Source organism: Podarcis melisellensis, assembly GCF_964234715.1.
Source record: "Podarcis melisellensis genome assembly, chromosome: 6".
In the NCBI taxonomy this organism is placed as follows: Eukaryota; Metazoa; Chordata; class Lepidosauria; order Squamata; family Lacertidae; genus Podarcis; species Podarcis melisellensis.
In genome coordinates this window covers 87069936-87214114 of record NC_138538.1, presented here as the reverse complement: position 1 = coordinate 87214114, position 144179 = coordinate 87069936, and the positions used below count along the sequence as shown (strand labels likewise).

General features: G+C 43.8%; 2 protein-coding genes and 1 long non-coding RNA gene across 4 annotated transcripts; 1 reads left to right on the top strand and 2 right to left on the bottom strand.

The window, feature by feature from the left end:
• Positions 1-5194: 5194 nt before the first annotated feature.
• EDEM3 (ER degradation enhancing alpha-mannosidase like protein 3) lies at positions 5195-42996 on the bottom strand. 2 transcript variants are annotated; one of them, XM_081914826.1, is made up of 21 exons: positions 42682-42996; positions 38302-38347; positions 34128-34228; positions 32614-32653; positions 31646-31758; positions 30066-30219; positions 28260-28394; positions 26750-26855; positions 25741-25838; positions 24220-24345; positions 22371-22454; positions 20719-20802; positions 19648-19772; positions 18186-18351; positions 17642-17796; positions 16690-16843; positions 14391-14585; positions 12583-12748; positions 10704-10889; positions 9585-9632; positions 5195-8815 (listed from the first exon to the last, which is right to left on the bottom strand). In XM_081914826.1, the coding sequence occupies exons 1-21, from the start codon at positions 42867-42869 to the stop codon at positions 8424-8426; spliced, it is 2862 nt and encodes a 953-aa protein (XP_081770952.1). In that variant the 5' UTR covers positions 42870-42996; the 3' UTR covers positions 5195-8423. The 2 variants fall into 2 exon arrangements, with proteins under 2 accessions (XP_081770952.1, XP_081770953.1); XM_081914827.1 differs by lacking the exon at positions 9585-9632 and having other exon boundaries at positions 42682-42994.
• A 7056-nt stretch (positions 42997-50052) lies between these two features.
• On the bottom strand, positions 50053-143957 carry NIBAN1 (niban apoptosis regulator 1). Its single transcript, XM_081914815.1, has 14 exons — positions 143896-143957; positions 100181-100311; positions 98272-98403; positions 94434-94548; positions 93304-93471; positions 76895-77010; positions 70463-70567; positions 69561-69723; positions 64803-64990; positions 62462-62623; positions 61342-61452; positions 57299-57406; positions 53521-53632; positions 50053-52734 (listed from the first exon to the last, which is right to left on the bottom strand). The coding sequence occupies exons 1-14, from the start codon at positions 143948-143950 to the stop codon at positions 51209-51211; spliced, it is 3192 nt and encodes a 1063-aa protein (XP_081770941.1). The 5' UTR covers positions 143951-143957; the 3' UTR covers positions 50053-51208.
• On the top strand, positions 134581-136028 carry LOC309371914. Its single transcript, XR_014169346.1, has 3 exons — positions 134581-134804; positions 134982-135060; positions 135915-136028. It is a non-coding gene; the product is annotated as an uncharacterized lncRNA (long non-coding RNA).
• Positions 143958-144179: the final 222 nt, after the last annotated feature.

Sequence of the window (144179 nt, the reverse complement as noted above, 5' to 3'; positions counted from 1 at the left end):
GCTTCTGAGATTCAGAATATTTTTTTCCTTGTTTTCCTCCTCCAAAAACTAGGTGCGTCTTATGGCCTGGTGCGTCTTATAGAGCGAAAAATACGGTATTTCAGGATTGAAGCCCAAATGCTGTTGTTTGTTTGAAGGAGCAAAAGTGATTTCTTGATCCTAGCTCCTTTTAATCCACATCTTGAGTATTTAAAAAGCACTTAAACTGTTGGATAAAAGCTTGAAATTGGGGCTACAGTAGGCTTCTGTTGTAGGTTTAAGGTAAAAATGCATTGCACCCTTTCCCCACCACAGTCTGCTCAAAACTTTTAAAGGCCAGGAGATTTAAAAGAGAGAACATATTGCTGAGAGAAACCAGATATTCAGGTACTTGATAAGGCATACCTTCCCCAAAACATCATGCTACCCCATCTATTAATAGCATCTTTGAACCAAGTCACAGGGAGATGCAGCTATTCAGTGTGTCATGGAGAGCTGCTGCCTAAAATAGCTCAGTAATCTTTTATGGTTCTCTAATAGGAAGGTACATCACACACATGCTTATGTCCAGGTAGCTCTGTCCAACAAAGCAAGACCAATGCCGAAATTAAATCAGGGGGGAAATAGAATTATCTGTGCTGAGCCCATCCTCACTTCGCTTCTAATGGTTCCTTTTCTGATTATATTTCCACTTAACCATGTAACCATGTATAGACAGCGGCTTCACGCTTTTACTGTAGCAGCTACCTACATAACCAGAAAAGCCATGAGAGAAATGATCCGTTTCCTTTCAAAGCAATTTAAACATTTCTGAACCCAGCCTTGGATGTGTCATTTGAATGGGAACAAGAATTTGCATCTGAGTCTTTAATTTCCAACACATTTGCAAGAGAGTTGATTTCATCCCAGTGTTGGTGCTAATCAGATACTTAAGAGACTACCTTATTATATCTCTTTTCTATATCTTTGGTGATCACTCATAGCCGAGAAATAATAATAATAATAATAATAATAATAATAATAATAATAATAATAATAATAATAATTTGTTGTTTAGTCTATATATATATAATATATTAAATATAATATATATATATAATTATTAGAAGATTATATAGAAGATCAAACATATCCATTCTTATGGAAATCAGCCCTGAGTGCTCATTGGAAGGACAGATCCTGAAGCTGAGGCTCCAATACTTTGGCCACATCATGAGAAGAGAAGACTCCCTAGAAAAGTCCCTGATGTTGGGAAAGATGGAGGGCACAAGGAGAAGGGGACGACAGAGGACGAGATGGTTGGACAGTGTTCTCGAAGCTACCAGCATGAGTCTGACCAAACTGCGGGAGGCAGTGGAAGACAGAAGTGCCTGGCGTGCCCTGGTCCATGGGGTCACGAAGAGTCGGACACGACTAAACGACTGAACAACAAAGTCTTTTTTAAATTCTCTATTGTCTTTGTCTCTTAAGTTTCCCAGTTAGCTTCGCCATTTCCACATAGTCCATCAGTTTTTTCTTGCCGTTCTTCTTTAGTTGGTATGTTGTCTTTCCATTTTGGGGCTAGTAATATCATAGTTTCTTCTGTTCCTTTGGCAAGTCTTGACCTATAATACCTAGCAAAAAAGCTTCTGGTCTTTTAACAAAGGTTATCTTAAACATTCATGTCATTCGACGAAGTTGATGTTGAAGAATCATTGCTTCGACACTGGGGATCTTTGCTTCTTCCAGGACACTGGCACCAGAGCCAGGCTTTTAGTGTGGCTGCCCATTCTGCGCAATAGCATTTCTGTTGAGACACAACAAGTTCCTACTAATATGCACTCTCTGGAAACAACGGAAGAGATTTTTGTTCTGATAACCTTCCCCAGCTGGACTAACAGGTTTCTGACTCCTTGGCATTGTTTCTGAATTCATTTGTTGCTTTTGCGTTCTTCATTTCAGCTGCTTTTGTGCTTTGAGCGTTGCCTTGAAAGATGGTTGGAAGGTGATTTTTTTAAAAAAATAACGAAATTAAATAATAATTATAATAAATTTTAATTATATCCCGCCCTCCCCAGCCGAAGCCGGGCTCAGGGCGGCTAACAACAATCAAATAATCCAACATTCTAAAAACATTTCATTATGAAAATTAATTAAAATCAAATTGATGGCAACCGTTAAGCAAAATTCTGTGCAGATTGCCAGAGGAGGGAGTTAGGCTGCGCCCTGACCAAAGGCCTGGTGGAACAGCTCCGTCTTGCAGGCCCTGCGGAAAGATGTCAGTTCCTGCAGGGCCCTAGTCTCTTGCGACAGAGCGTTCCACCAGATTGGAGCCGCAGCCGAGAAAGCCCTGGCTCTGGTTGAGGCCAACCTAACCTCTCTGTGGCCTGGGACCTTCAGGATGTTTTTATTTGCAGACCATAGGTTCCTCTGTGGGACATACCAGGAGAGGCGGTCCTGTAGGTACAAGGGTCCTAGGCCGTATAGGGCTTTAAAGGTTAAAACCAGCACCTTAAACCTGATCCTGTACCCCACCGGGAGTCAGTGCAGCTGGTATTGTACCGGATGAATTTGATCTCGCAGCGAAGACCCCGTAAGGAGCCTCGCCGCGGCATTCTGCATCCACTGGAGTTTCAGGGTCAGTCTCAAGGGCAGCCCCACGTAGAGCGAGTTACAATAATCCAGTCTGGATGTGACCGTCACGTGGATCACAGTGGCTAGGTCAGGGCAAGAGAGATAAGGAGCCAACTGCTTAGCTTGACGGAAATGAAAAAATGCCGCCTTTGTTATAGCTGTAATCTGCGCTTCCATAGAGAGGGAGGTATCGAAGATTACACCCAAACTCTTAACGGACGGTGCTGGCACTAATTGCACCCCAGCAAGAGATGAAATTATGAACTTTGGTAGATACTTCCAGGGCAGTTCACATACAGTGGTACCTCTGGTTGCGAACGGGATCCGTTCTGGAGCCCCGTTCGCAACCTGAGCGGAATGCAACCTGCATCTGCACGTGCGCAGGTCGCGATTCGCCGCTCCTGCGCATGACATCATTTTGAGCGCATGCGCGAGCGGCGAAACCCAGAAATAACCCGTTCCGTTACTTCTGGGTCGCCACGGGACGCAACCTGAAAAGATTTAACCAGAAGCGACTTTAACCCGAGGTATGACTGTACAAAAAAAAGAGGGCATCAAACATCTCAATGCAAATGGACTGCAAAAAGCACTTTACCGTACTTTTCTATCTATAACACGCAGCTTTTTTCTCCTAAAAAGTAAGGGGAAATGTCTGTGCGTGTTATTGAGCGAATGTGTGGTCCCTGGAGCCAACTCGCCCGAGTGCTGGGGCAAAAATCATTTCGCTCGTCAGGGAGGAGGGACGCCTGAAGAGAGGAAGCTGTTGCTTTCCTGCATTCTGCCTCAGCGTCTTACTGCCCACCCTCTTGTGTTTCGGTTGCTGTTTGCTCAAACGGAACAAAGAGCAGGGAAATCCCCTCCCCTCCAGGCAAGCACAGGGGAAAGAAAAGGATCGCGCCCTTCCTTCTAATTCCTCTCCGTGCTCCGGTGCTGCTGCATCCAGGGAAGTATTTTAGGGACTCGCAGGCAGCCGGAAAACATGCAGGTGGGAGAGGGGGAGGGCTGGCTTGGGTGGGGGAAAACTTTTGCCTTCCTTTCCTCCCTCCCTTTAAACCCCTCTCCTGCATTCGTAGCCAGCTGCTTCTCTGCACACCCCTCTCACGCTCCTTGTCCCTTCTGTGTTTTTCCTTCCCTCCCCACTTAAAACGTGGTTACAAAGCACGGATCCACATGGATCCTCAGGATCTTTGCATTGGGTCACCCCAAATTCACCATCAGATCACATTACATGTCCATGGCTACAGCCTGCACCAAAAAAATCACGCACCCACTGTTGCCTGGGGCTGCAATGGTGCAAAAACGTGGTTACAAAGCATGGATCCACATGGATCCTCAGGATCTTTGCATTGGGTCACCCCAAATTCACCATCAGATCACATGTCTGTGGCCACAGCATGAGGCACAAAAATGATACATCCACTGTTTCATTCAGAATTTCCCCCCCCTTGTTTTCCTCCTCTAAAAACGATGTGTGTGTTATGGTCAGGTGCGTGTTATAGAGCGAAAAATACGGTAACTGGTACCAAAAAAAGACAGAGACCCTACCAAGAAAACCAAGCCACTCCATCCTCTGTGTAACCGTGCATCTTTTGTTATCCTCCTCTGGACATGCCCCAGAATTGTCCTTAAATAAATGTGGGGCCCAGACCTGACTTTTATGCTTGTTTTGCTGTTCCGGCACATTTGCTGTAGACTGAAACCCATATTATATTCTTATATTAAACAATGCATACCAGTAAGGTCTTGGCAGCTTACGGAGCTTTGAGAGGTCTTTTAGGGTCTGTTTTTATTTTCTGGGAGGGGGGAGCTGTAAAATACAACAACCCTCTATATTTCTTCCGTATCTTTCAAATAATATCACGTATGACCCCAAAAGGGCACCAATTCCTTCCTCATGCCTGAGATTACACTTATGCTAAATTTTGAAGGGAGCATCTGTTAGATTTAGCATTGGTGTTTATATTTGAAGATAGGGAACATTTGTGCAACTGGGAGAAACTTGTTTGCTTGTCACCCGCTTCAATATACAAAGCAAAGTAATAATAAAAGCCCTAGCATCCTGGTTGGAAATCCAAGAAGACATCTCTATCTGCATGGACAGAGCATTCCAAATTAGGTCAAGAACTGCCGGACCCAATAGGTGGCCTGGAGATTGCCTAGTCTTTCTTAACTCACAAATTTTAAAAGATAAAATAATGCAAGCTAATAAGAAGAAAAAACTCAGAATTGAAGAACAAGAAATTATAATCATGCGTGAAATACCAGCTAGGTTGAGGAAGAAAAAAGGAAAATATAAACGCTTAACAGATGCACTCAAAAAGAATAGCATCCCCTTCCGCTGGGAATTCCCGGAAGGAATTTCATTCACTTATAAACAGAGCAGGAAGAGGCTGAACTCAGAGGAAGAAGCAAAAATATTTCATATATCATAAAGCATTAGGAGGGGAATATCATAAAGCATTAGGAGTGGGAAATGGATGGGACAGGAGAGATACGAGAGAGGAACAAGAGAATGACAAGGGGGAAACAGAGGATGGTAGAAGATGTTAATGACAGAGCAGAAATAAGGAGGAACTTTTAGACGATATACGAAGCAAAACACTTTGACCAGAATATTTACATATTTTATTAAATCTTTACAATCAGCAATAATAATTAGGTACACAATTGTATATACAAGGATTATATATACACTTTGAGCTCAGACTTCTACATCACAGTACACAGTTGCCCTTAGGAGTATTGTACACACTTAAAATTACCAGACAGTAAACCCTAACAACGGTCGTGTTGCAGCACCCCTTATTACACTTTTCATAAATTACATCATAAGAAAATATATGGCTGTAAATTGGGCTGGTAAAAAGTCTTACAAAATCTGGATGTACGGTTATGCATTCATAGAATGTTTCCTCTGGTTGTCCTAACTATAGGGTTTTTCTGGGATCTCTATGAACCTGCTATAAATAACTACGGCGAAAGATGCACAAGACAGCAGGTTTAGGAAAATCCTGATTAGAAAGTAACCCTGTTATTGTGCCAGCTCATTTGATACCCTCTCCTCAAGGAACGCCCCAACCACATACAGGAATGCTTGTCCAAAAAATGGGCTTCTGTTGTGATATGAAGATATTAACTCATAATTGGTAAGCTCTCTGCAAAAGACAAGTCTCCAAATTTAGCTACTAACATGTAAACCTTTTTTTGCTATTGTCCAACAGGCTTATGGCTATGATGAAGAACAAAAAATATATAAAAGGGCAACCTATATCTGAGGTAGACTCTACCACCGTTCAGATGCTCCTTTCTAATGGCAAGGGAATCTTTCAATAATCCCTGAATCAATGAGGAAAACTCAAAAGGTGTGCAGATATTTCGATGTCAATACATCAACTTAAAAATCCACATTATGGACTATGTACAAATAAGTAGCAGGTAGCTCACACTCTTAATAAATTATCGGTAGGAAGAAATGGAATTTAGCAGCTGCTGTTTCGTCTAAAACACTTGGTGAAGATACAATGACTAAAGATTCAGTTCACCAGAAACACCAAATGAGCCGTTACTATTGAAGGCCTAATAAAAATAGCAGTTTGATGGGGTAAGTTATAGCCTAGGACAGAGTTAATATTGAGAAGTTTTTTACGAGTGGCACTATTACTCAGACATGCAGAACATCCCACTTGCTTTTTACAGTTCTAACTTAAAATTAAGTGCATTTGGCCTGAAACGCACACATTCTCCTCTAAGCTCTAGGCCTAAGTTACTAAAGGACACTTTAGAGAAGCCTCTATTCAAATTCCCTGAAGGAACAGTCCACGTACAAAAAAATAATAATAATCATAACAAAATTAAAGCCTCCGGTCTAAACATAATTCATCTCTGGGAACTCCACAAAAAAAATGCTGAAGGCCCCACATCTAACACTCACATGTGCAAATGGGAAAAAAGAATTGAAAAAAGTTAAAGGACACTTTTATTCATTTGTCCACTAAGATTTCGCACCACTCTTTCATCCATAAGAATAAGGTCTTTCCACCTGGCTGATATGTTTTTTAGAAAGATGCCTTTGCACCTTTTTGTGCTAGGATCAATCCTCGGGTTCGGACTGGAAATGAACCTAACTGTTATATAGCCAGTTTCTAAGGATTTGTGTTGCACGCGACATTGACGCAATCTGGGACTGGACGGATAAAGGTATACTTGCCCTTTGAACTGCTCAGTTCACTGGGGTACAAAAACAGAGGGCAGGTTTAGTTCACATACCAGTAGAATCCCAACAGATACAGCTTTACTTTCTCCCTATATGGATGTCTAAGTCAACGGTTGATAATTCACTTCTATGGGGAATGTAAAGTGCTGTCTTAAGAAAAAGTTCGTGCGCTCCAAAAACACCCATCACCGAATGAATTTCGGTGAGAGCACTGGGGTACAAGCCCTCCTCTCCCCACATACATCCCAGCACCCTAACAGGGATTCTGCTAGTTCTCAATTAAAACAAAAACACATTTATACATAAAGTGGCAGAACAGGGCACAGCACATACTGTGCCGTGTCAAATCAGTTTCCGACAGCCAAAAAACCTGAGAACAATAAAGACAAACGTCATCAAGACTGGATATAAATAAGCAACGTCTGGCAGTCTTGCGTAGATGCAACTGTATTGTTTTTCTTTGTCTTTTAGCTACACGTGGGTTTGTAAAAAAAAAAAAAGCTCACTTTAAGACATTTGTGAAACATGATTGCTGTCAAACACACTAGGATTTCTACAACTTAAAAAAAAAAATCTACACATGATACCAGTCTTTCACTGACTTCATACTTTCCTATGGACATACTGGCCTTTTTTGTGCACAGAAATTTAAGCTGTATACAGGAATAGAGAGATGTTACTGATGTAAGGCTGATTTAAAGTTGCAAAAAAATAAAATGAAATAAATTCTATCCCAGCGCTATCTGATTTGGTACCTTTCCCAGGAAATCGGCAAGGAAGCAAGTTTGGCTTATTTTAGCTCACGATTCACTGTGCAAGGTTCAAAATCAAAGTAATGGGAGTGTAGAGAAGAGGCTATGCCCCATTACTCAGATTCAAGTTTCAGAATTAACTGCGGTTTTATTTTTTATTTTTTGCTAATCGAGCACATAGTCTGTAAATCAAAGGCAATCTTGACTTGAACTAGGAACTTAAAAAAAAATAAATCCAAGTTATCTTGGTCGCTCTTCAAAATAATAAATGGAAGATGTGATAAAGGAGGTACAGCACACTCGCTATATTAAGTGGCACAGGACACGTCAGAGCTGCCTGCTATTCTGCCCTCACTATAAAGGCCACCACCGCCTGAAGTACCTTCTGCCATGTCTCCATAAAAAGGCTTCTGAGATACGGTATAGACCCTTGAAAAAGCATCATCGCCAACAGCCAGCCTGTAGCCATCATGTGCCGTGCCCCAACTAGCCATCCAGACTCGGTGGTGCATTGAAATCCCCGTTTCATTCATTCTCTGCTTCCTAAGGCTTAGACAAAGCTCACTTACAGCAACGTGGAACGCAGGAGGGATCCAAATCATTCCCTGAATGAACCTCCTGTGCTACAGCACCATGCAAAGGAACCCTGCAAACGGGTCAATTGCACATTCCCATTTTCCATAAAACAGGGGGAAGAAAAACAATAGAAATTTTAACACATGCTGGAATTTGCCAAAGGAACCTGGCTGCTCCTCACAATACTGAACAATTCTCTCTTCTTTTTTTTTTAATTTTCAGATGCTAGGGTCTTTACTATCCTCCATAAAGTTCACCACTTTGTAGTCCCACAAGCACTTTATTAGAAGTTATAGTTCATCCTTTTCCATCATTTCAAAAGCTTCTATGTCTTCATTCCAATCAGCTAATATTGATTCCATAGACTGTCCTTTATTATTATCCCAGCTATCAGTGGGATTGGAGTCAGTTTCAATCTTTGATTGTTCCTCGGGGTGATTTTCCAAGTCTGATGCTTGACTACTGGTTTCCTGGAGTTTATTAGTTTCCTGGAGTTTAGGGATACAGGATTCCTGGTCCATAAGGGAAACACTATCGCTGCCCAACTCTGCAGGTGACTCCAACCCACCTTCTCCTTCTGGGTCTTGATTGACCAAGTTCAAATCTGCAGAAATCTCTTCTGACCTCTGGTTATGAGAATCATTATCAGATGACTTCTGATCCATGCTTTCCATTTCCAAATCTTAAGAGGGGAAAGAAACACAATGATTTTTTTAAAACAACTGTAGTTTATGGCTCTTGAGTACAGTCGTACCTTGGAAGCCAAGTGGAATCCGTTCCAGAAGTCCATTCGACTTCCAAAACGTTCAAAAACCAAAGCACGGCTTCTGATTGGCTGCAGGAAGCTCCTGCAGCCAATCGGAAGCCATGGAAGCCCCGTCAGACGTTTGGCTTCCAAAAATAGTTCACAAACCGGAACAGTCACTTCCAGGTTTGCGACGTTCAGGAGCCAAAATGTTTGGGGAACTAAGCTGTTCCAATTCCAAGGTACGGCTGTATCTATTTTCAAGCTTTTATCAAATAAACACAGCTATTAATAATGTCATAATTAACCCTCTTATTACACATGTTTGAGAGTGTGAGGCTGATAGTTATTTTTGAAACAATTCCGAAGAAATTTTCTCCAAAGAAAATATATGCATGGTTTCCAAGGTCTCTAAAAATCAATTACTATAATCTGCCTAAAGGACCTTTTCGGTCTGAACTAACCAATGGCTGATCTTTCAAGCGGTTTATCTGCCCCAAAGTTCCTAGAGATTATTAGTGTCCATATGTCACCTATGAGACCAACATGAGAACAGCACCTCAATGACTTGAAACATACATTACTCATGAATCAAGGATTAGGCTGGTTCGTTTTGCATCACAATTCAGCATTGTCAAAGCGAACATCCCAAAGGAGAAATGCTTTCAGAATTTTGGGCAAAAACATACAGATGTTTGATACTTACTGCTATCAATAATGTAGTTTGGAATCATTTTATCTTTAAATATAGTTGCTGACAATCCAAGGGTAGCACAGGAAGAAGGGAAAAAGCACATATGCATTTTAAATTCAGAAATTTCCTAACTTACAATGGCAATTCATTCATTAACATAGCTGCTGCTTTAAAAAATGGTTTGAGGGGACCGCACAGCAACACAAGAATATTGTTGACATGCCCTCCCTGCGTACAAAGGCATCATCGCTTTTGACTTTCAGACATCTTTGAAAGATTATTTTTATGCTATGGGGTCTATGACATCCTTTAAAATGTCCCTTGAGCAGCCAATCATTTTAATTATTGCTTTGTATTGCTTTTAAATGTCTTTATGTTGTTGTACACCGACCCACTGTTTTGTGAGAGGGCAGTTTCCAAATGCTTTTATAAATAAAATGTGATACAGCAGTCAGAAAGTTGCCACCTGAAGAGAAATATTCTAGGAACATAAAAGGCGGGAGAAATCCAGGGAGCTTTAAGGAGAACGCTAAGTTGGCCCTAATCGAGAAGAACCTACTTGCATCTTGAAATAGATATGACAGGCCTGCAAGCCATCTTAAGTCAGCCTTTTAAATTACGTTCCTGCTAAAACACCCCAATGGGAATCAACAGGACTTCAAGGTGGGATAGTGCTCAAACATGCCCAAGGCAAATCCACTGATTTATATGTTTAACTACTGTAGCCTTAAAACGTTCTACCAATTACCTGAAAACCTGGAAAATTAGGCTGACAAGTGTATAATTTCTTGGATTTTTACCTAAGTTGGTGTTCTATTGGCTACCTCCTCAGTCCTTTGGGAAGACTGACCTTAGTGCTGTTATGCCAGGCATAGGCAAACTTGGCCCTCCAGATGTTTGGGGACTACAACTCCCATCATCCCTAACAGGACCAGTGGTCAGGGATGATGGGAACTGTAGTCCCAAAATATCTGGAGGGCCGAGTTTGCCTATGCCTGTGTTATGCGTTTGCTGATCTTCCTGATTCATCCTGTTATTTTGGACTCTCTCCTCTTTCTATATTTTGAAATTTGGACTGAATTAACTGAGCCGGGGCCACCTTTCATACGCTAACATGGTTTTCACTCTTACCTCGGTCTTTTGCTTTGTCAGAAAGCAGCACTTCTACAGCTTCATATTCCTGGATGGCATCAAGGATAATACTGCCTTCCTTGTTGAACAGAAACAGCATTGGCACAGTGATGTCGTCTGTATTCTTGCCATCGCCTGCCATCTGGAAGAGAGGGGCTGTGTCGCTGCTGCTTCCTTCATTGTCATCTAGGTGGAACGAGCAGGGTTTCCATTAATATTAACTTTCACCCACTGAATTCTCAGTGCAACTTGAAAGTTACTTGGACCTTCAATCAGTATAAAACCTGGTTAGCAGAATTCGGACCAATACAACCAGATTCACTTATACAGTGGTACCTCGGGTTACGTACGCTTCAGGTTACAGAATCCGCTAACCCGAAAATATTACCTCAGGTTAAGAACTTTGCTTCAGGATGAGAACAGAAATCGTGCTCTGGGGCCGCGACAGCAACAGGAGGCCCCATTAGCTAAAGTGGTGCTTAAGGTTAAGAACAGTTTCAGGTTAAGAACGAACCTTCAGAACTAATTAAGTAAGTAACCAAAGGTACCACTGTAAAGGAAAAGGTACCCCTGACCATTAGGTCCAGTCGTGGACGACTCTGGGGTTGCAGCTTTCATCTCGCTCTATAGGCTGAGGGAGCCAGCGTTTGTCCGCAGACAGCTTCTGGGTCATGTGGCCAGCATGACTAAGCCGCTTCTGGTGAACCAGAGCAGCGAACGGAAACACTGTTTACCTTCCCGCTGGAGCGGTACCTATTTATCTACTTGCACTTTGACATGCTTTAGAACTGCTAGGTTGGCAGGAGCAGGGACCGAGCAATGGGAGCTCACCCCGTCACGGGGATTTGAACCGCCGACCTTCTGATCGGCAAGCCCTAGGCTCAGTGGTTTAGACCACAGTGCCACCCGCGTCACTTATAATACATACCAATTTTAAACAAACTTCTAGCTGCCTCTTTGCCTACAGGTGCTGGTACTTATCTTTAAAAATCCTAAATGGCTTAGAACCTGAATACCTGAAGGCATGCCTTTTCTCATACAACCCACTGTGAGATCCTCAGGAAAGGTGGGATATGAATGTAATACAGGCAACCAGACCATCTTGAGGTCTTCGACAGTCCTTAACCAACCACCTACTCTATCAGAAATTCATTATTCAACCAAAAGGGCATTTTCACCCATGAGGCATCCTGGTTTTTGGAATAAACACAGTATGCGGCACCCACACTGTGATCTTTTAAATGCCAAGGTATTTTTATTTATTTATTTAATGAGAGAGTTTGCATTGGCCAAGCCTTAACCTGGGTAATAGTTTGAATTACTTCATGCCGTACACTGAATTAGAAGGAGGGTCGTATACAGTGGTACCTCAGGTTAAGAACTTAATTCGTTCTAGAGGTCCGTTCATAACCTGGAACTTTTCTTAAATCTGAGGTACCACTTAAGCTAATGGGGCCTCCCACTGCCACCGCTGCGCGATTTCTGTTCTCATCCTGAAGCAAAGTTCTTAACCCGAGGTAATATTTCTGGATTAGAGGAGTCTGTAACCTTAGGCGTCTGTAACCTGAGGTACTACTGTATAAAGGTTTAAAAGGTTTTAAATACAGTAGACATCTGCGCCCGTGCGGGTTGCAATTCGGCGCTTCTGCGCATGCGCGACTGCCAAAACCCAGAAATAACCCATTCTGGTACTTCCGGGTTTCAGCGGTCCGTAACCTGAAAAAACGCAACCTGAAGCAGCTGTAACCCGAGATATGACTGTACAATCAAAACTGTTCACATTAAAATTATTAAAGTGCATGAGTCACACCTGCCTTAACATTTCAAGTGTGTCACTGTTAACTAAAAAACCTTTATATACGTTTTCTGTTTCACTTACCAATAACAATGCCACCTATAGCCCCAGCTTTTTGGATGTTCCGTGCCTTTTCAGCAAACATGCACTGCCCTCTTTGCATCAAAGCAATTTTATCCTTCAGCGCTTCAGGGTTGGTGATCTCAGAGCATCCATTATATGGTTTACTGACTGCAACAAATCCTCTTGCCTGTTGAAGAGATGAGAGGCTTTAGTAGTCGGTATTCAAGCATGTAAACATTTGCATTTTTCGCACTAAAATATATGAAGAGCATAATAGGAAATACAACCCTCATCATCAGGGCCAGATTTAGGTTTGATGAGGCCCTAAGCAGTAGGTAATGGGGCCCGTTATATGCCCAGCTATCCTTTGTCAACAACAAATTGTCACTGTTTTTTTTCTGTTGAATATATGCTATATGGTAATTTATGGACCTAATAGGCATCTAAAGCCATTTGCACATGCAGAATGTAGGCACCCTATATATAGAAATAAGCAAACCAGTGATATTTTAGGGAGCAGGCTAGCAGGCGGGGCCCATTACTTACATCACAGGAGCCTACACAACACAAAACACTGTTGCTGTACGTAGGTTTTGTTTTAGTTGTTTTTTATGTTATATTTTGGAATTGTACATCCAGGGGTTTTTTCTTTAAATTTTTTCGGGGCACCCAAGAGAGTGGGGCCCTAAGGTATAGCTTGTTTAGCTTATATGTAAATCCAGCACTGATCATCCTCCAACCCAGGGTTGGTGCTCTTAAACCCAGTGAAATCTAACAGCTTCGCCACACTGCACTGGATTGTGCCCAATAACTGCAGTGAAGGCAGTTATTGCAGAATTCATTCATAGAATCATAAAGTTGGAAGGGACCCCAAGGGTCATTTAGTCCAACCCTCTACGATGCAGGACTCTATTGCCCAACGTGGGGTTCAAACCCACAACCCTGAGATTAAGAGCCTCATGCTCTACCAACTGAGCTATCCCAATAGGATGATTCATTGCATGCTAAATCAGAATAGTGGCATTTGAAGCTACTGCACTTTATAAAAATGTGTTGCCTGCAACAAATCATGTGTCAGCTGATGCTCAGGACGTTCAATCACGCTTTCCAGCCAGATCCAGACGCATTTCTATCTGCCCCACACCTGATATCACATAAGCTGTCAGGTATGGGATGGGTGGGCGTGGTTTGGGGCAAATGGCCTGGTGGGCAAAATGGGGAGCCTCAATTGGCTTCATACATAAAACAGTCTTGCCCAGCGCCTATTCAGACTGTTCCCCTCCACTCCACTCTCATTCGAGTTAGCCATCTGCTTTTGGCCTTAGTTATTCAGAGTTGCTTTGTTTTCTTGACTTAGGGGGATTCTAGAACAACTCCTCTTCTTGTTATTTTTTAGACTTAACACATAGAATAAGAGAACAGGGAGAACATACGTTTAAAGAGATTGGAAAACATTCATGGAATATACAGGAAATAATTGTGTACAGCTGAAAACGCTGGCAGCATTAAGATAAATTCAACAAGTTTTGATGGATGCAATAATGGAATACTGAATGGTATGTTTTTTTGTAAAATATGCGGGGAAAGTAAACCATGGAAAGAGAAGAAGGGGAGTCATTGATATCTTAAGGATGTATAAATGAGTATTTTAAATTGTAAAACAGAAAACTTAATGAAATTATATATAGTACTATAGTATTATATAGTACTATAGTACTCTTGTTTTAGATAAATTAAAGTTCTGTATGTTAACAATTTCCCATAACTTCCGTCTAAACTATACAAGTGGTTGCTGTTTTGAATCACAAGGCTGTAAAGACAGAACGCACCCCTGATTTGTGTTTGGAGAGATCCATTCCAAACTGCGCAGGCCCAGCTGTCAAAACCACTCTGCCAAAGAACGGGTGGGAAACAATTTGAACGGCACGAGGAGGTAGCTGCTGCTCTTTTTGTTGCTGACTGGACAGCTCAATCATTTCTTGCATGAACCGTAGACCATCCTCTGCATCGAGTGAGCTTGCTGCCTAATGAAAAAGTAAGCAATATCTAGCATTTTTTCATTCTAACCCTGCAGACAAAACATGCAACAGCATTTCCTGAGGAAACTCGCTCATTAGTTTGTTCTGAACTTCTAGACATCCAGCGTTAGCCAAAATATTTCAGAATTAGTTTTTGTTTTTATAAAAAATAAAATAAACAGTTATTTGTATCTGACAACACTTCCAAGGGTATTTTCAGTATAAAATTTCACGTGCATGCTAAAAATATAAAAACACAGGCAAAAGAACTATTACAATGCCAGCAGCAAGACACAATACTACTCAGTAAAAAAAAAAACAGTTCAGAGAACTCAAGATGCCGTCTAGAATAAAGCAGCCCTACTCAGTGCCAGAAAGTCCTCAGCACAGGTGAGGAGAAAGGCTAACCTGGAAAGTTCTAGAGCCTCGGTGTCACCACTGAAAAGGCCCTGTCATGGTAATGACCTCAAAATTTGAAACACATTCAATTCAACTTCGCAGCTTACCACTAACAAATATTTCGAAAAACTTGTCTCCCACTAAACATTCAGACATGATTGAATGGACTACTAGACAGTATAACTGTGTTACTTAGTTTGTGTAACATCAGGAAAAGGGACTTGTCATCTAATCTTCCTTGCTGTATTATATTATATTGTTTTAATTAGTGTTTTTATAGTTGTTCTGATTTTGAGTGGAGTGCCCTATCTGGGTGGATGGAGCAGCCAAGTAATTTCGTTGTCCCTGAGAGGGGGCAATGACAATAAAGGTATTTTTATTATTATTGTTGTTGTTGTTGTTGTTGTTGTTGTTGTTGTTGTTCAACAGCTTCACAGAACATAGGGCACATATTTCAAGAATACTTTCTTGTGTGCCTAAATTTAAGAGTGTCAAATATCTCTAGTATTTGTAGAATTTGTACTGTTAAAACGGAAAGAGGGTCAAACCATCATAAAAGTTGTTGAAATTTTGGGAGGTTGGATAGTTACAGAGGTCTTGGGGGGTGGAGTGCACATTTTTATTTATTTATTATTATTACTTTGTCAAAACACAAAATAAAAATAAATAAAAATAAATGATGTGAGTGTACAGTATAAGGATTAGTAAACAAACTCAATGACTTATGGGCAATACCCTTATAGGCCAGTCCGATTGAAATACAGTGGACCATCCGGATACGAATTAAATTTGTTTTGGGGGTCTGTCCGCAACCCAAAAAGTCTGTAGGCAGAGGCGCCGCTTCTGAACACGCACATGGTGTGATTGCTTCTGCGCATCCGGCGAAACCGAAAGTAGACACTTCTGGGTTTGCCGCATTCGTAACCTGAAAGTTACGTATCCAGAGCAGTACGTAACTAGAGGGTCCGCTGTATAACCTTATTAAGTTTTTTTTCCTGCCATTAGTTCAGATGCGCTATTGGTATCCAAACCGGCAGGGTCTGAAGCAAAATGAATTGATTATAAATTTAAAATGATTATAATTAAAATTGTAATTCTAAATAAATCATTATTTTATATGCAGGTAGTTTGTTCACGGGACGCGGGTGGCGCTGTGGGTTAAGCCACAGAGCCTAGGACTTGCCGATCAGAAGGTCAGCGGTTCGAATCCCCATGACGGGGTGAGCTCCCGTTGCTTGGTCCCGGCTCCTGCCAACCTAGCAGTTCGAAAGCACGTCAAAGTGCAAGTAGATAAATAGGTACTGCTCCAGCGGGAAGGTAAACAACGTTTCCGTGCGCTGCTCTGGTACACCAGAAGCGGCTTAGTCATGCTGGCCACATGACCCGGAAAAACTCTCTGCGGACAAATGCCGACTCCCTCGGCCAATAAAGCGAGATGAGCGCCGCAACCCCAGAGTCGGTCACGACTGGACCTAATGGTCAGGGATCCCTTTACCTTTACCTAGTTTGTTCATAATGGAAAGTCTTAATTTATTCCAATGTATTATATCCATATTTATACCTCTCCAACCTGTACTATAATTAAACTGAAACAACTTGTTTCAAATAAAATAAAATAAAATAAAAATTAAGAGTGCCTGGATGTCAACTTCCTACTACTGCATAAATGAAGACAAGTACACTGAAGGGCTATGACAGGGCAAGATCTTACTTGAATAGCATGTTGCACCAGTTGGACTCTTCCATCTTTGAGGTGAATCAAGCTGACTCCCATCTTCTTTAGGATCTCTAAATGCTCAGGATTGCTGGCCATGAAATCCCTGGCTCTCAGGGGGGGCTTTGGTCCGGTGCCCAAACTCTCTTCCCTGCAAGAGAAAGCATGCCGCCTACATTTTAAGAACTGAGTTGATGGTGCTTGAATAATATACATGAGGTGCATAAGACTAAAACATGCTATGCGTAGCCGTCAGAGGCCACTGAACGGATAATAAAATGCATGAAAGGGCTTCTGGAAGCTTGCAGGCTGAAACACAAGCCTTGCTTTCTCTTATTGCACACAAATGTTTTTGACTACAACTCCCATCATCCATTACAAATAGACAAGCTGCAATCAGGCTGGGAAATTCTGATACAAGAACCTCAGGCATATTCCATTGCATGGAGTCATCCAAACCAAACTGTATTGAATGATTTCATCGTTATGTGTTAGTCAATGCATAAAAGTATATCAGCTCCATATAAGCAGCTGTATCACCTAGTTAGGGACGTGGGTGGCGCTGTGGTCTAAACCACAGAGCCTAGGGCTTGCCGATCAGAAGGTCGGCGGTTCGAATCCCCGCGACTAGGTGAGCTCCCGTTGCTCGGTCCCAGCTCCTGCCCACCTAGCAGTTCGAAAGCACGTCAAAGTGCAAGTAGATAAATAGGTACCGCTCCAGCGGGAAGGTAAATGGCATTTCCATGCGCTGCTCTGGTTTCGCCAGAAGCGGCTTTGTCATGCTGGCCACACTACCCAGAAGCTGTCTGTGGACAAACGCCGGCTCCCTCGGCCTATAGAGTGAGATGTGCACACAACCCCAGGGTCGTCCGCAACTGGACCTAATGGTCAGGGGTGCCTTTACCTTTACCTATCACATAGTTATGAAAGGTATAAACAATGCTCTTACGCTCTGGAAACACCCCTAGGACAACTCTTGTCCACCACATTTTTCAGAGGTTCCCTGATGCTCTGAGCATACATTGGGTCATTTGGAAAGAGGATCTGAGTGTTGGGGCATGTCCAGTCAAAGTTGCTATCATCCAATTCTGTGTATTCTGTAGTCTGCAAAGGGGAAAAGAGGGAGAATTTAAGCATTGTTTTCTCTTTCTTTCTTTAACCATGTGCAGTCACAATATCCAAATGTGTTTGCAACGAAAGTACAATTACAAACCTTCCAACCACAAAAAGGAATAGGCAGAGTTAAAATGTCAATCAATATATTGTTACAACTGTACAATTCTATGATTCTATGTAAGGAATCAAGTTACAAAAGACCAAATTTTCATTTAGAAATTCGTTACCTAATTTACGTTTGCATAAACAGCAAAGAATGGCACAGTTTGTGCACCAACGGAAGAATAATCTAAAAATATTCTAAGAGTTACTTTTACTGAGGAAGATAAAAGCTAGTCTGCAATTAAATCAATTCAAAAATATGAAGCAACACTCACAATGTTTTTCCTAGGGGCCGTTTGGTTTGCAGTAGATAGCCAGAGAGGTAGCAAATGAGCTTCTGTGGTAAAGATATAGTCTTCTATATCGAAAGTCAGGTCTTCCTTATCAGCAAAGAGCAGGTATAAATATTTAAACATTTCAGCCAGGAAGAAAGAATCCATCCTAGAAAGAGGAAATAAATAAACTAAGTATCATTTTTCCTTCTTGATACACAGTCGTACCTTGGAAGTCAAACAGAATCCGTTCTGGAAGTCCGTTCAACTTCCAAAGCGTTTGGAAACCAAAGCGTGGCTTCTGATTGGCTGCAGGAAGCTCCTGCAGCCAATCGGAAGCCCCATCGGACGTTCGGCTTCCAAAAACAATTCGCAAACCGGAACACTCACTTCCGGGTTTGCGGCATTCGGGAGGCAAAACGTTCCAGAACTATGCTGTTCGAAAACCAAGGTACGACTGTATCACTAACAACAAAATGAAAAGCAAGATATTTTTGAGTAAAGTCAAAATGACAACTAATGGGAAGAACTTCGCTAAGTTTTTCCAAAGAATGCATACATGGCTAAAGACTAAATAGCAAGAATTTCACGTAAAGGATCTCTTAGTCTCGCATGATCCTGCCCACCCACTTGGGTCACTGATAGAAATCCTGCTCTGCGCCAGCATCTTAAGGGCCTTCTCAGATGCTGCACCTAGAGGCAGAACTTCTTCCCCCAAGGGCCTAATCTGACCGCCTCCTTATTGACATTTCACAGCAACTCAGTCCAAACAGTCCAGTTTGGATGTGCCTTCAATTATTTGTATGCTGTTTTGATGTTGTCACCTTATTTTCTGCTTCTGATGAGGGCTTGGACCCCAAAAAAGTGCCTTTTCACTAGCAGACTGCTATTTCTGTTCATAGAAGGGCTGTTTCTGCTGTGAGAAAAGTGACCCCAACTTCTTCTGCTTGTACCAGCTTGAAGACCTTTCAATATTGCCCAATTATGCCACAACAGGAGTGGGAAACCTTTTCTGGCTAGTGGCTCAGATCCTAACTTCCTAGACAGCAATTCTGTCAGGTGGGTGGGATCACCTGACATTATTCTGAGGCAGGAAGTTCCCCATGCCTGCAATTCGTCTTCCGTTAGGGTTGCACAAGTTTACAGAATGGCACTATTCTCCCACCTGTGGTTGTGTGGATCTAAGCCCTTGTTTTCATGCTATTTAAATGTCTATTGTTAAATACATTAACAAGTTAAATACTTAAGTTAGGTGCCTTGAGGAGGAATATATATATATATATATATATATATATATATATATATATATATATATCTTAATAAAATAAAAATCATGAAACACTTGTTAACATTTACTAAAGTATTAAACCAGTGAAGATTTAATGTACAAAGAAATCCTACCAGCATGAACGCACGGTTGCAAGATTAAATTAGCAAAACCTAGCAACGCTTTTCAGCTAATTACCTGTCTTCATGGCTTCCAGTACGAACATCCTTCATAGCAGCAAATCCACAAGGTACACGAGCATATTTATTTAAGTTTTCAATTAGTGTTTTTCCTACTTCTAGGTAGTAAGGATCTCCAGTAGCCTGTTTTTAAAGGAAAATTTGTTGCACTTACTCCTAGAGATACGCTATACACACAATACATTCTTATCTGTTATTATACTTTGATATTTGACTTCTGCACACATTTTAAAGCCTTGGATTTAAAGTCAAACTGCACTGCTAAATACATCCTAGCCTGGACGGAAGAATATTCACAGAGGGAGAAGAGAGCTGAGAAACTGTTTGCAGTCAGCAATTCAAGGGGCTTACCAGCCTCAATAGAAAGCTTCTTTATCTTGCGCCACAAGTTAGAAAGTCTCAGGCTCATCGTATTGTTAAAAATACTTGCTCTGCGTAAGTATTGTTCTTGAGCATGCATAAGAAGGTGTCAACCCTCTGAGACCGGAAGTACAGCCAACCCACACCACAAACAGGGAAAAATCAGAAGCCCAGGGAGTAAGTATAGATGGAAATTACCATTCTCTGCTGCTTGCCCTAAGCATCTGGTAACAATCCTACTTATATTACCTTTCAGTTTGGAAGCTGGACTTAGCTATCCCAGTTCATAATCAATAGGCCTCCTTTTTCAAAGCCATCTAAGGTTAGAGGCTGTGTGACGTAGTACCTGCTGGCATAATTTCAGAGCAAGTGAAAGAGAACAATCTCTTCCCACTATTCACGATTTCGAAATACTTTCATATCCTGCCCCCAAGCCCCAATTCATTCATTCATTCTAAGCGAACAAACCTAATTCTCTTTAGTCTTTCTTTATGGGGAAGTCGCTGCATATTCTTAACCATTATAGATTCCTCTTTTTGTAGCTTATCTGTGCCTGTAATATTCTTCTTGAGATAAAGCAGCCACTTCAGTACAAAGTATTTTAGTGCAACTGCATCACAGTGTCATAAAAAGGTGCTAACGTTTTCAATTCCTTTCCTAAGATTATCAAGGATTTAAGACACCTTGAATTTGAAGAACGAAATCTTACTTTATACAAGAAATAGGTACTCTCTGCAAATTCTGGCCTTAAAGGATGTTGAGCCCAATGAACCCGGAAGTCTGTTGTGAAAGCCTGAAGGAGAAAAGAAGACATAGGGAAATACTAAACTGTACAGTACTTTGGTCACAGGTGCTATTATTATTATTATTATTATTATTATTATTATTATTATTATTATTATTATTATACCACACTTCATCCGAAGATTGCAGGGCAGTTCACAACATAAAAATACAAAATGAGAACATAAAATACATAATAAAAACAAGAACAGAACAAAAGCAATAACCTCACCCCTACCCACAAACACATTGAAAAGGACAGAGAATGTTAATCAGCCAAAGACCTGGTAAAAAAGAAACATTTTGCCTGCTGCCTAAAAACTTATCGAACAGTCCCTGTTAGCCAGACAGGCAGGCATTTTCCTTTGCGGTCGTCCTCACCTGTAAAATGAGGAGTAATCATCTACAGCACAAGGGTTTTGTGTGGATGAAAATAGCATTCCCAATATGTTAGGTGCTATTTTATTATTCCCCTGTTACAGATTAGCTATCAAGAGAAGTTTGCAAAGTTCACTCAAACATGACAACTCTATGCTAGGCCAAGGTCTCCCAGGCTCTCGTCTGACATTATCCACTGGGTCACAATCTCAGATACAGGGGAAGGAAAAAGACCAAGATATAGGATAGCATCCAGTTAGTCCTATTCTGAGTAGATTGATGGACTTTAAATATGTCCAATGATTTCAAAGGAAATACTCAATATGACTTAGTTGGATACCACTCATAAAACTAGATTTGAAAGTACAGTGGTGCCCCGCAAGACGAATGCCTCGCAAGACGGAAAACCCGCTAGACGAAAGGGTTTTCCGTTTTGGAGGTGCTTCGCAAAACGAATTTCCTATGGGCTTGCTTCGCAAGACGAAAATGTCTTGCGAGTTCCTGTGGGGTTTTTTTTTTCCTCCCCCCCCTTTTTCCCAAGCCGCTAAGCCGCTTAACAGCTGATTGGCTAAGCCACTTAACAGCTGATCTGCTAAGCCGCTAAATCGCTTATCAGCTGATCCGCTAAGCCGCTTATCAGCTGATCCGCTAAGCCCGCTAAGCCGCTAAGCCGCTAATGGGCTTGCTTCGCAAGACGAAAAAACCGCAAGACGAAGAGACTCGCGGAACGGATTCTTTTCGTCTTGCGAGGCACCACTGTAAATGAGTTGTGAACATATGGCAAAGCTTTTCACTGTATGAGTGTGATGTAGTGGATAAAATGGTTAAGAGTTGAATATCTGGGTTTGAATCACTGTCACACTGACACATTAGCCAAACCCAGGAGCACTGGTTCGGATGAGACACTAAACCAGTCTCTCCCCATTCATGTGCAACCACTGTGTGAACAAATGAGCACAAATATGAAAAAGGGAATTGCAGGCAGATGTAGCGATGCATGGAAAGATCTTGGTCAACCATATGAGCAAGAAATGCACTAGCCTCCAGTTCCTACAGGAGGAACAGAAAGTTAAAAAAAGATCAAAATATGCAAAGGGATGCTGATTAGTGCATGAATGACTAATCAGTAATTAGAAATCAACATCTCCCCTTTCCCAGTATTATTATTATCCCCACAATGATACAAGCCAACCGCCTTACCTCTGGAAGAAAGTTATGCTTTTTTATCACCTGATACAGCATCTCGTGAGTTTCTATAGCTGGCCTGATATCACCTTTCAAGACCTATAATCCAAACAGATAGTACCAATGTAAGGCCATTTAGATATGCCCCTTTCCTGTCAGATAATGACCAATTCCATATCTCCCACCACCTGCCCCCAGCCCATGGTTATTTCTTTTTCTTACACAGGCCACGGCGTAAGACAAGGAAACATGAGAGAGCAGAATGGCACTTGGTTAATTAAGCAAAAGACAGAATAATCATATGTACACATGTGCTGAAACCAGTGATTAACATATATTTGGTTTGGTCTGCCAGGTTGGCCATATGTTTACATTCTTAGCGTTAAAAATTATTAGCTCAAATTTAAGTACTGCTTTAATAAAGTTGCTTTCTGGAAATCTTAGATGCCAAACCAGATATTTCCAAGAGTACTCATGTGGTATAGAGGAACTTGTGAATTAAACAATGCTTATGTAATGATATTCCTAATGCATTCCCAGCCACAGAAATTTCTACTCCAAAATGATGGGGGTGGGGACAGAAAAATTCTCTGAAACCTTGCAAAAGGCAAATAAGGAAGGAAAATGTGCTCTCTTATTTGTGCAATCTCTCCTTCCTCTTCCCCCTCCCACCATGGTTTTTGGCAAAATGGCTGCTGCAGACTAGCAAAACACAAAAAAGTAAAGCTTGTTTACGGCTGTTTATTTGTCTGCAGTACCATAAGCCGGACCAAATTTAGAAGCTACCGTTTATAGAGGAAGGAAAGGAAGATTTACCAATAAAGATCGAAATACTGAGAGAATATTCTAGTCAAGAAAAAAAATAATTTTGGAACACTGTGTATAAGAGGCAAGAGAAGGAAGTAGCAGCTAATAACATAAAAGAAAGAATTTAAGGATGTATAACAAAATATCAACAAAACTCCTTAAAAATGTGAGAGTAGGGCATTTGGTGGGCTATTAGTAAGTAAGCTTTATTGTACCAAAGGCCATGACAAAACCATTAGAGCTGTTGCTCTAACGATACTATGAGCCTATTTTAGATGTTTGATATGCTTTATATAATATAGAAATGAGAAAGATGTGCTCCAGGTTAGTGGGATACAAAAGAAATTAAATTTCACAAAAATCTGATTTTATTTGCAGAACACAGCCACCAAGTGTTGATTGCACAATGCTAACACGGCTAGAGACAGCAATTGTAAAAGATTATTCTTTTTTTAAAAAAATAATTTTTATTCATTTTTCAAACACATAATAAAAAACAAACAAAACACAGAACAAAAACATACAAAACATTTAAACATATATAATTTCATAATCTTATTTTCGTACACCTTCTTTCCTCCGACTTCCCCATACCTCCCTTTCGCTGCATCCTTATTTTGCAATTCTTTAGCAACCCTTTAGTCAATTTGTCTATTAGTTCCCTTTCATTAAATTTCCTTAAACTTATTAGTTACAGCTTACAATCATAACACTCCTCAATTTTACAACAATTTTTAAGATATATTTTAAATTTCTTCCAGTCCTCTTCCACTGTCTCTTTCCCCTGGTCGCGGATTCTGCCGGTCATCTCTGCCAATCCCATGAAGTCTGTCATGTAAAAGATTATTCTTCCCCACCGGATGACTACTTTCCCATGACATCATATTTCAAGTTCAAAAGCTTACACCAACCATTCTTTGCTATTTTTTTTTCCAATTACAGCGTCCTGAACATTTATAGAGCTTTGAAAACAAATACTTCTCACACTCAACCCCACAACTAAATAGTCATCACTGGACTGAAAAGTTAAATGCTACTGCACCTCTGATAAACCTACCTGCAAACCAGGGAAAAAGGCTAGTAGGGAGTCCATCCAGGTGCGAGCATTAAGCATTGGTTTGTGTATGTGCACATCAAGCAGGAGAGGTGGTTGGCTAATGTATCTCATTATGGCATCATAATGCTGCAAAACATCAGACCCTGGTGAGCCCACATTCATTTTTCATACCAAATTCATTTGCAAAGTTAAGATCTAAACACACTAAATTGTATGTTGCACTTGCCTCTCCTTAACGTCATGCAAAACAGCTGAGAGGACACCGAACCACACAAGTTAATAAAGGTAAAGGGACCCCTGACCATTAGGTCCAGTCATGACCGACTCTGGGGTTGCGGCGCTCATCTCGCTTTATTGGCCGAGGGAGCCGGCTTACAGCTTTCGGAGTCATGTGGCCAGCATGACTAAACTGCTTCTGGCAAACCAGAGCAGCGCATGGAAACACCCTTTACCTTCCCACCAGAGCGGTACCTATTTATCTACTTGCACTTTGAGGTGCTTTCAAACTGCTAGGCTGGCAGGAGCAGGGACCGAGCAATGGGAGCTCACCCCGTTGCAGGGATTCAAGCCGCCGACCTGCTGATCGGCAAGCCCTAGGCTCTGTGGTTTAAGCCACAGCGCTACCCACGTCCCTGAGTAAGTCATACAGGCTTCCTAATCAAGAAGAGTCCAGCTGAGAAAGGATGGTAGGAAAGACTCATGCAACTGGCCACAACAGCAAGGGGTGCAATTTCTGCCACGCTTGGCTTAACGTTGGATAATTTTTGTGAAGTGCATTTGTTAAATGAAATTAAACAGGCAGGAAGGACGGAGGGGTGTCATTCCAGGAATTTCTTGTTCCTCTTTGAATGATTTAAAGCTTGAGCTCCCACAGCCTTGCCATATAACAAAATTGCTAAATATCACACAGATTAATTGTTTTACCCTCCCTTCATGTTTGAGCCGGATTGTGACACATAAGCTGCTCTGCCTTTAGCACATCGCTGCTCAGTAAATTCCCTCAATCTTTTAGTCAGGGTGACATCTGGAATTTGTTTAAGTATTTTAAAGTTGATGCATCAAGAGTTCATGTAAGGAGGCTAGCAGCCTTTCACCTGAAAAGGGTTTTACTCAGAGAGATGAGCTTTAATAAAAAGCAACACAGTCCAGTCTTCATCTTTCGCAAATATATCGCATGGTGTTTGTTCATAAAATTTACATTTCCAACTCACAAATGTAGCCAATATTTCACTACTAAGCCACTTTGAATAGGGATACTCAATTAAATTCAAAGGGAATCCTTTTACAAGCCCTTCCTGTAGATTTATTCATGTCTGGAGCCAGATGGACTTTTATGGCAAGCAGATACAATGGCCAGTGGTCGCTTCTTAGGACATGCTATGGTACCATGGCAAAAAATATTTTCTGGTTCTGAAATAATACATTACTGAGGGAAGAAGTGCAACCGATGCTGCAAGGAGCCATACAACTCATTATACCTCATGAAATGCACAACCCCTGAGTCTCATGCAAGAGACTTACCGTGTTAAATCTTTCCAGAAAACTGTCATCTCCAAGCAAGACGTAAGCCTTTAATAAATATTCGTAATATGAATCTATACCTGCTCCAACACCACTATCTAGGAAAAAGATGAAAAACCTGTTATATATCTAAGATTGACCTTACAACTAGTTTTCATTCCTGCGAAAGAAGAGCCTGTTAAAGAGTTTGGGCAGGAGTACAGCCAATAAACAAAGAAACTGTGAGAAGTTGCACTCAGCCCAATACAATACTTTCTGTTTTATTTCTTAAAATCCACATGGATCAGGGGGTGGGTAGTCTTTGCCACCCTGATGGGCACCTGCCAGCTTGCCAGCTCTTCAAGGGCTATGTACCAGCAAATACACACAGGTAGGTGCCGCTAAAAAGGTTCTGCCCTGGTTCTACCACACATGCACAACACATTCATTCATTCAGTCAGTCAGTCATTCATTTGTTCCTTCATTCACACCCCACATTCATTCCCATCCCTGTGCTGGACCAAGAGCAAAGGTTTAGCCCTCTCCATGGCTGCAGTGGGACTATTTCCCTACCATTGCCGGGTGTGGAGAAGGCGGCCAGAACTCCGACAGGGAAGAAGATGGGGACTGGCAGTCCACTTCACATAGCTACGCGGGCCAGATCCAGGCCACAGTGTAGTTTAAGGAAATACTTTTCTAGCATTCTGTTCATCTGCATAAAACACTTCTATCAATTCCTTTTATTTGCTCTTCTACTTGCAGGAATGTTTGCCCTTCTTTAGGTAAAGATGGTTGAACCAAATAAGACTAAGGGGAGCAGCCACAAGCAGCTCATCTTATTTATAGCCCATACATTTAAAAGGTTAACCACTCATTCATTAGGTTGCAGCCTGACAAATCCTAGGTCTCGCATGTCAGGGTCAAGAATACAGGCCTCCCCAGCATGAAAGAGGCCCAAGACTGCATATGTGCTTTACAAATTCCCATTTCTGCATGAGCCACAAGGGCACACAGTTGCAAAGTGCCATACCTTTGCGGACCCAATCACCCGTATGAATATTAATTGTGACTCCCACCAAGTTGCTGCTGCGTTGCCTTTTCTCCCAAAGAAAATCAAGTGCCTTCCGTGCATATTCCTGCAGCAAACAAAGTCAACATTTCCAGTTAAATGCTGTTTAATTACAATGGTGAAAATGGGGAAAAAAATCTGATGCAAACAACTGGTGTATCCATTCATTCCACATTTATAATTAGAGAGCTCTGAAGTATTTTGCATAGCTAAATTAAGGTACAAAGGAGTAAGCCAGACCCACTGATATCATGGAATTAGGTAACTTACCAATTGATTTCAATGAGTCTATGGAGAGCATAGATCATGGGTAGGCAAACTAAGGCCCAGGGGCCGGATCCAGCCCAATCGCCTTCTAAATCCGGCCCGCAGACCATCTGGGAATCAGCGTGTTTTTACATGAGTAGAATGTGTCCTTTTACTTAAATTGCATCTCTGGGTTATTTGTGGGGCATAGGAATTTGTTCATTATTATTTTTTTCAAAATAAAGTCCGGCCCCCCACAAGGTCTGAGGGACAGTAGACCGGCCCCCTGCTGAAAAAGTTTGCCAACTTGGCATAGATTAACATAATCAATGTTAATCACCCAAAAGCAATTTTCTGCTTTCACAATTATTCCACTCCTTGCTGCCAATAATGGCTATTCATTCCTGATTCCACATATGTCAATGGAGATTCTATCCATCAGCTGGAACGGCAGCCCTTCCAGTTTAAGAACCAGTCATTCTTTAAGACTGGAAGGAAATTACCAAATGCACAGCCTTTAGATGCTACCCTATGTAAATTGCTACTGTCACAAGCAACTAGAAAATTGCCAAATTACAAGGCCGCCCTAAGACTCACATAATACCCAGATAGCAATAGATAGCAAACAATTCCACAAGCAATGTTATTAACAATGTAAGGGGGAGGGGGAAGAGAGAGACTGAATAGCTTAAGGCAATTTGGGTATTATTTAGGAGAAATCTGAACTGGGGATTTTTGGTCCAGCGTTCAGTCTATTTTGCTACAGTAGAGCAAAGCTACAAGAATATTGGTTGCTACTGTTGGGAATCAATATCAACATAATCAGGACACCATAAAAGAAAAAAAACATTGGTTTCTTCCTTGATGCAAGTGCAATGCCCACCATAAATGCCAATAAATAGCAGCTTACGGTAAACAAAGGTTTAACAATAAACTGCTGCTTATACCATCGAGTTTATGCCAAGATGTTTACAATACTGATTAGAGTGCAACAAACAAGACACTGATAAGAAAATATACCTTACAGAGCAATCCAAGTACAGAATTTCTGGAATATTTATCGCAAAGCCTCCAAATAGAGAAACCATTTACTAAACTCCTATTATGACAGATTTAGTTCCCAATTCAGCAATAGATATAGTGACACTGAGATGCTATAAAACACCACACTAACAGAAGTTATAAATTAAAAAAAGGAATGAAGAATTATAACCCGTATTCAAACCTCAAATATTGATGCTCCTGTGAAGCGGCTCAGAGCAGCAAACTCCAAGATCAAGGTACCTGCACAAGCTGTACAAGTGTCAGTTTCTGTTCCTGTTCGAGCTTCTGGACTCCTTACACCAAATTTTAAGTTAACCTAGAAGAAAAGGCACCCAAACCGTTTACTGTTACAGTAGTAAATTAAGCAATCAAATTAAGCAGATAAAACGCAACTTATGAAAACTGCAAGAAAAACACGGTCCTTGAGTTCTGGATAGAGTTTAAAAGCAAAGTACCCGATGCACCAACAAAGTTCAGTATAGTTAAAGCTATGGTTTTCCCAGTAGTGATGTATGGAAGTGAGAGCTGGACCATCAAGAAGGCTGATCGCCGGAGAATTGATGCTTTTGAATTGTGGTGCTGGAGGAGACTCTTGGGAGTCCCATGGACTGCAAGAAGATCAAATCTCTCCATTCTTAAGGAAATCAGCCCTGAGTGCTCACTGGAAGGACAGATCCTGAAGCTGAGGCTCCAATACTTTGGCCACCTCATGAGAAGAGAAGACTCCCTGAAAAAGACCCTGATGTTGGGAAAGATGGAGGGCACAAGGAGAAGGGGACGACAGAGGGTGAGATGGTTGGATAGTGTTCTCGAAGCTACCAGCATGAGTTTGACCAAACTGCGGGAGGCAGTGGAAGACAGGAGTGCCTGACATGCTCTGGTCCAGGGGGTCACGAAGAGTCAGACACGACTAAACAACAACAACCCGACTCACCATGAACAGTTGGTAAGCTGGCTTTCAGACAAATGTCAGAATTTGGTGCCATACATACACAAACAAACTTTATACAAACTACCGAAGTTAACATTAATCCTTACGGTTTCCATTACCAGACAATATGGACCAAGACATCTTGACAAACACAAAAGTGCAACGTTCAAAACATTTATATTTCTTGGCATCGTGTAAAGTGCGCTAGGCTTTAGACACGAGAATGCTTGCACATATTTTATGTCATCTAGACTAAAATAGGAATGCTAACAGCACACTTCCAGATGACTATTTTAAAGCAACTTTCATGGCTAAACATGTAGCTCACCACCTATAGACTATGGCCATAACTTAGGGTTGCCATATTTCAAACAGTGAAAATTTGGACAAGACAGTTGTTCAGCTTGTTTGCGGGGGGCAAAGTTGTTGACCTTTTTTGAGCTATTTTTATGGAAAATCAGCAAAAACGACACTGACAACATGGGCTGCCATAGATCCGCATTTTCCCAGACATTTTGCTGCTGCCACCTGCATGTAGCTATAATCGTTTCTGAAGTTTGCGGCAGCAGTTCCCAACACTGAAATCTCTGGTGCTTTGAGTTCAAGAACAGCTTGCCGTTTAGAATGGAGAGAACAGCGAGTTCACAGTAAACTCTGGCAGTATTCCTGACTTTCAAGCATACAGCGTGCTTGGAACAGAGAACTTGAAAATTAAAGGGCACAGGATAGACATGGCGGCAATTGCTTTAAATACGAAATAAGCTACAAACAGGATTAACTGGTATCGTACGCTTCTTAACAGATTTACATCTTGCAATCAAGAGATATGAAAATATACCATGGGATAGTTCAGTCAGTAGAGCGTGAGACTCTTACTCTTAGGGTTGTGGGTTCAAACCCCACATTGGGCAAAAGATTCCTGCATTGCAGAGGATTGGACTAAATGACCCTTGTGGTCCCTCCCAACACTACAGTTCTAGGATTCTATGAGAATTTATATCTAAATCAACCAGAAACAAAATTATCAACTGCCCTCACAATACATTATATACTTACTCGTGGATATGGAAGACCGCTGGTGGTGTTAAAAGCTGGCAAAAGCTTGTAGCCCAACTGTTTTGCCATATGCAGAAGTTCTCCGTTGTACCATTGCATGTCTTCACCCTTCTCTTTCAGCATGATTGCTACTGAGTGCCCACCTAAAAGACCTCTAAAAACACAGAAAGGACAACAATGAAATTCAGCACATAAAAATACCAAGCTCAAACATGGTATTGCTTAAGGACTGGTGCCAAACGTTCAAGCATTAGCACTTTCTCAACTGGGGCTGGCACTGACCCCAGACATCAGTGAAGCAGAGCAGAACAGCAGGGTGGGGAGAATGGATTACATCTCCCTGCAAACCGCTTCCTTAAACTGCGGTTAGTACATTTATTTCACATATTTATTACATTTCCCATTCCCTTCCAGGAGCTCAAGGTGGTGTACACGGTTGCCCACCCCCGTTTTATCTTCATAACAACCCTGTGAGGTAGATTAGGCTGAGAGAGAGTGATTGACCCAAGATCAACCAGTGAACTTTGTGGCTGAGTGGGGATTCGAACCCCAGTCTCCTAGCTCATAAACCAACACCCTAACCATTACAAAACACGATCTGTATCAGTTCCAAATGTAAGTCGAGTAGCAGAGAATAAAGTCAACAGAGCTAAATGCTCTTCACTTTTGGAGAAGACGTTTAAAATGGGGCTATCTATATACAATCGTACCTCTGCTTATGTATCCCTCCGGTTACGTAAACTTCAGGATACGTAAGCGGCAAACCTGGAAGTATATTTCTGGATTCTTGCCGCACACGCATGCACAGAAGGGCTCTACTGCCGCACATGCGAGAGCAGAAGTGGTCTCTCCAGTTGCGAAAACTTCAGGATCCGGCCAGACCTCTGGAACGGATCCCGTCTGCAACCAGAGGTACCACTGAACTGTCATTCCACTGGAATGTAGAAATCCTGCAAAATATGCAGTACATAATATAGCATCCTGATAACTTAAGAAGAGCTCTGCAAGGTTAGAGTAAAAGCCTAGATTAGTCCAGGATCCGGTTTCCTACAGTAACCAACAAGGTGTCTGTAAGAAAGCAGGACAGAAGGGCAGACGGTGTCTCTCGCTGTTGTGCTTGAGCAACTTGCATTCAGAGGGCTGTTGCCTCTGGGCATAGAGGCAACATTTATCCATTGCTAGTTGTATCTTACATGAGTCTGTCTAATCCCCCTTTAAAGCTATCCAAATCTTAGGCCATCTCAGCTTTTAGGTCTTTAACTTATCTAATCCTCATGCAAACATTTCCCACAAGTATGGGGAAATGCCCACGGTATATATTATTTCAGCTATCAAACTTTCACCAAAGGACACTTCTAAGGATTTGAGCATGCAAGGTTGCAGCTAAGTGGAGATGAATGCAGGAAAAGCTAGAACTAAAACTTTTGCTGCCTGTTTCTTAAGGTAACAGACGCACAATTTCTATTATTCTTAAACACTTATGGAACAGGCATATTCACCTCCGACTAAAAAGCAGCACAGAAAGTACCAGAACTCGACAAACTGAAATGTGGTTTGTTTTCCTCTGGCATCAAACTTACCCAAGGACTCTTATGTTAGTTTCAAACACTGATACTACAATGTCGTTGTCTAAATTAACATCTCTGATCACTTTTTTGACAGCCTCTTCAAACTCTTTGGTTTTATTTAACACCTGCAAAACAAAAATTAGCTGTAAACAATTTGATCCTCCCTGCTGTGAAACTTATTAATGAGGAGGTAATTACAGATATCCTCCCAAACCGGACAACTGACTTTCGGGCAGGTTTCAAACTTCCAGTATATTACACAAGACCTGTAAGATCGCTTGGATCTGGGTAAACAATACTCGTGGGAAATTGAACCTTACCTCCAGAGGTCAACTTATGTGGCTAAATAAACATATCAGGAATGTGGATGTTAGGCACATGATCAATTCATCATCTGATACATTCAACATACTGAGCTGGCAGCTCCACTCATATTTACCATGCCACTCACTGCTAAACCCTCTTTCAGAAGTTTTGTAATGTCACAATTAAGTGTGGGCTGAATTGTAAGGTGGGTGTAGGGAGAAGGGAAATTAACCACACTTATTTCAAAAGCACCCACAGTTCCTCCTGAGTCATCCAAGTCTGTGAGGGCAAAAAGAAATAGAATGTGCAAAAGAAGCAAGGAGGTGATGCAAGCAGGAAAAGATCAAGTACAAGTTGACAGGAGAGGGATAAGTTCAAAAGAGTTCCTGGTATGGAAGAGGAGAATGCGATACAGAGCAAGAAGGCTGGTGGGGTCTCACAGTATTTAGAAATACTCTTGTATTCTCCAAGGCTGGTCCTAAGTCTGAGACTATCAGGGAACCACTTTTTATTTGCAATACAATGCGGAAACCGTTTTTCTTCATAATAATAAAGGTCTCTAAAGCCATCTGATTAAAGTAGACTTAAACCATAAGTTACACACACACACGTCAAAGAATTTACTTCTAAAAAATGGAAGTGCAAGTATAACATTCAGAAGTGACCCAACTTACCACAAGAGTGTCCAAAGTATCAATCAGTGTCAGTGAAAACCTGAGTGGGGGAGAAGCAAGCAGAAGACCACATTAGAACCCAGTACACTTTATCTGTAGCGACAGCAAAACATCCAAAAAACAGTATGACACGTTATTACTAACAAAGAAGACATCAGTTTGAATGGAGAAGTTCCGGTGCAAAGGAGCCAGAACTTTATTGTGCATGTTTTGAGTGCGAAGGAGGAACAAAACTAGCGCTCTCTTCATAGTCCTCACACCTAGTGAAACAAGATGCTGTCTGCAATTCTTGTATTTTTTGCGTAGCTTCAAGGCATTGGTACCTGCCTCTCCCAGACAAATGCTGCCACCGATGTCAGAACTCCACTATTTTCAGTATCCACTTTTTAGGCCAAATGTGCAAAAGTTTACCACATATTTGGTGTATGGAATTTTATCCAAATAAGTACAATGGTACCTCTGGATAAGAATGGGATCCATTCCAGAGCCCTGTTCGCATCCAGAAGCGAACGCAACCTGCATGTGCGGGTTACGATTCGCCACTTCTGTGCATGTGCGTGACATCATTTTGACCATCTGCGCATGCATGAGCGACAAAACCCAGAAGTAATGCACTCCGTTACTTCTGGGTCGCTGCAGCACGCAACCTGAAAATACTTACCCTGACGCTACTTCAACACGAGGTATGACTGTACTACAAAGGAAGTAAGGTAAAAAGGTAAAGGACCCCTAAATGGTTAAGTCCAGACAAAGGCGACTATGGGGTTGCAGCACTCAACTTGCTTTCATGCCGAGGGAGCTGGCGTTTGTCCGCAGACAGCTTTCCGGGTCATGTGGCCAGCAGGACTAAACCGCTTCTGGCACAACGGAACACTGTGACGGAAACCAGAGCACACGGAAACACCGTTTACCTTCTTGCCACAGCGGCACCTATTTATCTGCTTGCACTGGTGTGCTTTTGAACTGCTAGGTTGGCAGGAGCTGGGAGAGAGCGACGAGAGCTCACTCCGTCGTGGGGATTCGAACCACCGACCTTCTGATTGGCAAGCCCAAGAGGCTCAGTGGTTTAGACCATAAAGGAAGTAACCAACTGCAACTTATTCCAGCCATGAAGCAATATAGCTAGATGGAAGGAGGGAGTGGCATTGACTTATGGCTCCACAATACAAACTTCGCAAGCTGTGTGGCATGGGAGTAGAGCTTTGCTCTACTTTCCATAAAACCTTTAGTGTAAGCTAGTGCTTGTATGAACAAAAGCCTTCGCAAATAGATTCTGCTTATGTATTTTTTTGTGGCAAAAAAGGAGTGCATGGGCAGGGCCCACTTCCCAATGAAGATTCCATAAAGTGCCTGGGTCCAGGGGTTATTTCCACATTATTATATCCAAAGACTGTGGAAATGAATGCATTTGCCTGTGTTTTGCTTTATAAGGCACGTGGGGCTGTGTTTCAGCACCGGACCTGAAACAATATTTTTGCTGTTTCACCGAACTAAAATTATTTTGAAGTACTAACTTTCCCAAGGCATCATCCACATCTCCACGACTTGGTTCTTGACCACGAACTCTTCCACGGCAAGTTAAAGGCATGAGCTCGTCGGCTGGGTAGGCATGTTCCTGTTTAATGCAAAAAAGTGCAAAGAGTATGCTGAAATTTGGGGTACGTTGGTGGTTAGGGAACAACAAAATGGACGTGATTACTGAAACATACACATATAAACGTATGCAAGTATATGTGTATTGAATACAAAATATAAGTTACCCAAGCTATGGCCACTGTATTAACAATGAAGTTCTCCAAATAATCCAGATACTGACAGATGAGATCTCTCATTTCATATTTCTTTGGAAGCAAATAGGAGCATTTGCACCTCCTCAGCATCACCCCATAGAAGTGTGGAAAATTCAACATTGGTGCAAGGTTACAAGCCCTGTGCAATTCTTTATTAAACCCCCAATGGAAAACAACTATTTTTAAGCTGCAATCCTAACACCATAGAACTCAGTGAAACATATATTCAACTAGACACGTATGGAATTGCACTGATAACTACAGGCAGAAAGCTTCCTGTTATATACTGTGTTTAATAATGGGAACATTGGTTATATTTTGTTATGTAGCAGATTTACCTTCAAAACAAAACAAAATTAAAGCAGCAGTAAAAATCAGCACTTTATGGCAGCCTGCAGAACATGTCACTATCATACCATCTGATAAAGTACAAAACCATAATCTTGTTTGCCAGGTTCGCAAACACAAGAAATACAATTCGTTTATTTAATACCCTAGTATACGTGGCAAATACATATCCTTTTGCCTTGAAAGCTTCCAGGATATGCCAAGTCATGCTTTCACATAACCCAAACATTTCATGCTACAAATGTAGAACAGAAAGCCACTGTTTCCCTGCAAAAGGTACAATCCAAGCTCACTATGGTGTTTCCCTTGCACAAGAGAGGTTCAGTTTTAAAGTCTACTGAAGGACATTTCCTAACACCTTATGCACAATGGACTTTGTTTGTTTGTTGTGTTTCTACACTACCCCCTTCACTGGAGGATCACAAAGCAGTTTACAATATAAAAAAATAACATAGTTACAAACAAAAACAACAACCTTCCAACACACAGTTTAAAAGGCCATAGAATTGTTTAATAATTAGGGTTCAAATCCGCACCATTGTCTCAAAGACTGCATTTTATTCCTAAACACGTAACAACAGAGCATCATTTATGTAAACTGTACATGAGTAAAACGCACTGTCTGTGTCTGTGTCAAGACAGCATAAAGCCAATACACAACAACCACAATTAATAAGTTGCTATATGCACTTGTATTTCACACCAAGCAGTGTAAATTTGAATTCCATTGCTCCTTCTTAACAATAATCCCACACTCTAACTCAGATTCAGTACTTTGACCACTGTTGCTTATTGCCAAACTGGAGTGAACTATGTACAAGGAGATGGTATCAGCATTTAGGGAAACTCTGAGGTTTGCAAAAATATTTAGTAAAAAACATGGTTAGTAAAACCAGTGCCCACATAAAATTGACTGTTGAGAGCATAAACTGGACAACCAGAGGGTTGTTTGTTTGTTTTTTGGAGGGGGTAGTGGAATGGAAGGACTGGAAAATGAAGCTTAAACACCATCTAAATGTCTAGAGAGGCGACTTTCTGGTTTATACAGAGGAATTATTTTTATGTGTCCCCAAGAACAGAAACGAAAATTATCCACATAAATATTTTTTTTAATATATGATATTTATTAAATTTTCCATTATAAACATACAAATACAAAACAAAACAAAAATGAACAAACCAAAAAACAAGTATAATTTCCATTCTTATTTTCTCAACCTATTTTTCCCAACTTCCTCATACCTCCCCGTTCTGTTTTCTAATTTAATTATCCTGCCAGCAAATCCATTCCCATATTTCTGAAAATTTTTCAATAAATCCATTCCTTTCCTTAATCAAGGTCTCTGAAAAAGCCACAATATTTTTAAGACCCCTGTCTATCTAACATTCATCAATCTTATAATATTTATTGAGATAGATTTTGAATTTCTTCCAATCTTCTTCCACTGTCTCCTTCTCCTGGTCGCGGATTCTGCCCGTCATCTCCGCCAGTCCCATATAGTCTGTCATTTTCATCTGCCATTCTTCCAAGGTAGGTAGATCTGGTGTCTTCCAATACTTTGCAATAAGAATCCTTGCTGCTGTTGTAGCATACAGAAACAAAATTCTATCCTTCTTTAACACCACATGGCTAACCATACCCAGGAGAAAGGCCTCTGGTTTCTGCCACTCACATAAATAAAAGGACAGAGCCATGATTTTAAAGTAGCTGGGACGGGACACCAGTGTGTGCATTCTATGCTCAACAGACATGGTATGGCTGGAAACCTGAATGGTAGAAATTATCACTGCAACATTTTGTTGTTGAAGAGGCCCACTTGAACTAACTACATGCTCCAAGTGCTTTTCATACACGGGGTCAATAATGTTTACCATACCCCTGTAAGAAGATTACTATTGCCCTCACTGAACAGAGGCATAATAAACAGAATAGTGGCTTGTTCTAGCATGTGGAGAATTTGTGGGAGGAGTGAATTTCACCAGGAACTTGCTGGATCACATACTTGCAGTCCCAGGTACCTGTGCCATGCTATTTGTTATCAGAACATAAGGTAAAAATGTTATCAGAACATAAGGATACTTTATCAGAACATAACTTATCAAACTGCCCTTGTTAGCTAAGCAGGCAGGTGTTTTCCCTTTGCCATAGTTCTCACCTGTAAAATGAGGATCATCTACATCACAAGGATCTTGAGGGGATAAAAATAGCATTCCTAATATGTTAAATACTCTGCTGGGTTTTAAAAAACTACTATTGGCATTATTTATAAGTTTTATGTAGATTAGTCAATTCTCACATCTATTAACTGTAGAACAATTAATAGATGTGAGACTTAGGTGTGTACAAGTAACTCTCAAGAGACAGCTATTTAAGCAGGTGCAAGTTGCCCTGAGGGATAGCTCAGCTGGTAGAGCAAGACTCTTAATCTCAGGGCTGTGGGTTCAAGCCCACATTGGGCAAAGGATTCCTGCACTGCAGGACTAGATGATCCTCATGGTCACTTCCAACAAGATGATTCTACGATCTATTATCTAAGTGGCGTCAAAAAGCAAATACAAAAACCCTGCAGTAATCACACTATGACAAATACACAGATTTGTTGTACACTATGGCTGAATTTTGATAGCACACTAAATCATGGTTAATGCAAACCACAGTCCATCACTTGAGCTTCCTAATATTTACAAACTAAGGTTTAACGCAGTTTCTCTGCGTTCATTTTCCTTCCAGCTGTGGAGCAACAGTCACAACTGCAATTTAATTCAGATATCATGCCAAACTGTAAGGACATGCTGATCCATCTCAAACCATGTTTCCAATTTTAGTCTGCTAGCTAGTCTGTGAATACAGACATTACATCAAACCACAACTATCCTCTCTCGACCATGGTTTAGTGTAACAACTAAATCAGGTGCTTAAGTACTTATAGTTACAACATTACAGACAAAACTCAGAAGTAAATCCTATTAAGACTATGCAGGACCACAACCATAGCCTCGTTGCGGTCTAGGAGTGTCACTTAACAGCAACTGAACTTGCTTCCATATAGGATTAGAACACAAGATTATAATCCTAAAAAATAAAATAATGAAATTCATCACCTATTGACCATATGTTTATACCTTATGTATCTCTCTCAGAGTGGCCTGGTTCATACGTCACATTAAACCATAGTGCAAAACAGACTATGATTCAATATGAACAAACAATATGTGGCTGCAAGATGCTGGCTGCAAGTCTGACTTGTTGTGTCATCCGAACCTAGGCTTGTACTTTATTTCCCCAGAACAAACCACAACCAGTGAGTGAAGAGCAAATTGTGGTTCTCTTCAAAGATGCCACAAGGATGTGTTTTGACTCTGGATTATTTGTCGGTGTCACGATGGCAGTAGGAGCACAGCGGGAACTTTGGAGCACCATGGACCACAACACTGCTCAACCACAGATATCATAGTTTGTTTTAAGCTATGGCTTAACATGATATGTGATACACTGAGTCAAGGTAGAAGGAAGCAGTTATTTAAAAGTACATATAGTCATTTTACTCACCATGTAATTACTATAGGCATGATCAAACATTTCCACTACTTGATTCCTGCAGAAGAGACAAAAGCGAAAATGATTTAGCTGGTGAAGTAAAACCTTCTCTGACCATGAGGTTTAAACAGAAACAATTCATCACATTTAGGTCAAGCAGAGCACTGCTGCACCAACCTCAGTCCACCCTCATCTGCCTGCCTTTCTTACTTTCAACCATACAAGGTTTGTGGCACTGCCTGTCGCTTTCTGCCTCCTGAACTGTTGCTCCTATAGACCTCAGTAGGGAGGATGAGGGAGGCAAACCTGGAATCCATTTGCTCTGCGTGCCATTGGCTCTGCCTCCATGTACTGATCGGCCTCCCTGCCTTCCACCCTACCAGTCTCAGTGGGCCTCAGCGACCACTGCACCAAGAGATTTTAAAAGACTATCAACATGTAGTAAACAAGATACTTAGGCTCTTATCAGTCATAATTTGTCAGTTCGGGGTATAAAGGAAAACAATACTACCTAAAGCTGCAATGTATTGTAAAAGACAAAGTATATTCAGTTAAAACCCAGCAAAGCAAATGATAGGGATGATATAGCAGTTGTGGTTCAGAATATCTAAACTTCTAAAGGGAACCAGGTTGGGGAAGGTTGGCAGAACTGAAAATATGGCTTGCAAAATGTAGGGAAAGATCCTTATTTCCTCTAATTACTAAAGAAGGCATAAGTGAAATGGTAAGTCTGAAAATGGGAGGGTGCAGCCCCACTTGGACTGATTAGCACAGCTTCTTGGGCCCTCCAGGGACTCAGCTAGATTGGTAAAGAAAAAGTATTTTATATGTGTTGTATATGTGATATACACTGTGACACCAGATGGCGCTGTGGAGTCCTGTCTTTCCCTACCAGATTTCCCTGTATGGGCTTGCAAGGCATTTAACTGACTCACTTCTTTGACGTATCTAGATCCAGGCCAGCTTATTCACATGGCTTTTATTTCCCAGTGATGCCCATCACAAGAATTTCAATGCATGCCTATAATCTATAGGCGTGCCATTTTAATCCATTTCATCTTCCTATGCCCTGTATCTAAGAAGAAGTACCGGTACTAGAAGCTCACCCATTTTGCCCTAGCTATTTTTCAGAAAGGCACATGTTGGGAAAGTCTGTTGTGAACAGTAGCCACAAATAATGAACCAACACTGAATATTTGCTTAACTTGTCCAAGGTAGGAAGTGTGATGGACGGCATATTTCACACTGACAGTCTCAGAAAAATCCCACAGGTTATTGTCAGTGCTTCCACTTCACCTCCTTTGCTTTCACAACAGGTTTTAAAGAAAATGCATGAAACAGAAAACATTCGTAGCTCTGCTCTTTGTCTCCCTTCGCAATCCTGACATGATCACGTGTAGCATCACATGCCCTTTCTTTAAGTATCTGTCTTGCCCCCTTCCTCACCTTGAACAATAAATTAAAATATATAAACACCAAATAAAATATAAAAACAATTTGGAGCAAAAAAATTCATATATGAGCTTTTATTCCTTTAATAATTCACCTTGTCAGCAATTATTGTTCAATTTATGGACAATTCATTACTTCAATAGGGCACCGCTACTGTGTATTTCTCCAAGCATCATTTTAACCAATTCTATACCCTGATCAAGGGACGCGGGTGGCGCTGTGGGTTAAACCTCAGTGCCTAGGGCTTGCCGATCGCATGGTCGGCGGTTCGAATCCCCGCGGTGGGGTGAGCTCCCGTCTTTCGGTCCCAGCTCCTGCCCACCTAGCAGTTTGAAAGCATACTAAGTGCAAGTAGATAAATAGGGACCGCTTTATAGCAGGAAGGTAAACGCCGTTTCCGTGTGCTGCTCTGGTGCCGGTTCGCCAGAGCAGCTTCGTCACGCTGGCCACATGACACGGAAGTGTCTCCGGACAGCGCTGCTCCCGGCCTCTAGAGTGAGATGAGCGCACAACCCTAGAGTCTGTCAAGACTGGCCCATAAGGGCAGGGGTACCTTTACTTTTATACCCTGATCATATGCATGTTTACTCAGAAGGAAGTCCCATGAAATCAATGAGATGCACTCCCAAATTGGTGTAAGATTTAAGCTGCTATCTTATGTACTTAGTTCACTGAAGCATGAGGTTTACTTCCAAGTAAACATACACAGAATTGCATTTTAAAGGAGCAAGAAATGTTTTTTATCTGTATCAGCTGGATGATACTTTTCATACCAGCTGCCAACTTGGCTGCTTAGCCAACTGTACTGCTCTAGCAGACCAGGCTACGAAACAGGAAAACCCCAGTTCATGGGGTTCATGATTTGCTAAATCAGACCAAAGGTCCATATACTCCTATTTCCCACAGTAACCCACCAGGATGAGCCTCAAATAGCTAACAACAGATACTTCACTCAAGATTAGACCTTCACTCCCCTTGGAAATGCTAACTTACTTTTCACGAACTTTCAGCTCAAGCATGTGTAGCTGTCTACTGTAAGCTAAGCCTCAACTCTTGTACAGTATATGCCTATGGAGATATATAGACAAATGAGCAAGTGCTCACTCCTCCAAAAAAACCAAGCAAAACCAAGTAGCAGGAGAGTCACAAAGTACTTATAGTCTGAGTAGACTGTTCACCTCTGGAAAATTTTGCATAATGAAATAGAAAAGTCGTAAGAGGAAAGCTTACTTGCACCACCACCCAACTCTGAGTTGTACCTGGAGAATAACCTTTATTTATAAAATGGGTGGTTTTGGTGGAGATCAAGACACACAGACTTGCCACTCTTGACTTGAGAGAAACCTTATTATCTCAGACTTCTGAATACTTACTGGCCTAGTCACCTATAACAAACAGGAACTCCCTCAAGGCGACCAGGCAGGGAGGAGGAAAGAGAGGCCGAATGGAGGAAGAGAAGTGACCAAAGACTAATAAAACACGTTTACAGGCTAGCAAGATGAAGGGGCTTTATTTACAACACTTCCTTGTCCCTCTTCTCAACACAGCTTGCTTTATCTTGCAGCCTGCTCTTTCTTAGTGACACACTTATTATTATTATTATTCCTCAGTAAAGCGTGGAGACGAGGGTCGTGGGTTCGAGTCCCACGCTGGGTGAAAGACCCCAAGGGGTTGGTCTAGATGGCCCTCGGGACCCCTTCCTTCCCAACTATGATTCTAAAAACGAAAGCAAACCGTGTCAGGTTCACCTGAAGTGTCCCCCCCCCCACTTTTCACAGACTACGAGACCCATGAACACGGAGACTCGTTTGACGCAGGTTCTCTCCTTCCTCGAGGTTTTTAAGCAAGGGTTGGATGGCAACCTGCCAGGAACGACTTGAGATTCCTGCATTGCTGGGCGGTTGGGCTAGATGACCCTGGGGACCCCTTCCTTCCCAACTATGATTCTAAAAACGAAAGCAAACCGTGTCAGGTTCACCTGACGTGTCCCCCCCACTTTTCACAGACTACGAGACCCATGAACACGGAGACTCGTTTGACGCAGGTTCTCTCCTTCCTCGAGGTTTTTAAGCAAGGGTTGGATGGCAACCTGCCAGGAACGACTTGAGATTCCTGCATTGCTGAGCGGTTGGGCTAGATGACCCTCGGGACCCCTTCCTTCCCAACTATGATTCTAAGATCGAAAGCAAACCATGTCAGGTTCGTCTGACGTGCTCCCACCCCCTTTTTTCGCGAACTACAAAACCCATGAACACGGAGACTCGTTTGACGCAGGTTCTCTCCTTCCTCAGAGGTTTTTAAGGGTTGGATGGCCGCCTGCCAGGAACGACTTGAGTTGAGATTCCTGTGTTGCTGGGGGGTTGGGCTAGATGACCCTCGGGGTCCCTTCCTTCCCAACTATGATTCTAAGAACGAAAGCAAACCATGTCAGGTTCCCAGTGGCGTAGCGTGGGGGGTGCAGGGGGGCCCGGCCACACCGGCGCAACATCTGGGGGTTAGGGGGCGCAAATCCACGGGTTAGGGGGCGCAAATTACTTGCCTTGCCCCGGGTGCTGACAACCCACGCTACGCCACTGCAGGTTCGCCCCTTTTTCACAGACTACGAGACCCATGACCACGGAGACTCGTTTGAGGCAGGTTCTCTCCTTCCTCGGACGTTTTTAAGGGTTGGATGGCCGCCTGCCAGGAACGACTTGAGATTCCTGCTTTGCAGGGGGGTTGAGCTAGATGACCCTCGGGGTCCCTTCCCAACCCTAATAGCCGCTGAAAGAACCATAAGGAGAAGGCGGGCTCGGGCCTCGCTTTCCCCCCCAACCTCGGCAGGAAGGCTTGGGTGACAAGCGAAGAAAGCGCCGCCACTTCTTCCCTGACAGGGCGACCTGCCCGGGGGCGGAACAAGGCGGACCCCCCGCTCCCTCCCGCCGCCGCCGCCGCTCTTACCCGAGGCGCCGCTTCTCCTCCCTGCCCATGGCCTGCGCGGCCGGGGCTGCCGCCAGCACCGAGGACGCGGAGAGGAGGCCCAAGGCCAGCAGTTTCCAGCCAGCCCAGCGGCCTGCAGAGTCGCCGCCGCCGCCTCCTCCTCCTCCGCCGTCGCTCCTTCCCTGGCCGCCAACCGCTACTCCGCTCATGGCGGCAGCTGCCTCGCTAGGCCCGGCTCTGTGCCATCCCCTCAGCGGTGCTGCTGCTGCTGCTGCTGCCGCCGCCACATAAGAAGGGACCGGCCCTTTTTTTCCTCCCCCCCTCCCGCCCTTCTCCGTCGTAGCCAAGGAAACCGAGATCCGGCCTCTAGCCCGCTTCCGGGTTTTCCTTTCCGGCCACGTGACCCTCGCGCCGCTCGCCAGCCAGTGGGGAGGGAGGGTTCGTGTCACGTGGCGGCCGAGCCAACGCGCTCCCGGATGCACAGACGTGGCCCCGGCGCGCGGTGCGCGCGCAAGGGACGCAGGGGCCTCTTTTCACGGCCCCGCCCCCGGGCTTGGACGTGACATGTCACGTACGGAGATTTAAAAAAAAGGGAAGAGTAGCCGGTCCTTATTGTCCTGAGTGGGACTTGCGAGGCGCGTTTGCAGCGTTTCCCTCGGGGCGGAAATCAATAGAAGGAAAGAATTGTAGAGTTGGCTAGAATTAAATAAATGGGATTTAGAATGTTAAGAAAAGTGAGTAAGATGGATAATTGGATTTATTTATTTATTTTGACAAATTTATTAATTCACTAATTATTAATATTAATTAATTAATTAATAATTAATTAATTAATATTTCCAACAATTGGAAATTGTTTGAGTTTAATAATGATATTGGAAAGCTGATACTTTTAATTAAAAGGAAACTCAGAAGGGAGGGATTTGAGGAAGCCAACCAAGATATTTAAAAGGTTGGATTTGTGAAGAATTAAGTTTGTTGTTATTGTTTATCTGTTTATTGTCCCCCCCCCTTTTTTTCTTTTTCTGTTTTTGTGTATCATTTTGCTTTGTGGTTAGATTGTGGAAAATCTAATAAAAATTATTATTTTACAAAAAATAATTGTAGAGTTGGAAAGGAAACTTTGTTGTTTAGTCGTGTCCGACTCTTCGTCACCCCATGGACCAGAGCACGCCAGGCACTCCTGTCTTCCACTGCCTCCCGCAGTTTGGTCAGACTCATGTTTGTAGCTTTGAGAACACTGTCCCATCATCTCGTCCTCCGTCGTCCCCTTCTCCTTGTGCCCTCCATCTTTCCCAACATCAGGGTCTTTTCCAGGGAGTCTTCTCTTCTCATGAGGTGCCCAAAGTATTGGAGCCTCAGCTTCAGGATCTGTCCTTCCAGTGAGCACTCAGGGCTGATTTCCTTCTTCTTGCAGTCCATGGGACTCTCAAGAGTCTCCTCCAGCACCATTATCCAAAAGCATCAATTCTTAGGCGATCAGCCTTCTTGATGGTCCAGCTCTCACTTTCATACATCACTACTGGGAAAACCATGGCTTTAACTGTAAGGAACTTTGTCGGCAAGGTGACGTCTCTGCTTTTTAAGATGCTTTCTAGGGACGCAGGTGGTGCTGTGGTCTAAAACACAGAGCCTAGGACTTGCCAATCAGAAGGCTAACGGTTCAAATCCCCACGACGGGGTGAGCTCCCGTTGCTCGGTCTCTGCTCTTGCCAAACTAGGAGTTCAAAAGTACGTCAAAGTACAAGTAGATAAATAGGTACCGCTCCGGCAGGAAGATAAACGGCATTTCCGTGCGCTGGTTTGCCAGAAGCAGCTTAGTCATGCTGGCCACATGACCTGGAAGCTGTACGCCGGCTCCCTCGGCCACTAAAGTGAGATGAGCGCCGCAACCCCAGAGTCAGTCATGACTGGACCTAATGGTCAGGAGTTCCTTTACCTTTAGGTTTATCATTGCTTTTCTCCCAAAAAGCAGGCGTCTTTTAATTTCGTGACTGCTGTCACCATCTGCAGTGATCATGGAACCCAAGAAAGTAAAATCTTTTACTGCCTCAATTTCTTCCCCTTCTATTTGCCAGGAAGTGATGGGACCAGTGGCCATGATCTTCGTTATTTTGATGTTGAGCTTCAGACCATATTTTGCACTCTCCTCTTTCACCCTCCTCCTCACTTTCTGCCATCAAGGTTGTGTCATCTGCATATCTGAGGTTGTTGATATTTCTTCCGCCAATCTTAATTCCAGCTTGGGATTCATCCAGGTCATCTAGTCGAACCCCCTGCAATGCAGGAATCCCATGCCCAACATGGGGCTCCCACGACCCTGAGATTAAGAGCCCCATGCTCTACCGACTTGAACTATCCACACAGGACTCTCCTCCCTTGAGGTTTTAAAGCAGAGGTTTGGATGGCCATCTGTCATGGTCCATGGATGATTTAGTTGAGATTCCTGCCTTATAGAGGGGGCTGGACTAGATGACCCTCGGGTCCCCCACAGAAACAACAGTAGTAGCAGAGAGGGGGGAAATTAATGCTCTTTCCAACTCGGGACTTATTTGATATCAATATTATTCATATTTTATATTTAATAGCCCTCTGATACTAGTTCTTTTTTCCTCTCTTATCTATTTTTTTTAACAAGCAATATTCTCCCCAGAATAAAAAAAACGAAGATCATGGCCACTGGTCCCATCACCTCCTGGCAAATAGAAGAGGAAGAAATGGAGGTAGTGAGAGATTTTACTTTCTTGGGCTCCATGATCACTACAGATGGTGACAGCAGCCACGAAATTAAAAGACGTCTGCTTCTTGGGAGAAGGGCAATGACAGGCCTAGACAGCATCTTGAGAAGTAGAGACATCACCTTGCCAACAAAGGTTCGTATAGTTAAAGCTATGGTTTTCCCAGTAGTGATGTATGGAAGTGAGAGCTGGACCATAAAGAAGGCTGATCGCCGAAGAATTGATGCTTTTGAATTATGGTGCTGGAGGAGATTCTCGAGAGTCCCATGGGCTGCAAGAAGATCAAACCTCTCCATACTGAAGGAAATCAACCCTGAGTGCTCACTGGAAGGACAGATTGTGAAGCTGAGGCTCCAGTACTTTGGCCACCTCATGAGAAGAGAAGACTCCCTGGAGAAGACCCGGATGTTGGGAAAGATGGAGGGCACAAGGAGAAGGGGACGGCAGAGGACGAGATGGTTGGATAGTGTTTTCGAGGTTACCTGCATGTGTTTGACCAAACTGCGGGAGGCAGTGGAGGACAGAGGTGCCTGGCGTTCTCTGGTCCATGGGGTCACGAAGAGTCGGACACGACTAAACGACTAAACAACAACATTCTCCCCAGAAGGGAGGTGCACTGTTCCTGGAGGTACAGTCATATCTCGGGTTACAGATGCTTCAGGTTGCGTTTTTTCGGGTTACGGACCGCTGAAACTCAGAAGTACCAGAACGGGTTACTTCTGGGTTTTGGTGGTCACGCATGCGCAGAAGCCCCGAATCGCAACCCGTGCATGCACACAGAAGTGCCGCTGCGGGTTGCAAACGTGCATCCCACACCGATCACGTTCGCAACCCGAGAGTCCACTGTACTGCAATACCAGGTCGATGCATGGAGTGGATAGATCAAGTCCCTATTCCATCTCCCAGCTCCAAAAAGACATTTAATATATAGTCCTCAAATACAGGACATATCAGATATTAAACTGATAAGAACAGATACTACACTTGATCTTAGCCAAAAGGCTGAGACGAGATGTCTGATACTAGTTCTCAGCGCTACGCTATTTTGTTCTCATGATATTGCAAGGTTTGGGTGTAAACATCACAAAGTTTGGGTGACTTGGGAGGGTGGTTTGCAGCAGCCTTGGGATGTACAGTGGTGCCCCGCAAGACGAATGCCTCGCAAGACGGAAAACTCGCTAGATGAAAGAGTTTTCCGTTTTGGAGGTGCTTCGCAAAATGAATTTCCTATGGGCTTGCTTCGCAAGACGAAAATGTCTTGCGAGTTGCTGCGGGTTTTTTCCCCCTTTCCCCCCCCCTTTTTCTAAGCCGCTAAGCCGCTTATCCGCTAAGCCGATAAGTCGCTAAAAGCCGCTAAACCGCTAATAGCGCTAATCCTCTAAGCTGTCAATGGGCTTGCTTCGCAAGACGAAAAAAACGCTAAACGAAGAGACTCGCGGAACAGATTCTTTTCGTCTTGCGAGGCACCACTGTAGTCTGTTGTTGATATTGCAGGCTAGGGTTCAGAACAAGGGCGGTTTGCAAAAAATATCTGCCCCCTCGCCATGCAAATCCACCATCAAGCTACAGCAATTGCTCAGTTCTGCAACATTCCTTCTTCAGCCACTCTCAGAGCACCAATCCAGGATTCAGTTGCAAACTACTGCTCTACTCACATTCATGAAAACCAATTGCATTTTTTTTTTACACAACTGATTAGTTAGAATGACTAAAAACTCTTGCATTTATTATTTACTCGATGACAACTATGGTAGTTTTGCAAATTGAGGTTGGAAGTCGACATCAATCAATTCCAGCTGCTGCTTTTGTAAAGTGATCTTCAAATACGCAAATTTTAGTATCTGGAACGACAGTTTGAATGTCTTGGATCGCATTGAGTAGTCATTATGAATTATTAGGTGCAAATTTTATGATAGAGAACACCAGAATATGAGAGAAGCACCTTCTAGCATAGTAAGACAGGAATGGGGTTGTGGGTGAGCAATTGGTAGACTGTTCTGGACTGTTCAAACTGTCAATTTTGACCATGACTCAGGGCAAACATTTAATTTTCACCCAAAAATATTAGGACTTTTGGAGCACGACCTTTCTAAAAAGTATATGACAATATGAAGAAATTATGTGACAGATCTAACATTCCTCATATGTACCAAATCACATTTTAAAGAAAAGACACAATGGAAGAGATAATAATATTTTATTTTGGCTTAAGTACTTGAGAAACGTTAAAAACATTACACTGTGTTTCATAATTTATCTGTTCAGAAGAGTTAATCAAATGAAATAAAGATCCTACATAAAAACCATGATACCTGGGACAACCTGCCCATGGGAAAACAATTCTTTACACATGAAGCTATTACATATTAGCTGTTGGTTTGAATTTTTCTTAGAAAGTCAGCTTCTGAATTAGCAAAACTGGGAGGGGGGGCACAACTTAAAATACAAGTTGGTTAAGCAGATTAAACAGAAGAATTAAGGATTTGCCTTTTTAAGGCTGCAGTGCAAGATATGCTTCATTAGGAGGAGGAAGCATGCCCAACCAAAACAAGTGGGACTCGTTTCCAAAGAAACAGGGTTAGGATTTGATTACAAAATAAGCTTTATAGAGCTCCAGTTCCTGAAACCGAACAGGGAAAGCAGAATGACAGCATGTATTGTACACATCACTGTAAGACAGAAACCAAAGTTACAGATAGGTAGCCGTGTTGGTCTGCCATAGTCGAAACAAGAAAAATTCCTTCCAGTAGCACCTTAAAGACCAACTAAGTTAGTTCTGTTTCAGTGTATCTGAAGAAGTGTGCATGCACACGAAAGCTCATACCAAGAACTAACTTAGTTGGTCTTTAAGGTGCTACTGGAAGGAATTTTTCCAGAAACCAAAGCTTATTGTGAAGAAGCAGTATTCTGGTGCATAACTGCACGGTCACTCCTGGTTTCCTCCTTCTCTACTGTAAGCTACAAGGCATGTTCATTGGAGTATTGTGATTCCCAAGCCTGGAACTGTGACTTGTTTACGGAGAAAGAAAGCCACAATCCCAGGCCTTACTTTCTGGAAGAGGACACTCTGCAAATGTGGGGAAATGGAGTACTATAGCCATAGATATAAAATATCTCCAAAAATCCTTTCATTTGTTAACACTTTTTGAATAGTAAAGCAATGGAATGCAGAAACAAAATTACAGGTGTATGCAATCCAAGCATATTTAGGCAGCTCGCAAACGTCCGCTAAGAGATCAAGGATTCCTAATATTTAAGGCTGCAATCATATGGACACTTGTCTGAAAAGAAATCTGGCTGAAATTGCTTCTCAGAGGACAACTGTCAAAGTTTGTAGTTCTCAGGATAAAAGTGATAAAATGTGGTGTATGATAAAATGTGGCAGCCATCGTTTTAAACCCTCACTGAAATGCTCAACTTTCATTATTTTCAAATCCAAATATAAAGGTTATCCAAGACGATTAGCCTGGAGAAGAGGTTAAGGGGTGATATGATAGCCATGTTCAAATATATAAAAGGATGTCACATAGAGGAGGGAGAAAGGTTGTTTTCTGCTGCTCCAGAGAAGCGGACACGGAGCAACGGATCCAAACTACAAGAAAGAAGATTCCACCTAAACATTAGGAAGAACTTCCTGACCGTAAGAGCTGTTCGACAGTGGAATTTGCTGTCAAGGAGTGTGGTGGAGTCTCCTTCTTTGGAGGTCTTTAAGCAGAGGCTTGACAACCATGTCAGGAGTGCTCTGATGGTGTTTCCTGCTTGGCAGGGGGTTGGACTCGATGGCCCTTGTGGTCTCTTCCAACTCTATGATTCTACGATGGCTTTTCAGATTTCTCATATGTGATGCGAATGTCAAATATACCGTACACTAACTTATATTTTCACCAATGATAGCTTTCATCTCTGCCATGTTCAAGATACGCAAAATCAATTAAATGCCATTAAAATATATAAATTAACTCCAGTCTGGCTTATGACACATTTGCAATATGGTTCTTGGGGTTGTTGTTTTTTAAGTTGCCAACTCTTTGCACTCGTATGTCTACCGCTCTTCAACTGAAGTAACTTTTTAATGTCCCCTTGAATTAATCTACTGGTGTTGCCTATGTCAAATACAGACAATTCAGAGCTAGTTCCATCATGCCCTGTTATTTTATTTTATTTTATTTTATTCTTGCATCATAGTAGCGATGCCAAACTTTCCAGTGGGTGTATCACAGACTAAGAGAGTACCACACATCTGGCACAAGTTTTCTGTGCTGCTCTGACACTCTCCCCTTGCCAGGCCCTCCTAATTCACTCCAGGCATGTCCAAGATCCCTTTGCCTATGCCACTTGAGGCAAAACACACACCCCCACACACAATTTTGGGCATATTTACTTGGCAAAAAAGAATCACTAAAAAGATGTTAACGATGTACAGTTACGTTTCTGAATCTATGCTAAGGATGAAATCAGCTTCATAGGTGCTACCTCTAAATTAGGACCTTTGTTCTGGTGTATTGTTTGTTATCCAGATAGACTACATTTCTACCTTGGTTTTAAACAGCTGAACCGGCATATTTAACCACAAAACTAAGAGTCTCAGAGATAACTGTAACCTGTCCCTGCTTCTAGGATGTCCCAGGACCCCTCCCTGGATTTTCAACTTGACTTTTTAAAAAAAATAAAAATGTAAATCTCCAGACCTTTTATTTATAGAGGTACCAGAAAAAATGTGCAGGCCATTTTCTACTCAATTGCTCATTTAAGAAAGACGTGTGTTTCTGGCTTCCAGCATTGTGACCAATAAGAGCAAAGGCATTTATTGGGGTGATCTGACATCGTGCACATTTTCCATGTCTAAAAGGATCGGAATAAATTATGTAATGTAACAAATATGCAAATCTCCTTAGTTTGCATAATATATGCATTTTTCATAATGCTGCTCTTCTTGGTATAGAACGTAGACTGTTGAGACAAAAATTGGTTTATTTTTGGGTTTTTTTAATGGCCCTGGCGAAAGCACCTAGCTGTAGACACGGGTTACCAGTCACTGTAAACATCTGTCATTTTCTTTGGAAAGAAGGTATAAAGTGCTCTGCAAAAGGTGCAGAAGAATAGGATAGAGAAACCTGCCCCAACTATTCTAGCAGTTTTAAATATAGCAACCACAACTATGAGGAATGGAATCAGACCACTCCACTGTCAAAGTATCTGCCAAATGGCGGGTGGGTGGGAAATCTGCCCAAGCTTTTAAATACAGATGCAATCATTCAGCTATATCAAAGGTCAAAACTACATGCACAACTATGTTGTGCAAGATTCCAATAAGCAAATCGTTTCACCCCGTCATTTGAGATTTCCCAGCGTCTTCTTCTTAGCATGTTTCATGCAGATTTTTACTCTCCCTTAATGGTTATTTGATTTTATCAGGTCCTTGTAAATTCTACTGGCCCCTGGCTACAGGTCTCATTCCCGTGCGTGGGTCATCGGCCTCAATGAATATATTCTCAGTTTTAAAGCAATTTCAAATGTTTAATGAGTTCTGTCGCTGACAGGTCACTCAAGTCTTCACCACTTTGGTGAGAGCAAGTAGTCTTTGGAGGCCAGCTTCCAAGTTGTGGGAACGAACGACGAACAAGAAGTAGTAAGTGGAAGAGGAAAGGTGATTCAGACTATCAGCATTCTCAAGAAGCTGGAGATTCAACACGTAAGAGTGCTCTCAAATAGGATTTGAGAGTTTGAATAGACCTCTCTCTTCTAATTTTAAGGGTACTCCGATCATAAAACCTGCAAGGATGGGCTTTAGATAGCCAAGATAACCTTTTTCATTTCTCAGACTGTGGCTCAGGGCAGTTGCCCCCAGTATCTCCCCTTCGGTCTTTTTCCCCTTCGACTGCATCTTCTGCACTTGGCAAAGGCACATTTGCTTGCTTCAAATCTTCTTCCTGAGCAGAGCTGAAGCCTTTGGAGTCTAACTTCACTGACACCTCCGCATCACTACCTGCAGTCTCTTTGGCTTCTGGAGAAACTGGCAGATTTATTGACGCTATTGCCAACTTTGCAATATTCAAAATGGACTCCTGTGCTTCAGCAGAACAGCCCGGGAAGGAGAGAGAATCCACTTCGGTCAGAACAGAATGAAGAGAGGGGACTTCTGTTGCCGGCAAGTCAGATCTTAGATCTTCAACGTAATGCCCTGTTTGGAAATGGTCATCCCCTGGGACTGACTGAAGAGAAGGAAGTTCTTCTCTTTCCTGGTCATGCTTTCTAATTTCAGCATGTTGTACTACCTGTGACTTCTCATCTATAGGGACATGAGGAAGAGGGGAAAGGTCTCCTTCCCTCTGGCCAGATTTTTCACTTTCAGCATCTGGCTTTGTTTGAGATTGGCCATCAGGGCTGTCACTCTTCACATCCGTGTACCATACACTGATCTTTGTCTCAGACTCTGCCCCTGGGCTAAGACCTAGTTCTTCACACACCATGGAAGGATCCGGGTGAGTAATGTAGCGTCCTTCACCAGAGACACTTGTCACGTTTATATAGTCCCCTTCCTCACTGGGTGGAAGAGAAATTCTTGTCACGTTTATATAATCCCCTTCTTCACTGGATGGAAGAGAAATTCTTGTCACGTTTATATAATCCCCTTCTTCACTGGGTGGAAGAGAAATTCGTGCCACATTTATAGGACCACTTTCTTCACTGGGTGGAAGAGAAATAGCTGTTGTGTTTGTATCGGCAGCTTCTATGCTGGGTGGAAAACGCACTTCAGAAGGTTCATGCATCTCATCTGTTTGACATTCCTCTACGTTCCTTTCCTCTTCCTTATCCTTCGCTTCTGCAGGTTCCTGTGGCGTTAGAAGCCCACTTTCATGAACTTGTTCCTTCTTCTCAGACGGAGGATCTGCTGGCAGTTCAACAGTCACAGTCAGCAATCTTCTTATTTCATCCACACCTCCAAGAACCGGAAGATTTTCCTCTTCCTCGGGTACCTTATTTTCACTTTCTGTGCTTCCACCCAAACTTGTTTCTACCACAGTGAGAAACTGTGGGTCCACCTTCTCTTCCCTTCCTCCAGTAGGAATGCTAGGTAGAGTACCGGAATTCTCTTCACTTTTGTTCCTAGCCTCGTGGCATCCATCCTGAGCCATTTTTTCCGGGGCGAACACTTCATTACTCTGAGCGTCAGTAGCCAGTGTCTCTATCAAGCTGACGGAAGGCTTCCTAGCTGGGCTGGCTTGCGCTGATCCCGAAGGGGTCTTTAGATCACTCAGACTGGAAACACTTTCACAAGGCAAGTGGACTTCCTCATAAAGGTTATGTTTCTTCAAGTGGGCAGCCTCTTTTATCACTAAGCAGGAAATAAACAAAAACAAAAAAAGTGGGGAGAAAAGAAATTCAGCCAAAGGATGTGTAAGGGTAGAGAGGAAAGCAGGAAAACGACACACAATCCTAGAAAACCCAGGAGGTGGGGATTGTCCCTTCCCAAATAAATTGTTGATCTTGCTGGGTTTCTGTCCTTGAATCCCACTCGTGAATAAGCTTGGCTAAGTCTAGAGGGCAGAGTGGACTGGCAAGACCAGAGGTAAGGGGGCAAGAAACACAAAGGCTCCTGCTGGATGTGGTTGCGAGAAATAGGTCAGGGACATGGGCTTGGTGGCATCAAGCGCTGGGTGGGTGAACCAAGGGGGCAGGTATTGGCTGGGTGATAAGGCATGGCTTCAGGAGCCCAGACTGTCTTCACCCCACCCCCTGAAAAGTTCAGCCTGTTAGGGGGAAGGTTAAGGGTCTGGAAGACATCTTAGAAGATGGAGCAGAGTCGTTCTGTGTTGCTCCAGAGGGCAGGAGTAGAACCAATGGGTAAAAATGACAGGAAACAAGATTTCAGCTAAAGATTAGGATAAACTTTATAATGGCGAGAACTGCTCAGCAGTAGGGCAGACCATCGAACCCTGTAAAAGCTTTGAGGGTGTGTTTTTTTTGGGTGTGTGGAACCCGTAGAGTCAGTAAACATCTAAGGAAGACCACCATCTAAGATGAAACTAAATGGGTAAAGCCAAACTTACTATCTTGAAAGCGGCTGCCAGTTTCTTACTTCGCGGGATTATTATCGTTTTGTCACAGAAAGCAAAGTTACCTTTGAGGGCTTCATCGAGCAAAGTTTGCAGCAAAATCTCTTCGTAGACGTTTTCGACTTGGATCACGTTGTTGTGTTCGGCAAAAATGAACTGCTCGTATTTCTGGAGCTCCTGTGTGGTGAGACACAATGTCAAGAGGATTAAAAAGGACCACGTTCCGACTGCAGCTAATAGGAGTTCTTCCTGTATGTGTGAAAGAGGCCCAAGCCAGGTCTGTGCCAAAAGAAATTTCAGAGGGAGTGGGAGAGCAGGGGAGGGATTTTCAGGAAACAGTGAGCAAGCCAAGGGAGCAAAGTTCTTTCCAACTAGGCAAGAAACCCAGAGCACTGGCTCAGGTTTGAGAGGAAAGAAAAAAGAAGAACTGGTATCATTTGGCATATAAAGCAAACAAAACGGACAGAATCCCTAGACTAGCTCAAGAACATAACCTGGAGATAAGGTAAAGGTAAAGGGACCCCTGACCATTAGGTCCAGTCGTGACCGACTCTGGGGTTGCGGCGCTCATCTCGCTTTACTAGCCGAGGGAGCCGGCGTGCAGCTTCCAGGTCATGTGGCCGGCATGACTAAGCCGCTTCTGGTGAACAAGAGCAGCGCATGGAAACACTGTTTACCTTCCCGCCAGAGTGGTGCCTATTTATCTACTTGCACTTTGAGGTGCTTTCGAACTGCTAGGTTGGCAGGAGCAGGGACCAAGCAACGGGAGCTCACCCCATCGAGGGGATTTGAACCGCTGACCTTCTGATCAGCAAGTCCTAGGCTCTGTGGTTTAACCCACAGCGCCACCCGCGTCCCTCAGCCTGGAGATAAGTCTGTACTAACAACTACTCTCTCCATCTCTCTTATTGGCTGCTTTCATGGCTCCTTTGTAAAGACAGCTACACCATCTGCATCTATTTCTTACCATTTTTGCTCTAAGGACCAATACTGGCAGAATTCAGCTGATGGCTGACCAAATTTATTGGTTGATAACATGGTAGATAGATAATGTAAGGAGATTTATAATTTCATAACATGCCGAGAATAATATGTGCTGAGAAATCAGAGAGAGGAGCTGAGGAAAGTCTCGGAGGGAGTCTAAGGTCTAAGTCTAAGGTGGGTGGGAAAAAAGGGGGGAAATAATGAATATGATATGATTTGATAATTTGTTATGTTGAAATTGCTAATAAGAACATTTTTTTAAAAAAGAATTCAGCTGATAGGTCCACAAGGGGAAATGACAGGCATTTCCACCCCCCGCCAAGCCGTGTACTTGCTGCAAATTAGACACACCCACTGTGAACACATTCTCCTTCGCAAAGACTATTATGTGTGGGAGGGGGGGCATGGAATATGCAAAACAGCGGCTAACTAAGGAAATACCTTTTCAAAGGTAAAAATCACAGAGTTGTAGAGTTGGAAGAGACCCCAAGGGCTACCTAGGTGAGCCCCTGCAATGCAGGAATCCCATGCCCAACATGGGGCTCAAATGCACAACCCTGAGATTAAGAGTCTCGTGCTCTACTGAGCTATCAAGCCACCTTGTGGACTAGCAGTGTTGTGCAGCAGGCTGCCTCTTTTAAAACCCTTTCACAGACCTTACTGTATTTTTCGCTCTATAAGACACACTTTTTTCCCTCCTAAAAAGTAAGGGGAAATGTGTGTGCGTCTTATGGAGCAAATGCAGGCTGCACAGCTATCCCAGAAGCCAGAACAGCGAGAGGGATCTCTGCGCAGCAATCCCTCTTGCTGTTCCGGCTTCTGGGATTCAGAATATTTTTTTTTCTTTTTTTCCTCCTCCAAAAACTAGGTGCGTCTTATGGTCTGGTGCATCTTATAGAGTGAAAAATACGGCATTTCAAGAAGGGCAATGGAGCTTATTTCAAGTAGTTGTTCTTGCAATGCTGGGGGTTGGATTAGATGACCCTCTGTGTCCCCTTCCAACTCTAAAATTCTATGATTTTATATGTGCTTCTTGTGCTTCCTGCTTTCACTCAATCAGATCTTATGCACCCCTCCATGCAAAGGAGATTGGGAAATGCAAGGAAGAGGAAATGCAACTGAATCAATTTCCTGTGTTGCCCACAGCTTATCATTATGCCAAAATGGCTCATATGTATGTGTGTATGATATTATCCTTTCATATGGCTTCATCTATGTCTAGATCAGTGAAGATTCCCACCTCCAACGAACCTTGGATCAATCACTACATCTTCCAAAGTTGGTGCAGTTTGGTCACAGAATATGGAAAAGGGAATGGACCCCTGGACATTTAAGTCCACTCAAAGGCGACTATGGGGTGCAAAGATCCTCCCCCTATTGTGTGGGCAGGTGGTCCCTCCCCCTACCTGGCCTGATCACCTTAGCAACGCCTCCCCAGGCGGGATTGGGCAACTGGCCGAGGTAGGCGGAGACCTCCAGGTATCCCACCTGGGGAAGGCAAAGCCAAGCCTGTGCTAATGGTGCTGGATAGGGTCCAGGGGGGGCTGCACGCGACCACGCAAAGGGCACCCCCCATTCAATGTGGGGAGCGGTCATTGTGCATGTTTTGAGTGTGCAAGAGGAACAAAGCTAGCGCTCCCGTCATAGTCCTCACACCTAGTGAAACAAGATGCTGTCTGCAATTCTTGTATTTTCTGTGTAGCTTCAAGGCACATTGATACCTGCCCACTCCCAGACAAATGCTGCCACAGATTTCAGAAATCCATAATTTTTAGTATCTACTTTTTAGGCCAAATGTGCAGACGTTTACCACATATTTGGTGTATGCAATTCCATCCAAGTAAGTACTACATAGGAAGTAAGGTAAAAAGGTAAAGGACCCCTGGATGGTTAAGTCCAGTCAAAGGCAACTATGGGGTTGCAGCATTCATCTCACTTTCAGGCTGAGGGAGCCGGCGTTTGTCCCCAGATAGCTTTCCAGGTCACGTGGCCAGCAGGACAAAACCGCTTCTGGCGCAATGGAACACTGTGACAGAAACCAGAGTGCAGGGAAACACCATTTACCTTCCCGCCAGAGCAGTACCTATTTATCTACTTGCACTGGCGTGCTTTCAAACTGCTAGGTTGGCAGAAGCTAGACAGAGCAACGGGAGCTCACCCCATCACAGGGATTCAAACTGCCAACCTTCTGATCGGCAAGCCCAAGAGGCTCAGTGGTTTAGAGCACAGTGCCACCTGCATTTTTAGCTCCCGTGAGGCCACAGAATATAAAGGATTGTCAAAATGTGAAACTCGTGTGCTTGTATGGCTGTGGTCAGGAATACTGTTTGGGGTGTGGCGCACTTGCCCCTCTCCATCCTACACGCTGTTGTTGGTCAGTGCCAGACTACAAAAGTATCTTCCCACCCTGATCATTCTTCTGATTGCAACCACTTGTGTTTTGTAATAGAAGTCATTGCCACAAATGCACTAGCAATGACTTACTATGCCGAACTGTACTGTACATAACAAGAAAGGGAAAGGGTACTGTCTGTTTTTGAGAAACGCATCCAGAATATATTTCTTTGGCTCCAAGAGCAAGAAAGGAGGATAACCAAGGCTTCATAAGCCCATTCTGTGATTTAAAAGACATTGTAATATTTTTTGGGGAGGATGGATGGCGGCTAACAGATTGAGGTTGAATCCTGACAAGACAGAAGTACTGTTTTTGGGGGACAGGAGGCGGGCAGGTGTGGAGGATTCCCTGGTCCTGAATGGAGTAACTGTGCCCCTGAAGTAAATGCCCACTCACAATGATAAGCCCAGTAGCTTCGGTATCCTTCCTCTCCTTTCAATTCAAACATAAGTATTGTAACTTACCGGCTTACACGTTGAAGCCAATGTCCGCTGAAGCGTGGGCAACGAGATTTGGACCAAGGCATCCTGAAATATCTTTTTCCGGGCGGTGCTGCTGTCATAGTCATATTGCTGTCAATTTAAAAATAAATAAATAGAATCAGCTGTGAGATCTGAATGTGCTGGCAAACGTCTCCCAGCTTTCTGCACAAAATCAAGTAAACCCCATCCAAAATCAGTGCACAAAGGCAATCTATAGTTTCCTTTCAAACTATTCCAGGAATTCTTTGGAAACAGTTGCTTTAACCAAGTCCCTTCTTTTGTTCTTGCAAAGTATAATGTGCACAATCTATAAAATCCACATGTTAAAAATAAATGTATGTGTTTGTGTGTGTATAAGAAGTGAACACACACACACACCTCCTCAAAAGATTCCTTGTTCTATCACTCATGACTCACTTATCATAAGTGTTATTAATAAAATAAGAAGCATCTGGTGCATTTTTTATTACATTTACTCTACCTTCAGATTGTTTCTAATCTTGTAGATTAGAAAACCTGAGATTAATTTTTGCTTTCACTCCAATCAACAACTGGATATGCACCAACTTCACACATTTACAAAATGGCTACAGCAGGGTGAAAGGCGCAAAGGACAGGGCTTCGGGACCTTTTAATAACTGGGGGGGGGGGGAGGAAAGCACAACTTATCACGCACTATTAAAACAACAGAAATTGTGTCTTCTTTTGCAACCGAGCTAGAGCTGTTGCATGATTACATTCAGAATGAGACAAACAATAATAGCAGGATTGGCCAGTATGATGGAGCGGAGTTGCAGAGTCCTTCAGATCCACTGAAGATATTTCTTCCCCGAATATCTATTAATATGTACTATGAACACTTTAGGAACATTAGGGACGCGGGTGGCGCTATGGGTTAAACCACAGAGCCTAGGACTTGCCGATCAGAAGGTCGGCAGTTCGAATCCCCACGACGGGGTGAGCTCCCGTTGCTCAGTCCCTGCTCCTGCCAACCTAGCAGTTCAAAAGCACATCAAAGTTCAAGTAGATAAATAGGTACCACTCCAGCAGGAAGGTAAACAACGTTTCCGTGCGCTGCTCTGGTTCACCAGAAGCGGCTTAGTCATGCTGGCCACAAAGCTGTACGCCGGCTCCCTCGGCCAATAAAGCGAGATGAGCGCCGCAACCCCAGAGTCGGCCACGACTGGACCTAATGGTCAGGAGTCCCTTTATCTTTATGAACACTTACCGTATTTTTCTGTGTATTGGACGAGGTTTTTTGACACGAAAATCATGTCAAAAAACTGGGGTCGTCCAATAGACAGACATGCTGTGCGCAGGGAGCGATCCGGGGGCGCTGGCTAGCGGCGCGCAGCTTCCCCCGATGCCGCTGCGTGAAGGAACCCCTCCCTAGATCATTTCCCGCACGTAGCGGCATCAGGGAAAGTTGCCCTCCGGCCAACAAGCTGGCTGGCTGGAGCACAACTTCCCTCGATGCAGATGCGTGAGGGAAACACTCCCTACCTGCGCGCAGGAAATGATCTAGCCAGTGTTTCCTTTCCGCAGCTACGTGAGGGGCGAGGCTCAACAACTTTGGGCCATCTCCCCTCATTTTCTTAAAATTGAGTCCCCCAAGATAGGGGGGGTGTCCTTATACACGGGGGCATCTAATAGACAGAAAAGTACGGTATTTCAATTTCTTAGCATTGGGCAGGAGTGCCTGGCATGGTGGATTTGCGTCGCTACAGCTGACCTGGCCGGGGGCAGGGCAGCATTGAAATTGCAACTGTGTGGACGCACTGGCAAGGCCGCTCCACTTCCTTGTGGGGCGGTGTTGCAGACAGGCCACATGGCCTCCTGCACACAGGGAGTCCCTGGTTGCATCACGGACCCCAGCCAGCCAAGGGGCGTGGCTTAGCGCATTTAAGCAGTCGCCAGAGGATATCCCTTCTTGTTCCTTCTCCTGCCCTCTTTTCATGCGTTCAACATCATGGCCTTGCTATGGACCTCAGTTGGTCACCTGTTCAGGGCGCCTGGTAGGATTTTTTCCACTTGGCAAACTGGCACTGGCCATTCAGTTTTTGCCTACCTCGTAGCAATTGTTACGACTTTTGAAAGGTTTGGCGCATTGGTAAAACCTTGTTCTGGGGAAGGGAGGTTGTGACCATCACCTGCCCCTCCACTTTAAGGGTATTCCGTTAAAGGGATCCAGGGGTGTGGATCTTGTCCGAAGCCCAGCTAGGGCCTAGGGCCATGCCATGACCCCATCAGGGACCCTGGGGGAGCTCTTAGTTGATGTAAATCAACAGGGCTCCCCCTATTGGTGGTTAACCCTTACTGGACTACCTGCATGGCAGTCAGGAGTCAGATACAGTGGTACCTCAGGTTACAGATGCTCCAGGTTACAGACTCCACTAACCCAGAAATATTACCTCGGGTTAAGAACTTTGCTTCCTGCGTCGCAGCAGCAGGAGGCCCCATTAGCTAAAGTGGTACCTCAGGTTAAGAACAGTTTCAGGTTAAGAACGGACCTCTGGAACGAATTAAGTTCTTAACCCAAGGTACTACTGTATAGTCGATTCAATTCCAATGCCTAATAAGCCAATACCACTCACATTCTGTAACCAATAAAGTTGTAGCCTTTATTTGCCCATTAACCTAAAATACTGTGTCCAGGTGTTATTATTCAACATAAGGGGAGGCCTTGGGGTCTTGACATGCAAAAGAGCCAGCCTGGTTTTGCTGGTGCATCTTCACAGCCCTGACCTCACAACCCCCCGCACTATTTGGTCTAGCTGCAGGGGTGCTGGTACTGGGAGTGGGGTTCAGTGGCAGCGTCCCTTCACACAGCAGCTCCTTACCAACGCTAGGAAATGGAAACACATGTCCAGGCTATACATTAATAAAAATTTAAGGAATGTACCTTTTCTCCTAGGCTTGTGATAGACCAAGATGATAATTTATTTTTACACTGTAAGTGTGCTGTCGTATCTTCCTGAGGCCGTTACTAGGGGGTTGCGGGGATTGTTCTGTGTGTGTGTGTGTGTGTGTGTGTGTGTGTATAATCATCTGTGTTTCTGCACGGAGGTGTTCATTTTTTTAGTGTTTTGTGTTTTTCAAACATATGTTTGAAGCTGCTTGGAGACCTCCAGGTAACAAGCGTCGTAATACAGTGGTTCTCAAACTTTTTTTGTCCGGGCCACAATAAAAAATTGGTTTTGCGATGCCTAATTTTTGTCAGGGAACTGCCATCAGGGCCGGAGGGAGAGAGCGGGCTCTGGAGGGGTCCCAGAGAGCATCCCGGGATGGGGAGAGGCAGCCCATCTTCTGGGGAAGAGAATCAGCATAGCACCAGTAGAGAAGGGGGGCAGATGGGGGAATTGGCGAGGCAGTCCCATGACTCCTTGCCAGGGACCAGCGGAAAGAGTATAAGTCCTCCACTGCCTACACCCTCCTTGCGCAGAAGGCTTCCGCGCAGGGAGAGTAGGAGGAGACTAGGCATCAAAGAGCTTCTTTGCTGGAAGAAGTTCAAGAAACGCCCACTGACGGATTCTGCCAGCGATTGAGACAGCCACGGGTGAGTGGCTGTCTGGACAGAAAAGGTTCACTCAGGCAACCCAGCCAGGTGTTGCACCGATTTACGCACGAGCAACCCCTAGAACCATTACATAACTGTTAACAAATACAATGGAAAACAAAAAGAAACAACCCCCAGCAGTGCTTGATTTGTAACATAGAACACAACTACTTTATAATATGAACATGTTTATAATATGAGCAGTGAGGGAGCACTGAAAGTATGAAACAATACAACTACATAAGACCATGATTCATTCCCAAAATATATTATTAACAAGCCTGAAATGTTTAAATATCTCTTTGATTGTCCTTGTGTCTTCCCACCCCACTTACCATCCTCTCCTGCCACACCCTTTGCGAACCACTGGTCTAACAAGTCTAAATGTGGTGTTATATATAATTATAATAGACACTACACCCCTAGATTTCCCTTGCAGAGGACGGGAATAAGTAAATAAACAGCATACCTTAAGAACACGGAGTTTGACTTTCTCAATGGCTGTTGACACTTTGGCCGCGTCCCTATGATGACTTAGACTCAGCAGGTGATCGAAGGTATATACAGCATTTTCCATAAGCTATAAACACATTGAGAGATAGAGGCCATATTTATTTGCCTGCAAAATTCCGAGAGTCACCAAGATGAACCTACATTAACCTCAAGGCACTTCTGGCAACAACACATCATCATCTTGGTTCTGTCAGAGACTCTACGGCTTAATTCAGGAGTCTCGTGGTCTGGGGATGGGATCTAGCCTGGTGATTATTGTCAACCCTCTGTGAATCCTCTTCAGGCACAGAAGGGAACAGTGACATCATCTCCTGTGATGGGCAGGCAACATGAAGTCTTTGCATCAATCTGGTCTGATATAGTTTCCATTCGCTTGACTTTCTTCCCTCGCCTGATACAACAGTGACTTCTATATTCTTCACTTCCTGCTCCAGTAACTGAACTAAGAGCTTAGGGACCTTGGCTTAGAAGGCACACACTCCAGATCTGGATTTCTGAGACGGCTGGTCAGAATGCTGGTTTGGCTCTGACGGGGCAAACCGTTTTCCAGATAGCATTTGGGAGTGCTTAACTCCTTAGAATGTAGGGACACGGGTGGCGCTGTGGGTTAAACCACAGAGCCCAGGACTTGCCGATCAGAAGGTCGGCGGTTCAAACTCCCGCGACGGGGAGAGCTCCTGTTGCTCGGTCCCTGCTCCTGCCAACTAGCAGTTCGAAAGCACGTCAAAGTGCAAGTAGATAAATTGGTACCACTCCGGTGGGAAGGTAAATGGCGTTTCCGTGCGCTGCTCTGGTTCGCCAGAAGCAGTTTAGTCATGCTGGCCACATGACCCAGAAGCTGTACGCCAGCTCCCTCGGCCAATAAAGCGAGATGAGCGCCGCAACCCCAGAGTCGGTCACGACTTGACCTGATGGTCGGGGTCCCTTTACCTTTAATGCCTTAGAAATCAATACTACCCCACTGGCAATTGGCCAGTAATCTGAATGTGTGTTGAGCCACTGACAACAATAAGGGGTGCACGCACCAAGACCAAAAACTAGGCTGACTGTCAAAATAAATGTGAATTTTACACTACCTCCTGCATGACATTCTGGGTCATCTGAATAACCAAGCCAATATCATAGAATTTGAAGCGGCTCTTGAGGTCCTGGAGTTGCTCTTGAAGGAAGTCAACTTTCAGATAGCAAGGTTCCATTTTCACAGAGTCATATGGCAGGCTTGTCAGGTGCTTCACGTTCTGTCAGGAAGACAGTATCCATAGGTTTTCAGTAATGTTTATGCAACTACTTTGCGCTGGTGAAACGCAGTGGCTAAGAGTGTTATCCTAGGCAAAGGACTGATGGCTCAGGAACCCTGAAGATCCAGTCGTAATGACTGTGTGGTAATGAATCCAGTGGTAATGAGTGACTGATCCAGTGGTAATGACTGTCTGGGTGTCTGGAGGCGGTTGGAGGATGGATGGCGGCTAACAGATTGAGGTTGAATCCTGACAAGACAGAAGTACTGTTTTTGGGGGACAGGAGGCGGGCAGGTGTGGGAGACTCCCTGGTCCTGAATGGGGTAACTGTGCTCCTGAAGTACCAGGTGCGCAGCCTGGGAGTCATTTTGGACTCACAGCTGTCCATGGAGGCGCAGGTCAATTCTGTGTCCAGGGCAGCTGTTTACCAGCTCCATCTGGTACGCAGGCTGAGACCCTACCTGCCTGTGGACTGTCTCGCCAGAGTGGTGCATGCTCTAGTTATCTCTCACTTGGACCACTGCAATGCACTCTATGTGGGGCTACCTTTGAAGGTGACCCGGAAACTACAATTAATCCAGAACGCGGCAGCTAGACTGGTGACTGAGAGCGGCTGCCGAGACCATATAACACCGGTCTTGAAAGATCTACATTGGCTTCCAGTACATTTCCGAGCACAATTCAAAGTGTTGGTGCTGACCTTTAAAGCCCTAAATGGCCTCGGTCCAGTATACCTGAAGGAGCGTCTCCACCCCCATTGTTCTACCCGGACACTGAGGTCCAGCACCGAGGGCCTTCTGGCGGTTCCCTCACTGCGAGAAGCCATGTTACAGGGAACCAGTCAGAGGGCCTTCTCGGTAGTGGCGCCCTCCCTGTGGAACGCCCTCCCACCAGATGTCAAAGAGAACAACAACTACCAGACTTTTAGAAGACATCTGAAGGCAGCCCTGTTTAGGGAAGCTTTTAATGTTTGATGTATTACAGTATTTTAATATTTTTTTGGAAGCCGCCCAGAGTGACTGGGGAAGCCCAGCCAGATGGATGGGGTATAAATAATAAATAATAAATTATTATTCTTATTCTTATTATTATTACCGAACAGCCAACAGAAGGCAGTGTTGGGCTTCTTAGAATGTAGGCCCCATAGAATAGGTCAACCAATAATGCGACTGATCCATTATTGACCTAGTTGTCATTGTGTTAGTTGTATTGATGCCATAAGGATAGTGCAAATGAGCTAAGTAGTTGAGTGATAAGGGGCTCATAGCGTCAAACTAAACTTCAAATTTGCCACCACAGGGAACTTTCCTCCCAATGTGAACAGCAGGCACATGGTGACAGCAAGTCTGACCAAGACAAAAACAGTGGCAAAGGGTGAAAGATCCTCTACCCAGATGCCACTACCTTAATCCGGCTCAGTATACCCGAAACAGCGTCTCCACCCCCATCATTCAGCCCAGAAACTGAGGTCCAGGGCTGAGGGCCTTCTGGCGGTTCCCTCACTGCGAGTTGAGGTTACAGGTAACCAGGCAGAGGGCCTTCTCGGTGGTGGCTTCCGCCCTGTGGAATGCCCTCCCATCAGATGTCAAGGAAATAAACAATGATCTGACTTTTAGAAGACATCTGAAGGCAGCCCTGTTTAGGGAAGTTTTTAATGTCTGGTGTTTTACTGCATTTTAATATTCTGTTGGGAGCTGCCTAGAGTGGCTGGGGAAACCCAGCTAGATGGGCAGGGTATTAATATGTTGTTGTTGTTGTTGTTGTTGTTGTTGTTGTTGTTGTTGTTAATATTATTGCTCCCAACTAGCTACTTGCTTTCTGTAAATGTAAACTGCCAAGGGCAAGCTACAGGACAAATGCCATATACAGTATGACTTTGAGATGATCTTAGAATTGTAATTCCAATTGCAGTAATCTCTATATACTGCCGCAGCCTTTACAATTATGTACATTGGCTCTTTCTGAGCCTTTGAGTAGGAAGATAATGGCTGCAGACAAACAGATGACAATTACGGCTTATGGATTGTAGCTTAGCATTTGTAACCTTGTTCATTAGGCTTCGACAGACAGCAATATTCCCTTATCCTATTCCTCCTGAAAAGAATCCTGTGAGACAGGTTACTGTTTTGGGTGAACAGGTGGGGACTGAACCAAAGGTCACATCACGTGGCTATCATACCTCTTTCAGCTTTGCAATGTCATTTGTCTCTTGGAAATTTTGGCTGATCTCGTTGACCTCTTTTTCAAAGAGAAGACGGACTTCGCTGAAGCCAGAGCTCACTGGGCCCATGAGCTCCTCCAGGATGGAAGCCAGAAAAGGCTGGATGCTCTCGCCGCAACAGGTCTGCATGGGCTCATATATACTCTCTGAAAGTTTAAGGCAGGCCGGAGTTAGAGGCTCCAAGGACAAGAAAGACTATCAAAATCCAAAGGACACCTAAAGTCATTTATCAGTGAGGTCCGAACTAAAGAAGAATGGCAACTTAAGTCAACAGAATATGCACAACTCGCAGACTTAACATATAGAATAAGAGAACAAGAAGAACATAGGTTTAAAGAAGATTGGAAAACATTTATTGAATTTATGGAAAATAACTGTGTACAGCTGAAAACGCTGGCAGCATTAAGATAAATTCAACAGGGTAAATAAGTTATGATGGATGTAATAATGGAATACTGAATAGTATAGTTTCTGAAAATATGCAAGGATTTTATGATATGTAAAATGAACCATGGAAAGAGAAGAAGGGAAGTCATTGATATCTTTAGGATGTAAAATTAGTATTTTAAATTGTAAAACAGAAACACACACACACACAGTCATACCTTGGAAGTCAAACGGAATCCATTCCAAAAGTCCATTTGACTTCCAAAACATTCAGAAACCAAAGCGTGGCTTTTCATTGGCTGCAGGAAGCTCCTGCAGCCAATCGGAAGCCCCATCAGATGTTCGGCTTCCAAAAATAGTTTGCAAAATGGAACAGTCACTTCCAGGTTTGCGGCGTTCAGGTGCCAAAACGTTCAGGAACTAAGCTGTTCCAAACCCAAGGTACGACTGTATATAGTCATTTATCAGTGACAGATTAATCGATACACAGACCTTTTTCTTTATCCTGCACATCGTGAGAATATGCAGATTGTGTCTGGCTTAGTTAGCAGTGTCTCCCATTGTGTTCTATGGATCAAAGTAATAGGACTGTACTGTGAAGTACAGTTGTAACTCTTGACTCTCAATCCAGACACTGGAGTCACTGGCAAGAAGGGCAGCTCTTGTTCCATTGGACTTGGAACAGTGCCTCTCTATGCATTCTGAGAAAAGGCTGCATCAAGCACACTCTCACACAAACAAGCATATTGCACATCATGCACACAAGCATTTTACAATATCCTTGTTCAACATGACTAGGGGAGGAAAGAGTCTGATAACTACCAGATCTTTCCTAGACTGACACTCTTGATTCAGTTTCTTAGTCATGATGTAAAGAGAACAGGAGAATTATACATGTAGTTTTGCAAAACAAGCTAGTTGATTGGCTACCGGCAAAATAGCAATGTAGGTAAGATGCGACTTGTAAACTTCATACTGCAATCAAAATTTCTGAATGTTTCTTTTACCGGATGTGAAAGTCTGGAGCACTTGATTTCTTAGCTCAGTGTGCTATCACTGTATCAGCTCCACAGAGCTTTAACACTTAAAAAAGCCAGTGTGGTGTAGTGGTTAAGAGCGGTAGACTAGTAATCTGGTGAACTGGGTTCGCTTCCCCGCTCCTCCACATGCAGCTGCTGGGTGACCTTGGGCTAGTCACACTTCTCTGAAGTCTCTCAGCCTCACTCACCTCACAGAGTGTTTGTTGTGGGGGAGGAAGGGAAAGGAGAATGTTAGCCGCTTTGAGACTCCTTCGGGTAGTGATAAAGCGGGATATCAAATCCAAACTCTTCTTCTTCTTCTAATTATGGTAACCCTTGGGCATATTTAGGCTTGCTCAACTCCCTTTGATGAACAAGAATGTAGCTTTTATCTCTGACTGGCCAGCCCAATTTAAAATAAGTTGCAAGCATTAAAACTATGGATTAGTTTATTCTTAAGTACAGGGAATCAAGGCAAAACAAGACCATAGGCGCCGACTCCATGGGGCCTGAGGGGGCCCGAGCCCCCTCAAAAATTTGTTTGGGGGGGCTCTGCCCCCCCCCAATAATTTAAGAAAATTATTAGTTATATTATGCTTTGTAAAATCACAAAATTATGTTGGTATTTTTTATTTTCCTTGTTTGACGATAGTTACCTTTTAAAATACATTCAGTAATGAGTTAAAACAAAGCCACTCCCGATCTAGAGAGGGGGTGGGGTTGCGGGCTCTCGACCCATCAACAATCTCGCGGGGCTGGCGTCAGCCAATCGGCTGCCGCAAAGGGCGGGCCCTCACAGGTTCACTTAAGGTCGGGGCAGCTCGGGGCTCGCCCCTTTCGTTCCCCCAGCAGCAGCGGTTTGGAGGTCTTGGGCCCCCCCAATATTTTTTATAAGTCGGTATGGGCCCCCGCCCCCCCAATATTTTTTATAAGTCGGCGCCCCTGAACAAGACGTCCAAGATACAGAGGCTGTTCTGTTCCTATTAAGCCTTGGTGACTTGTTGCTGTGAAAACAAAGGATACTTCTAGACCACACCATGTAAACTGTACTCCAGTTCAATTCAGCTGAAATCTCCCAACAAGGAAATGTCTAATGGTTACGGAAAGAACTGAAAGATGAGGTCACTAATATATTTTTACTATCAACAGTAACATAGGCAACACCCATCACCAACTGGGAATTCTAAGTGACGTTTGTGCCCTCACACACATTATACAATGGAAATGAAATGTGTAGTGTATTCAACATGCCGGACAAAACTGGAGAAGGACGCCCTTTCACTAAAAGGCACAAAGGTGGTCCTACTTTATCTTTCCATAATACAAGGAAGAAACCACCGATTTGGATTCAACCAGCACAATGAGGGTTTCATAACTATCTAACTAAAGTTTAAGGGGAAGAAAACATTATAAGCAGAAAGTAAAAGACATGTTTTCTTGGAGTTAGTTCATATTAATGCAAGTGAGCACAAGATTCATTGTCCTTTATTGATGTGGTCACCTGAATGAAAACCCCCCCAAAATAATATGTGCCCTGTCTTGTAGGCTTATTGTGTCACTTTCCTGCCAGCTTGCAATAGAGTAACATACTTTCCAGAAGGCAAAGGAAAAAGATTTTTACACGTGAGCATACCCTACGTCAAGCAGTTTTCTGAGGATAAGCCTCTGAACCGTGCTGTCAACTCCCGTGTCTCCAAAGTATGACGATGCAGCAATTCTTAACCAGTTCATGGATTGGAAATTTGGAAATAGCAGGGCCAAGATGTCGAAGCTTTTGCCCAGAGCATAAATCTTAGGTTTGCAAACTAGTTTTACTAGTTATACTCCTGTGACCTTCACACGTAACAGGTAAATTTCTCCTTATCACAGTTTCTCCAAGCCAAGAAAAAGTTTCACATGCTAATTTTTCCTCTATAGTGGTCAAAGGAGAAGTAGAAAAATACTGATTTTTAAACAAAATCCTGTCTATTTAAGATTAGAACAGGCTTTCTAGGGCAGGCCAAAGGCCCCACCCACAATGGCGGAGGAAGCGAGTGCTGTGGGTGCGGTCTGCCCTGGGTGTCATCCCTGGGGGGGTGACCTTGCATGCCACCCCCCTGGGACGCTCACTGTTTGCGGTGCCCTGCTGGGATGCTAGCCCCGTCCCTAAACACCCATCGAGTACTCTGTTCTCCCAGTGGCCAACCAGATGTTAATGTGTCACGGGGGGGGGGGGCTCCCCAGCCAAAGGAATGCACACGGCAGAGAGTTACCATATTTTTCACTCTATAGGACGCACCCGACCAAAGGACGCACCTTGTTTTAGAGGGGGAGAACAAAAAAAAAAAAATTCTCCCCCTCTCTGCTCAGCGCCCCTTCAGCGAAGCGGCAGGAGAAACAGAGCCCCTTCCATTTCTCCTCCCGCTTCGCTGAAGGGGCGCTGCACAGCTCTCCCTCTCTGCTGAAGCCAGGAGAGTCCTGCTCTCCTGGCTTCAGTAAAAGGAACCCGAAGCCTTCAGAGCGTAGCACGAGTTCCCACTGCGCTCCGGAGGCTTCAGGCAGCCATCCCTGAAACCTGAAGAGCGAGAGGGGTTGGTGCGCACCGACCCCTCTCGCTCTCCAGGCTTCAGCGAAAGCAAAGCAAAGCCTCCGGAGCATGGAGGGAGCGCTCCCTCTGCGCTTCGGAGGCTTCACGTTGCTATCGCTGAAGCCAAGGAGCCTGCATTCGCTCCATAGGACGCACGCACATTTTCCCTTGATTTTTGGAGGGGGAAAGTGCGTCCTATAGAGCGAAAAATACGGTAACTCTTTAATGTTAAAGTTCTGAATACCCCAACACACCAGTCTAGCCGCTAGGCATTTATTCCCAGATCTTTGCTCTGCGGAGCAGTTGCAGCGACAGGGGATCGCTCCCTCTCCACCAGTTTATGTACCTCACCCCAACACACATACAGGCGCACATACAGGCGGAGACTATGCCTGAGTAGAAGCTTCCTCTGCTCACCCCTCTTCAGTCCCCTCCTGCTTCTGGGAGACAGTGTGGGGAAGCACCTGGTCCTTCGCTTGCCTGACCTGCTGCCTCCTCCTCTTCTTCCACCCCATCCCGTGCTCCACCCTCCAGCTCTGATGCTTCCCCTGCCCCTGACTCCTGCCTCCTGGCCGGTACAGTCCCCCACAGATCACGGGCCCCCTGTCCCAAGTCAAGACTCCAGCCCCCTTCCCCCTGCTGCATTCTCATCAACGTCCTGACACACCAGGGTACGTCCACAAGCAAAGCACAAATCCTCTCCCCAACTGTGATTCCCAGCAACCAGTAATTAACACCGCCAACCTTTTATTTTCCCAGCTAAGTGATTCTTGGAGGTCAGAATTTCATCCATATTTGACCGAATGGTTCCTTCAAGGCCTGAGGCGACTTCTTTGCATTCATCCTTCAGCGAACGTAAGCCTTCGGAAACCTGATTTTGGACCAAATGGTAGGTTTCTTCTAGTATCTAGGACAAGGGAAAGCACAAAAGGAGCTTGATCGTCAATGGCAACGCAGGCCAGCTAGCTACTCTGCAAATTAACCACAATTGTAAGCGTGTTCTCTGGATCAAAAAGATCGCTTTCACTGAAGTATTTTGTATATAGCTGGAAAGCTGAGAGAGCTTGCTTTAATATCCTTTGATCGCCGGTGGCTACCGCAAGCCACTGGAACTTTTGAAAAGCACCCCAGCTTCCTGGAGTGGAGCTGAAACAAACAGTTTTAAATCTATTTCCTGCAAGAGAAAGAAGTCTTTGCATTATAATATAAGAAGCAGCTCTGGGTATGCTTGTACAGTGGTACCTCGCAAGACGAATGCCTCGTAAGACGAAAAACTCGCAAGACGAAAGAGTTTTCCGTTTTTTGAGTTGCTTCGCAAGACGAATTTCTCTATGGGCTTGCTTCGCAAGACGGAAACGTCTTGCAAGTTTGATTTTCAATGCATTCCTATGGGAATCCGTGCTTCGCAAGGCGAAAAATTCGCAAGGCGAAAAAACTCGCAGAACGAATTAATTTCGTCTTGCGAGGTACCACTGTAGCTTTGAAGGACTGATTTCAATACTGGCATTGTCTCATACTAAATGACTGTTTGCTTCCCTCTGCTCAGCTTATAGAATTTATTACAAAAGGCACTATAAGTCTCTGAACCTGTAAAACGCTGCCCAGAAACTTCCTACTGCTCAGGAAATAGGGAAAACAATACTTACACCAAACCACGCCCGCTTTCGATCATGTCTCTTCCCTTTCATTTTAGGAAGCACCATAGTCTGAAGGCTAGGTAAAAGTTCCTCCATTACAAGGTTGCTGAGAATCTAACAAGGGAGAAAAATGACACAATTATATTTTCAGCCTCAAAAGCATGTACCGTATTTTTCGCTCCATAAGACACACTTTTTTCCTCCTAAAAAGGAAGGGGAAATGTCTGTGCGTCTTATGGAGCGATTGTGTGTGACTGGCTGATTAGATTATCTGTCTGGAAAGAAGCTGCAGAACTATGAGTTGGACCCCATAAAAACAGGATTTTTTCCCTTTGCAAAGTAAGTTCAACAATTTTGAGCTGATCCTAAAAATTGGTCTTTTCCCCTTTGCAAAAGAAGCTGCACAACTGTGAGCTGATCCCCCCAAAAAACGGGGCTTTCCCCCTTTCCTCCTCTAAAAACTAGGTGCGTCTTGGGCATGGTCGGCCAATTGGTGCCAAAGAAGGATAGAACCTTTTTTATGTACGCTACAGCAGCAGCAAGAATACTTATCGCAAAGCATTGGAAGACCCAAGATCTACCAACCTTGGAAGAATGGCAGATGCAAGTAATGGACTATATGGAAATGGCGGAAATGACGGGCAGAATTCGTGACCAGGGAGAAGAGTTGGTGGAAGAAGATTGGAAGAAATTTAAAATTTATTAACAGAAACAATGTAAAATTTTTGATTGTAGATGACATTGAAATGAAGTGAAGGGGTTCTAGTGATAAGGCAAAATAAGAATATGCAAGAATAGATTGGTATTAGATGAAAATTTGAAACTATAATATGTGAGGAAAAATAATTAAAGATAAACAAATAAGATATGAATTTGCTGAACCAATTTCTAAATGGAATACAAAAAAGGAGGTGTGAGGAAGTCAGAAAATAAGTTAATGAATGGAGAGGAATTAAAAAGAGGGATTTTTATTTTTTATTCTTTTTTTCTATATATGTTAAATGATTGTACTTTTGTATTTTTGTGTTTTTGTACTTTTCTTGTGTTTTTTATCTATTGTCTAAAAAAATTTCTTTTTGTTAAAACCTAATAAAATATTATTATTATTTTAAAAAACTAGGTGCGTCTTATGGTCAGGTGCGTCTTATGGAGCGAAAAATACGGTGCCTGAACACTGTGAATGAAGCTATCTTGGCAGAAACTCAGAGGCTAAGGAGCTGGTTCATGTGGGAGACTGCTGTCAAGCATAACTATGCATGACTTCTAGTTAGTGCATGAAGAGGTTAAGGACCACAGAGCTGCATTGCTAGATAGATTCAATGAGATCACACACCCTCTCCAGAGGAAGCGAAGCTTTCCCTCCAACGCATCATGTAACAAAGGATGAGTGTAAGCTTGCTCCCAAGCTTAAAGTACATGTTTGGAACTATATTCTATGCTTTCTGCCCAAGAGTATTATGCCTGTGCTTCCCCTTGCAGTTGCATGGAACAACACATGTATCAGACCTATGAATCTGTAAGTAAAGCATTTTAAACTTACTTAGCAGTATGTGGCCTGTTCCTTGCAAGACGGGTAGAAAGAGGGGAGTATTAGGGAAGCTTTTAATGTTTGATGTATTACAGTATTTTAATATTTTTTTGGAAGCCGCCCAGAGTGGCTGGGGAAGCCCAGCCAGATGGCGGGGTATAAATAAATTATTATTATTATTATTATTATTAGGATAATAAAGTTATGACAACCTATATTCCTAACACTACACTGTTGTTCAGAGTCAGATGGGTGGGGCAGAAATAAAAAATATTATTATTATTATTTTGCCAAATCCTTTTTATTGATTTTCCAAATTTTAACGAATCAACCCCAAATTAAAACAAATGCAATTTTTCCAAAAATGGTTCCCCTCACTCCGTTGTCAATGTGTCCATAATTTCCTCTTGTTCCTTCACAGTTTTCCCAATTATTTCTAATTCACATTTCATTTCTAATAATTATCCTTACAATACAATAGTTTTTTGTTATTTTTATCCATCAGCTATCCATTTGCCAATTCCTGCATTTACAATACAATGATGGTGATGGTTTTAATACTCTGTTTTTAATACACTTCGCACAAAAAGAGCAGGCACTAGCGAACCGCGTGACTCATGACTAAGGAGATAATAATGTAATCTATCTAAGCTCTGTTAAAATAGGGCTAAAGGGAGATACGGGCTGCGAGTAATTCCCACAGCTTGCCAAATCAGCTAATGAGATGCTATAAGCTTGCCAGGTGAATGCGGAGCTGTGCAAGTTTCAAATAATACTTTAATCCCCTCGGGTACATCAAAATGTCCAGATGTTATCACGTTTCAGGTGAGTGGAAGCACCTTGTAGAATCATTTAACCTGCAGCTAGACAGCATCTTAAAAAGTAGAGCCATCACCTTGTGAACAAAGGTCCCTATAGTTAAAGCCATGGTTTTCCCAGTAGTAATGTATGGAAGTGAAAGCTGGACCATAAAGAAGGCTGATCGCCAAAGAATTGACGCTTTTGAATTATGGTGCTGGAGGAGACTCTTGAGAGTCCCATGGACTGCAAGAAGATCAAACCTCTCCATTCTTAAGGAAATCAGCCCTGAGTGCTCACTGGAAGGACAGATCCTGAAGCTGAGGCTCCAGTACTTTGGCCACCTCATGAGAAGAGAAGACTCCCTGGGAAAGACCCTGATGTTGGGAAAGATGGAGGGCACAAGGAGAAGGGGACGACAGAGGACGAGATGGTTGGATAGTGTTCTCAAAGCTACCAACATGAGTTTGACCAAACTGCGGGAGGCAATAGAAGACAGGAGTGCCTGGCGTGCTCTGGTCCATGGAGTCACAAAGAGTTGGACACGACTAAACAACAACAACAACAACATAGAAGTATGGATATGGGGCTGAAGCGTGGCTTTTAAACTCTATGAGAAGCTAAACTTTTAATAAATATGACTATGCTCACGCCTTGGTCCAGTATTCCTAAAGGAGCGTCTCCACCCCCACCGTTCTGCCAGGACACTGAGGTCCAGTGCTGAGGGCCTTCTGGCGGTTCCCTCACTGCGAGAAGCCAAGTTACAGGCAGAGGGCCTTCTCGGTAGTGGCACCCACCCTGTGGAACACCCTCCCACCAGATGTCAAAGAGAACAACTACCAGACTTTTAGAAGAAATTTGAAGGCAGCCCTGTTTAGGGAAGCTTTTAATGGTTAATAGACTATTGTATTTTAATATTGTGCTGGAAGCCGCCCAGAGTGGCTGGGGAAACCCAGCCAGATGGATGGAGTATAAATAAATTATTGTTGTTGTTTTTGTTGTTGTTGCATATGGTTTTTTTTTAAATCATAGTTGAACACACATCCGAGTATCACCTAACCTCCAACTTGCAGCCTAGTCTTATTCTGGTATTCCATTTTCCTGTTATGGAATTGGAAGTGTCCTAGCGGCGGAAAGGATGTGAGGGGGGAGAGTGTTTGTGCTGACCACCTCCATTGCAAGGATCCTCCAGAAGGGAACTGCCGCCAGGAGCGTTATGTACAGCTGGATTTTGATGCGTTGAACAGAATGGAGGTTTATGAGTCATGGCGGAGGGGAGAGCATGTGTACAAACTCAACAGGGCATTGTTTGTTTTGTTGCTATTTTGTTAATGTTGTTTTATAGAAGGGATGTCCAACAGGTCGATTGCGATCGACTGGTGGATCCCCTGGTGGTTCTGGTCGATCAGAGGCTCCTTTTCCTTTACGGTGGCATAAGAGCATCTGGCCCTGGACCCTCGCCCCGTCCTCCATTCGCGCATGATTGCTAGAATGGAAGACGGAGTTATCCCTCAGCAGCAGTTTGTTTCCTTAGCAATCTTCTGGTCAACGACTTTTCCCCTCTCCCCTTTAATAAATTTTGGCATTTTACTCTCCAAATAAAGCTCAACCACTTTGACTTGAACCCTCTCAAAAAGGAGCAGATCACTGCCAGTTTTTTATTCTGTGAGTAGATTGAAGTCTTTTGGGAGTTGGACGTCCCTGTTTTATAGATATGAATGCTGTCGTACTTTGTGATTCCTATAATATTGATTTTTGGTGTAACTGTGATCTTTATCCTGTTTTTTAGTTGTTTTGTTAATAGTGTTACATAGATGTTAATTGTTTTATTTGGAATTTGGGACTGTTTTACAGTTGATTTATTAAGTATTCTATATGATTTATGCTGCATTCGTGATGCTCCATTACGTTATTTTTATCTTTTGTTTGTAAGCCGCTTTGGGGTTTATTTAAATAAAAAGCGACATAGAAATAGAATCAATCAATCATTTCTGGTTAAAACCTGCCTGCCCCCTATGGGTAATCATCCCTACATTCTAATACTGGTATCATAAAGGATACAGGTATCATAAAGGATAACAATCAGTGCTGTTCAAGTATTTAAAGTCAATCGTATACATTCTTATCTCTGTAAGCCTTTGGGTAACACAGGTCAGCCTAATTGTCCCTGTATTTCACGTAAAGGAGGGGCTGGGGTTGAAGTGGGCATCGCCCACAAGGCATCTGAGGCTTTTAAGTGTATACATAGAGGTTTTGAAATCTTTTTGCTTTTGCCTTTCTCACAAACCCATTAATAAGCATCTGTGAACAAAACTAAAAATACCCCCCCAATACACCTAAAGTCATTTTAAAATTTAAAACTGTTATTTTAAAACTGGCTTATGTGTGTGGTATGGAAGCTGTACTACCCAGGACAGGATGGGGTTGTGCAGAGTTGTTAAGGCAGCAGAGAGCATTGTTGGCTGCCCACTCTCCACCTTAGAGCAGATTTATGCCACAAGGTGCCATAGGAAGGCACTGGACATAGTAAAAGATCCATCGCATCTTGGTCACTGTCTCTTCGAGGTCCTGCCGTCGGGACGGAGATACAGGACGATGAAGACAAGAACAAGCCGTCTTAAGAACAGCTTCTTCTCCAGAGCGATCTCGGCCCTGAATGGGAAGCCTGGACTTTGAAAGTCATCTAATCTTCCTTGCTGTATTATACTGTATTGTTTTAATTAGTGTTTTTATAGTTGTTTTGATTTTGTGTGGAGTGCCCTACCTGGGTGGATGGAGCAGCCAAGTAATTTCGTTGTCCCCGAGAGGGGGCAATGACAATAAAGATATTATTTTTTATTATTATTATTATTATTATTATTATTATTAAAAACTCAGTAACCATGTTGACCACTTGTCATTCTATGCAACAACTCAGATCCATTATTGGAGGTAAAACTATTCCCATAGCAGGTATCATTTGCTAGAAAAGCTGAAGAAAAAAAAATCAAGGGGGAGAAAAAATGTCAACAGCTCCCCTGAAATCAGGCTTCTTGAACCTGTTGCCCTCCAGAACTACAGGGCTACAATGAGCCTCAACCAACACAGACATCCCTGCTGTAATGCAACAGATCAGGACGACACCAGGTCTGAAATTATTCATGACTAATAATAATATCAGATCTAAATGGATTTAGTGACTTATGTTCAGCACTCTGCATTTACAGGACACAAACTTTGCAATGGAATTCTACTCAATATTAATCCAGAGCAGAAGTCCAATGTATAGTTAGCAGAGTAAAAACTTAAACACGTTGCAGGATTCCCCCAAAAATAGACCAGAAGCAATTAATATTTCATCCAGCAGAGCTTTACTGCTAGTGAAGGCAAATGAGCATGATGGTCACAAATCTAATACATTCAGGACTGGCACTGTCCATGAGAAATCCAGTTGCAGCAGACTTAAACTTATAACTTTTAAGAAGACTAAAACTTAATACTACATACAGAAGGAAAAGAGATAGAAATAAAACGTGGAACCAAGCTCCTTCTGGCCTTATTATTACAGTGGTACCTCGGGTTAAGTACTTAATTCGTTCCGGAGGTCCGTTCTTAACCTGAAACTGTTCTTAACCTGAAGCACCACTTTAGCTAATGGGGCCTCCTGCTGACACCGTGCCGCCGGAGCACGATTTCTGTTCTCATCCTGAAGCAAAGTTCTTAACCCAAGGTAATATTTCTGGGTTAGCGGAGTCTGTAACTGAAGCGTATGTAACCTGAAGCGTATGTAACCTGAGGTACCACTGTATGGGCAGCATGACCTTGAAGGAATAACCCAAACATCATGAACCTTCTGCTTGTTTCTTTCACACAGAGAAGATTCTGATTCAGAAAGATCTCTACACATCAGATCAATACTTTATGTACTAAGAAATGCAAACTGACAAACATTACTTTGTCTTTTATTATTTGTTGTCCTGGGGTGGAAAGGACATATTGGAGGGGAAAGCAATATTTGGTGCATGGCTCAACAGCAATGGCATTTGGCCCAATTTGGGTTTTTGTAGTTTTTTCCTTGATTCAAACTTTCTGTACAGTTCTTCCTTTATTGTTACCACAAGTATCCTGGCTAGTACCTGAATTTCGTTGCCAGTTATCATTTCCGATGACCCGTAGTGGCCTTTCTCCTGACGGAAAAACTGGACAGCTTCCAAAAAAGCTTGAGCTTCAAATGAGGCCTGTTTGAAATAATCTGAAAGAAACAAAGAAGAGGAATTGTTGATTTGGATTAGCAAGTGCTAATATTTGGGGGTAAACTGCCCCCAAAAAAGCTCAACAACTTGCCATCTCCCCCCATTTTCTGAAATTTCAGTCCCCCAAAATTCGGGGCATCTTATACATGGGGGCGTGTTATACATGGAAAAGTACTGTACTTTTCCCCAATATGTTCTATAAGACAAAGTCAATCATAGAATGAAGAACAATAATAATTAATGCAACCATCATCCCTAGAATGTTTCTAAAAGTTATTTGATGAATACTTTACCTAAACATATTCAAGTTTCTGTGGATTTCTGGAAAACTCAATCTATAGATAATCAGTAACACATTAAACCATATAGTTCACAAAGATTTCTAAGCCAGCAGTTAGAAATGGCTACCATTTTGTACAACACTTTAATAAATGTGTAGAGAAACTGGAATTTTGAACGCAGAGGCAAAGGTACATTTGCAGATTTCAGATGCTGACGATTTTCATTAGGAAATAAAGACTTGTATTTGTGCTCCTACTTCACCTCCTGGGAGCATTGATGCATTGTGATCATCAGAAATCTTAGTAAAAATTGACTTTTAAATTCACTCACAGGGTTGAGTTTCTTATTAACCTTCTTCATGAAGAAATATGCAGGGAAGTCCTGTTCCGTCAGCAACAGTTCTCTTTCCTGATATTTAATGCAAGTGGCAATAACTTGATTTTGCCCCTCCCATTTGGAACGCTCATTATTAGGTATCTTATTGTCCCATCACAGAGAAATCTTGCAATAACAAATGACAGTCCCACCTGCTTCTCCAGTTGGTCCAACGACAATGTAAAAGTTTGTGTTCCGGGTTATAAGTTTATTTCTGTTCTTGTGTTTGTTATGTATTTTGTGTTCTCATTTTGTATATTTACGTTGTGAACTGCTCTATGTTCTTCAGATGGAGGGAAGTACACACATTTTAATAATTTTAATTTTAATTAAGTTAAATTAAATTAAAGACAGAGGAGAGATGGAAAGCAGCTTATGGCAACTTTACACTTGGAGAACCATACCTTCAGCTCAGCCACCAAGCAAACCCCATTTTTAAGTGATACAATATTCTGCTAGCACAGCAATCAGTAGGTGCAGCCACAAGAAGTGTGAGGTTGTTAAAGCATCCACTTTTCTGCAGGCAAGAGCACTTGTAAAAACCATTTTTGCCACCAGAGGGACCAGCGGCTTGGAAGTTCCCAGCCAGTGCAAGGTTTTGGGCAGAGGAAGACACAAAAGCTGTAATTATTGCCCTGGTGGTGGGGACTCTGAGTCATGTGTTTTCATATTTAAGAGCTGTGCTCATCCCTATCCAGGGCAAGGACAACGAGACCAACAAGAAGGCTGGCATTTGGATGTAAACAAAGATGTCTCCACCCCAGCTAGCAATGATAGGGCTTCTCTCATGTCCACGAGCTTTCAGATGTAATGATAGAATTAGTCCTTACATCTTTCGACAATTTCTGTTGTCTGACTGTGGGAGGGAAAGGGGTATCTTGTAAAAGCTGCAAGCGAGTCAGTGGCAGCTGGCTCCTTCGAAAAATGAGGGGGTTACGTGTGTCCCCCCACTCTGCTAAACCCTTTTTTGCATCGCGCATGACTGTGGCTTCACTGAACGCCCCTCCCATCAATCAAAATGGAGCTTCCATGTTCGGAGGCAGTATACCAGATGCTAGAGACAAGCAACAGGGGGTGACTGCAGCCCTCAGTCCCACCTTATAGGCTCCCCAGACACGTTTGGCTGGCCACCGTCAGAAAGGCTGGACTAGATGGAGACAGGTAACCTGCCCAATTACAGAAACTGAGAAGAAAGCACACCAAGAATTTCTTGACAATTAGATGGAGACGGCGAATGGATCTTTTTTTTAAAAAAAAAGTCATCAATTTTACTCTTCTGCAATTATGACATGACCATTTTATTTTTAATGACGTTTTGGTGCTCATAATTATGTACTAATTTCTTTGAGCCCCAACTGGGGCTCAGCGGTTCTTGTTTCTCCAAAGTGTGCACAAATCTGGTCCCAAAATCTCATGCGCAAGTTAGATGTAGCAGGTGAATCGGGTCTGGTAACTCTCTCTGTGTGTGTGTGTGTATTTTCTGCTAAAACCACTCCTTTTTTTGCCAAGCTTTTGGTGTGAGTTTTGGGGTGTTTGTTTTAACACCTGCTGCTATGAATTGTGTTTTGTTTTTGTTTTTAGCTTACTTTGATTTTTAGCTCTTGCTCTGTTATACCGCTGTTTCTGCTGCATTGTACTGTAGTTTTACCGTATTTTTTGCTCTATAAGACTCACTTTTTCCCTCCTAAAAAGTAAGGGGGAATGTGTGTGCGTCTTATGGAGCGAATGCATGCTGTGCAGCTATCCCAGAAGCCAGAACAGCAAGAGGGATTGCTGCTTTCACTACGCAGGGATCCCTCTTGCTGTTCTGGCTTCTGAGTTTCAGAATATATTTTTTTCTTGTTTTCCTCCTTCAAAAACTAGGTGCGTCTTGTGGTCTGGTGCATCTTATACAGCGAAAAATACAGTACTTTCTGATTGTGAGCTGCCTTGGGGACCTGTGGGATGGGAAGGTTTTCTTTAAAATATAAACAAGCAAATAAATAATATTCATTTAAGCTGGACTCACAGGATCTCAGCTCAACACGAGAGCAGATCCTTCTAAAATGGATCAACTTCCATATTGCATATCATTTCCTTAAGTAGCTGAATAGTTCAATTCACTATGCTTCTTTGACAGCAAAACAGGTTTGACCGCAGTTTGGGGCTATTAGTCATTTTTCAGAGCAGATGCTAGGAACATGGGGTCATCAATTTACCCAAAGGCTATTTTCCTTCTTAAAGGCCACGAAGGAAACTGATGGAAGTGTTTGGCCTGAAATATTATGGGACACATAGCAACACTGCACAAAACGTCTAGGGCAAGAACAATTTACACATCAGTCGCATTCACGTGATGATGTCTCTCAGAGCAATCAGAATGAATAAAGACATTCAAAACACCCATTACTACACTACTAAAGACTTTTCAAATACTGGAAAAAAGCAGTCAAAGCAACACTGCATGCGATAAATATTTGACATAATCCTGACCAACTGAGCATTCATTCTATCACCACTGAACTTAAATATAGATCTGTCCAAACTTGCTTTTTCTAACTCTTCAGCAGATGACGGCGGGGGGTGGGGTGGGATCCATGTTTATAAAGAAGAATGATTCCTAAGAGAAGCCCTACAAAATAATTATGTAATCTTTGGACGTTTCACTACTGAGATCCGAAAACTAGACTTATACCAAAATTTATGAGGTAGATTTGCCTGCTCTGTAGCACAGCACAATTACATCTTGATTCATTCCACAGGGCTGAGGCACAATGACTCACTTTTTGGAAGCCAAGTTATTAGTTTGATATGTTAGCTAGCAAAGAAGGAAAAAGAAACGAATTTATTTTGTGAGATGTGGAAGCTGAGCACAGCTAAACTAAAAGCACTATTCTTAGCGGAATGGTAAATGCTATTTTTCCGGCCTAAACACGACGGTAATGCGCTAATAAAAATATTTTTCATTAAGATCCTATTTTCTTCATATGTTCTGTTAATTGACATCTGGCCTGTTTTGGTTCAGCAGAGAGAGAGAGAGAATGAGAATTAATGTGTGCATGGAGTTTGGGATAGTACAGCACCAATTTAAAATACTGAGCTACTGAGAGAATATTAAGAAAGACTAAGAAATTAAGATCCCAATAATATGGGCTACTACTGGGATTTGGTCTTGACACATCAAACAGTATGAAGTGACCTCATAATCAGTGTTAGAAACTGGGATTTGAAAGCTAGGAACTAAATGGCACCTTAAACCTAGGTTATGGGTGCCGCAACTGAGTGCCTAGGCGCACTTTTTTTTATAAGAACACAAAGCTGAAAATGAGTATTTGCGCCTAGTATTGCACCTAGAGCTCAGGAACTGCTCACATTCATGAAATTCCCTGTCGCAAAACGCACCTAGAACAATAGGAGTTTAGAACGCTGCCCACAATTGCATATTACAGAAGTACACTTGATTTTTATTTTATTTTTTGTCCTGACACTCATAGCTGAATGTGTGCACTGCCTCCACTGAGAAACATGACAAATGAGGTGATATCAAATTTCTCTCTGCCATTTTTTGATTCTTCCTGTCTTCACCTCTGTGGTGATGACTCATCTGTGATGCCTCATTTGCAGATAAGTATCCATTTGATGGGTGAACTGTCTCTCACTTAGTCACTATGCATCATTTTTAAACACCCTATCTCATGGGTAGGCAACCTAAGGCCTGGGGGCCAGATCTGGCCCAATCGCCTTCTAAATCTGGCCCGCGGACGGTCTGGGAATCAGCATGTTTTTCACATGCAGCCTGGATAGCTCAGTTGGTGAGAGCATGGTACATGAGTAGAAGGTGTGCTTTTATTTAAAATGCATCTCTGGGTTATTTGTGGGGCATAGCAATTCATTCATTTTTTTCCTTCAAAATATAGTCTGGCCCCCCACAAGGTCTGAGGGACAGTGGACCGGCCCCCTGCCGAAAAAATTTACTGACCCCTGCTCTATCTTGTTGTTTTGTTGCCCAAAAAAATTGGCAATTTGACGTAATTTCATTATGTTCTCTTTTAAATCACGGAATCATACAGCTTGGCATGTTTTAAGCAAAAAGCAACATGTAAATCTTTTATTAAAGAAACGGAAGTGCAAAAAATATATTTTGTGTCATGTGTAGTTTTTTGAGCCTCAGACAGTAAAATCTGAATGCAATTCAAAGGTGGTGAATTTTGGACTTCCCCCTGCTGCCCCCCCCCCCGAGATAGACAATGCGCGAGTCCGGCACCATCTTGGAATTCATTCCATACCCCCAGATTTATAAAGCCAGCCAGGTGCAGGTTATGTGTGTGAGGTGAAAGATAAAGCAGGCCTCAGGAAGCAGAATCAGAGGTAACCAAACAGAAGGCATGCAAGCTAAGGTGATGTCTGTTAATTCCCTTTTTCTGATCAGCAGTAAGACCAGCAACTGCTGATCTTCCTTTGTCTTAGTTCCATTTTAGTTTTACGCGAAGAGGCTCGTGACATTCCAAGCCTTTAGTGTTATGTACTGAAGTTCTCACCCTGGGCCAGCAGGGGGATACTGTAGATAGTTATGCAAATAAGGGATCAAAAGTGACATTCAGTGATTGGATAGTTTTAGAGAATTGCTACAGTTACGTTGTACTGGAGCTCTATATAAGCAGGCTGACTGAACCCTTCTGTTCTGGCCTGTGAATAAACAAGAGCTGTTTGAAGAATCGCTGTGTCGTCTGATATGTTCACCCACAACTTAACATTTAGAGCCAAGTCACTGGAAGGCAATGAAATCCACAAGGTTTTTCTCCTCAGACGGTTTGTTATTTAGCACAAAAGCATCAAGCCCAAAATCTTAACATGCAATTAAGGACAACCCAGCCAAATCAATTGTTCCCGATTCTGTGACTGCCATAAACCGCGGGATTACGTTACAGTTGAGCAAATAGCAGAAACCTGTCGAGCAATTTGCAAGCAGAAAAATAAGACTTTGATCCATGTTTGCGCAAGGTAAAATCCATGTGCATAAAAATGAATGTCAGACTTCGGGTATGCTCACATTACCACAGTAAGAGAGTGCAGTGAAATTACAACCCATCGTGCATTTCACAGCTTTTTCCTACCTAGTTGTTTGCATCAGCAAACAGCCTCGATTTATTTCTGTTTGTGTACACACCAGGGAGTGTTGACAGGGCCAAGTATGCCTTTACTCTGTGTAAAGGTTTGTACCTTAGCTTGAGACAATTTAGGAATGGCTTAAGGACTTCAATCAGTGTGAAGCTGGTTTGAGAAACAACTGCATCAGGCAGTAGTATCTTATAACAAAGTACAGGATACATAAGGATTTTGGATAATGTCAGGTGAACACGGACTGACAGGAGAAGGCACTGAGAGCAGTTTTGTGGCAGGTAAAAAAAAGGTGGTAAAAGGTAAAGTACCCCTGCATGGGGTCCTAGTCAAAGGCGACTATGGGGTTGCTGCGCTCATCTCGCTTTCAGCCCAGGGGAGCCGGTGTTTGTCCACAGACAGCTTTCTGGGTCATGTGGCCAGCAAGACTAAACCACTTCTGGCGCAAAGGAACACCGGGACGGAAACCAGAGTGCACGGAAATACTGTTTACCTTCCCGCCGCAGCCGTACCTACTTATCTACTTGCACTGGCATACTTTCGAACTGCTAGGTTGGCAGGAACTGGGACAGAGCAACGGGAGCTCACCCTGTTGCAGGGATTCAAACAATAGTTTGAATCAATAGTGCAGGCATTCAGCATATGTGTTTCTCTGATCACTCTGCCTGCAGCAGGATGAGCCAACTTTTTAAGAATTCTCAGTTATGACCGAAAACTCCATGCTAGCAAAGCGAGCGATGCATACAATCCCTGAGTTTTGCCTGAATGCTGACAAAGCATGTGGTGAGAATGGGAAGACAGACACCTCCTGATGTTACACTTTCTAAAGCAGTCTTCCTCAATCAGCCACTTCACTGCCAGGCATGAAGAACTCAAAACTCCCAGCTTAGTTTCTGCCAAAGACTTTAAAGCTTAAATCAGAGCGCTAGACAAGCGAGGCACGGTTGCAAGTTATGGCAGGTGCGCAAGAGGAATAGATACCTGGCTAGGTGCAAGCTAAGTGGTTGATCAAGCAAACAACATGCTCCCTGCAATGGGGGGGGGGCACAGCATTTAGCGCAGCAAACAGCCAAAGTTTATGAGAATGGTCAAGCAAATAGGCACTCCTCTGGGTGGGGTGAGTTTACGAGGTCTGTTCATACCTTGTTATCCAATGTCCTAAGTCACTGTGGCAGACCTTGATGTCAGCTCAACATCCAGTTTACTCTAAGTCTACTCATCACTGACAGGAGGAGGCACTGAGGGAAGTTTCGTGGCAGGTAAAAAAAAAAAAAAGAAGGTAAAGGAGCCCTGGACGGTTAAGTCCAGTCAAAGCTGACTATGGGGTTGTGGCGCATATTTTCTCTAATATAATGCATTTTACTAAGTTTTTTTCAACGATACATACATTTTCATGCACACTTTACCTTAACACACACATTTTTTGCACATATTTGCTGGAGAGCTACACTCCAAAATTGTGCAAATTTCAAGCCTATGGCTTTGTTTTGGTTTGTATATTATTTCCGAAGGGGTAAAATGGTAGGTTCACCTTTAAATGTGAACTGAGTCAAATTTTCCCCTTAATCCTACTGCTAAAATAGCTTACTATTTTATTAGTCTATGCTTGCCTAAAGTCTTTGTTCACTTTGACCAAAAAATGGGTCCCTGTGCAACATGAATGCAAGGGATGCTGAATGTAAGTTATGACTATATCATGCGCAGTGCTCAGAAATTACTGCTTATTTTATTTTGATGCAGTTTCTAATTCCATCTTATTTACTTACTTGCTTGCTTATCTTGAATCCTTTTCCTTTAACCAAAGTCTGGAGTTGACTGAGTACTTGCTAGCTCACAGAATTGGTTTCCACCCACATGCTAGCTGCTCATGTTTATAGCTAGTGGGTTAACAGAAGGAAACTGGCCCAGATCCGCCTATCTTCTTAGAATTATCACATGGCTGAATTCCCACATGTTCAGAATACGATAAAATAAATTGGGTAGCAACAGTTACCGATAACTGCAAGCAAGACTGGAGAGCTTTTCTTTCTCATCCTGGTGCCTAAAGGGTTTGCTGCTCTTAAGGCAAAGAGAAGCAGAGATGCAAAACGATCAGGTTTTTCAGCAGAGAATCCTAGATTTAATGAGTCACTAAACACATCCACATTCCGAATGTGTTCCAGGCTATCAGATGGAGCTACAATCAAGCGTTCAGCCTGCCATCTCCGTCTTAAATGAAAAGCAGACCACTCCTAAATGAGAAACGTCCAACATTGGGGATAAAGGGCCAGATTCAACTACCCCAGTGCAGTAGGGGAAGCTAGCAAAATAACTCCTCTAGTGTAACAGGGCTTTCCCCCCTCTTCTCCCCCTGTACCTCCCACAAATCTGTTGTGGAGGATCGAGAGAACCCACAGAACATTTGGCGGGGGTAGAAGAGAGATCATCCTGTCAGGCAAGCAGAAATGGTTGTGTTGATGGAAGAAATGGTTGTGTTGATGGAGAGAGCCAGTGTGGTGTAGTGGTTAAGAGCGGTAGACTCGTAATCTGGGGAACCGGGTTTGCTTCCCCGCTCCTCCACATGCAGCTGCTGGGTGACCTTGGGCCAGTCACACTTCTCTGAAGTCTCTCAGCCCCACTCACCTCACAGAGTGTTTGTTGTGGGGGAGGAAGGGAAAGGAGAATGTTAGCCGCTTTGAGACTCCTTAGGGTAGTGATATCCTTCGGGATATCAAATCCAAATTCTTCTTCTTCTTCTTCATTTTCTCAGCAGTATGTTGAATTCCACCCAGCACTGTGATTCAATAAGTCTTCTGTGTACCTTCTGTGTACCAGATGGGCGTGGTATTATTATTATTATTATTATTATTATTATTATTACCTCTAATCATAGCTGTCAACTTTTCCCTTTTCTTGTGAGGAATCCTATTCGGAATAAGGGAATTTCCCTTAAAAAGGGGGAAACATTGACAGCTATGCCTCTAATAGTCCACTTTGATCCAGTAGTTGCTGCCACAGGGAAAAGGTAAATGTAAAGGACCCCTGGACAGTTAAGTCCAGTCAAAAGTGACAATGAGGTTGCGGCACTCATCTCGCTTTCAGGCCGAGGGAGATGGCGTTTGTCTGCAGACAGCTTTCCGGGTCATGTGGCCAGCATGACTAAAACGCTTCTGGTGCAACGGGTCACCGCAAAGAGTGCCAGAGCGCACGGAAACACCGTTTACCTTCCCGCCGCAGCGGTAGCTATTTATCTACTTGCACTGGTGTGCTTACAAACTGCTAGGTTGGCAGGAGCTGGGACAGAACAACGGGAGCTCAGCCCGTCACGGGGATTTGAACTGCCAACCTTCTGATCGGCAAGCCCAAGAGGCTCAGTGGTTATGGCAAGGAAGGCACATGGCTAGTGTGAGTGCTTTGTCTAAACAGAAAGGATTAGAACCGTGTCTTATATTGCATAATATTTTGCACTGGTTTTCAAGCTTACTGCTGCAAGGTTACAATTTTGTTTTTAAACGTTTAAAACCCTGAGAGCTGTTTTAATTTTTAGGCGATAGTAGTTGTGGATACAATCACATTGTAGGAATCGTTGGGTAGAAGTGGTAAACTGTTCCTACTTCTTGGTGGGGGTGGAAATGAAGAAAATCCTGTATGAACTGGATTTTCAATTTCATGCAATCATAGCTTTATGATTCAGCATTTGACTGTAGTCTGCAAACCCAGAAGAATAAGTAAGAGCTGATATTCACAGAGCAGGAATTAAAAAAACAAAAAAACCTCAAGGCTTCACTCTGTGCCATCCATTGTAATGAGAGCTGAATTGCCTGGTACACAAAGAAACAGGACTGTGAGGATCCTTAGCCGGATCATGCGGTACAAGAGCTGCTAACCACCAACAGAAACTAGATGAGGTCACTTCCAAACAGGATGCGGGCCTGCAATCATGCGCTGTTTTTATAGCAACAGAAAACTTGCAAGCTTCATGTACAAAGCTTGGATACCTATAGGATTCAGCAGTCCTCATCTTGCAGGATTCTAATGATTTGCAAAAAGCATTGCTTAGTTGCAAAACTACAGCTTCCAAAAGCATGGAGAGCATGGGGTAGGGGCTGAATATTAAGGCACCTCTTCGTTTATTCTTTCTACCTTGCTCTATCACAAAGGCTCAAGGACGGCAACAACCTGGGCTGCCACAGAAATTTTGCCTAAAGCAAAATGTGGAGTGAGTGTTCGGTTTCCTCTTCCAGCAAAACATCTGAGGAATCCCAGAGTAGCTGAAAATGTGGTTTGATAGGACGAGTGAAATATCTTAAGGGGAAAAAATATCCCTGGTAACAACTTTTCTAAAAGAGAACAGAGTGGTTTTTAAAATATGTATATACTGTATATATGCAGAAATCTATTAGAGTTATCTTCAAAACTCTATGCAAGCGCTAACTGTTTTGTACGAAAACAAAGAATGAAAAAAGCAAATGAACACTGTGTAGGTATGCAGGACACAGCCAGGACTGCTTCAGCCCTGAGCGATCTGAATTCAGCAGGCAAGCAGGAAGTCAGCGCTAAAGGAACACATATTTGCCAAACATAAAAATTAAATAGTGAGTGGCTTTTTTTGCAGAACTAAGAGGAGAGCGGAGACAAGCAGCAGTGTGGTGACAAGTGGATTAACATCGAGGGCTGATAGCAGAATTATCAGCATGCGCAATATGAGCAGCCACCATAAAGGAGAACGATAAAGGGCACGACAGTTCTAAACTTCCAGAGTTGGTTCTACAGTTCTGTGAGCCTAACTGGAAACATCTATAAACTTAAATACTTGTTTTCAAATGCAACTCCGCAATCATGAAGGTTAGAACCTTTATCAAATGTGAAAACTACGGGTTGTTTCCAACGTTAATTCGACTCAGAGTGAACACTTGGAAATTAATGACTAACTTAGGTTCATTAATTTTCATGCCTCTATTCTTACCATTGGTTTGGACTCTAAGCGAGAACCCAGAGGCTGAGAGGGAGGGTGTGTCAGAAGGAAAATGAACTGATATCAATTTATATATATTACTAACTTTGTATTGATGTAACATTTTATACGTAACTGTGTATTTTTGCAAAAATTCTGTCGTTGATGTTAACTTCTTGTATCCTTATTTTGTATCTTATGCTTTCTGTATAAATTGTTCAATTTGGTTGCAAACTTCCTGCTGTTTTGTTTATTGTTTAGGGCTACTTTTGTCACATTTGTAGTTATGTCATTAAAAAATATATATCGTAAGCCGCCTAGAACATGGTTTTAACCTTGGAAAGGCGGCATACAAATAAAATCGGGGGGGGGGGGGAGAGAGTTAAATGATATAGAAGTTAAAAAATTAATTAATTGGTAGGAGCCTAAATTCTATGCAAAATGCCAGATTCCATAAAGATGGATGTAGTCAGACAATTATAGCCACGCTTACCAATTATAGCCACACTACAATAGCACTTGCACAAACCGCTGTCTGCACACAAATTGGGCCCTCCCTTAAAGAGGGCACGTGTTGCGCTGAGACCTGGCAACCTAACCATGTGTTCTGGGTGGGTACATTTGGATAGCCACAATACCCAATTGGTAGGTCCCTTGATGTAGGGTTCAATCAGGCCAATGGGACGAAGGCTAAAGGGATCAAGGGACCTATATATACCTATGCATGTGACCCAGAGCTTCCTCTTTCAGTGTGTGCATTCTGAACACCCGCCCACCTCTCCCTACTTTTAGGGCTTACGCGCTTGACCTTGCTATGCCGCCGTGTGTCGTCTGTCATTGGGACAGGGGCACGGCAGGGATTTTCCCCACTTGGCTGATTGGCTGTTGCCATTTGGGTGTAGCAAATCGTCTCAACTTGTAAGGTTTCGGATAGGCTCTGGTTCAGGTGATAGGGATGGGGGAACACTCTCGCCATCCCTATGGGAAGGGTATTCCGTTAAAGGAATCCAGGGACTCGATGGTTTGGTCAACTCCTGTGAGGGGGTTGCACCCGTGCCTGAGTTCAGGGGGACATTTGGGTGGCAGAGATAGTCTGTTCCCAGCTTTCTGCTTATCCAGGTGTTCACCCTAGGCTGACCTGTGCTGGAACCCTGAGTCAGTGCTACCTGCATGGCAGGGAGCTAGTCGAACCAGAGCCTATGCAACCAGTCACTTGCTGTAATCAATAAAGTTGTGACCTAAATTCTGCCAAAAACCAAACCAAAATTTGAGCCTTGTCTGAATTTATTTAAGGGGGAGGTTTAAAGGTTTAAACACGCAATGGCAATGTGCAATTCCACTGAGTCCAGGCAGGGTGTGCTCACACTATTCCATCACTTCCCCCCTAGTGTTCCAGGATACGATTTTTATTTTTTTTTAAAAGATTGTGGCTGTGTGCACAAGCCCTTTCCCACAGTAAGCCCAACACACCAAGGAGAGGCAGGCTTTAGGAGGGGTGCACCCCCCCCCATGTACACACAGCATATATGGGGGGCGGGGGTCTGTGTGAATAGGGAATTTATTACCCCAAAATATGATTCACTCACCAAGAGAAATCTATAGTCCTTCCATTTCTGCTTTACACTTCCTACAGGCTTAATAAATTCTGCCTTGCCTTTAATACTGAAAAACAAGGTCACAATCACAAATCTAACATGCTTGGAATTAACAAACAGACGCGAAATAACAAGGTCAGGAACAGAGTGCATAATGGCAGTAGCCTTTTTTTTTTCAACCGTGTAGTTCTGACTAGATTTCCTGATGTTGTGGGTTTTCGCTTTTAACTAACTACTGTTTAGGATTTCAATGTTGTTAGTTATTTCGCTGGGGTAGCCACCCAGTGAAAGGGAAGGGCAAGGCAGATGCTGGTGAAATCAATAAGGGTGCTGCTTTATTGTTGCCAAAATTTCTCTACCGGCCTTTCGTTTAACGTGTGTTGCAGTGTCTGTCATTCCTTCCCCTAAAATGAGCAGAATGAAGTCAGCCACACCGAAATCTCGGTTCGTGCAACAACTCCACCCCTCCCCTAAAGCAACTCTGCTCTCGTAAGTTTCCCGTCAAACATCCAGATATTTAATATGTGAAAGATCCTTCCACAGCGTGGTAATTTCATGTGACAGAAATAAATAAAAAATGAAGGCGCAAGCACGAAGAGAGCAGGAAATAAATCCAGAATGTTAAAGATGGAAAATACTTATTAGGTCATTTACTCCACACTTTGCTAGCACATCACTGAGCAATGGGCTGAAATTCAGCTAACATTTCTGCAGAAAGATATCGACCAAGCTAAACCCACTGTGCAGGTTCTGAGTCAGAGAAGATTTGCAGCATGCCAGGAAAAGTTGATCTGCTCTATTACTGGCCCAGTACAGAACAAAAGAGATTATATTTCACCCAGATCACTGTATGACCAAAGTTTCAAAAGATGAATAATGGGGATTACAAACCATGCAAAATAAATGCTTTCCCTTTAAGTATGCATCAGAGGAAATTGACTTCAGCTGGCTGTTTTACAGGGCACATTCATGGGAGGCTTATAGAGATTCAGGACTCTGTGCCATGCCAAAAATGTGTGTTCCTCCCAAAAGCAGAAGCTTCACCATATATAGATGCTTCACCACATATAGATCTTGCCTCAGTGCTGAGTACATTGTCTGCCCAAGTAAGGTAAAGGTAAAGGGACCCCTGACCATTAGGTCCAGTTGTGGCCGACTCTGGGGTTGCGGCGCTCATCTCGCTTTATTGGCCGAGGGAGCCGGCGTACAGCTTCCAGGTCATGTGGCCAGCATGACCAAGCCGCTTCTGGCGAACCAGAGCAGCGCACAGAAACGCCGTTTACCTTCCCGCCAGAGCGGTACCTATTTATCTACTTGCACTTTGACGTGCTTTTGAACTGCTAGGTGGGCAGGAGCAGGGACCGAGCAACGGGAGCTCACCCCGTCACGGGGATTCGAACCACCGACCTTCCAATCAGCAAGTCCTAGGCTCTGTGGTTTAACCCACAGCGCCACCCGCGTCTGCCCAATTAAAAGGTAAAGGTAAAGGTACCCCTGCCCGTACGGGCCAGTCTTGACAGACTCTAGGGTTGTGCGCCCATCTCACTTAAGAGGCCAGGGGCCAGCGCTGTCCGGAGACACTTCCGGGTCACATGGCCCAATTACAGATCTGTAATTTAAAAGAATTGGGGTCCCTTGCTCATGAAAGATCAGAAAGGTATAGGAAATGATTCCTTGTGGACCTTGTGGTTGCTAGGAAAATGTTGCACCAGCAGAGACCACTTCCAGTCTTAAAACTGGCTGGGCATCGCCCTTTCCTCTAACACTCACCTATAATTAAGATGGCATTTTGAAAAACATTCAAAAATTGCGTGGGGGAAAGACACACCCCAGTTTTGCACCCGGAATTCAAATGCTGGAATTCTGGATGTGACATTTGTACCTCCAAAGTGAAACTCAAGTGCTTTCGTCATATTTTGATTGGTTGTTTAGCCAGTTAAAAAAAAGGAAAGGAAAAGCATTAGCTGTGATAAGAAAGCTGCGAAATTCATTTAATCAGGAGCTAATCGCCCATCCAGGCAAACCAAGCCTGAGGTGCCTGCCTTAGTTATTCTCTACATTCAAGAGCTTGTATTTTCCTGCATTCCCTTTCTTTCTGGCCTCGCTCTCTGCCATTCCTCCTCCTCCACCATGTATATATGTGTGCGCAAGTCAAGGTAACATTTCATGCATCTTATGAAGTGGTCTGTAATCTACGAAAGCACTTGGCACAATAATTTTGTTAGTATTTAAATGGCTTGTACCCTTTGGTGCTGTTAACACAGCATTTTGACTTCACCCTTGGAGGCGCACTCCATTGTCTCTCAAAGACAGACAAATGCCCAAAATTTAAAAGTGCCGCAAGATTCTAAGTTGCTATTGTCTTCTTGAAGAGACTAACACGGCTGACCCTCTGCTTGGAACAATTTTTAATCCAGATTAAACTCAGTAAGCACAGAGCACTTCTTCTAAAGAAACTCTGTACGAAGTCATTCCTCACCATCTAAGTCATGGGTAGGCAAACTAAGGCCCAGGGGCCGTATCCGGCCCAATCGCCTTCTAAATCCGGCCCGCGGATGGTCTGGGGATCAGTGTGTTTTTACATGAGTAGAATGTGTCCTTCTACAGTGGTACCTCAGGTTACAGACGCTTCAGGTTACAGACTCTGCTAACCCAGAAATAGCACCTCGGGTTAAGAACTTTGCTTCAGGATGAGAAAAGAAATTGCGCAGCGGCAGTGGGAGGCCCCATTAGCTAAAGTGGTACCTCAGGTTAAGGACAGTTTCAGGTTAAGAATGGACCTCCAGAACGAATTAAGTTCTTAACCTGAGGTACCACTGTATTTAAAATGCATCTCTGGGTTATTTGTGGGGCATAGGAATTCATTCTTCTTCTTCTTCTTCTTCTTCTTCTTCTTCTTCTTCTTCTTCTTCTTTTCAAAATACAGTCCGGCCCCCCACAAGGTCTGAGGGACAGTGGACCGGCCACCTGCTGAAAAAAATTGCTGACCCCTGATAAGTGTTTTGGGTAAGGAGCCTGGCAAAGTCTCACAGCCAAACCCAGACACAACCACAGTACTTTTCTGTCACCATGAAACTCAAGATGGCAGACGTAGGGTTTGTGGGCAGTCAGTCTGTCACTGAAGAACTGACCAGGCCTAGGCCTGCTCAGCTTCAACGTGTAACAGATGCCTTCTGACCACAGCCTCAGCAGTACCCCCCATTTGCACAGCTACTCAAAAGCACAAAGTCAAACAACGAATAATGGGATTGTAAATCCAACGTCCACCTTCCTTCCCCAAGCTTGACAAAATAGTCGGCTGAATTCTCCCCTACAACATGTAATAATATCACTTCCTTAATTTCATGATGTCATTGCATTTATGGTATTTTTGGCTCTATAAGACTCACTATAAGACTCACTATTTCCCTCCTAAAAGGTAAGGGGAAATGTGTGTGCGTCTTATGGAGCGAATGCAGGCTGCACAGCTATCCCAGAAGCCAGAACAGCAAGAGGCATCGCTGCTTTCGCTGTGCAGCGATGCCTCTTGTTGTTCTGGCTTCTGAGATTCAGAATATTTTTTTTCTTGCTTTCCTCCTCCCAAAACTAGGTGCATCTTATGGTCTGGTGCGTCTTATAGAGCAAAAAATACGGTACTTTCTCTACCCACCCCACCCCATGGCTGTGGCTGGAAAGAGCAGAGAAAGGCCTAACATGGCATCAGTGGCGTAGCGTGGGTTGTCAGCACCCGGGGCAAGGCAAGTAATTTGCGCCCCCTAACCCGGTAGGGGCAGAGAGCTGTGAGTGCGAGCGCCCCCCCAGATGTTGCGCCCGGTGTAGCCGGCCCCCCCTGACCCCCACGCTACACCACTGCATGGCATTTCCACATCACCCATAATTTGTAGTTCCCTCCGGCTCCATACAAGGGAGTGACGTAGTAATTTTGCAAAAGAATATTGGCCTGCTAGCTGGTGACAATCAGATATGTAGACACAATAGCAAGGATGTTGAAGGTAGCTTTTTGCACCTACCGTGGTTTAAGTGTCTGATGCAGTCGTTCAATACGGTGCTGAATTTCTTCTGCGACTCCCGATCCGAAAAGCAGAAGCAACTGTGTCGGAGGAATGGTTGCCACAGATAGACCGGAAATTCCTTTGGAAGGCCAACAAAAGCCTGCACATTTTCCTTTTCATTGGAACCTTTAAGAGAGAAAAAAAGGCATTTAAAAAAACTAGTACAGTGTTACCTTGGTTACCTTCAGTAGCTTAGGGCCTCAGCAAACCTAAATCCAGCCCTGGGTCTGAGAGTTGTGTGTCCCACTACCTTCCCCAGGAAAATCTGCTGTCTACTGCTGAATCAGAGCAAACCAGGGTGGATAAAAATCAAGGAGTTAAAATAAATAAATAAAATGGATTTTTTAAAAATTAAATTGGATTTTTTTGTAATAGGATTTTTTAAATTTAAATTGGATTTTTAAAATAAAATGCTTTTGGAGGAAAAATATTTCTATAGATAATTTTCTATTTAAGCTATAGCATAGTCCAAAGGCTATTCATCAGGAAATAAGGATTTGTTTTCAATTTTTCATGTGTGCTAAAACTCAGTCTAAGTCTTTTTTTTAATTGTTTAACCACATCAGTTAACAAACATGGATACATAGCCTATAATGTTATTGTTTTAGTTACATAAATTGTTTAAATTGTTATTAAGGAAATGATTGTTTTTCTCCTTCCAATAAAGTACAGCAGAAAAGTTGTCCAAATATAAACAGTTAACTTATTAAACCTCACAATAATGTCACAATTATCGGTCTATGTATTTCTAATAGTATAACCAAATCCGTAATTTTTGATATAACTGTAAAAAAACTACTCTGAAAATTTATTATTCCAAAAATGAAACCTTCATCTGGTTGTAAATATTAAGATTATACCAGCAAGAGTCTTTTCTTTCTTTTTTTTAAAAAAGAAAGATTTAAATTAAGTCTTACTGACTAGTGACTTAAATCAAATCCACCCTGGAACAAACTCTATTGATGTGAAGGCACCTACAAAAGATTGCTGTCTCATATAGCAGTCCTCCCTTTCTAAGTCTTGCCAATAATCAAACAGGGCAGTTGGGATGGAAACTGGCCATTCTACTTTCACTTGACACGCCTTACCACTCGGGTCTGGAAAATGTTTATCAGATAACAAGTTATACTCCTCTTCTGTCGTCAGTACTTTGCCTCCAACAGGTAAAATGCAGCTTTTAGGACTAACGCCCTTCTGGAACGCCTGGGTTCGAGGAAGAGAAATAAGGTTAAGAAAACAAGCTTTTGATATTTCTTCAAGTTACTTATGTTAAAATGGATGTACAGATATGAGAGAAGGATTGTGGCTTTCTAAGGGGTGCACAGAAACCACAGCTGGGGGTTTCCATCTTTTCTGGGGGTGTCTGCTTTATTAAAAAAAGGAAAGAGAAAACAAGTTTCTAGTCCCTGTGGGCTGTGCCTCCTGAAAAGCTCAGAAGTGAGAGTAGTGGCCGAGTAAGACTTGAAGGAACCCGTATATTTCCTTGACCTGCTTAGCAAAATTAAAAACCTGCATTTAATTTATTTGACTTGCAGCTCCCCTTTGATTTCAACAAGCTCCCAGCACAGCTTGCAACAACTCAGCACTTACACAGAATAAATAAAAACAATATCAAATTAATTATGCAAACATTTTCCATATGTATAATCTGTGCAGCTCAGGGATTTCAGTTTTCCGTGGCACAGTACTCAGACTGCCTGATGCGAGAATTTAATATACCGTATTTTTTGCTCTATAAGACTCACTTTTTCCCCTCCTAAAAAGTAAGGGGAAATGTGTGTGCATCTTATGGAGTGAATGCAGGCTGCGCAGCTATCCCAGAAGCCAGAACAGCAAGAGGGATTGCTGCTTTCACTGCGTAGCGATCCCTCTTGCTGTTCTGGCTTCTGAGATTCAGAATATTTTTTTCCTTGTTTTCCTCCTCCAAAAACTAGGTGCGTCTTGTGGCCTGGTGCGTCTTATAGAGCGAAAAATACAGTAATTTTTGAGCACAGCCAACATGCTCCCCTGACCACGGGCAGTGTTACTTTTTTCATGGAGTAAAAATTTGCTCCATGAATTATGTGGCATGGCATATTCATGGTTCTGTTCCTACCTTCAGGACTAAGGTCAGAGAGTAGAATTGAGAGAGTGCCTTTCAGCCCCTGGGCTATTTAATATATACATGAAGCCATCTGGAGTGGTCATTAGGAGTTTTGAGGCGAGGTGCCATCAGTATGCTGATGACACTTAGCTCCATTTCTCCATAACATATGAATAAGAAGAGGCCTTGCTGGACACAGTGGTGAAATGGACGAGGAAAAACGAACTAAGCTTGAATCCTGGTAAGATGGAGGTACTGTGGCTGAGCAGTTCCCAGGTTTGAGAAACTGGTCACAGTTGCTTATCCTTGATGAGGTTATAATAATAATATAATAATAATTTATTATTTATACCCTGCCCATCTGGCTGGGTTTCCCCAGCCACTCTGGGCGGCTCCCAACAGAATATTAAAAACATGATAAAACATCAAACATTTAAAACTTCCCTAAACAGGGCTGCCTTCAGATGTCTTCTAAAAGTCAGAGAGTTGTTTATTTCCTTGACATCGGATGGGAGGGTGTTCCACAGGGCGGGTGCCACTACCGAGAAGGCCCTCTGCTGGTTGCCTGTAACTTGGCTTCTCACAGTGAGGGAACCGCCAGAAGCCCCTCGGAGCTGGACCTCAGTGTCCGGGCTGAATAATGAGGGTGGAGACGCTCCTTCAGGTATACTGGGCCAAGGCCATTTAGGGCTTTAAAGGTCAGCAGCAACACTTTGAATTGTGCTCGGAAATGTACTGGGAGCCAATGTAGGTCTTTCAGGACCGGTGTTATATGGTCTCAGTGGCCGCTCCCAGTCACCAGTCTAGCTGCTGCATTCTGGATTAGTTGGGAGTTTCCGGGTCACCTTTAAAGGCAGCCCCACGTAGCGCGCATTGCAGTAGTCCAAGTGGGAGATAACCAGAGCATGCACCACTCTGGCGAGACAGTCTGTGGGCAGGTAGGGTCTCAGCCAGTGTACCAGATGGAGCTGGTAGACAGCTGCCCTGGACGCAGAATGACCCGTGCCTCCATGGACAGCTGTTGCACTCTCCCTGAAGGAGCAGGTTCGCAGTTTGGGGGTGCTTCTGAATCCTGCTCTGTCACTGAAAGCTTAAGTAGCCTCAGTGGCTGGAAGCGCCTTTTACCAACTGCGACTGGTTTGAGAGCTACGGCCATTACTGGACAGGGAAAGCCTAGCCGCAGTAGTTCACGCTAGTTACTTCAAGACTGTATTGTGGCAATGCACTCTATGTGGGGCTTCCCTCTGAGTGCAGTTAGTGTAGAATACATCAGCACAACTGCTGACAGGAGTGAGGCCTTGCCTGCAGGGCCAAATCAAGGTGTTACTTGTAGCATCGAAAGCCCTTAACAACTTGGGACCAGCATACCTGCAAGATCACCTAACCTATATATTGTTAGAATTGCTGCTCCGTGATTGCAGTCATGGGATTGCTGTCTATCACATGACGGTGTATGTTTTGACTCCACAGAGTGGGAAGTGACGGAGACAGGATGTTTGTGTTACTGTGTTCCATGAAGTGGGACTATCGTCCTTTGTTCTTTCTCTTTGCTTTCTGATGCTAGAGAGAGAGAGGGAGCCATGTTGCAGTTCTCTGTGTGTGTCTATATGTCAATAAAGTAGATTAGCCAAAATGCTGAGTTGCTGAGGGCTGTTACGCAAGCTGCGCAAACTCTGCGGATCCCTAAATGTACTGATGTCTGTTGGCATCGGTCGCTGTGATGTTCAGGCAGAAGGAAGCTTTTGAAGCTCCCGAACGATCGACCAGGAGGGAGAGAACATGTCATTTGTGCCTGTGTCTCTGCCAGGGTCCTACTCGAGTGTAGGCTGAGCTCCTGACACATGCGCCCACTTGACTGCTTTGATAGGCAGAACTGACACTGCTACCTGTTTCCACATTTGTAAGAACTCGATCGTTTCGTGTGGCACTTTGGAACTCCCTGCTTATTGAGATCAAGCAAGAGCCTACACCGTAATAAATAAATTAATAATAATAATAATAATAATAATAATAATAATAATAATAATAATAATTTATTTATACCCCATCCATCTGGCTGGGCTTCCCCAGCCCCTCTGGGCGGCTTCCAAAAAAATATTAAAATACTGTAATACATCAAACATTAAAAGCTTCCCTAAACAGGGCTGCCTTCAGATGTCTTCTAAAAGTCTGGTAGTTGTTGTTCTCTTTGACATCTGATGGGAGGGCGTGCCAAAGGGCAGGTGCCACTACCGAGAAGGCCCTCTGCCTGGTTCCCTGTAACTTAGCTTCTCGCAGTGAGGGAACTGCCAGAAGGCCCTCGGTGCTGGACCTCCGTGTCCGGGTAGAACAATGGGGGTGGAGACGCTCTTTTTGGCGCCAGATAAAAACATTCCTGCTTAGACAAGCTTACCCAGGTGCTTAGAAAGTCGAGGCAATCTGCTTTCGTATTTTAACTTTGGTGTGTTTTAAAGCAGGGTTGTAAATCTTTCTTGATTTTCCTGTTTTATCTTTTGTAAACCGTTTTGAGGTTGTTCTTTTTTAAAACAACAACAACCACCACCAAGCAGTGTATAAATTATACGAAATAAATAAATTACAATGGAAACAAGCAAAGGAAAAATGCAGGGAAGTGGGGAGCAGGGGAGAGACTGAATTTCACGGTGCCATAAAGTAAAGAATACCTGGGAGGTCAATATTCAGATGTGATCCCTTAAGTAGGAATTTTGCATTTATTCTGTTGCATTTATTCTGTTGTCACTATCTACTAGTCAGTGAAGCAGCACCGAGGATCTCAAAACTGAACATGATGAATCAATGCACCATAACATCAAGCTTCAGCACCCGGTAAACTGACAATTTACCTCTTTGTTTTCAAAGCTCTCCACGGCGTATTTGCTGTTAACCACTATATATCTGTCTTTCCATTTCTTCACGTCTTCAGCAAAATGTGACACTTCTCCTTCATAAAAGACCATGCTGGAGTCTGCAGGGGGCTATAGAAAAGACAAGTTACTGAGAAATAGAAATGGCTTCTTTCTGCTTCTTCGTTTGTAAAAAGAAAGGGGTGTGTTTTTTCATTGGGGGGGCGTGTCCAAAACCTAACTAGAATATGTTAGAATAGAAACTGAAAGCTTCTGGCCTATAGCTTCTGGTGTTTGGGAGCTGGCGTTGACAGCACAGTTCGAAGTTACACTGGCTAGCGAAATGTTTGCTTGAACTCTGCATGTCTTTGGTGTACAAGCCCATCTATAGTTCTGTTTTAAGCTGTTGCTTTAGTTTAGTTGTTTTTTTTAAATTAGCTTTAAGGATGAAATATACTCTGAGTATATTTCATGCTCTTTATTGCAGCTTGTAAAACAGTGATTGAATTATGCCCCCAAGCCTCAGGCTTTTATATACATTATTTCCACAATGAGTCCCATCTGATTGGCCGATTCTGCTTCCTTCCTGGAGCCTGATTGGTCTTTTCCTACAGGCCAATCAGTTGTTGCTTTCTACGATCCTACCAGCCTAATAGGCTGATTAACTTCTTCCTGGAGCCTGATTGGTCTTCTCCTGCAAGCCAATCAGTTGTTGCATTCTAGGATCCTACTTGCCTATTGCTCTAGGATCCAAGGTTAGTAAATAACAAAGGATTTGTTCCAAGTTGCCTCAAATAGTGAAAATGTACTATTAAACATCTAATAAAACAAACAAACTTAAACGCACTCTGTACTTGCTCAGAGACACCATATCTCATTATCAGCCCCCAATCTGCGGCCTCAGCCTCTCTCAGTCCAGTTTCAAATTAAAGCCTGAGTTTCCAATTTAAAAACATCTCCAGGAGGTCTTTTAGCAAGGGTGATGGTGTTCTTTGCCCTCTATATAAAGCTGATAAATGGGAATAGGAAGGAAGGAGACGGACTGAATTACATAATTTTACACTGCAGCCTGCCTGCCTCCCCCTCACCACTCGCTACCCCTGATAAAGAGACCTTGTAGCTAAAAGTGTGTTGTGGCACTGAAAAATGTGTTGTGTGGCACTGAATACAGGGAACAGGACCACTGCCCTTTTTGTGGTTTTCATGGGATACTTGGGAAAGATAAAATGGGAAGAAAAGAGGGTAGGAAAGTTTTGCTAAATAAATAAACAAACAAACTTCATTTTGGGTGAGGACTTGCAACTTGTTAGAATTCCTGCTCCATGATTGCAGTTATGGGATTTTTGTCTATCACATGACGGTGTATGTTTTGACTCCACAAAGTGGGAAGTGACGGAGGCAGGATGTTTGTGTTACTGCGTTCCGTCAAGTGGGACTATTGGCCTTTGTTCTTTCTCTCTTTGCTGTCTGATGCTAGAGAGAGAGAGCGCCATGTTGCAGTACTCCATGTGTGTTTATATGAAAATAAAGTAGATTAGCCAAAATGCTGAGTTGCTGAGGTCTGTTACGCAAGCTGCACAAACTCTGCAGATCCCTAAGTGTGCTGATGTCTGTTGGCATCGGTCGCTGTGATGTTCGGGCAGAAGAAAGCTTTTGAAGCTCCCGAACAGTCAACCAGGAGGGAGAGAACATGCCAGTCAGGCATGTGTCTCTGCCAGGGTCCTACTTGAGTGTAGGACGAGCTCCTGACATTAACAGCTATTGTGGTTTGCCAAAACCAGGAAGTGCCAAGGAGAAGTGGCTCATGTGAGCAGGGGGTAAACAACCAACAACCTGCGATCAATAAAAGGGTTTCAGAATGCGTAGGGCGCATACAGCCAGTGAAATAGCAAACTCTTCTTGTAGTTACCTTTGTTTTTAAGAAATGGGACTGCAGGTCCCTGTTTTGTTCCAGCTCATTCTGGATGTTCTTGCAGAAGGACACTGCATATTGGCGTTTATAGTGCGGACTGAAGTTCTTGATCACAGCCTCCGTCTTTCCTGAAATGGAACATTAAAATTTATTATACATTCAGCAGCGCGCTCGCTCTCTTTTTCCAGGCTTCACAACTGTGAAGCTCTCAAAACTGCATTTAATACCACACTCTGCAAAAGACCTACATGATGGCATGTACTGGGTGATGTTGCAAGACGAGGGAAGTTTCTAACCGACACCTTTGAAACAACAAAAACATTACCTGAACTAATAGCCTTTTGTTATATCTGACAAAGCACTGTTTCTAGTCCTTCCTGAAAAGCTTAGTGAGATAGGATCTTCTAAAGCAGTGTTTCCCAACCTTGTGCCTCCAGCTGTTTCTGAACTACAACTCCCATCATCCCTGACTAGCAAGATCAGTGGCAAGGGATGATGGGAATTGTAGTCCAAAAACAGCTGGAGGCACAAGGTTGGGAAACACTGTTCTAAAGAGACCTCTCTGTTCTTGTTCCAGCATTTCTGATGGGCTGCGGCAACATATAAAGTCCTGAAGCACAGCATTTTAACATACTTGAGTCCAGATTGCGAGTCTCGTTCCAATAAGTTTCCCTTAAAACTCTCAAAGAAGTCTTTATTTGTCTCTTGGCCACCATCTCAGGGCCTTCTTCTTCTAGAGTGGTGAATCCAGATTATCTAAATTCACCAAAAGGTCGGTTCAAACATGGGTCTCATTTTAATGGGCTGCATGCAGTGAGGTGTGGGGATGACGTTTTTGCTTAGCTACATAAATAGTGTTGTACATGAGACCTAAAGCCACTTCTGGCATTTTGGTACTGGCTAAGAGAGGACAAACAGCATGTTACAAACATAATGTGTAATATGAAGCTCTGAATTAATTATATTATTATTATTATTAAATGAAAAATAAGCTTGAGGGTCTGCACTTTTGAGCACATGAGCTACAAGGGGGAAAGGGGCACTTAACTCTTTTCCTGCAATACGTTTTTCAACGTTGCCATCTCCAAAGCTGCTGCTCCATTCATTCATTCATTCATTCATTCATTCATTTTACTTGTATAACACTCTTCATAAAAATAAATAAACCATAGGTAAAGGTAAAGGGACCCCTGACCATTAGGTCCAGTCGTGACAGACTCTGGGGTTGCGGCACTCATCTCACTTTATTGGCCAAGGGAGCCAGTGTACAGCTTCCGGGTCATGTGGCCAGCATGACTAAGCCACTTCTGGCAAACCAGAGCAGTGCACGGAAACACCATTTACCTTCCCGCTGGAGGTAATTTATCTACTTGCACTTTGACGTGCTTTCGGACTGCTAGGTTGGCAGGAGCAGGGAGCAACGGGAGCTCACCTCGTCGCAGGGATTTGAACCGCCGACCTTCTGTCCTAGGCTCTGTGGTTTAACCCACAGCGCCACCCGTGTCCCTCCAAAATAAACCATAGAGAATATAAAATGCAGTTGTACCTCGGAAGTCGAATGGAATCTGTTCCGGAAGTCCGTTCGACTTCCAAAATATTCGACAACCAAGGCGTGGCTTCTGATTGGCTGCAGGGAGCTACTGCAGCCAATCAGAGCCGTGGAAGTCACGTCAGATGTTTGGGTTCCAATGAATGTTCGCAAACTGGAACACTCACTTCCGGGTTTGCGGTGTTTGGGAGCCAAAACGTTCGACTGGCAAGGCGTTTGGGATCCAAGGTACGACCAATAAAACAATCACGTTAACTTTCCAAGAAACACATCAGTTACCCAAGAAATTCAACAATTCTTAAGAACATAGAACACAGCCCTACCTAGAGAACCTGGGGTGTTCTGTACGTAAGGCAGAAGCTCTACTACCATTGAGCTATGGTTTTTCCCACTGTTGTCCTGTTTTCACTGAAATTGTACAAGGGTAACAACTGCAACCTAGCAGTTCGAAAGCACAAAGTGCAAGTAGATAAATAGGTACCACTCCAGCGGGAAGGTAAATGGCGTTTCCGTGTGCTGCTCTGGTTCGTCACGCTGGCCACATGACCCGGAAGCTGTACACCGGCTCCCTCGGCCAATAAAGCAAGATGAGCACCACAACCCCAGAGTCGGTCACGACTGGACCTAATGGTCAGGGGTCCCTTTACCTTTAACCGCTGCACATATGGAGCCTAAGTCACAGGGGAAACCAATTTCAGGAGGCATATCCGAGTGGGGAAATGGCGGGTCGAGAACAGCATTCATCCAGTCATTCGTTGACTTCTATCCTGCCTTTTTTCACAAGGTGAATTCAAAACAGCTAACAGAATAAAACACCATATGGAGCATAAAACACATCCAATATAAAACTACCCAAAAAAATCCTAAAGGTCTCACCCACCCACACAGACACCATTCATGGAGGTAACATCGCAAAAGTTAACAAAGACAAGGAAACAATTAAAAGCCATCTGGAACAGCCGTGGCTTTGCCAGATTATCTGAAAGAGTAAACTATCAAAGGGTTAAATACACTTTCTCCCCTGCTGCTGCTCCCGTTAAAATCCAGAGGCTGATTTGGGGGAGGGGGGGAGCACAATTAAGATTTCACCACACACATTTGCAAGTAGCATGTTTCTTCCAGAGTTTGTATCAAGGAGTTCTTACATCAGATAATTCACTTTTGCCATGAGCTGACAGGAAGTAAAAAGGGAAAGGGAATGGACCCCTGACCGTTAGGTCCAGTCGCGAACAACTCTGGGGTTGCGGTGCTCATCTCGCTTTACTGGCCGAGGGAGCTGGCGTTTGTCTGCAAACAGTTTTTCCGGGTCATGTGACCAGCATGACTAAGCCGCTTCTGGCGAACCAGAGCAGCGCACAGAAACGCCGTTTACCTTCCCGCCGGAGCGGTACCTATTGATCTACTTGCACTGGTGTGCTTTCAAACTGCTACGTTGGCAGGAGCTGGGACAGAGCAACGAGAGCTCTCTCCATTGCGGGGATTCGAACCGCCGACCTTCCGATCGGTAAGCTCGGGCGCCAGGGAATCTAGAAGACTGCAAAAATCTACCTTACAGAATTGTGAAGGGTTGTTCAGGGACCGTAAATTGCCACATAAAATGCTACACACAATTTCTATTTACAAGTAATCATTCGTATTAATAAATATTTCTGTGCAATCAGAGGGTAAAATTTTAGAGGTAACATTTTGGGATTTTATTAGCAAGTTCTCCACAGTTTCTGAAAGCCACACGCACAAACCAATAATATCCATGCAATATTCTATATTCTAAAACTTTGAAGGTGCTCAGTTTGTTAATACAGTTGCCCCTCTCACCCAAACTCCTCCATAGGTTCTCTCGCTTGCACACATTTGTTAGCCCTTTCCATCAGCCTTCTGAAAGAGTTCTCAGCCTTTTTACATATGGAAAACATGAAGCTGCATAGTTTATTGGGATTTTTTTAAAAAAAGAGACATTACTACATCTGGCCGCTGTTTACAGTATTTCTTCCTTGCAGCTGTTTCAGATTGTTTAAACACTTCCATTGTGCTCCCTCTCCCCTTGTTATTTGGGTAGGGTCCACATCCTTGCATTTTACGGCAGAGATAATTGAAGGTCTCAAATACATTCGCAGTGCTTTCTGCATCTCGAGTCTCTCTCTCCCTATCTGTGGCTCAGCGGTAGGAAAATATCCCCATCTGTTATTGGTCGCAGGCCATTCCTATGGTAACCTCAGAATTTTAGCACATGGGAAAGTAGAATGATTGAATGAATGCATTTTCATTTATCCGTCTTTTTAGTAGCCTTATAAGGAGCTCTTTACTATTAGCAATTATTCATTATTACAGTGGTACCTCGGGTTACATACGCTTCAGGTTACATGCACTTCAGGTTACAGACTCCGCTAACCCAAAAATAGTGCTTCAGGTTAAGAACTGTGCTTCAGCATGAAAACAAAAATCATTACAATTTGGAAGACAATTGGAGTTTTTTATTGGATTGGATTTGATATGTTAATTGGATGTTCTTATTGGAAAATTAATAAACGCTTTTAAAAAAGAGAACAGAAATTGTGCTCTGGCAGCGCGGCGGCAGCAGGAGGCCCCATTAGCTAAAGTGGTGCTTCAGGCTAAGAACAGTTTCAGGTTAAGTACGGACCTCCGGAACAAATTAAGTACTTAAACCGAGGTACCACTGTACTGTTGTTGCTTTCCCCCCCACCTTCCAACAAGAAGCTCCATTAGGATTGGCTTGGCTTTGCCACAATGGGCAATACATTGTTAGTCCACTTAAGACAAGGAGATTTTAGGCAGCATAATGTTTTCGCCTTCCATTCTGTAAAACAGGCCTCAAGCCACTCTGAATCTCATTTCCACGCTTTGTGTTTGTCTTTTCCTGAGCGGTGGGAAGTCCAGAGCAGCCGCTATGGTTTCCTTTGGGGCAGAGAACACTTGGGAAATTTATGATCTTTGCAATCATCTCGTTTATTCCCAAATGTGCAGGAAGCGATGGCAGAAGGGATTTGCAGGCAGGCAGGCGGTCTCAAAGCAACGCGAGTCCAACACTGTGAAATTCTAAACAAACATCCCTGCTGCCATACTAAATATGCTTCTTTGTGAACAAATTTCCCTCCCACACTGCAGGTGAATGTCTTTCGAGACACATTTCAAGGGGGCTTTAGATAAAAATATTAGACAGGTTGCTCAATCGCCAAATATCTATCATTCACCATCAGCAACCAGGTCATAGAAAAAACTTGAGAAAGGGCCATGTCTCTCTGCAGAACAAAGCAGTTTACAACAGATAAAACAGATAAAATCAATAAAAATGTACAACCCTACTTTAAACCATGAGTAAAGTACTGATCAAACCTATCCATTCTTAAGCAAATCAGCCCTGAGTGCTCACTGGAAGGACAGATCCTGAAGCTGAGGCTCCAATACTTTGGCCACCTCATGAGAAGAGAAGACTCCCTGGAAAAGACCCTAATGTTGGGAAATATTGAAGGCACAAAGAGAAGGGGACGACAGAGGACGAGATGGTTGGACTAAGCGACTAAACAACAACAAAAAATCTGTTTTAGCCACACTCAGTCAAATCAAATCTTGAGAGTCCCATGGACTGCAAAGAAGATCAAACCTATCCATTCTGAAGGAAATCAGCCCTGAGTGCTCAAGGACAAGATGGTTGGACAGTGTTCTTGAAGCTACCAGCATGAGTCTGACTAAACTGCGGGAGGCAGTGGAAGACAGAAGTGCCTGGCGTGCTCTGGTCCAGGAGGTCATGAAGAGTCGGAGACGACTAAACGACTAAACAACAACAAAAAGTACTGCAGGAAAGTGATCCTGTCAGATTGTGGAAGGATGGGGTAAGGAAGAAGCAATCAAGAGTTTCCCTTGCAAATGAGCAAGCCTGGCCTGAAAGCTTGGACAGGGGTCAGGGAATACCATGTTATCCATCTGGTCATCTGTAGTTAGGACACTCTGTCACTTCCTGCTCTGGCTAAAACTGGATGATGGCACACGGGCCAAATTCCTCCTTGATATGTATCCTTCAATTTTGAGGACTGGAATTATATGTTGCGTTCAACCAACACCGATGAGCCACACCAAAGGGAGGAGACAGCATGTACAATAATAATGCCTCTCTGCGCATTGGGAATGTGTTCCAAGGCATGAAGTCCTTTCCCAGTGAGAAAAGTAAAGGATTTGCAGCCCATGAAAGTATTTATTAAACCAAAGTGACTTTGCAAAATAATATGGCCCAGTTTACTAATTCTTGCTCATGCTTTGTTTTTCCTTCAGATTTCCAAAAACTTGACAAACGAGCTTCCTCCTTATCCCATTTCCAAATTTAGTCCTGATTCTTTGGTATGGATGTTAAGAGTTGTTTGAGGTGAAGCTAAGCCAAGTTTTTCCATTAGTCTGCTTGGCTGGATAGATTGGAGCTAGCCTGGGGAAGGAAAAGCAACGCCAAGAGCTCCAGGAGGCGAAAATCTCTTCTGGAGGAACGATGGCCAGAGTCCAAGGGGGAAGAGCCATGGCTCCATGGCAGAACACATGATTTGCATGAATAAAAGTTTCAGGCTCAATCTTCAGCATCCCTCAATTGGGTTGGGAAATGACTGTCTGAAATGGGCTCTCCAGGACTTGTTTCCTTTATGAATAATTATTAAGCTTTTTCTAATTATAATTTAAATATCCACAAAGTCTCCTGCAGACATTAATCGAAACAAGTCCAGGTATGTATTTGAGGGCACTGTTTTGTGAAGTATTCTCTGCATTTTCCCCATGCTTTTTGAAACTCTTGTCTAGAGTGATCTCTAATTGCCTCTGTTAATCTAGCCAGTTCAATATACTTTACGAGTTTATCTCGACATTCCTTTTTTGTTGGCACAGTTTCTTTTTTCCAGTTTTTAGCAATTAGGATCCTTGCCGCTCCTGTGGCATAGAGGAATATTTTCTGATCTTCGCTTGTTATACCTATGTCCATTATCCCTACTAGAAAAGCTTCCGTATTTTTCATAAAGTTATACTTAAACATTTTTTTAAGCTCGGCATATACTGTGTTCCAGAAGCTTTTGACTTTTTCACAGGTCCACCAAACATGTATAAGTGTCCCCTCTGTTTTACCACACCTCCAGCACAGATTTGTTTTTGTCTTATACATTTTAGCTATTTTGGTAGCTGTTAAAGTAAAGGTACCCCTGCCCATCAGGGCCAGTCATGACCGACTCTAGGGTTGCGCGCTCATCTCACTCAAGAGGCCGGGAGCCGGCGCTGTCCGAAGACACTTCCGTGTCACGTGGCCAGCATGACGCAGCTGCATCTGGCGAGCCAGCACCAGCGCCGCACACGGAAACGCCGTTTACCTTCCCGCTAGAAAGCGGTCCCTATTTATCTACTTGCACTTAGGGGTGCTTTCAAACTGCTAGGTGGGCAGGAGCTGGGACCGAACGACGGGAGCTCACCCCGCCGCGGGGATTTGAACCACTGACCTTTCGATCAGCAAGTCCTAGGCTCTGTGGTTTAACCCACAGCGCCACCCCCATAGGTGTTAAGCACCATCTATAAAACATCTTGATTAGGTTTTCCCTCAATACTTCACAGTATTTAAATACACCCACAAACACCTCACCAGAGATGAAAAAGCAGCTCTAAAAACAGCCACAACAACTGGCTCATTTGTGATGGCTGAAAGCATGCGATACACCCATCAATGCAAGATGCACATGAGCAGAAAATCCCATGGGTAGGATTAAATATTCATCGCTTTATTAATAGTTCAGATGATTTGGTCCAGTGGTGATATTCTTAACTGAGTTTTTTCCTTCCTCCAAACCAGGCATAGGCAAACTCGGCCCTTCTGATGATTAGGGACTACAATTCCCATCATCCCTGACCACTGGTCCTGTTAGCTGGGGATCATGGGAATTGTAGTCCCAAAACATCTGGAGGGCCGAGTTTGCCTATGCCTGCTCCGAACACACACAAATATTGGTCTCCCCTATCGCATGTGCAGAACAGTGTATTGCCGTACTTGGCTGAGGTTTTTACAGCCTTCCTTCTCTTTATTCTGATTTGTCAGCCTCTTCCACCTTGCTCCTTAAAACCAAAAACAAATAAAACATGGCTGAGTCATGAGTCACATGGGCTGATTGCTTGCCTCAATCATCAACAATACAAAACTGGGGCAGTTGCTGAATTCATGGAATTCTTCCCCCTCCCTGAGCGATTTCATTCCCTGTGGGATGAAAGCATGAATAAAGTTGCCAGTTTCTTTTCTGCTTTGACTCCCCAGTCTTTAACAGCAGCCGGACACGGGAAACAGTCAAAGCTTCTTCTCTCACTTTGATCTCTTCCTCTGGTACCTCCATTGGTTAAAGAGGAGTACAAAGCAAAAACCACAATCCCATCAATACCGCCATTTTTTTAATATATATATTTTTGCTGCTGCTCTAATAGTTGTAGTTTGGAAAATGGCTGGGGCGTGTGTGTACTTGCTTCACGTGGCTGAACAGCTACAACTTGAAATTCTAGACAGACTCATTTTCTGCCATTTATTTCAAAATGTACACTGTGCCTCATTTTCACAAGTGTCAACGGTATGTCCCTATTTCCTAGCAAAAACGTGAAGTCATACAGGCGGCGGCAGGGGGTGTGGAGAGCTGCCCACCACTGCCGTCAGCAAACAGCATTGTAAGATTTTGGCTTCTTGTAAATCTGTTCTTGGGAGAAAAGCAATGACCAACCTAGACAGCATCTTAAAAAGCAGAGACATCACCTTGCCAACAAAGGTCCGTATAGTTAAAGCCATGGTTTTCCCAGTAGTGATGTATGGAAGGGAGAGCTGGACCATAAAGAAGGCTGATTGCCGAAGAATTGATGCTTTTGAATTATGGTGCTGGAGGAGACTCTTGAGAGTCCCATGGACTGCAAGAAGATCAAACCTATCCATTCTGAAAGGAAATCAGCCCTGAGTGCTCACTGGAAGGACAGATCCTGAAGCTGAGGCTCCAATACTTTGGCCACCTCATGAGAAGAGAAGACTCCCTGGAAAAGACCTTGATGTTGGGAAAGATGGAGGGCACAAGGAGAAGGGGACGACAGAGGACGAGATGGTTGGACAGTGTTCTCGAAGCTACCAGCATGAGTTTGACCAAACTGCGGGAGGCAGTGGAAGACAGGAGTGCCTGTTGTGCTCTGGTCCATGGGGTCACGAAGAGTCGGACACGACTAAGCAACTAAACAACAACAACAAATCTGTTTTATCCACGCTCAGTCAAATCTATTCAGATTAAATCTATATGAGAGCAATCAGCAGCCTTGTATAATAGGAGAACCAAGCAGATAAGATTCCACAGGCTAAGAGCCTTTTGGCTTTTACTAAAAGCTCAAACCTTTGTCCTGGGTACTGGAAGGAAGGGGAGATCTCCTCTTCTAAGAACTTCATTGGGAGTCCCAAGTGAAACAGCATTTCCGGCTAGACACTTTTGCGCTCACCCTCACCCCCGTATATACTGTAGTGGCCTCTACGACATAACTTGCTGGCTGCTTTTGCAGACGACAACAAGCCATACTTTTATCTGGAATGAGCCATGTGCTTGTGAATGCTTCAAGCTCACTTCCGCTTTGCTCCTCCAACAACATGGAAAAAAACCAACGAGGAGGCAGGCGCCTTAGTTTGTTGCTTCCTAACAAGCCACCTGGGACGCAGGTGGCGCGGTGGGTTAAAGCCTCAGCGCCTAGGACTTGCCGATCGAAAGGTTGGCGGTTCGAATCCCTGCGGCGGGGTGCGCTCCCGCTGCTCGGTCCCAGCGCCTGCCAACCTAGCAGTTCGAAAGCACCTCCGGGTGCAAGTAGATAAATAGGGACCGCTTACCAGCGGGAAGGTAAACGGCGTTTCCGTGTGCAGCTCTGGCTCGCCAGAGCAGCGATGTCACGCTGGCCACGTGACCCGGAAGTGTCTCCGGACAGCGCTGGCCCCTGGCCTCTTGAGTGAGATGGGCGCACAACCCCAGAGTCTGGCAAGACTGGCCCGTACGGGCAGGGGTACCTTTACCTTTACCTTTAACAAGCCACAACCTGTAAGTGAATAACAAACCATTGCTTACGGCTGGCTAGAAGTCATGGCTTGTTGGGGACAAACAACCCATAATCTGTACTTCAGATGTAACCCGATTCTAAGGCTTTCTGATTTGTTGATCATGATAATTTTCTTAATTTTTGGTTCCACACTATCCCATGAATGCCAGTGGAAGTGGGAGTCATGGGGCAATATCCATTAACACACTGCTTGCTCTAAAATCTACATAAACCATGGAAAGTCAGAAAGTCTGGCTGACCATCACATGTGAGCGCTGCCTCTCTCTTATCACTACTGGGCCTTTGCTGTGGTTTGCTTCTGAATACTTCCACCCATGTGGAAAATCCATCAGGATAATGAAAGCCAAGTCCAAATTTTATTCTTTTCCAGTGCTCAACGAAATCCAACAGCTTCTCTGAAAGTGCTGCCACAAAAGGTTCTGAAAGCAAAGCTATTCGGTTTCCTCTTCCAACAATGTGAAGTTAAGTATGAACACACAGCAGCCCCATAGAGGTCTAGCATCTTTAATACAGTGGTACCTCGGGTTACATACACTTCAGGTTACATGCGCTTAAGGTTACAGACTCCGCTAACCCAGAAATAGTGCTTCAGGTTAAGAACTTTGCTTCAGGATGAGAACAGAAATCGTGCTCCGGCGGCACGGTGTCAGCAGGAGGCCCCATTAGCTAAAATGGTGCTTCAGGTTAAGAATAATTTCAGGTTAAGAACGGACCTCCGGAACGAATTAAGTACTTAACCTGAGGTACCACTGTGTGTGCCCTTATAAACGAAGGGTCCTACAAGTCTTGATTCGCTGTCAATGGGTAGATTTCAGATTCTTGCTGAGCTTCTAGCAAGGCGCTTCATTACTCTTTAAAATGACGTTCTAAATTAACTTGCTCTCCTCATCCCACACTTACTCACTAGGGCGTCACAGAATGCGAGTCCGCATACAATCTCATCACCCTGCACACAATCACAACTCACGCTGCATTCAATCTCATCACCCTTTCATTTTTGTTATGCGTGCTAGACTGGAAACTCCCCAGCCTTAGGAATGTCCCACAAGGGTGAGAATCGCTGCTTTGCCCTGGGCAAAAAGCCAAGCCAAGTTTTCGCTATAATTAGAGAACAAGTCTTGCAGACATGGTTTAAGTGAAAATAGACCAAAATTGGTCGGACTCCAAGCCTACGCACTCCTTTCCAAGTCAAGAGCAAAGTTACAGTCTTTAGAAGCGCATGAATGCCGCTCCAAGAACCAAGACCAAAAGGGCGAAGGGGTTCCCTGGATGACTAGGCAAGTAGTAAACAAGCACCATATGGGACACATTCACACGTGGTGCCAAGATGTGTTTCAGTGCTCCATGGAATGAGCCCAAGCAAAGGATCAGGTTTGTATATTTCCCCCTCATTCTATATCATCAGGAGAAAGTCTCTGGCATGGTTTCACTTTTACTTAACCCTAGCTTAGTGTTTGCATTGAAACCAAGGATTCTGGTTCAAAACAAACTCTGGTTAGTTTAATAAACCAGCTTCCTAACCTATGGTTTGAGGTTGGTTTGTGATGAGCAGATGCTACACACACACAGCTTTATTGAGGTCTATGGACCCAAAATACACAGTACAGTGGTACCTCGGGTTAAGTACTTAATTCGTTCCAGAGGTCCGTTCTTAACCTGAAACTGTTCTTAACCGGAAGCACCACTTTAGCTAATGGGGCCTCCCGCTGCCACCGAAGCACGATTTCTGTTCTCATCCTGAAGCAAAGTTCTTAACCCGAGGTAATATTTCTGGGTTAGCGGAGTCTGTAACCTGAAGCGTATGTAACCTGAAGCGTATGTAACCCGAGGTACCACTGTACAGTCGTACCTTGGAAATCGAACAGAATCCATTCCAAAATTCCGTTTTTCTTCAGGCTTTTTGGGAAAAGAATACTTAATTTTTTTTTTAAGTTCGTTGTAAATCAGTTCCCAAAAGCCTTTTACTTTACTGCATGTCCACCACATTTCTGGTACGAAAACTTTCAGGATATTAGCTGGAAGCCACAGCCCATGCATAGATTGCTAATTATGCCATGTGACTGTCCTGTTGTGAGGATGCAAATCAGGGATGCGGGTGGTGCTGTTCTAAACCACTGAGCCTCTTGGGCTTGCCAATCAGAAGGTCAGCGGTTCAAATCCCCGCGATGGGGTGAGCTCCCATAGCTCTGTCCCAGCTCTGCCAATCTAGCGGTTCAAAAGCACGCCAGTGCAAGTAGATAAATAGGCACAGCAGCAGCAACAGGAAGGTAAACGGCGTTTCCGTGCGCTCTGGTTTCTGTCACGGTGTCCCATTGCGCCAGAAGCAGTTTAGACATGCTGGCCGCATGACCCAGAAAGCTGTCTGTGGACAAACGCCGGCTCCCTCGGCCTGAAAGCGAGATGAGCGCCGCAACCCCATAGTCGCCTTTGGCTGGACTCAACCGTCCAGGGGTCCTTTACCTTTTTACCTATTGTAAGGTTGCAAATCAACTTGAAGGCCAGAGCACATGTGACCACCCTGATATTGTTAAATACACAAAGCATCCCGAAGGCACAATAAAAAGGATGTCCAGAGGGAACGTGGCTTAGACTGGATTTCTCATTCTTTTGTGTTGTCTGTAAACCTCTCACATGCGTGCAAAAAACAAAAAAACCCTGTACAGTAGTACAGAATCTAGATGCAATCTGGCCGGCCATTGAAAGAACACGTTGTGGGACCAGAGTCCAGGAGGACTCTTCTTATGTAATACTCCTATGTTTGAACTTCCCTTTTAAGAGACTGAGCCAAGACGACACTCCTTTCAATGTCAAGGCCTCTCCAGATGGATTCTCCCCATCTGATTTCGTCTGAATGAATCGGACAGTGCCAAATTCCTCCTCTCCACTACAGCTCCTTATGCATGCAAAATCCATCTCAGGCCATCTGTATCTCCTTGTCTTATGGAAGAAAGGTTGGTCACCTATTTGCCAAATAACGAGAGTTGCGCACACAGGGGAGAATTGCATAAATATAGTTCTGGAACAGCAACAACAGCACAGCTTCAGCTGGAGCAAAGGGAGCCAACTAAACAACAGCAAATTTGGCTCCGCTGCCATGCTTTTTTTGTTTTAAAAAAGGCACGTAAAGTCAAAGCACAGTAAAGAAAAGAAACTATGAAACACGCCGAGACAGAAACTAGCTGGGGAAAGGGAAGGCAGGAGGCAAAAAAGTACAGTGCAGGCGGCCCACCTGGTTTTTGAACACTTGAGATTGTTCAATAACCCTTACAATTTGCGGTTTTTTCCGCTGAACTCCCGTTTGTTGGTTCCTGAGCCTGTACCACCATTCCTAGATACTTGTAGTTTGTGACTTGTTCTAATTTATGGCCTTGGAGTTCCCAGCTTCTAAGCTTTGGTTTTTTCCCCAAAAGCGAGTATCTTGGTTTTTTGATAGTTGATTTTGAGACATTCAGATTCACAGTATGCTGCGAGCTTTCTTAGTGCTCTTTTGAGTCCAATGGGGGTTCTGGATAGAATTACTGCATCATCGGCATAAAGCAGGACCGAAATATGCCGATTTGCAAGATTCGGTGGGTGAGTCATTGAGTGCAGATACGAAGTTATTTAGACAGAAATTAAATAGTAGAGGGGCCAATAGGCACCCTTGCCAGACTCCCCTGAAGGTTTTAATAGGGTCCATTAGGTGTTCTAGGCAGCTGCACCTAAGAGCCGTGTTGTTCAATAACCCTTAAACTTTTCATTAAGGAAATAGAGAAGGACACATGGCGCATCAGTGGCAGAGCACATGTCTTGAAAATATTAAGTTCGGCTCCTGGCGTCACTAATTCAAGAATTCAGTTTTCCCAGGAGAAAGACCTCAGCTCTACCCACGAGTTTTTACTGAGTAGCAGTCAGAAAAGAGGAATACGTGAATGTTAGAAGGATGTTGGAATGAAGTTATGTGGTTTTAGCAGAAATGTTATAAAGGATTAGGAAAAAACAGACTGTTAATTGGTGAAAGGAGGGAAAGTAAAGTTACATTATATTAAGATAAATTACAGGACAAAAATTGGAAAAGATGGAAAGGATTTGCTGAAATAGTTAACCGAACTAGAAAACAAAAAAGGGAGGTGTGAGGAGGTCAAGGAAACAAGCAAATGTAAGATAAGTTATGGGAAGATTCGCTGTGTTTTTTAATGGATTTTATTTTTCTGTTTTCTTCTTTTTCTTCTTTCTTTCTTTTTTTTTCTTTCTTATTGTGATGTGTTGTTTTGTTTTTGTTTAATATGGTGTTTTTACTTTTTCTTTTTGTAACATTTAAAACTTTAATAAATATTATGTTTTTAAAAAAAGAAAAGAGGAATACGATACAGTGGTACCTTGGGTTACGTACGCTTCAGGTTACAGACCTGAAACAGTACCTCAGGTTAAGAACTTTGCTTCAGGATGAGAACAGAAATCGTGCGGCGGCAGTGGGAGGCCCCATTAGCTAAAGTGGTGCTTCAGGTTAAGGACAGTTTCAGGTTAAGAACGGACCTCCGGAACGAATGAAGTACTTAACCCGAGGTACCACTGTATATGGGATGTTGAACAGGGAAGTTCAGCTGGAGAGCAGCGTGTAGGAAATAAAACTCTGTAAATCCCTTTGTCATCCAGATTGGAATAAATCTGTTTATGTTCAGAACACTGTTTCCAGAGCAAATAATGTTTGCCACAACAAAGATCTTAGCACCAGGCCAGTTTAGTTCTATTGAGTTTCCTTCCTGTTTTTCTCAGATGCTCTTTGTGGTACAGTGGTTTTAGCAGGGCAGTAGTTGTGGCGGTATTGCCACAACAGTGCTTCCTAAAGTGGGGGGTGTGAGTGACACTCAGCTACAGTGGACGGAAGGAAGGCTGTTAGTCATACTGAAAAATATTTTATGGAACTGCCCCTAATTTGCACACCATTGTCCCCTGTGCATACCCTATACACATGCCATGTGCATAATACAATTTAAAACATCCCCGTGCACGATGGGAATGGCAAATTGCTAGGGGCTGAGCCCTTTCCCCTTATAAGAGCACTTAGGAACAGTTAACTTTTAAGGGACAGTTCAAACATGCCAAGTCATCACCTGATGCCTACAGCATCAAATGATGGTTTATGACTTTAAAAATGTAAGCAGAAGTCCTATGTCAGGGTCAGTTCTAGGATTAAAATGAGAGTCTCTTAGGTCGCTGCCTGAACTCACTGCATAACACAAGGCTAGGCAGCCTATGGTGCTTCAGATATTGTCATATTACAGTTACGGTACAGTGGTACCTTGGTTGTCAAACGCCTTGATTCTCAAACTCCAAAACCCAAAAGTAATTGTTCCGGTTTTCAAACGTTTTTCAGAAGCCGAACATCTGATGCGGCTGTCAGCTCAGGTTTCCGGGGCACTTGCGCCAACCAGAAGCTGTGCCTTGGTTTCTGAACATTTCAGAAGTCAAATGGACTTCCAGAACTGATTAAGTTTGGCGCTTTTGTTTTTGCTATTTATCTTGCGTTTTTGAGGCTTTTTCGGTTAATTTGTTTTTGTGACTGTGTGGAACCCAGTTCAGCTACTGATTAATTGTGTGACTGTGGAAATGGATAAAAGCCCCTATTCCAAACAATGATGATCAACAGTGCAGGTAAGAAAAAAAATTAATTTTAACTTTTATCATCTACCATACTGTCTTATTTATTTTATAGTACAGTACATGGAACCCAGTTCAGCTACTGATGGATTGATTGTGTGACTGAAGTACATTGTTTATTGCTTTCATTTTATGGATCAATGGTCTCATTAGATAGTAAAATTTATGTTAACTTGCTGTTTTAGGGGTTGTTTTTAAAAGTCTGGAACGGAATAATTCACTTTGCATTACTTTCTATGGGAAACTGCACCTTGGTTTTGGAACGTTTTGGTTTTGGAACGGATTACGTTTGAGAAGCAAGGTACTACTATATTAGGGAGTTATAGTCTAACATCATTTGGCAGGCTGCAGGTTGTCCAAGGGATATGGGGAAGAAAATACAAGTGGGAACCTTTGGCCATAATTGGCTTTCCCAATTGGCTGGTAGCAGTGCTATTTCCCAGGCTCTCTAAAAATTCAATCTGTGAGTTTGGCGTACCCAGCAGGGAGCAAGTTGAATGGTTTTGGGGGCATGGAAGTTCACACCCAGGAAAAGGGTAGTTGGAGTTAAAAGGTAAAGGGACCCCTGACCATTAGGTCCAGTTGTGGCCAACTCTGGGGTTGCAGCACTCATCTCGCTTTATTGGCCAAGGGAGCCAGCGTACAGCTTCCGGGTCATGTGGCCAGCATGACTAAGCCGCTTCTGGCGAACCAGAGCAGCGCACAGAAACGCTGTTTACCTTCCCGCCGGAGCGGTACCTATTTATCTACTTGCACTTTGACGTGCTTTTGAATTGCTAGGTTGGCAGGAGCAGGTACCAAGCAACAGGAGCTCACCCCGTCGCGGGGATTCAAACCGCCAACCTTCTGATCGGCAAGTCCTAGGCTCTGTGGTTTAACCCACCGCACCACCTGCGTCCCAATGTTTACTCGGCAAATTCAGAGCCGAGTTTGAGGATAAGGTAGCCAAGAGAAAAGCACTGAGAAAGCTACAGCACATTCTGGCTCCCAGTGAGCCACCAAAAACCACAGGAGAAGCGATGTTTCATGAGATTTTTATTTTTTACTCAGTAATAATCATAAATAAATGAGAATAAAAATGTGCACCCCACCACTGAGACCATTCCATTGTAACTATCCAACCTCCCAAAATGTTGACACCTCTTGCGATGATTTGACCCCTTTCCATTTTAACAGTACAAATTCTACAAACACCCTCCATTTCTCCTCAAAATCATTGCTTCGGCATATTCCCCATCTTACCTTAATGACACATGTTAAATTACCATTAATAGCTACATCCCACAACTCTTTATACCATTCTTCCATTTTATATTCTGCTTCCCCCTTCCACTTCCCAGCTATCATAATTCGTGCAGCTGTCCATCAATTTGTGACCAAGTCCTTCATAGCCTGTGAACCTTCCACCCCATCGTAAATTGATAATAATTGCTACCTCTGGACTTTTGGTCAGCTTTAACCCAGTGATTTCTGTTATCTCCTTAAACACCCTTTGCCCCCCCCAAAAAAATACACCCCCACCACATGTGAACATAATTCCCTGTTTCCTGGCATCCCCTCCAACATAACACTGAATATTCCTTGTTTATTTGATTTGATCCGACTCGTTTCATGAGATTTTAAAAGTGTAACTACAACTTTGTACTTGTTTCAGGAGCTTTCAAGATGCTCAGAAAAAAACTCAAATTTGTAGTGTTCACCAAAAGACAACAATACTGAAATGCTAAAATCTATTATCAACAAGCCCGGGGCTAGATTTTAGTAAGCCTCAACCAACATAAATTTAAGATTATATTGCAAACTGCTCAGGGGGCCTAAATTGCCGCTCGCTCTCCCAAGTCATTTCCCCCCGAATTCTAGATCTCTATTTGGCATCAGAAAATATACTATAGGAAAAACATTTCTAATCGCCATAATGATAGTTTTAGACTTTTAACATTCCACAGTTATTGTAACAGGAAAATGGTCTTAGGCTAGCCGACAGCTGGAAAAGTAATTGGCTGATCCTAGGAGGAGAACTATATTGGTTTTACAGATGTCACCATTCTCCTCTTTCTAAGTGGATTAAATTGCTGATTGCAGATGGAACCTTAAGTTACAAAACTGGATTTTTCAACCTTAGCTAGCACTGGAAAGCTTTAAAGCACGGCAAAGTCACAATTTGGATCCAGCTCCATATTTTGTATAAAACCAAAGCCCATTTCAATCTAGCATTGCTTTACAGTGCTTTTTTTTTCTCCAACGGGGCCATAGCCCAGTGGCTCCTCACCTGTCTGCCCCACTTCCTAGCCATGCCAGAGTCTTTTGTCTGGACCAATGCCAGCGCTGGGAACTTCTTGCAAGGCACAGGTTGAGTGTTAAAGGAGACTGGGGAAAGAAATTACAGGTGGTGGTTAAAAATAGTCTGAGAAGCACATGGGGGTGGGAAGGGGAAAATATTAAGGACAAAACGTCCGCTGAGAGAAGAACATCGAAAGCACATTGCTTCTCCCAAAGAACCCCAAGAGCTACAATTCCCAAGATCCTTCGGACGGGATGCCTGCTTTAAATGTATGGTGCCTGGGCAGTCAGGGTACCTAGATCGGCAAATCCTACCTACAATCAGGAAGCTTAGCGACGACTCCAGAGTTGCTGTCTATATTTGGCTTCAGAAATGCCGAGCTACGGAACTCTTTCCCCCAAGGAAAACATCGTGGGAAAAGTATATCGCAATTTCCAGAGAGGGATTAGCTAATTACTGGCTTTATTAAGGGCCAGTTAATTATGCCATCTATTCTGTCTTCTCCCTCCGCCGTATTTTGGGACTGGTTCCGCCCCAGGACCAATGTTTGGCGAAAGGCGAGCCTCAGTCATTTCCACCTGCTTCAAGTAGGGCCTGGGAGCAGAATGCTTGAGAGCCGTTTCATTTCAGAGGAGCAGACCTTTGTGCCAAAAGTGGGATTTTGTTTAAAGGGAGGCATGCACAGCAAGAAGCACAGCAAGAATTTAAAAGCACAGCAAGAATGGACAGGAGGAGTTTTGCCGAACTCTCCTTCTACCCTGGTACCTGGCCCCAGAACTGTTTCTCTCCGTAAGATTTTCTTCTATTGGTGCTCTTATTTGTATTGGGAGGAAAGGCTCCCATTGGCACCAATCTGCTCTCAAGGATAGACCTTTGAAGAACTGCAACAGGAGAGGCAGGGATAAAACTCTCCCAGCTGCTGCAATCCCAATAATTATCGCACACACCCCAACCCTGTCTGCTGGCTGTTCACAATTTAAAAATGTGCACATTAAATCCATATATGCATTTGATAGGGCTGCCATACACTCAGAATTTCCCAGGTGAGCTGGGATTCCTCCATCAAAAATGGCGTCTGGGTGGAATTTTTGAAAATTGCTTGAAATGCCCATATTGGAAGTGTTGGGGTTTTTTTTTGGCAAATTTTCTTAAAAACAACCCTGGCAAAGCTCAACAACTTTTGTTTCCCCATTTTCACTTTTTGAATTATGCCAACCCTACATTTGACATGTCTGTTTTGGCTCCTGAGACCATTCAAGAAATTTTAAAGTCCAAACCTACAGACCTTCCAAAAGTACTGAATTTTTCACTCTATAGGACACACCCAACCATAGGACGCACCTTCTTTTAGAGGGGGAGAACAAGAAAAAAAATTCTCCCCCTCTCTGCTCAGCGCCCCTTCAGCAAAGCAGCAGGAGAAATGGAGTCCCTTCCATTTCTCCTCCCACTTCGCTGAAGGGGCGCTGCGCAGCTCTCCCTCTCTGCTGAAGCCAGGAGAATCTTGCTCTACCGGCTTCAGCAAAAAGGAACCCGAAGCCTTCGGAGTGCAGCGCGAGCTCCTGCTGCGCTCCGGAGACTTTGCGTTGCTTTCACTGAAGCCTGGAGAGTGAGAGGGGTCGGTGCGCACCGACCCCTCTCACTCTGGAGGCTTCAGAGAAAGCAACACAAAGCCTCCGGAGCGCAGAGGGAGTGCTCCCTCTGCGCTTCGGAGGCTTTGCATTGCTATCGCTAAAGCCAAGGAGCCTGCATTCGCTCCATAGGATGCAAACACATTTCCCCTTAATTTTTGGAGGGGAAAAAGTGTGTCCTATAGAGCAAAAATACAGTACATGCATGGACTAGGAAATGTGGTGTAACATTTCTAGGAACAAGCCCTGAACCTGTTTAAATTACTGGGTGAAGGAAGGACGTGGTAAGTCTTAAGCCGGTGGCAGAAAGCAGCAACTTTTTCATTTTAATGAAGAATGTTCCATACTGCACCACACAAAATGATTTAATGTGTGGCTGGCAAGGAAGGGGTGCTGTGAATATGCCACTGCCACGCCTCTCCCCAGTCCACACATGCCAGTGGCAACATTGCCCGGAGTCCAAGTCCACAGTAGCCCCCCACCCACCCAACCAACCACTTCTAGCCGCTTGGCAGCATCTTATTTCTGAGGAACAAAGAAAATGTCACAAGAGAAAGAATGGGGCTGCCAACTTCTTGTTTTCTTGCTCACGAGGCTGCTTCCGCAAAGGAGAATCAGAGGGTGGTCCACCAATTTTCCTACCCCCTGAAAATGTTCCCTCCTGGGCAGATTTTTATTTTCCCACTTGGGGTTGGTTCTGGAACTGGGCTAAGAAACGTGGATTTGTAAGAGACAGAATTGCTGAATGAGAAAGAACCCCTCTCCCCTACTCTCCTGTCCTCCCCTTTATTGTCCCCCCACCCCATCACCTTGCCTCTTGTATTGGCAAAATGGGATGGCCTCATTTGCTGAGATAATCTCTTCAGCTACCTGATTATATAGGATGCATTTTTATTTGCTTGCATTCCAGCCAATCTTACTGGAGAAGGCAAGGTTCAGCGGCACTTAAGATCCTTTAGAATCCTTGAAGATTTTAATCTGATTAACACTATTCCTTAGGGCACGGGTCCTCCGCTGCTCTTGCGTTAATGAAACTAACACCTGCTAGAGCCGACTCTTACAGGAAAAGCAGAATATTTCAGTTGACCACATTTCCTGTTGCAAAAATATCAGGCGTGCAATGTGGGGAGGGGTAAAAGCTTAATAACTCTCAAGCCGCAAGCTCTTACTCAAGTTACCACACAGAATTATAACACGCACAAGATATGCTTTGGAGTGTTTGTTTACACTGAGAAGCCCACTTGTATTCAAGTGCAACTTATGCGAGGATGAATTATGCTCGGTTTGGTGCAGCTTTCACGATAGAGCTTCACATTTTTCTTTCTGCCACCAGGCAACAAGTAACAGAAACAAAACAAAATGCATCATCAAGGACTCCACAGCATGGGTCAGTATAACCAAGACCACATAACACCGGTCTTGAAAGACTTACATTGGCTCCCAGTACGTTTCCGAGCACAATTCAAAGTGTTGGTGCTGACCTTTAAAGCCCTAAACGGCCTCAGCCCAGTATACCTGAAGGAGCTTCTCCACCCCCATCGTCCAGCCCAGACACTGATGTCCAGCTCCGAGGGCCTTCTGGCGGTTCCCTCGCTGCGAGAAGTGAGGTTACAGGGAATCAGACAGAGGGCCTTCTCGGTAGTGGCCCCCGCCCTGTGGAACGTCCTCCCATCAGATATCAAGGAAATAAACAACGATCTGAGTTTTAGAAGACATCTGAAGGCAGCCCTGTTTAGGGAAGCTTTTAATGTTTGATGTTTTATCATGTTTGTAATATTCTGTTGGGAGCCGACCAGAGTGGCTGGGGAAACCCAGCCAGATGGACGGGGTATACATTATAATTTATTTATTTGTTATCTCAGTGGGATGGTATTGATCCATCTATAATTGTTATGGCTGAAGATAGGCCATTTCTAGTGGCATCCCACTGTTGAAGCTGCTGAGAAGGTGTAATATTGCACCTTTCGTGCTGCCTGCAAATTCTGTGCTGCCAGGGCTCGCCCAATACGTTTTGTCACCAGAGGCGAACCACAAAATGGTACTCCCCTTCCCCGCCAGGGAAGAAGGGGCGAGTGAGATCTACATTGGGAACTGCTGCCCCTGTGTGGATCCTGCCACCCGAGGTGGCTGCCTCATCTTGCCTCATGGTTGTGCCGGCCCTGTATGCTGCTATTATGCTAGAATCCTATGCCAGAATTTTAGGTGCAGTGTACAGTACCAGTTTGGCAAAGCCATCTGATTTCTTTTAGCACCATCATCCTCAAAGTGAGACAGAAGAAAGGAAGGAGTGCTCCACATTTTGATGCAGGAAAGGGAATAAACTCTGTATCCTTTCCAATTCTCACTGCAGCATATTATGATTGGGCCAGGGGGACAGGAGGCTAGAGTACAGTGGTGCCTCGCAAGACGAAATTAATTCATTCCGCGAATCTTTTCGTCTAGCGAATTTTTCGTCTTGCGAAGCACGAAATCCCATAGGAATGCATTGAAAATCAATTAATGCGTTCCTATGGTCAAAAAAAGTCCAAACAAAGCCAAATTTGGTACAACAAGAGTTTATTAAGTGCTCTTTAAAGTCACACATACTGTAAAGAGCATTTCAAAATTCAAACCATGAATTTTTTTAAAAAAACAGCAGAGTGGCCCAATGGTCACAGAAAATCATAAAAATGCAGGGGGGAAAACACAAGCTTCCAGATTCTTGCAAACCCCTCCCCAACTGTTCCCCCAGCCACCCAGCACACAGAAATTCAAATCCAGAATTTTTTTAAAAAAACAGCAGAGTGGCCCAATGGTCACAAAAAAAAAAATCATTAAAATGCAGGAAAAAACCACACAAGCTTCCAGATTCTTGCAAACCCCTCCCCAACACCAAGTCCTTGAATTCCAAACAGCCCAATCCAAAATCCAAAACCCCCCAAAAAAGTTTTAAAAGCTTAACTTACCAAATGGCTGCAAAAGAAGTTTTGGAAAAGCTTCAAAAATCACCAAAGTCTTTAAAAACCTCAAAAAAGGCTACTATGTACACCTCGTTCTATGAGTTGCTCCTCGAAGTCAAGTCGCAACTGTATTAATGGTGTTAAGAAAAAGGAAACAAACTTGCAAGACGTTTTCGTCTTGCGAAGCAAGCCCATAGGGAAATTCGTCTTGCGAAGCAGCTCAAAAAACGGAAAACCCTTTCGTCTAGCAAGCTTTCCGTCTTGCGAGGCATTCGTCTTGCGGGGCACCACAGTAATTGTTATGTTTTCAGGTGTATGGCCTCACTTTCTCTGTTTAGGATTCTTGCCTCTTAGAAGTCTGAAACAGATCTCAAGGTTTTCGTCTGCCTGATGTGACTTTGCTCTAGCCTTCTCCCATGTTGTTTCCTGTGCCAAAGCTCTGGATGCAAGGCCAAGTTTGGCTGAATATATTTCCTGTGGGCTTATCCAAGTTTAAGGCTCTCTATTAAGAAAGTTAGGGACACAGGCGGCGCTGTGGGTTAAACCACAGAGCCTAGGACTTGCCGATCAGAAGGTCGGTGGTTCGAATCCCCGCGACGGGGTGAGCTCCCGTTGCTCGGTCCCAGCTCCTGCCAACCTAGCAGTTCGAAAGCACGTCAAAAGTGCAAGTAGATAAATAGGTACCACTCCGGCGGGAAGGTAAACGGCGTTTCTGTGTGCTGCTCTGGTTCGCCAGAAGTGGCTTAGTCTTGCTGGCCACATGACCCGGAAGCTGTACGCTGGCTCCCTTGGCCAATAAAGCGAGATGAGCACCGCAACCCCTGAGTCGGTCACGACTGGACCTAATGGTCAGGGGTATCTTTGCCTTTATTAGGAAAGTTAGGAGGGAGCGGGTGGTGCTGTGGTCTAAACCACAGAGCCTAGGGCTTGCCAATCAGAAGGTTAGCGGTTTGAATCCCCGCGGGTTTTGCATGTTCAGACATGTTTTGCACTTCCCATTACGTAATGCCCAGAGCAATACCCGTCTTTAGAACAGGATGTAAGGATTAGCTTTTATGAAGCGCCGTAAAGATTTAGGCTTCATCATTAGCCCTTTTCATCTGCAGGTATAAATATTTTAATCCACCCACAGATCTGAATACGTTTTTTAAAAAATAAATAAATTGGGAGTTCCCTTTTAGATGTCTTAATAAACTAGATGAGTGGCAGGAAAAGAAGACGCTTGAGGGGTATTTGTTGAAGTGATATATGATGCTCAACTGTAAACTGCTGCTGCATCTCCTTTCCTTCACCACGGTGCCAACAATTCATTCTTAAAGCAATTTCACCCATCATTCAGCATCCCCATTCAAAAAATTCAAATGTAACACCGAGTACAATAATGTCCTCCAGTTGAACCTAATAAAAGAGAGTTGCATATGAACTAGGGCAGATGTATTCCGTGACTTAGGCACAGAATTAATGCAAAATTCAGCATTCTGAGAATCTCAGGGGCTTGTTTTTCATAAGTTAATTTACTGGTCCATGCAGGACACAGCCATGAGTTGGATCCGGAATGAATCTACAATCCTAAACTAGGATAAGAAGAGGGCTTTATTTTTACAGAGTGGGACTTGCCTTGGAGTAAGCGTACACAAAACCCCACACTCTTAGGTCCCATGGAAATTGCCCCATTGATTTCAGCGGGAGCTAAGTTCAATAAACGCAGGCTTATCTATGAATAGGCAGGGCCTGGTAAAATCTCAAGGGGCCAGTTTGAAGCAGGATTTCCAGTCAGCGTAGAGCACTGGAGGGCACATTTACGATCCCTGAGGTCAAGTTTAAAAATCTGCATGGAGTTTTCCAAAAGCTGCATTTAAATGTAGCACAAAACCATAGTTCAGTACAGTGGTACCTCGGGTTACATACGCTTCAGGTTACATACGCTTCAGGTTACAGACTCCGCTAACCCAGAAATAGTACCTCGGGTTAAGAACTTTGCTTCAGGATGAGAACAGAAATCGTGCTCCGGCGGGGCGACATTAGCTAAAGTGGTGCTTCAGGTTAAGGAAAGTTTCAGGTTAAGTACAGACCTCCGGAACAAATTAAGTACTTAACCCGAGGTACCACTGACTACAGAAATGAGTGTGGGTAAGACCTAGGGCCCATGTCCTCCGGCGCAGCCACAGGAAATGTCCTGTTTGCAGGGCAACTGGGTGCATGGCAAAGAGGACGGTTGGTGAGAGCCCAGTGTAGAAATCTGCACATAAAGGTAAAGGGAACCCTGACCCATTAGGTCCAGTCGTGGCCGACTCTGGGGTTGCGGTGCTCATCTCGCTTTATTGACCAAGGGAGCAGGCGTACAGCTTCCGGGTCATGTGGCCAGCATGACTAAGCCGCTTCTGGCGAAGCAGAGCAGCGCATGGAAACGCCGTTTACCTTCCCGCCGGAGTGGTACCTATTTACCTACTTGCACTTTGACATGCTTTCAAACTGCGAGGTTGGCAGGAGCTGGGACAGAGCAATGGGAGCTCACCCCATCGCGGGGATTTGAACCACCGACCTTCTAATCGGCAAGTCCTAGTCTCTGGTTTAACCCACATAGGTAAAGGTAAAAAGGTAAAGGACCCCTGGATGGTTAAGTCCAGTCAAAGGCAACTATGGGGTGCTGTGCTCATCTCGCTTCAGGCCGAGAGCGCCGGCGTTTGTCCGCAGACAGCTTTCCGGGTCATGTGGCCAGCAGGACTAAACTGCTTCTGGTGCAATAGAACACCATGACAGAAACAAGAGTGCACGGAAACACCGATTACCTTTCTGCCGCAGCAGTACCTATTTATCTACTTGTGCTGGCGTGCTTTCGAACTGCTAGGTTGGCAGGAGCAGGGACCGAGCAACAGGAGTTCACCCCATTGAAGGGATTCGAACCGCCAACCTTCTGATCTGCAAGCCCAAGAGGCTCAGTGGTTTAGACCGCAATGCCACCTGCGTCCCATATAATCCCGGGGACAGTAGCTTTCTCATCACAGAGCCACAAGTCCCAGTAACCTTAAACTATAGTTCCCAGGGTTCTTGAGGGGAGTGTTTTAAATGTGTGCTGTTTATTTGCCTGGAGGCATCTGTAAATATAAATTAGCCGGTGCAAATCTTATGTGGATTTTTCTCATGGACTTGTGCTTTAAAGTCCTTTAGCTACCTCATAAACACCCTGGGGCAGAGTCACAAATTAAATGCAAGATATTGCTTCTGTTTTCAACTAAACATAACTACTTGTGATGTGGGTAGGGCTGTATACAGGCCATAAACCTAAAGCACATGAATCCCTAAGAATCCCTGGAGGCTGTAATTTACACCTTGTTGTTGTTTAGTCACTTAGTCGTGTCCGACTCTTTGTGACCCCATGGACCAGAGCACGCCAGGCACTTCTGTCTACCACTGCCTCCCGCAGTTTGGTCAAACTCATGCTGGTAGCTTCGAGAACACTGTCCAACCATCTCATCCTCTGTCATCCCCTTCTCCTTGTGCCCTCCATCTTTCCCAACATCAGGGTCTTTTCCAGGGAGTCTTCTCTTCTCATGAGGAGCCAAAGTATTGGAGCCTCAGCTTCAGGATCTGTCCTTCCAGTGAGCCCTCAGGGCTGATTTCCTTAAGAATGGATAGGTTTGATCTTCTTGCAGTCCATGGGACTCTCAAGAGTCTCCTCCAGACCATAATTCAAAAGCATCAATTCTTCGGTGATCAGCCTTCTTTATGGTCCAGCTCTCACTTCCATACATCACTACTGGGAAAACCATAGCTTTAACTATAGGGACCTTTGTTGGCAAGGAGATGTCTCTGCTTTTTAAGATGCTGTCTAGGTTTGTCATTGCTTTTCTCCCAAGAAGCAGGCATCTTTTAATTTCGTGGCTGCTGTCACCATCTACAGTGAATATGGAGCCCAGGAAAGTAAAATCTCTCACTGCCTCCATTTCTTCCCCTTCTATTTGCCAGGAGGTGATTGGACCAGTGGCCATGATCTTTGTTTTTTTGATGTTGAGCTTCAAACCATACCAAATCAATTTACACCTTACCGAACTACAATTCCTCACACCCATAACAAACTGCAATCTCCAGTATTCTTTGTGGAAAGCCATATGCTTTAAACGTATGGAAAGCCAGCCAGAATAATTAAACATGGTTTGAAGTTGCCTTTTTCTAAACCGCAGTTAACATGGACCATACTTTGTCTGGGTTCAAACACCACAAGAAAGGTCTTTCGAATCACCTCCTCGTTGCCACATCAGAGGAGACAGGAGTATGCAAGCCGAGGAGCCTGTGTACAGTATGCTAAATTTACTGTCATGTGGAAACCAGGCAAACGACTAGCAAAGTTAAGCGAAATAGATGCAAAATTGCTTACATTGCACAATTTATATTGAATGCAGAATTCAGCTTTCCTTGGAACGGAAGTTTGACCACTCTAACTCATGCTTCCTAGAAACAGCCCTAAACTGCCATCCACCCCCCCAAAAAGCTGAGTTTGTTGAAAATCTTATTTTCAAATACAAAATTTACAACTAAGGCCTCCGATCTCACAAACAGCAAGTGAGAAGGTACAGTAAATTAGTGTCTCAGCTGTATCACTTCAAACTGTTTCCCTACAATTAGGATCACTCCTGCACACAGAAAACAAACACTTCAGGGAGAAGGCTGGAATAGAACAATCCTCCATGCTGGCAAGTTACCGTATTTTTCGCCCTATAGGACGCACTTTTTCCCCTCCAAAAGTGAAGGGGAAATGTGTGTGCGTCCTTTGGGGCGAATGCAGGCTTTCGCTGAAGCCTGGAGAGCGAGAGGGGTCAGTGCGCACGGACACCTCTCGCTCTCCAGGCTTCAGGAAGCTATCCGGAAGCCTTGGGAGCCCGCGGGAAGTCGCGCCAGGCTCCCAAGGCTTGCAGACAGCAGCCTGCAGCCCGAAACCCGGGCGCACTGCACAACGTGCCCCAGGCTTCCAGCAGATATCCGCAAGCCTGGGGAGACCGGCGCGACTTCCCGCCAGTCTCCCCAGGCTTGCAGATAGCAGCCTGTTCTGGGGGCTGGGGTTGGGGGAAGCTCGGGCTTCCCCCGCCCCAGCCCCGTGCCTGGGGGGGGGGTTTCTTTCTCCCCTCCAAAAAACTAGGTGCGCCCTATGGGCCGGTGCGCCCTATGGGGCGAAAAATATGGTACGTTTTCTATGCACATGGATTTTTTTTGCATGGCACAGTAGTCGTGAGTATCCCTTCTTTCATAGCTCTCTAGGAAAGCTATGTCTGAACTTCAGTAAAGGAACTTATGAAGGCTTTCTTCTGGAACACCTCGGGGGGGGGGCGGAATGAATAGGGGAATTTGATATATAGGCCTAGGCTATAAAACTATTCCCTATTTTAGAGACTCCACACAGAGGACGCTCCAGCCAACTTCAGAGTGGTGAAGGCTTCATGAGCAATGTTTGCAATCATCTTGCCATGTGCACCAGATAAACTAGATGGAAAGTTTAATAATAATAATAATATTTTTTTATTTATACCCTGCCCTTCCAGGTTCAAATACCGGGATCAGGGAGGCTAACAACAAATTTAAAACACTTAATTATAAAAGCAGCATAAAATACAGTATAAAAACATGAATAACAATAAAATTCAAAAATCAATGTAAGGGAAATAAACATTAGATAATCCCCAGGGCTAGCTGGCTGAATTGAATTGGTCCTACTTGGGCCAGCAAAGACGCCAGGGGAGAATTAGCTGTGGGGTCTCAGAGTGAGTAATCTTCATAAAAGGGGAGGCGGAGGGAAGAGAAGGGAAGGGAAATAAAAGATCAGGCTGAATTCAAATTAAAGGCCAGGCGGAATAGCTCTGTCTTACAGGCCCGGTGCAAGGAGGTTAAATCCTGAAGGGCCCTAGTCTCCTGGGACGGAGCATTCCACCAGGTTGGTGCCATCACTGAAAAGGCCCTGGCCCTGGTGGAGGATAGTCTGACTTCCTTAGGGCCCGGGGACCTCTAAACTATGGTTATACATTGACCTTAAGGTCCTCTGTCGGGCATACCAGGAGAGGCGGTCCCGTAGATACGAGGGCCCTAAGGCACATAATCATGCAGCAATGTATTTCTAACATTGCAGCCCCGTTCTGGAATACTACCGGAGAGAAATTATCTCTTTCCTCTTGGGGCAATCACAGCACAACAACAGCTTTAATCAGCTTTTGCTGAGATTCCTGCATTACAGGGGTTTGGACTAAATGACCCTAGGTCCCTTCCAACTTGAAGATTCTATGCTTCATAAAAAGGAAGAGTTTGCTTTGGTGAAATCTCTGGTCTGGATGACGTATTGCCCTATAGTTGGGTTAAGAAACTGGAGCCTCCAGGAAAGCTATTTTAATTACACACCTTAGTGTCTTTTTCCTTTGGGACACTAGACACAGGGCTGTTCCAGACTGTCACTGTTTTTGGCTGGGATTCAATTAACCACCTACTAGCAAATTCAGGCTGTGAAATTATAGAACGCCTAGTTCTGCAGCACCTGTATATGATTACCAAGTTTAACCAATCCAATTAACACAAGAAATTTTAATCATCAACAAAACAAGCAATCAGAGTCCTACCCATCCGTTGCACCTTTTTATCCATGTTTTGCTGAACAAAAAGCACTGATTTCAGAATTTTGCATGCAAGTCAACTGTGAAAGGGCATTTGGTTCCAACGGACGTTCTTGAGAGATGGCGCAAAGCAAAGAGAGGATCGTAATTTTAAGTGGAATTTAGCTTCAACTCTCAAGGGTCAAATCAAATCAGATGTTCATGCTTTTTCCTTGGGGGAGAGGGCTCTTCCTAAATGATGGCTGCACACTGGAGCTTCCACTAAAACCTGTGGGAGTTATTTCCACATAATTTGTTTATAAGACAGGAAGCCACTTTAAACAGCAGTCAAGCTATTGGTCCATCCAGCTCTGACTCTCTGCTCAGAGACGTGGGTGGCGCTGTGGTCTAAACCACTGAGCCCCTTGGGCTTGCCGATCAGAAGGTTGGCGGTTCGAATCCCCGTGATGGAGTGAGCTCCCGTTGTCCTGTCCCAGCTCCTGCCAACCTACCAGTTCAAAAGCATACCAGTGCAAGTAGATAAATAGGTACCACTGTGGTGGGAAGGTAAGCAACGTTTCCATGCACTCTTGTTTCCATCACGGTGTCCCATTGTGCCAGAAGCGATTTAGTCCTTCTGGCCACATGACCCGGAAAGCTGTCTATGGACAAACGCTGGTTCCCTCAACCTGAAAGCGAGATGAGGGCTGCAACCCCATCGTCGCCTTTGACTGGACATCCAGGGATACTCTACCTTTGCCTTTACCAGGGTACATTCCCAGTCCTCCCTAAAGATACCAGAGACCGAACCTGGTTATTGGCCATCCCTAATCTCAATACCAAACTGAGCAGCGACCTTCTTTGAAGGTATCTTGTAAGGTTATGAGGCTAAATGATATTGGTCGAGCACTCAAACCACAACGTATGGCAAAAATTAACATTAATCACTTTTGCAAGCTCTGCCCTATCATTTTCCCACTCTCCTATGCGCACAGAAGGAACAAGGTCCAATTATTATTATTATTATTGCTTCAATATGGCATGTCTCATGCTGCAAGGACTCATTTCCGCTGAAGACTTTAGGATCTAATTGCCAAGGCTGTTTTTCTTGACATTCAACCTTTTTTTGTTGTTGATCATTTTGCCCTGTTCTCTCAGTGCAGCACTGTCCCACCCTAAACTGTTTGTACACTTGTTTAGAGCCACACACCCATTTAAATGTTATTAGGGACACACCAAATTGCAGGCTATACTTAGTCAAGCAGACGGCAATGGCTGTGTGAAATTTTTCTAGCATAAATCAGCACCTGCAACCCTTTGAATTTCCTTCCAGGTGCACTGCGGCTTTCTTTGGTGATAATGCCAAATGGCCTCAACGTAGCCCCAATGGTCAGTTTCTAGAAGAAGAAATCTCCTCAGAAGAAACACTAGTCAGGAAGGAATTACTCCTGTTCTCGTGTGTGTGTGTGTGTGTGTGTGTGTGTGTGTGTGTGGACACAGAATAAAGCTCGGCAATATATTTGTGCTAGACAATTTCTTCAAACAGTAGGCTTTAGGTTCCACAGGTATAAACCTGAAATGGGGTGCGCCCCCCCCCCAGCAATAACAGTTGCTTCTCACAGACCCTAATATCTCATCTGCTATTATGATTTATGGCTTTGTGGTTTCAAGCGCTTAAACCAAATTACAGTGTAGGGCCATACCAGAGGGCAGCTGTAGCTTTCCCCAGAAAGAACAGGCTTTCGTGTATTAATGTGGTAAGCAACAGTGCTTTTCTCTCAGAAAACAGATTTAAATTGTTCCCCATCTGTACAAAACAGTGGTTCTCAAAGGGTGTGGTGTGCCACACTGGTGTGGCAGAAGAGGATGGCAAACATGGCGGGAAGATTCACAGACAAACAGAGAAACATTTAAACATTTCAGTCTACTATTTTACACATCACTTGGGAAGGCTAGGGAACTCATGCCAGTGTACTGGTAGAAGCAAAAATCACCAGTGTCAAAGCGACAATTCTTCAACATCAACTTCGTTGGACTGGTCATGTTGTGTGGATGCCTGATTGTCGTCTTCCAAAGCAACTGCTCTATTCCAAACTTAAAAATGGAAAGCGTAATGCTGGTGGTCAACAAAAGAGGTTTAAAGACGCTCTCAGGCCAATCTAAAAAAAATGAAGTATAAACACCGACAACTGGGAAACACTGGCCTGTGAGCGCTCCAACTGGAGAACATCCTTTACCAAAGGTGTCATGGGCTTGGAAGATGCTCAAACTCAGGACAAAAGGGAGAAATGTGCTAAGAGGAAGGCACGCTTGGCAAACCCTCACCATGATCAACTCCTGCCTGGAAACCTATGTCCCAACTGTGGAAGGACGTGTGGATCCAGAACTGGCCTCCACAGTCACTTATGGAGTCACTGCTAAAACCATATTCATGGAAGACAATCTTACTCGGCTACGAGTGTTCGCCAAAGAAGAAGAAAAAGACTATAGTATCAAAATAATATTTTATTTGAAGAATATGGTTAGATATATTTTCAACATGACAGCAAGACCTAAAAGTGATACTGAAGTTAACCCTAGTTGTGATCCAGAATCGCCGTTTGAACAGAGTGCTGGAGAAACACTTGTTTATATTTTGAGAACAAGTCATGTTCTTATGAAGCTGCATTGTCTTATACTTTCTGGATGCCCCAGGATCCTTTTATAAAGTACCGTAATTTTTGTCCCATAGGACGCTCCGTCCCATAGGACACACCTACTTTGGGGGGGGAATTCCCTTTATTTCCCCCCCAAAACCAGGTCGGGGAACAGTGGGATGGCGGCACTGCGCCTCCCCGCTGTCCCCCAAGCTTGTGGGGCTGGTCGATGTCTGCCCGGCACGAGGGGCGCTCTGCTTCAGGGCGCCCCACGCGCCGGGCGTCAGGCTGCGGACACCTGCGCAAAGCACGTGGAGTCCTCCGAAGGGCGCCCCGTGCTCCGTGCTACTGCCCGCAAGCCTTGCGCGCCGGGGGAACTCCCCCCGGGCGTGCAAGGCTTGCGGATAGCTTCCTGGAGCCTGAAGAGCGAGAGGTGTCGGTGCGCACCAACGCCTCTCGCTCTCCAGGCTTCAGCGAAAGCCTGCATTCGCCCCATAGGACGCACACACATTTCCCCTTCAATTTTGGAGGGGAAAAAGTGTGTCCTATAGGGCGAAAAATACGGTAGTTGCGTTCTATGTTGTAAATCAAGTACTGCTAGGAGTTGTTTCTTTTTGTTTTTAAATGTATTCCTTATCCATAAAAAAAATGGTTTGAAAGTGTGCCCCAGAGGAAAAAAATGGGGGAACCACTGGTATAGAACAAGACGTTCCAAAACAGCAAATAATTTAGCAAAATTCCCATCACCACTGCCTACAATGGCTGGGGTCAATGGAGCTGCCATCCACCAGCATCTGGAGGGCACTAGGTAAAGGTAAAGGACCCCTGGGTGGTTAAGTCCAATTCAAGGCGACTATGGGGTTGCAGCGCTCATCTCGCTTTCAGGCCAAGGGAGCCGGCGTTTGTCCACAGATTAAACCGCTTCTGGCGCAACAGATCACCGTGACGAAAACCAGAGCACACAAAAACGCCATTTACCTTCCTGCTGCAGTGGTACCTATTTATCTATTTACACTGGTGTGCTTTTGAACTGCTAGGTTGGCAGGAGCTGGGAGCTCACTCCATCGCCGGGATTCAAACCGCCAACCTTCTGATCAGCAAGCCCAAAGAGGCTCAGGCTCCCATCTGGAGGGTACTAGTCTTATGCGAGAGCTGTTGGGAGACACAGTGCATCTTTGTGTTGGCAGGTGTGGGGTAATGGCAAAATCTCCAAGTATAACCCTTTACTTTTCTGTATAGGAGTAAATGGTAATAAATCACTTACAAAAGAGGGAAACATGGGATGAGGGCTAAACCAAACGCTACTCCATTGAGATTCCAATTACTGCCATGTAGCTTCATCCAGGATTCTGTTTCTTAATCACACTGGTGCGTGACAGAATCTTGGAAATTCTGACTTTTATTAACCAAAAATCTACAAAGTACCGCCGATCAGAGTGTACTGCTTTGTAAGGTGAAAGGTCCCTATCCTTGAAAACCACAGAATTTAAATTATCTCACAGGCAAGAAGGAGGAAGGAAGAGACAAGGATTATGCAAAAGCAGTGAGTCAATGCCATTGCGTGAACAAGCGAAGGAGGCGGAAGCATTTATGGAAGTAGGTTTGAGATAACACATGAAAGACGGTTGTTGACAATGTGTTTCTTAAGACAAGCCTCGCCTGCCCTTGAAGGAAGTTCAACAAGTGATCAAACAGGTAGAGCTGATTGAAGAACTTGAAGTTAAGGGAGTGGAAAGGTACCAAAAGCTAGAATATTGAGCAAGGACTTTGAGGGGAAAAAAGCAGGGTGGGGGAAGTTCATACAGGGACCTGAAAGAAAGGGTTTCCTATTAGACGCTGCCAAGCCCAACTCAAAAGGTGTCCACATTGGTTTATAAAGCCTTAAACAATTTAGGACCCAAATTCTTGAAGTGGTGTCTCACTCTCTACCAGCCTGCCCATATACAGTGGTACCTCGGGTTACATACGCTTCAGGTTACAGACTCCACTAACCCAGAAATAGTGCTTCAGGTTAAGAACTTTGCTTCAGGATAAGAACAGAAATCGGGCTCCGGCAGCGCGGCAGCAGCAGGAGGCCCCATTAGCTAAAGTGGTGCTTCAGGTTAAGAACAGTTTCAGATTAAGAACAGACCTCTGGAACGAATTAAGTACTTAACCCAAGGTACCACTGTACCAGAAGGGAACACCTTTCTGACACGTTGGAGGGTGCAGCCCATCTCACTGACACAAAGTAAGAGTCTTCTCTTCCACTGGAGGTATAGCTGATGCCTTCACTATTTGGCTTTTGGTACCAATTTAAGACATACGCGGGTGGCGCTGTGGGTTAAACCACAGAGCTTAGGACTTAACGATAAGAAGGTCGGCGGTTCGAATACCCATGACGGGGTGAGCTCCCGTTGCTCGGTCCCTGCTCCTGCCAACCTAGCAGTTCAAAAGCACGTCAAAGTGCAAGTAGATAAATAGGTACCACTCCGGCAGGAAGGTAAACGGCGTTTCCGCGCGCAGCTCTGGTTCGCCAGAAGTGGCTTAGTCATGCTGGCCACATGACCCGGAAGCTGTACGCTGGCTCCCTTGGCCAATAAAGCGAGATGAGCGCTGCAACCCCAGAGTCGGCCACGACTGGACCTAATGGTCAGGGGTCCCTTTCCCCTTCCCTTTTGGAAGGAGCTAGCATGATAAAGCCAGCTGCAATGAACCGATGTCCATCTGAGGTATTGTTATTTCATATTTTAAAGTGGTTTTAAACTAGTAGTAGAATGTTGTTATTTTGAGGTTTCAGATTGCAAACCACCTTGGGATCACAACTGACGTACCGTTTAAAGATCAAATAATAAACAGATAAGAAGGGTTTTTTTATTTTTTCAAAACCCTGTATTTCCACCAGCATGTTTGTGGACATCTTCTGATTTTGCTTATTTATTTACAGGTTGGAATTAGGCTGCATGAAGTCTAAAGATTGCAGGATACTCCTGCCTGCATACTCATATCTGAAACTCACGTAGGTAAGGATTTCTTCTAAGGTAAAACAAGGTAAAGGTAAAGGACCCCTGGATAGTTAAGTCCAGTCAAAGGCGACTATGGGGTTGCGGCGCTCATCTCGCTTTCAGGCCGAGGGAGCCGCCGTTTGTCCACAGACAGCTTTACTTATTTCTTTTAAACAGGTCCCTAGTCCTTGAGACAAATTGAGAGAGCATAGCCGGTACCTAAAAGTTATCAGCAGGCAGAAAAAGACCCTAAATGTTCAAAACGCCTTCATTGGATAAACTTTGCCTCTGAGAGTTAGGGTGAATCCAGGTAAGTTATATGTGGATTTTCACCATGAGAACGGTTGAAGAAATCTTACACAAATTGACAGATGTTATTTCACAGACCAGGTGACCAGGTGAATGAATGCATTCTCTCACACACCCTGACCTTAATTCAAAATTATCTTGCTGATTTCAGCTGAAATTCTTTTGTGTTTACTTTAAGAGTGATTCCACCTGAATCTGCTGGAGTTTATGTCTGAGTTTATGCGTAACATCAAGCAGTAAGGCCAACTTACCTAAGGGTAAGCCCAGCTGAGTTAAGTAAGACTTACTTCTAAGTAGACTTGATTCAGACTGCACTGTAACATATGAAATCTGGAGAAGCTGTCTACCTCTCTTTCTACAACCTTTTGTTACAATTGGGTTGCAATATAATGAAAGTTTACATCTGGTGGCTGGTTTCTGACATTTTTGCTGACATTTTTGTTCCAACTGGTTCAACAAGGATCAACTTTGCATTTTTGCAATGGAAGATCTTTGCTGAAGGGCAAAGTACAGTAACCAGTACTGCATCTTATCTTGTCTTTTTTATTTTGTGTAACTTTTTCCTTTTCTTCCACCCGAAACTTTGTTCTCACCGGCTCCCGTATCGCTTGCATAAGCTTCACAGATATGTAAGCTTGCTAAAGTTGCAGAGATGGAGTCCAATTTGTTAAAAACAGCCCCAGGACAGTGTGTACAAAGGAAGGGTAAGCAAAAGGACTGGTAGGAAATATGCTTCCTGGCACTTCAGGTATTTTAAAGAAACAGACACCATAACTGTGCATGGTAAACCTAAATAAAATGCTTAATTCAGGTATCCTTTATATTTCAAGCCATATCATTCAAAGCTGAGGTGACTATTTGAGGTTTAGCTATATGCACTGATGAACAACCTGATTCTAATGAGCAACCATTCTATTTACTAAGGCTAAATCACACATGCTAAGATCTTAATGCACTGGAAAAAGTCTTATGGCCATACAGTATATTTTTGTCCATTGATTTAATAAGACCCAGCAAACATCAAGACGCATGGCAGCCAATGTTAAGCATTTTTAAGCCTCATTGATTTCAAAGGCAAAGGTTTAAGTGTGTGCTTAATTCTACCATTCAGACTAACAGGACTGGAAACAACTGCAGCTGGATTGTGACCATGCGACTTCACTCTTTAAGGCCGATTCCAACTGATCCTAAAAACTATTCCATACCCCTTGCACATCTTTAGAGCTGTACTTGCTGAAATAGATCTAGATAACACAGGAACAAAATGAGGAACTAGAAGCAAGACTCCAATGAGGTATTGAAAGTCCTCTGTTTGCCCACCTAGAGTAGTACCCATTGAACCAGTCTTTGTCTAGGACAGAGCCTTCCAAACTATGTGTCACGACACATTAGTGTGTCAGCCGCAGTGTGTAGGTGTGTTGTGGGAATGCTTCCCACAGGGCTAGAAAGGGAGCGAGCAGCCCCCCAGTTTGCTAGTAAAACTGAATTACAGTGGTACCTCGGGTTAAGTACTTAATTCGTTCTGGAGGTCCATTCTTAACCTGAAACTGTTCTTAACCTGAAGCACCACTTCAGCTAATGGGGCCTCCTGCTGCCGCCATGTTCTCATCCTGAAGCAAAGTTCTTAACCTGAGGTACTATTTCTGGGTTAGCGGAGTCTGTAACCTGAAGCGTATGTAACCCGAGGTACCACTGTACTGTGTCACGAAATGATGCACATTTAAAAAGTGTGGCACCGACGTGAAAAATCTGGAAAGCTCCGGTCTAGGGGCAAATGAATGTTCGCAATTCCACAGACACATTTGTGGTATTTAATACAAAATTCAGGTTTCCAAGAGCAGCTTTCTTTTCTTTAAAAGCAAGTTTCCAGTCCTTATGGTAACGTGGGATATAACTGCAATAAATAACTAAGTAAATAAATAATATAAACAGCTGCTTACTTCTCCAAAAGACTACCAGAAGCAGTAGATATCTAAATCATAAAAATTTGCAGAACTAGACAGAATAAAAAATTATGCAACTGGTATATTCAATAGAGGTGGAGTTTCTCTGTAGCTATTGTGGCTAAAGTTAAGGCTCTTATTTTCAATTACCTTAGTCACCAATATATACCAAGTTGATGTTCTATTGAGTTGTGAACCACAATGACAATATCTCCTTTTTGCTTAGCCTCTGTCAGTTCAGACCTCATCAGTTTATAAGTAAAAATCTTCCCCCATCGCAACCTGCATCATGTCACACTAACGAGCACTGAACCTCATTTGCTATTATTTCCCATTCACCCACGTTTGGAGAGATCCTTTCAGAGCTCTTCCCAATCTGCAGAGGTTTTCACCGCCCTTGTTGTCCACAAAACTGGCCACTTCACTATTCATCCTCGACGCCAGATTATTGGCTGAAAAATAAAAGACTATCAGTCTCAACAGAGATCTTTTGTAGAGGAGCACTACTTTCTGTTTTGAGAACTGTCTGCTTACTCAGCCTTCCATTATTTTTAACCACTTACTGATGCATAAGAGCACCCGTTCTTGTATCCGAAGACGGTGAATGCTCAGGAATCTCTGGTGAGGCACTTTGTAAAAAGGAATTTCAAAAGTCCAAGTATATGACCCCTTTGAGATTGTCTCTATTGACACACTTGTTGACACTCTCAACAGCCACACCGATGACATAACACTTCCCTTTGCATAAACCATGCTGCTGTTTCCTCAGCAAGACTTATTCCTCTATATACTTAATGATTCATCTATCTCAGGGTCAGTAAACTTTTTCAGCAGGGGGGCGGTCCACTGCCCCTCAGACATTGTGGGGGGCTGGACTATATTTTGGAAACAAAAATGAACGAATTCTTATGCCCCACAAATAACCCAGAGATGCATTTTAAATAAAAGGACACATTCTACTCATGTAAAAGCATGCTAATTCCCGGACCATCTGCGGGCTGGATTTAGAAGGCGATTGGGCCGGATCTGGCCCCTAGTTTGCCTACCCATGATCTATACAGTGGTACCTCTGGATACGAACGGGATCCGTTCCGGAGCCCCGTTCGCATCCAGAAGCAAACGTAACTAGCAACGGCAAGTCTGCGCATGCGTGCATCGCTTCTTCCCGCTTCTGCGCATGCGCGTGACATCATTTTGAACGTCTGCGCATGCGCGAGCAGCTAAACCCGGAAATAACGCGCTCCGGAGCGCAACTCAGACGCGTTCAACATGAAGCATATTCAACCAAAGGTATGCCTGTATATCTAGATTGTAATTTCCTGGTACCCTCTTTGAAAAAATGAGCATCATACTGACTACATTCTAATCCTCCAGTAAGGAGCCCAGCACTACTGATAATTGCATGTTATTTGTAGGAGATCAACAACGTCACATTTCAGTTCTCAAAGAGCTATCATGTCCACGCCACCTGGAATGTGGCTTGTGCACTTTTAATCTGTCACCGAGTTCTAGAACCTTCCTTCTTTCCACCTCTATTTAACTCTAAACACGCCCTGTAAAAGCAGCTCAGGCATGAGTATCTATCCAACACCTTTCACAGCAAAGACTTAGGCAAGAGAATCGTTCTGAAATTTCCTTGTTCTCCTTTAATCATTATTTCACTCCTTCCTTGTCTAAAGGTCCAACCACCTCCACACGGCGGTCTCTCGCTCCGGATGCATTTAAAGAGTTTTGTTATCTGCTTTAATGTTTTTCTTCAGTAATATGCTCCTCAAATTCACGTTTTCCCTATTTATGCTCTTGTCAATTTACCATTAAGGCACTTTTCTGTTTTCCTCTTCTAAGAAGATTTCCACTTCTAAAAAGCAGCAACCTTGCCTTTGATAACTTCCGCTACTCTGCTTATTAGCCAGGCTGGCATCGTTCTGGATTTATTCGCTCGTTTCCTAATCTGCGGTGTAAATTCACCTAAGCCTCTATTATTGTGGTTTCAAATCACCTCCCGGCATCCTGAAGAGATTTGACACCTTTGACTCTTCTTCTTCAACATCCTTTTAACTAATATGCTCATTTTAAATACGTTTCCTCCTTTGACCGATCTAAGCTTCAACAGCACGCTCCCTTTTGGTTATATATTTAAAGAAATACTGATTTATACTGATGTTTTCAGCCATAAACTCTTTAAATTATTATTATTCCCACCCCTCCCTCAGCTTTCTTGTCAGTGTATATTTTGGTTTTGACTCCCATGGGGGCAAAATACAGTTTCCTTTGGTGCAGAATACAAGTTGCATTATTTCCGTAATGGCAGTAGGTAGCACAAGCAGTGATCTAAAGCAAAACAGGAGACAACCCTCATCCCTTTCCCAATTTGGCAGGAAAAGGAATTTGGACAGAAGGAATCTCATCCCTGCATGTTAAACTACATCTCTATCTTAACTTTGCATTTGTCCATCTCTGCTTTTCAATGGAAGCTATAGCAACACTTTCCCCTTTTTTTGCACACCAGAGTGATCAACCTGCAATGTCCTATTAGAGTAGGGGTCAGCAACCTTTTTCAGCTGTGGGCTGGTCCACCGTGTCCCTCAGACCATGTGGTGGGCCGGACTATATTTTGAGAAAAAATAATGAACGAATTCCTATGCCCCACAAATTGAGCCAACAGTGTGACGCGGCGGCTAAAAAAGCCAATGCAATTCTGGGCTGCATCAATAGGAGTATAGCATCTAGATCAAGGGAAGTAATAGTGCCACTGTATTCTGCTCTGGTCAGACCTCACCTGGAGTACTGTGTCCAGTTCTGGGCACCACAGTTCAAGAAGGACACTGACAAACTGGAACGTGTCCAGAGGAGAGCAACCAAAATGGTCAAAGGCCTGGAAACGATGCCTTATGAGGAACGGCTAAGGGAGCTGGGCATGTTTAGCCTGGAGAAGAGGAGGTTAAGGGGTGATATGATAGCCATGTTCAAATATATAAAAGGATGTCACATAGAGGAGGGAGAAAGGTTGTTTTCTGCTGCTCCAGAGAAGCAGACACAGAGCAATGGATCCAAACTACAAGAAAGAAGATTCCACCTAAACATTAGGAAGAACTTCCTGACAGTAAGAGCTGTTCGACAGTGGAATTTGCTGCCAAGGAGTGTGGTGGAGTCTCCTTCTTTGGAGGGCTTTAAGCAGAGGCTTGACAACCATATGTCAGGAGTGCTCTGATGGTGTTTCCTGCTTGGCAGGGGGTTGGACTCGATGGCCCTTGTGGTCTCTTCCAACTCTATGATTCTATGAAATCACCCAGAGATGCATTTTAAATAAAAGCACACATTTTACTCATGTAAAAACACCAGGCAGGCCCCACAAATAACCCAGAGATGCATTTTAAATAAAAGACACATTCTACTCATGTAAAAACACACTGATTCCCGGACTGTCTGTGAGCCGGATTGAGAAGGTGATTGGGCCGCATCCGGCCCCGAGGCCTTAGGTTGCCTACCCCTGTATTAGAGCATGATGCAGTTTTTTGGATAAGTTTTGGGCTTAATTAAACATTTCTAGACACATTAACCTACAGCCAGTCTGCATACCCTCCTTCATTTTAACATGTCTTTAAATAATTATATATTATAATTCTGTTTGTTCTTAAATGGAGCCATCATGGGCTCTCATCCAAAGACTGGCCAAATCCATACCTGCTTTGCTTCAGCCTGGTCTACCTCAAAGGGATGTCACGAGCAAAGTTGTCAGAACTGTAAAGCACTATGTTCTGTACTCAATGATGTCACAGAAAGGACTGAAAGGGATGTATCCTCTTCTATGCATCCCCACCTGCTCAGAGATCTTAGAGTCAGGCAGGCGGCAAAAATGCAGCTGAGGTTTCTTTTACTTGGTGGCAACAACAGCTTCGTGGAATGCACTCCCACCCTAATCACTGACAATCTCTTTTAAAAAGCTAGTTAAGGCATATCTATTCAGAAGGGTTTTTGCAACTGTGTTGTTGGCACTCAACTGTCTTGAGAGACAACGGAGTGCGCCCCTCTGGGGGTGAAATCACGCTGTTCAGGGAACTTTTTCATGTTTGGTGCTTTATTGTGCTTTTAATTCTGTTGGGAGCCACTCAGAGTGGCTGGGGAAACCCAGCCAAATGGGCGGGGTATTAAAATTATTATTATTAGCAGCAGCAGCACCCAAGCCACATCCCTGGGGAACAAGCCTGGATGGTCTGTAAGAAGGTCCTGGGCTATAACCATTGGTTATGGAATGGTTCTGTGAGCTTTCAGAATATTTAGAATTAGCCAAATTGGCAGATATAATAATACAAAAACCAGAAAGTGAAGTGAAAAAGGAGTGCCTAAATGAATACCTTAAAAGCCAAGGTTTGAGGACAGAAATCTGGCTGAGTCTGGAATAACCTCGTGAAGTGAAAGGATAAGAAAGAGGGATTTATATCTAGATGCTAGGATAGAGATAATAAGGAAAACAGGAAGACACAATGAGAGGTAAAGGAGGTGCTGTGGGATTGGTGGAAGTCAATGTTTGTTTTTCTTTTTAGTGTTTATATTATTAACCTGTAAGATATGGATTTGTGTTTTCATATGCTGGTTTTTGTGTTTTGTGTATTGTTATTTTTCGATACTTTTCGTGTTGTTGTTGTTGTGTGGGAAATACTAATACAATTTATAATAATGTAAGATCCTGGGCTGCCCAGAAGACAAGACCTCCCTCTCAGCCTTGCTGATGTGGTTCAAAGGAAAGCAGAAGAAGATGTTTTGGTACCAGCTGGGCTGCTGGAGTTGCCAGGAGGAAGGGTACCGTCCTCCAACTGTCTTAGCAACTCTGGGTTTGTTTAGCATTTAGCATTTTCTTCTCCCTAAGATGTCCCACAAGGCTGCAGAGATTTTGGATCACAGCTTTCCTTCTCCATGATGGGCTACATTCCAAGGTCAACGAGCCCCATCTGCGCCCAACTTCCCTTTACAGCAAATGCAGACACTGCCTTCTTGACCACTGGACCCACCATTGGTCTTGTCCACACAATCTACCAGAGCCTGTCTTCACGAAGTCCCTAACACACCAAGGGTTTGAAACCTGTTGGCTACCCTCACCTGATTTAGCCGACCAATCAAGACTGTTCCCAGGGTGTGGCCACTATTGCACACTGACAGCACCTAGGAGCCACAGGTGGGAGCTGAGTGCAGGATGGGGACCAACACAAACTACCCCAGTAGGAGCACAATGTGTCCCCAACAGAGGTACCTCCTCTCTCCTAACACCTCATACAGTAAGGTAAAGGTAAAGGGACCCCTGACCATTAGGTCCAGTCGTGGCCGACTCTGGGGTTGCGGCGCTCAACTCGCTTTATTGGCCAAGGGAGCCGGCGTGCAGCTTCCGGGTCATGTGGCCAGCATGACTAAGCCACTTCTGGCAAACCAGAGCAGCGCACGGAAACGCCGTTTACCTTCCCGCCGGAGCGGTACCTATTTATCTACTTGCACTTTGACGTGCTTTCGAACTGCTAGGTTGGCAGGAGCAGGGACCGAGCAATGGGAGCTCACCGTGTTGCGGGGATTTGAACCACCAACCTTCTGACTGGCAAGTCCTAGGCTCTGTGGTTTAACCCACAGCACCCTACCCCATACAGTAGCTCACTGTTAATTGGATTTTTGAGCTAAGTTACGTTGTTCAGGTGTCTGGTTTGCTTTCTTGTAAATGAAACGATTTTATTGATGTTTTGGTGCAGGATGAAATACTCTGAAAGCAGCTGCTTAGGGACAACATCAATAAGATGCATATTTTGGTGGTGTGGTCACCCAATTAAAGAAATCTACATCCAAGAAGAAAAATAAAGCAGCGGGCATTATCCTACAGCAGGCATCCCCAAACTCAGTCCTCCAGCTGTTTTGGGACTACAACTCCCATCAACCCTAGCTAACAGGACCAGTGGTCAGGGATGATGGGAATTGTAGTCCCAAAACAACTGGAGGACCGAGTTTTGGGATGCCTGTCCTACAGCAAGCATTCATCCTTCTGGCTTGTATAGGAGGGAATCCCGATTTTGCTTCCCATCTGCAATTTGTATGAACACTTTTATTCAATGTATTTTAGCTATCAAGATGTTACTAATGAATTAACTAACTGATAAATGGCCGCAGTAACTGAAGCAATGTCTAAAATCTCCTTTAGGGGGTTTTGAGCAGCAATGAGAAAATGCAGTATAGGGTTAAGTTGTAATTACTCAGTCCAAAACTGCCTGTTCCCTCCCTAGAGATGATTATAACAGGTAAGTGCTATATATTCCACCAAGTATCAGAATTCCACCGTTGCACAGCTGCCACAAATCTACCATTCTTTTTTCCATTTGCAGACTGTAAATAGCAAAGTAGCACCTCTCTGTCAAATTCCTCCACTCACCACTTTCTCCTATGTACTGTATATATTTCTAGCTGGTTTGCGCCTCGATCCGCCACCCCCGGCAGCTGAACCCAGATTTGACTGCGCGGAACTTAGGGTGCAACGGGGGGTGGGGGGAGAGAATCCTAAGCCACGATCCGGGTCTACTCAGAAGTAAGTCCTGCTGAGTTCTATGGGACTAAAGCCCAAGTTAACACAGTCACGGGAACCAAACCCTGCTTCGCCCGAGCGTGAAAACGCATAGGATCGCGCTGCACGCGTTATGTTCAGACGGCGAGCAAAACAACCCCCCGAGAGCCCGATCCCCTCTCCGCATGGTCTCCTTCCCACGTGCGTGTCAGCTGCTATCCGTGTCCGCTGCTATTTAGAGCCAAACCGCTAAAAGAGCCCGGAATCGGCCCCGAAATAGCACGCACGCAACAACCACACAACCCTCCTTCATCCTTGGAGAGGTCCAGGGATCATATCCAGAGTCGACGCTCCTCCTTTCGGCAGGATTCGCACTTCCAAGCTCCAGGGAAGCTGGCATCCCAGCCGAGCGCGTGGCAGCGCCGAGGAGGATCCCCTTTCCACACGCGAGTTTGGAAAAGTTCCTCGCTGCCTGGCGCAAGGCTTTCACACGACCCCATGCGCCCCAAGCGCGCGCGTAAAAACGCACACTTCTTTCCCCAAAGTTGGGATTCTTTTTTCCCCTTGCAAAGTTCCTTTTTTTGCCCATTCCCCGAGCCTGGCCAGCCCCGGCTTACCTCGGATGTAGGTGCACTTGCTCTCGTCGAGCAAACTGGATCCCGATCCGCCCATGGCTGTCCGGTGCGAAGGAGAGCGGCAAGCGCAACAACAAGCCCGGGGAGGAGGTGGCGATCTCGGCGAGCTCTTCTTCCTCGCCGCGTTCGTTCTGTCGGGCAGCGGCTGCAGCCCGGGCCCTTTTCTCCTCTCGGTCTCCACCTCCACCGCCCCGGCGCATAAACTTCCTCCCGCCCGAGGGCGCCGCCCTCGCAGGCGCCTCCTCCCCGCAGCGCCTCCGGGCAAG

Coding starts and splice junctions, on each gene's coding strand:
- EDEM3 (XM_081914826.1), bottom strand. CDS start 42,869: ATGAGCGGAGTAGCGGTTGGCGGCCAGGGAAGGAGCGACGGCGGAGGA. Junction 38,348..42,681: donor GAGGAGAAGCGGCGCCTCGG/GTAAGAGCGGCG, acceptor TCTCTTCTGCAG/GAATCAAGTAGTGGAAATGT. Junction 24,346..25,740: donor TTCTGGAAAGATTTAACACG/GTAAGTCTCTTG, acceptor GATGTTTTGCAG/CATTATGATGCCATAATGAG.
- NIBAN1 (XM_081914815.1), bottom strand. CDS start 143,950: ATGGGCGGATCGGGATCCAGTTTGCTCGACGAGAGCAAGTGCACCTAC. Junction 70,568..76,894: donor TAACTGGCAACGAAATTCAG/GTACTAGCCAGG, acceptor CTCCCTTGTTAG/ATTCTCAGCAACCTTGTAAT. Junction 57,407..61,341: donor TCAAACTCCGTGTTCTTAAG/GTATGCTGTTTA, acceptor TTAAATTGACAG/CAATATGACTATGACAGCAG.